The sequence below is a fragment of the Lytechinus variegatus genome, chromosome 5 (genome assembly GCF_018143015.1).
Source record: "Lytechinus variegatus isolate NC3 chromosome 5, Lvar_3.0, whole genome shotgun sequence".
In the NCBI taxonomy this organism is placed as follows: domain Eukaryota; kingdom Metazoa; phylum Echinodermata; class Echinoidea; order Temnopleuroida; family Toxopneustidae; genus Lytechinus; species Lytechinus variegatus.
The window spans coordinates 33,085,154-33,204,788 of record NC_054744.1 but is presented as its reverse complement, the minus strand read 5'-3'; the positions used below and the strand labels follow the sequence as shown (position 1 = coordinate 33,204,788).

Here is a 119,635-nt window from a genome sequence, read left to right as displayed (position 1 = left end):
ATTCTATCAACTTTCTTAATCTTTGATGGATTTTCATCAAACCTTCATTATTTTTTTTTGTATTTTGACAGCCGCTTCTTTTCAAGGCGAGCATTGATCCTTTTAGATTCACTGTTAAATTATTTTATTTTGTTATCATATATATGATTGCAGGGAACAGAAATCGGAGTATAGGGCAGCCATCGGACGCAAGGTAAGATTTATCTTACCCTGATTCTAGTCCAATATGATGAGCTTTTTTTTAGGAGAATAAGTGCGCAGACCATGAAAGAAAACTATGGGCGGAAATCCTATATAAGGGGACAGGGGGACGCGTCCCCCTACCAAAAATAGTAGGGGGACACAATATTAAATGCCCCCGGCTATTTTGGTCTCTTAAATGGAAAGAAATCATTCAAAATCGAAATAAAACATGCATTTTGGACGAAATGATCTACTTTTTAGGTAATCACCTTTTTTTGCCTGTCAAATTTAATTGGGTCGAAATGTTTGGGTAATAATCTTTTTTGGGTCAAATTTTCCATCCCCTGTTCTACCTTTGGGGAGACATTTCCGCCCTTCAAGGAAAAAATAGCTGCCTCATGCAAGCTCCCGCCCCGGCCCCCTCTTGCCCAAGTCTATATCGATCCAAGGCTTCACTAAGTTTCGATCTACATAAGCGGTTTATTCAAACATCTTAAAACCATGCCGTAAAAATAATGAACATAAAATACTCAGAGTGTTGGATCCAACTCTATGGAGTAACTCGAACAGCAGCATGCATCCTCATCAATTCATATAAAGTACCAGTAATATTCTACTCGCAAAAGTTCCCCCCACCCCTTGGGGGGCGGGAGGAACAATTGTTTTATTTTGAAAATTTTAACTTAAAAAGATAAACAAAAGCAACAAAAGTAGAGTGTGGAGCATGCAATTTATTCCCTTGGACCGATGAACAGGCATAGTCCAATAAAGTGAAGTATAAAAACGGTGAAGTACATGTAGGAAAAAAAGGCATAAATATAGAGGACTTTAATTCTGGCGTGATAGTGGTCACCCTGCACTTCATCTTTTAGTTGCATGTAAGTTTTCTTGTCCCTTAAACCTGCCAATTCACAGAAACCTGCCTGTCTTTCATCCCTTATTTGGACTTGACATTTACCAGACTCTTTGACTCTATTTCTGCAGTGATACTTGCCGATCTCCGAACAGCGGAGGAACTGAAACGAGAGAGATAATCATAATCACTGGCGTAAATCCGTGTTGATGGGTGCTGGAGGGATGACTGAAATATATATTTTTTTGCAATCATGTTTTTAGATATGAAAGGAATTGTCATTCATATGTCCACAGTGGCGTACCGTGGGTCACGGCATGGGGGGGGGGTGGCACTAGCAAAATTTTTGAATCACTGAGTGATGAGCGCGCTCAGTTGCCAGTTATACTGACCTAATAGAGACATTTTAAGGACAATGTCATTAAACGGATATGTACTCACTGATCAATAATGCGAGCGCGAAGATCGAGCTGATATTTTTTATATTCACACCTAAAAAAGGGACACTATAATCAAATTTGTGTAATCATGATAGGTACCTGTCTCGCTTAACAATGCGAGCGCGAAGCGCGAGCTGAAGTTTTCTTATATTTTGACCCCAAACAGCGAGATTTTAAGGAATATATTTTAGGTATCCATTAAGAGTATGCATATCTCACCATAGTAATCTAATGCGAGTGCCGAGCGCTTGCTGATTTCATTTGAATTACATCTGAACACAATCATGAAACACTTTTTGTAGTCATTGCAATTATGCCTATCACACGCATTTTACTAATCAAATATTGCGAGCGCGAAGCACGAGCTGAAAATTTAGATAATTCAGACCTGAAGTGGGGCGTTGTAAGGTTTCTCTGTAGGAATTAACTAGGACCATACGTATTTCATAAAATGATGCGAGCGCGAAGCGCGAGCTGAAAATTTTTGATATTCAGATCAGAAGAAGGGACATTTTAAGGACTGATTTTAGGAATTCATGAAGAGCAGACATATCTCACCAATCCACTAATGCGAACGTAATCACGGACAGGAAATATATACGAAGACCTTAACATGGGGCAATCACTTTTTGAGTCATGGAAAAGAAGCATATGTCACTACATAAAACAATGATAACTCAAGTGCTATGAAATATATTTGGTTTATATTGACTTGAAAACGGGATGTCTTAATATAATAATAATAATAATAATAGTGTTATAAACGAATTATATATCTCTTTAAATGTGAGCACCACGAACAATGAAGACATAGGCCCTGGGCAAATTATGTTTCATAAAGTTATGATAAAAATGTTTCTTATGTAATGCAACATAATATAATTATAATGTAATAGTATATAATATTATAATGAAAAATACTTTCTTCTTTCCTATCCTACTTGTTTCTCTTCCTTTCTCCCTCTTTTCTCCTTTTCCTCGTTTTCTTTTTGTCAGCTGATGGGGGGGGGGGGCACGTGCCATCCGTAGTACGCCACGTACTGTATGTCCAAATGGCAAATACCCCTCCAATGTTATCTATTTACCCCATGATGGTTTAATGGTTTTATTAGAGATTACATTCAAAGTTTTTTGAAATTCCATCTTAATCCCTTCCCAAAGACCCCAACATTGATGAATTGGAAGAAACGGGGGTTTCTCTTCAATGTTGTAATAAGGACATACTCGTTTGGAAATGGTGAACTGGCTTTTTATTTGCATTTTATGATTCGATAATATTGTTTTATTTGTTAAGCGGTATTTTAGGAAGAATTGTCACCGATAAAACAATCATCTCTTGTGATTTTTTTTTCATTTCTTTCGTGAAAAGTGTGTGTGGGGGGGGGGGTGTTTGTACAGGCCATCCCCCCTCCTCGAAAGTGGGGGGGATATATCCCCCATCCCCCCGGGATTTACGCCAGTGATCATAATGTGTTTCACATGTTTTCTCATGCTCTTCCTTCAGTCCTTGCTTCCACAGAATCAATGTTTGTTTCTTGATGGTAAATCCAAATATGTTAGTTGATGACATATAAAATCTATTTTAGTAGGAACATTGTCCTTTTATTTGCCATCCTTGGCTATGGGTCGATGGGTCTTTTGATTTTCTTGTATTTGTAATTTCTTGCATCCTTTTGCAAAAATAAAATAGATAAATAAGTAAATGAATAAAAATGAATAAATAAATAGATCCAACTCGATTACCCCTTCCCCATCTGAAAAAAATCTGATAGATCTGTAATTTACTACTAGTACGGCCACACAGAAAGGAACCGGTACTATTTTATAGGTTGATATCTTCATTAGTGAAACAGACCCACATATTCGATTTCACGTACCGATACCGTACGCTATGCTGACGATCATATGATGTGACGTGTTGAAATGGCGTCTGCTGATGAGGTGACACAGAATCAAGGAAAGGAGGAAGAGGAAACAATCTTATACGATCTATTCTTTCCGTATGAATGGTCTCAAGAATCAGAACCATTGGTAAGTGTTCATCAGATGTGTCAAAATAATTTTAGACGCAAAAGTTGGATCTGGGATTCAGTTAACTTAGTTAGGGAGCTCCCGACCGCATAACCCAGGCCAGGGAACTCCCGCCCGCGTAGCGGGCGGGAGCCCAGGATCTTACGTGCAATTTGGCATACTCACCTGACAAGCGTGAAGTATGGTCAAAATAATTGTCCGAATAAATAGTTAAAACAGAAATCAAGCACTTACCACGATTATATGGATGATGGTCTAACGAGTGGCAGTTTTTCTGACATCTGGGCACAGACTGGAACCTCAAAAAACGAAAAGTTCTCTCCTTAGACTTAGTTCTCTCCTACCAGCATAGTCTTGAGGACGCAATGATGATGATTTTTTTTAAATATGTCATATATTTCTTCATCATTGACGTCTTGACACTCTCTCCATAGTGCCTTCAGCGAACGACCAAAACAAAGATGGATTCCCCAAAAAAATCCATCCTTTTAAACTGAATTAAAGAGCAATCATTTAATTTTATTAATTCTTACACCTTCCTACGCCTATAAATGCGTAGGAATGTTTTAAATATTACTATTTAAAAATGTAAAAAAATGAAGATTTCTTACCTAACTGATGCCGCGTAGACCTCTCGTTCCACATGTAAACAACGGAAATACAATAGCGTCGACCCTTGAACCGCTTATGTATGACGTACTTCCGGAAAGCAATGCCGTCTTAACGAACAATTTAGAGATAAAAAATCTTATTTAACAAATATTAAAATTTATTTTGTGATCATAAATAATTTATATATATCGATATGAATTATTTATGATCACAAAATAAATTTTAATATTTGTTAAATAAGATTTATTATCTCTAAATTGTTCGTTAAGACGGCATTGCTTTCCGGAAGTACGTCATACATAAGCGGTTCAAGGGTCGACGCTATTGTATTTCCGTTGTTTACATGTGGAACGAGGGGTCTACGCGGCATCAGTTAGGTAAGAAATCTTCATTTTTTTACATTTTTAAATAGTAATATTTAAAACCTTCCTACGCATTAGGCGTAGGAAGGTGTAAGAATTAATAAAATTAAATGAATGCTCTTTAATTCGGTTTAAAAGGATGGATTTTTGGGGGGAATCCATCTTTGTTTTGGTCGTTCGCTGAAGGCACTATGGAGAGAGTGTCAAGACGTCAATGATGAAGAAATATATGACATATTTAAAAAAAATCATCATCATTGCGTCCTCAAGACTACTACCAGCACTCATTCAATGAACAAGGTTATGAACCTTGTTCACAGTTATATCTCCATGTGGCAAAATAAGGGTGGCAATGTTTGGCTAATTTTTTTCTTTTTGTTTGGGGCAAATGATAGATGTTTTTACACTGACAGTTATTTACACCTATTATTCATACAACTTGGCTCTTATGTAAATTTGATACTTTAAATCATTTTTTTCTTAATTAAAAATAGAGATCAAAAAATGAAAATTTTCTTGCCATATTAATTTCCACCAATAGAGGGTGTACACAGAAATATGCCCAAAATTCAAGTTTTTGAGCACTCTGGTGAATACAAAAATTATTCCCAAGTTACTATTGAAAAATAAATTGCAACTGTACGGAAATTAGTAATTTTGGTCACAAAAGTGATATTTTAATGACATTTTAAAGTGTGTGCTCTGGACAACATTTGCATACCATAGTCCTACCTGTAGATTCCCCACAGGCAGGGTGGTAGCAGTGAACAAGTGTCTACCAGTAGAGGCGAACGGCCAATATGGGAGACTCTCTCCAATAGGGGAGACAATCTCCCACATTGGAGACTTGCTTTGCAAAAGGACAAAAGAAACAACACCAACAAAAGCATGATTTTTTCCACCCAAAATTTTGTCTCACTGAGGTCAGAAGCCCATTTGTTTTGTGTGTGATTGACAACAAAAATCCTTATCAAAACAAAAGTAGACGGTGAATTTTTAAAGTAGACGGTGAAAAGGGGTAATTTTTTATGAGGAATCTGCTTATCACATTTTTATTTGCCGCCAAGGTAATCCTTTTGCAGCAAATGTAAACAAAGGAAATTGGTCTCCCAAACTGGAGACTGTCTCTGAAATTTATTGGATACCCAAATTCTTTACAAAAGTCTCTGATATTGGAGATAATCTCCCACATTGGAGACAGTCTCCCACATTGGAGACAGTCTCCAATATTGGCCGTGCGCCTCTACTGTCTACCCCCGTCTCGATCGGCCATTGTTGTTATGAATTGTTAACAAAATAGCCGATCGAAACGGGGGTAGGAGAGAACTTTTCGTTTTTTGAGGTTCCAGTCTGTACCCAGATGTCAGGAAAACTGCCACTCATTAGACCTTCATCCATACAATCATGGTAAGTGCTTACCCAGGGAACCGCGTAGCGGGCGGGAGCCCAGGACCTTACGTGTTGACCATATACTCACCTGAAAAGCGTGAAGTATGGTCAAAATAATTCTCAGAATAAATAGTTAAAACAGAAATCAAGCACTTACCACGATTATATGGATGAAGGTCTAACGAGTGGCAGTTTCCTGACATCTGGGCACAAACTGGAACCTCAAAAAACCCAAAAATTTCTCTCCTTCTACCCCGTCTCGATCGGCCATTTTTGTTATGAATCGTAGCGGGCGGGAGTTCCCTGGGTTAGGTAAGTGCATAATTTCTCCTTTCACAATTCATTTGGAGAAATATTTAGACCATAAATCACGCTAGTCCCGTGAGTATGGTCAAATAAACGGTAAGCCCCTGGGCTTCCTGGGTTAGGATTCAGTCGGTGTCTGTACACAGTGACTGACATGACAGTGACATGCTCCAAGTAGTGTCACTGCCTGGCATTGGCACTGCACCTAGCCAGGCGGCTTCTTTAGAGTAAAAATCATTTACTAATGTAGGCTTACTCTCAATGAAGCCAGGTCTTCTTTCTCATTGACCCACCCGACGCACGCGTCTGTAACGTTGGCAAAGAACAATAGGAAACAAGATGGCGGCGTAAACATCGGGCAAGTCTCTTCGGCTTTTCACAATATTTTTCTCATTTTTTTATGAATTCTTGTTCAAAAAAATAACAACGAGAGCGTAGAAATGTCGGAATTGAAGTTTCATCTCATAGAAGGAAAGTAGAAATCTCGGGGGTGAAAGTTTCAGGTTTTGGCTTCCGTCGTGTGGGTCAATGAGAAAGAAGACCTGGCTTAATGGAGAGTAAGCCTACGTAAGTAAATGATTTTTACTCTCAAGAAGCCGCCTGGCTATCTGCACCCTCGACTGTCACAGACATGTATAAACTGTAAGCAAAGTTAGACACAGTGACGTGTCACTGAGTCTGAGTAAGGCAAGGTTCGTCATGTTCGTAGGCAGCCGTCGTTGCGCGTTGCCAAAGTTTGCGAAACTGGGGCCAATTGGCATTGGACGAAAGGGTCTAGGCTACTTAGCCTGGAGGCGTCTGGGGAGTAAAAGTCATCTTCTCTACGTAGGCTTACTCCCCACTGACGCCTGGGATCCCAAGCTATATTCACCCACGTATGGGTACAAAACCTGAAACTTTCACCCCCAAGATTTCTACTTTCCCTCTAAAAGATCTAGCCCTAAATGTATATGGGTTCAACTTCATTTCCAACATTTCTGCGATATTGATTTTGTTTTTAAAGAAGAATTCATTAAAAAAACAAGATAAATGTTATGAAAAGTTGGGAAGAGCTTACGGCCGTGTTTACATCGCCATCTTGATTTCTTTGTCTTCCACTTGGCGACAGCACGCAAATTGCGCGATATGCATGCTGTGTCGGAAGACACAGAAGCTATCGCTTGGTTAACAAAAGACTCAATGTATGGCTGAACGTCAACAAAACAGAGTGTCGAGTGAGTGAATGCTAGCCTGTAAAACCTTCATTTTATGAAATTATTGAAATTCAAGCATTATTTCAAATACCCAGAACTTTGTTATTTCTTGACCATTTTCTGTAATGGAGGTATTAAATTAAAGAGCAGATATTGAACTTTTTAAAAATGTGGTTTTCCTTTTGAAACCCAGATACAGCCTGCCAAATGACTTTTTGGTATCCCCTCTTAAAAATTGTTTTTGCTCACTCATGCATGAATGAAAAATAATCTTAGTAATTTCAGATGAATGAGGAGATTCTAAGCTTTAAAATGGTAGGTCATTTGTCTGTTGTATTTGTAATTAAGTTGTTATAAATCATCGATAAATCTCGGTTTCCTTTTTTTGTGGAACGCACAAATTTGAATCTTTAATTTATATTTTTCTTTATTAAAAATAGAGCTTGAAAAATGAAAATTTATTTGCCATATTATTTTCCACCAATAGAGGGCGTACACAAAAATATGCCCAAAATTCAATTTTTTGAGCGCTCTGGTCAATAACAAAAATTATTCTAAGTTACTAATGAAAATCAGATTGCAACTGTTGGAAATTAATAATTTTGGTCACAAAAGTGATATTTTAATGACTTTTTAAAGTGTGTGCTCTATACAGCATTGGCATACCATAGTCCTACCTGTAGATTCCCCACACTCACAGGCAGGATGGTAGCAGTGAACCAGTGCCCAACAGGGCTCATTGGTTTCTGTCTTTATTTCATGAAAATATGAAACTGTACCAAAATAAAGATTATTATTCCGTTTTGGCCTGAAATGCACCAAAACGGGGGAAAATAAACTTGAAAGGGGGAAAATCAGTGGCTTACATCGGCTGTCGCGCAACTTCACTTCTCTGTTTTATCCGAACTTACATGTAATACATAAACATATGGCCATTGGGTCCCCTGTACAGATCGAGCTAGAACTTTGGTCTCTGTATTTGGTGAGTGGAGCCAACGGAGTTTAGCGGAACAACCAATATAACAGAGACCGAAGCTTTCGGTAAAGGAAGCTTATTTGCCCCTCATCATATAGGGTTGTCTCTGGTATGGTGAATTAATATTTTAATGGATGGAATTTGAAAGAACCGTCTTTTGTGTCGGCCATTTATTATGATGCGCCATGTGAAACGCATTTTAAATAGATTTTGAATAAATTACCTGCACACATATTTCCGTTAATTGAAGTTAACAAAATATATGTTTATAGAATGATGTGATATATCATGAAATTGTATACAGATTGATTTAAATGCTAGCTAACAAATTTACTTTTTTATCATACATTTCAGAAATATCCCGCATACAGCGCATCATAAAAGATGGGCGACACGAAAGACGGTCTTTGGAAAGACCCTTTCTTAAGTTTCATGCAATCGGCCCCAGCATGATCAGCGCTGGTCCAACCATACATGTGAATAATTAATTCAATGTTAAAGGCTCAAAGTGGCTAAGTTCGACCTTCTAGCATTATTTCTACTTGAGCTACATGGGCTCGATCAATGAGTTAGATAAAAAAGAGAAATTCTTACTAAAAAGTTAGATTCTTCTTCTGGGGAGTGTTTCATGAAAGGACTTGTCGGACGTTTTATCCAACAAGGCCCATTTTATCGACAGTTACTATAGTACCAGTGCCTCTCAGCCAATCAGAATCAAGGAAAAAAGATGTCAGATCTGACATCTTGTCAGACAAAAATGTTGATGAAACGGTCCCCTGAAGTTTGACTCTGCATTCAATTCAGTAACTTTTGTTAGAACTATAAAGTGACATCGTCAGACTAGAGGTGCTGGTCAGAAAATTGGGATCGTCCCAATTCACAGGGCCGACTGTGACTGTTTTCAAAGAATCCTCCACACAACAAATCTTGGAAAGTTCATTCACCTGTACTGTCAAGCTGCGTGCTGTCATACCATCAAGTGCCGGCTCAATCGAGTGTGCGATGCCTATGCCAGTCAATGTAAACATATTGGTCAGGTTTCATAACAAGATTATTGGAAGATGGCAAGCCGTGAAAAAAAAAGACAAATGGGTTGGGAATTGAGGTCTTTGTCCTGCAGGGGTAAGTGAAATAAAACTTTCCCCATAAACGAGGACAGTCTCAATTTATCAAGACATGATTTGTCTTGGTTTATGAGGATATCCTTGGCCTTGTTTCCTGGAACAATCCCAATAATATTGGCAATAATTGGACCAGCGACTCTAGGCCTATTGATAATATCTAACGTTACATGATCTAGATCTAACTTGCATGCCTGAGGCCCAAAACAGACAAAGCTTAATGTTACCTATGATAGTGGTAGAACATTTTTCTACGATTGATTGCATTGGCTACAATGTACAATCATTCGTGAAGATCAAGTGTAACATTAATTGCTTGTTTTTTTACGGAGCCCTGATTTACATGATAACAATGTCAATGATCTTGATTTAAATAGGAGTCCTAGACTAGACCTACAGATACAAATACAAAAACATTAATTTTGGATTGTCTGAGAATATTGCCTGGGAGTGGGAATGCTCAAGTGCCTATGATGTCATAAATTTAATAATGAAAATCTGAATATAATTCATTATTCTTTGATAGATGTTTCACAAAATATTCACCCATAACTCATAATCATATGATATATCTTGCCTATTTTTGTCTGCTTTTATTAAATCAACTCATTATCATGAACTAGCTGTCAGCGCCAGGGCCTTTCTCATTATTCCTTGACCTACAACGTGGGGTGGGGGTGAATGATGTACGGTATACATGTACAAATATACAATGACACTCGAGGATCTGGCTAAAACTATTCGCATCGAAGGAACATCACAAAGTACTAAAGATAGTTCTATGTGATGTTCCCGAGTGCGAATAGTTTTAGCCTGTTCCAAGAATGGGTCATTTTATTGTCTCACCTGCATAGCAGAGTGAGACTATAGGCGCCGCTTTTCCGACGGCGGCAGCGGCGGCGTCAACATCAAATCTTAACCTGAGGTTAAGTTTTTGAAATGACATCATAACTTAAAAAGTATATGGACCTAGTTCATGAAACTTGGCCATAAGGTCAATCAAGTATTACTGAACATCCTATTAGAGTTTAATGTCACATGACCAAGGTCAAAGGTCATTTAGGGTCAATGAACTTAGACCATGTTGGAGGAATCAACATCAAAATCTTAACCTGAGGTTAAGTTTTTGAAATGTCATCATAACTTAGAAAATATATGGACCTAGTTCATGAAACTTGGACATAAGGTTAATCAAGTATCACTGAACATCCTGCATGAGTTTTATGTCACATGACCAAGGTCAAAGGTCATTTAGGGTCAATGAACTTTGGCCGAATTGGGGGTATCTGCTGAATTCCCATCATAACTTTGAAAGTTTATGGATCTGATTCATGAAACTTGGACATAATAGTAATCAAGCATCACTGAACATTTTGTGCAAGTTTCAGGTCTCATGATTAAGGTCAAAGGTCATTTAGGGTCAATGAACTTTGGCCGAATAGGGGGTATCTGTTGAATTACCATCATAACTTTGAAAGTTTATTGGTCTAGTTCGTTAAACTTGGACATTAGAGTAATCAAGTATCACTGAATATCCTGTGCACATTTCAGGTCACATGACCAAGGTCAAAGGTCAATGAACTTTGGCCGAATTGGGGGTATCTGTTGAATTACCATCATAACTTTGAAAGTTTATGGATCTGATTCATGAAACTTGGACATAAGAGTAATCAAGTATCACTGAACATCTTGTGCGAGTTTCAGGTCACATGATCAAGGTCAAAGGTCATGTAAGGTCAATGAACTTTGGCCATGTTGGGGTTTTTTGTTGAATAACCATCATATCTCTGTAAGTTTATTGGTCTAGTTCATAAAAAGTGGACATAAGAGTAACCATGTAACACTGAACATCTTGTGCGAGTTAGAGTAGTTTTCAAAGTCAGCACTGCTGCTATATTGAACTGCGTGATGCAGGTGAGACGGCCAGAGGCATTCCACTTGTATTTGTTTTATATCCCTTCCACGCATACCATTTTACAGCGAAACAATTTTTAATTAGTCGATATCGAACAATCGTTGAGAAAATAATAAGTCTTGCCATATGGATTGTCTGTTTAGTGAGGCGCACCTGGTTAGTGCAGCTCGCCGAAAGTTTCTCGTGGCATGCAGTGGAGAGTACCGTTTGGCTGAGCAGCGCTCTGCTTGCATCGTGCCGCACAGCTCGCGAATCGCGAGGTGGGGGGTAAAAAAACGTATAGATCACTTTTCCCTAGGGAAAAAATGGACTATGCGTGACGTCAGCAAAGTAAATGAACTATTTCGTGGCAAACGTTTTTCGTAGTGAAACTATTCTTTTTCTCCTTGTGTACACTCTCATTACAACAATCTTAAGTAAGGGATATAATAGTGAATAGCACATAGAACATTTATCAAGAGTAAATCTTGTGTACTGTTTCTCTTTCACAAAGACAAGTGTTATTGCAGAGAAACCCAGGGGCTCTCTCATTGGAAAGGTATCTTCTGCAACCGCAAGTGAGTAACTTTAACAAGTGTAGGATTCTATTTTGAATGTTTCTATTTCCTTGATGTTACCTTTTCTGTGATGTCACCACTTCCTACTCCTTTATTCATCTCATGCTTACATTCTTATCTCATGCTTCACATTGCTTCTACATTAATTGCCATCCTTTCATCTCCTGCTTTGCATTCCTTATACAATACCTTTGCAATGTTCTTTTCTTCATGTTCACTCCATGGTTCAGTTAATTTTCTCTGAATGCTTTGCCTTTACGGGAAGTAAAGATCATTTTTAGAAACTAATTTTATGTTCATTCATTGGAAAATCATTTATATTCATGTACTTCTTTTTGTATACAAATTATCTTCTTTGAAAATTTATTATTTACTATTGCCAATATTTTTTTGTATGAATGGCTTTCACTTTCCTTAATTGTTGCTATGTCAGACATACCTTGACTCAACTTTATATATTTCCTAGCGCATTTTTCTTTTTGACAAATACTAATATTTGTAAATTATTTATATTTTCAATGTATCTTTTCACTTATTATTTTCTTTTCTTTCAGGATCTTTATGGACATTTGTGAGAAGCACAGGAATCCCTCTTGGGTAAGTGCAGCTCAGATTGTTTTCTTGCAGTCTTTGATTTCTAAAGGCCAAGTCCACCCAACAAAAAGTTGAATTACATAATAAAGGAAAATCAGACAAACATAATGCTTAAAATGTCCAAATGTAACATAAACTAAGTAGGTTATGACATTTTTAAGTTGCTTATTTTCACATAACTAGTATGGAAGTGAAAGAACTGATGATGTCATACCCTTACTATTTCTTTTGTGTTAAAAAAAAAGCAATTGTCAGATTTGACAGTAAGGGAGCTTGTCATATAATCACATTAGGCTAAAACTATAAAACTTGCCTCATGTTCGTGGAGGAATAAAATGTTAGTTGCCAAGGAAAATTGTCAAAATATTTCATGTATTGAATAGTGAGTGGATGATGTCACTGGTTCCCTCATTTGCTTACTGAGAAATACTGACCAGGGGACCATTTCATAAAGCTGTTCGTAAGTTAAGAGCGACCTTAAGAATGACTGGTTATCCTTTCTTACGCGCTAATCCATTGCTAATAAGTATACCATTGATCATAAAAAAGGATCACCAGTCGTTCTTAAAGTCACTATTAACTTACAAACAGCTTTATGAAACACCCACCAGGATGTGGATAGCCGATATTTATAAATGTTAAGAAATTACATGAAAATTTGAAATGTCATAACTTTATTATTTCAAACCCGATAGCGATATTTTGATGAAACGTTCACAATTTTGCTTAGAATTTTCTGTAACTGTTCAAATTAACTTTTTTTGTGTGTGTGTTGGGATAAAAAATCTTTATTTCCCTTTTTTTTAGGGCAGAATCATCCCTAATTGTTAATTCAGAAGTTTGGAGGTTTGCTAATATAATATGCATTAATATAAAATTATAGGGGATGATAAAACAAAATATAATAATGGTGAAAGTAGTTTTGTGGTTGCAAGGCACGTTTGGCAACAAGCTGGGGAGGCCTTTGCTCTGCAGTGGGCTGAACATGGCTAATGATGATGATGAATTACCATTTTGTTCAACTTAACAGGTCATCCTCAACATGCTCTTTACCAGCAACTCTTATCAAACTTGTGAACTCTCAGATCAGCTGGCATATAGCTACAGCAAGGTAAGTAGCACATACTTAGCTTACTATCCTCCTGCGCTGTGTGGTGCATTGGGCAGCAAGCTATTACCATCTGGGTCGGTCATTTGCGATCACTTTAACCTCTGACAGATTGGTACTCGGGTTATGGCCTCCAAGTCCTTGAGGAAAGTCCGTTGCCAGGTGTGCTTCGGACCGCCTCTTTTCCTTCTTCCATTTGGTTGCCAAGTCCTTGCTGATTTAGGAGCATACACTGATGACACTTAGAACATGCCCTGCAAATCTAATCCACTCTTCTATATTCTGGCTATTTAGAGGCATGATATCTGTCTGTTCACAGCTTTGTTGGAAAGCATTCAGCGTCTTTTTTCGCATTAATAGCAGATGGCTGTAAACCAGAATAATGCTTTTCAAAACACTATGATGAGCATGATTATCTTTATGTTGCTTTGAATATGCTTGTTATCCCATTTAAAGATCAACAAAGAAGTGTTCATTCATGTTTGGTATTTGACAACGGGGTAAATGAGAGCCAATATGACAATGTATTAGAAGATTTCATAATTGTAAATTAATGTAGGCCTACATATAATCTGCAAGTCATGTCACTTGGCCTATGCAGTGGTTAACATCATATATTGTTGGTATACCAGGCAAGCTTACATAACATGTTAAAAAAGCCAAACAATTATTTGACTACCTGTTTACATATAATTGAAAAACTAAAAAAAGGAAAGGTCATTTGCTAGAAGTTGCACGAGAGCTTATTGTGAAATGGCTATAGTGCTTCCTAATTTGTGATATTCATGAAATGGTTGTTAATGTCTCTTCCTTTTCCTGTATTGTCTTCTAGTGATGGCAACCTTGTGGCAGTTCTGCAGGATACCTGTATCGAAGTCAGATCATCCAGGGATAACTTCCAGTCATGTGTCTGCAAATGCCAAGGTACATAACGGTCTCCTCTTGTTCCTGCTTGAATATTGAAATAATAATAATAATATGTCTTTTTATAAAGCGCAGGTACTATGTGCATATACTCAACTGCCTTTGATACCTGTATCATATTATTACCCTGGCTGTAGCTGAGCCGCCACATTAATAGGCGCTAAAGTGTTCAAGGAATAAATCCTACCGGGTACCCATTCTGAAAGGCTGTTATGATAATAAATATATGCAGAATAGTCTGCATTCCACAAGCTTAAATGATTGATGAAGAATTATTTGCATCTTCTAAGCTTTCATTTGGAAGATCTACAAACTTTTGAAGTTAATTCCATTTGTGTTATATTGTTGCCATCTTTTATTATTGTGCACAATATTTTTGTGTAATTTTAGTGAGCAACAATTTTCCTTATGATTGGTCAAATATGCCAATTCGATTAAATTCCATTCCCTACCAGTTCCTTCAGAGAGAACTTAAAGCTGTAGGTCCCCTGGTTACTAAATAATAATAATCTATGTGTCTGCTTTTATGTAGGTCCCATCATATTTCTTTGACTTGAATTAACTCAACTGATTGTATCATATTGTATACTTCTCAGTTGTTTATAATTTAATAGCTATGCATATTGTTACTGCATTTTTTAAATGTGAATCAAATGTCCATGAGAAATATAAAAATAAATGAAATGAAAATCTGAGCATTTGGGGAAATCAGTTATTAACCATTCCTAAACTTATCCAGTTTGCTGTTTTAAATTAGATACATACATGTAATCTGGCCAGACACTTCAATGCCGGATACAATCTTGAATGACTCATGGTTAAGAGCCCTCAAAGTTTATTTTGAATAGGGTCTTGTAGTCTTGCTCTCTGAAGGCCAAAGTTTTATCCTTAGAGTTTTAATATGTTCTTAATTTTCAGTGATATGATATGCATCTTGCAGCTGCTAAGGTCTTAGAACTGGGCTTGCCTTTAAAGTCATTAAGACATGCAGGGGGGGGGGAACTCTCTAAATGGATCCTATTTCCAAATGCTTCAATTTAAAAGATAAATACCAGTTGTGGTAAAGATCTCAAAATGAGTTCGAACAGAATCCAATGAAATTACCACCAAAGTTTTTGTATGTATAAATAAAATATATGTGCCAAATAGCTCTTGAAGAAAATGTGTAATTGCTGAGAAATGAGCAAAATAAGCCCGGAATTCCATCAAATGTTGGGTATTTTTTGAAGCAATATTAATACATTGTCCCACATATGCTCTTCTGTGTTAGCGATCATCAGAATTATCAATTTTGATTTTACAAAGATAAGTTTACATTAATGTACCAGATCTAGATTTATGATAATATTTCTACAATTAGCCTTGATTTAAAAGACTTTCTCATGAAATAATTCTTTGCTGCAACTACTGTCTTTTACCTTTAAAGATTGATTTATCAATTCAAACGGTTTGATAAAAAAAAACACCCAATACATCTCTCTTTTTCTGCAGGTTTCAAAGTAGTGTAAGTTCTTTTTACATAACATATTACAAGTTCTCAAAATGCATTTTGAAGCAACGATATCAGTTTGGTGATTCTTTATAAAGGAAATATTTTTTTGTTTTTAAATTTCCTACTTTGTTACCAGTTTTGATGAAATTTTCTTATATGCTCCTTAATAATTTTTTTTCTCTCATTAAAGCTGATTTGTGTTCCATATTTTATATTCAGAGTTCATTTTCCTTACCTGTGTTGTGCTTTCTATCATTCTTCTGGTTGCAGTTCCCAAAGACTCTCACCCCCAGTGGAGACAGGTGGCATGGAGTCCAGACTGGTCCTTGGTGGCTTGTTCAGACAGTAGGGGTAACATCAGAGCTTTTGATCTCTTCGGAACACTGCTCTTCACAATAGAACGGGTAAGGGTTTTGCCAAGTTGCCACTGACTTGGCCTACAGTTCACCCAATTTGCATGTACTTTCCATCTAGGGGCCAGTTTCATAAAACTGAATATGATAACAAGTTTGCAAATAATAAAGCTATAATTGCAAATCATTTAACTTGTTATAGAATTCAATTCAATTTCAATATTACTTCATTTAAAATTAAGAACAAGATGAAATATATGATGAAAATTTTGTTCATAAACAATTCACCTTATTAATAGATTGGTTATAGTCCACACCCACTTTTGTCTGCTTTCATTTGAACTCATCCCATATGATCTTATCCTAATTCGTCTACTACCAAATCATAAGTTATTGGTTGTATTGTCATTTAGGCAACTTGTCTAAGTCTGATCTGCATTTTAGGGGGCAAGAATTCCTCTACGAGGGTGCTATGCATCTTTTCATTGTAGCTTTGCTACATTGCCCATTTTGTTTTGCATGATGAAATTATAAATGTGATGATTTGTAATGAAAAGCTGCTTACAGAAATCCTTCATGAAAGACACTGCTATGACTTTTAACAAGGTGCCTTTGCTTATTCACCATTTTGTCCAATTTTCAGGTTTAAGGGGTCCCAACCTTGGTCATAAAATGTTTTGTTTGAAAAGAGAAAAAATAATAAGATAAACAGAATAATGAAAGTTTTAAAGAAATCGGACAAGCAGTAAGAAAGTTATGGCCGCTTTAAAATTGAGATCCCTATGACTGTAGATTTCAAATTGGCAACTGGGTAAGTAAATTATGACAAGGGGTTAGGACAACTTTCCCATAGGCCATGTACTTAATTATCAGGATTTTGTGGTTTTCTCCCAAGTACCGATTCCCCTTGGGCAGTAATCAAAATATAACCCAGGTAGCAATAATATTGGTTTATGTCCTCATGAAAGAAAAGTATAATTTGAAGTAAACATTTTGAAAAAAAAAGAAATTTTAGTCATTTTATGTATTGGAGTATTAAGTGGAAGTGAAGTCCTTGCCTTGCATCACTACATGTATGACATTACAAATGCTGCTAATTTCAAGTCACCATGGGTATAGTGATTGCCAATGTGGAAAGCTTTGAAAAATTCATAACTTTCTTTGACTTTTGTCCGATATTGTTCAAACTGGCACATATCAACTAGTCTGATTTTTCTTTTTCTTCTAAAAACAACTTTTTATTTGATTTAGATTCCCCTTCAAAGCAGGTAGATGTACACTAACTATTGTTATTCTTATGAGTGATCGCATGAGAAAGATTTCTGTTTATTTTCTATAGTCCAAGCCCCAACCGCCTGACAGCCCTGTAGATTTCAGTTGTGCTGTGGCTTCTCTTCAGTTTACAGACTACAAACAGACAGCTCAGTGGTAAGGAGTGCTATTCTGTCCTTCAATTGTAAAATGGTCTATACTCTCTGACCCTTATTCTGAAGTCAGGTTTAACTTAGTCCATGGTCTATCTGGGCTAAAATTATGGAATGCCAAAAATCTAAAAAAGTTTCCTTACATTGTATGTTTCTTGTGTTTACTGTGCTCTGACGTAACTCATGAATGGTGAAGAAAGTGATCTTGATTATTTATCGTTCCAAAACAGTTAAAAAGAGGGATTTGAGAGAAAAATGAGCTGATACATTGAAATTCTACTCTTGTAGATTTTTGCCACTATTGGCACAACTTTAAGTTTAAATCAAACCTGGCTTCAGAATACGGCCCTCTGCCGGTAAGTTTAAATCAAACCCGGCTTCAGAATACGGGCCTCTGTTGGTAAGTTGCAGAGGCTTGAAAAGGGGAATTCACCATTGCAAACTGTTTGAATGAAAGCAGTAAAAACTAAAAAAACAGAGAAAAATATTGGTAAAGGTTGGTGAAAATCTTTTAAAAAAAAGAATAAAAGAGTTATAAATAATTAAAATTTTGATTTTGTGAAGTCACAAACAAGCAGCTCCTCAGTACATGTATGTTGTGTGATATGAATCACCAAAAGTGCCATTTTCTAAGAAATAATTGAAAGTTATTTTATTTGAAGGGGATATATCATAAGACACATCATTTCATATCGCCTTCTGCAAGTAAATTTTTTTATTTTTTTTTCCTTTAGGTCTGCCGAGCTTCTTGTGATCAACTATCATGGTAGCTTAGACTCATATCTAGTGAGGTAAGGAAGACAAAATGTTTAAAGTCCTTCAACCATAGTATTTTTTTTAAGCAAGTGTTTCAGCATATATTGATAAATAATGATTACAAGTTCACAACAATGATCGAAAAACAACACACAAGATTATTTATCAAATTACAAATGTGTCATTAACTTAATAATGCCAATAGATATGAAATAATTTATTTAAACAATCATAAATAATTTGAATGCAGTCGCCAGCTATCGTAAGCAAAAAGCTTGAATGAATAGCAGCCATTATTGAAAAGATATTTAGCCTAAGTCCCCAGGTATCTGCGAGATGGAATGGACAAATTTCACCCCATTTGGGAGTAACAGAGAATTCACAGAATTTTTCATGGAAAAAGCGAATTTTCAGGCCCAAAATTTGAATCCTGAAAATATGGTGGAAACAATGAAAGTCATAGCAAATCTGGACAAACAGAGCCATGTATCAGTTGAAAATCTGCCAATCAAATGATTTTGAAAAATTTTAACAACAGACAATTTTGTAGTTGCTATTGAAACAAGTAATTTCTGATCTGTTATTGATTTTTGTAGTTCATCCGGAGAATACCAATACAACCACACCTTCCAGTTCGGCAGCCATTACCCACAAGGCATCAGCTGCGCTACGTACGATGCCAAGCATTCCTTGCTCTTCATAGGTGGCGCATCCCAGGACGACGCCCCTGACACGCCCACCTCAGCCAGCTCTCTTGGGCTGACTGCATGGAGAGTGCTGTCCATACCTCCTTATTACAAACTAGTGCAGGACTATGACTCAGAATATGGGAAGGTGAGTTGCCATTACTTTTCTAGATTTTTGAATACTATTTAGGAAATATTTTGGAAATTTACTTGCATTGCCAGTCCAGTTACAAATCCAGATCAAGATTAATTTAATAGCATCTTAATATCTTTTGGACTAGCTGTATGCTTAATTGATTTTCCCGACGTATCTTGTTGAGTGGATACCATGCGCGACCCCGAAAACACGTCAAAAGTATGCCTTTTTCAAGATAGGCACGTTACGTACGTAACATAATAAGGGTGTCAAAAACACTATAATAATAATAATAATGATAATAATAACTATAATAATAATAATATTAATTTTGCTAGGAAAGCTACGTGTTTAGGGTCAAATTTGCAAGGGTATAAAAAAAATGTTTTATAAAGGTTGTAATTTTTGCTCCAACAGTCAACACTACGTGTTTATATTGAGATTTGCGCCCTTTGCGCAAGGTGTGGGAGATGGGGCCATACTACACCTAATCATATAAGTAAAGGTATAACCAACGACTGACCTTCATGACCATGGCGACATGGTGACATATCGCTGTACTTGTTAAGGGGTTCAATTTAGGAAATATTTGTTAAGAGTATCTTTTGTTTCCAATACTGGTTAAGGGGTGCATTATTTGTTGATGCTTTTCTATTTTGTTAATACGATACTTTGTATATGTAGTGTTTTTGTATGGATTATTAAGAGCAAATAGATTGAAATTAAATTGAATTTTCAGAATAAGGAAAATACGTGTTTAGGGTGCTTTTGGAGACCCCAGGTCGCGAATGGTATCCACTCGTCAATGGAAGTGCCCCCCCCCGGTTGATTTTCTCATTTGTTACAAAATGACAAGATGTCTGCTGTCTTGTAATAAAAATCTGTCTGTATAACAGTGTAGCGTGCTCATATGGAAGCTTATTTTCAAAGATACCTACATGTATTACAATCAAATGCGTTTTGCTTTCTATTCCGAACTCAGTGTCTTCTTGGATTTCAGACCAAATATTTTATAAATTGTTCAAGAATGACACATTACGTACAACAAAATCTATTGCCTGTCAATTTAATTTGAAGAAGTAAGCTTAATGGGCTATTCCTTTCTTATTTGAGATTGTTCTATTCTAACAACAATAAACCAACATTCAACATTAAAATTTAAGAATCTTATACATGCAGATATTTTTTTATTTTACATACAAACAAAAGAATTTTCCTTGAATGAGACATGATAATTAAATCACTTGACACTGTTGACAAAAAGTAAATTATAATCCTTTTTCCTTTTTTCTGGGATACTCTGTGCTTCTGATTTGATGAAAATGAACTCCATTTAAACTTGTATTCATAATGATGGATATTTCTGTTTCTGTTTGTGGTAACTCCCGTATTCACTCGGCAGGACAGCATTTTCCTGGTAAACGCCAAGCTGGTATACCAATTACCTAGGAAACATTTTACGTCTAGGTTAATCAGTCATAGTGGCTGACGTATTAGACGACATATATCACTCTTGGGCTATTTTATCAAAGTTGAGACAATGGCAGAGTTGGGACTTGAACTCACAACCTTGTGATTATGAGTCCAATGCTCTAACCATTGGAACACACGACCCTTAACCTTAACCACATGACCCTTATTTCAACCGTATAGTATATTGTTTCATATGTAGGTTGGAGCATCCAGAAAGCTGTTTCGTAGAATGACCACAGTTAACAACATCTTCATGAGGTCACAAAAACAGGTAATGAAACTCAAATGAAAAAAAAATGATATGTAGATATGGTAATCTCATTATTAAAATCTATTTTCAGTGAAATATGAGAATGCAAATGTCAAATAAAACATTGGTGTAAAATAGATGCAAAGTTTTGCTGTAATGTTGTAAGTAAACTAAGATTCTTGAATTTTGGAGAAAACCCCAAGGAATATTCCTAGCACCCTATTTAGCACTTCATACATAGGTATTTTGTAAAGAAATTAGTAACATTAGACCAAAATGAAATACATCTGAGGGTGTTCCAGGCTGGTGAATTATCGGATGGTTTGTCCAACTTCACATAGTCTAAACCCATTTCATCTACAACCAGTTCTTCTAATATCCAATTCGTCTCATTCCCACTTGGCCTAATATCCTATTCGTCTCATTCCCACTTGGCCTAATATCCTATTCATCTCATTCCCACTTGGCCTAATATCCTATTCGTCTCATTCCCACTTGGCCTAATATCCTATTCGTCTCATTCCCACTTGGCCTAATATCCTATTCATCTCATTCCCACTTGGCCTAATATCCTATTCGTCTCATTCCCACTTGGCCTAATATCCTATTCGTCTCATTCCCACTTGGCCTAATATCCTATTCGTCTCATTCCCACTTGGCCTAATATCCTATTCGTCTCATTCCCACTTGGCCTAATATCCAATTCGTCTCATTCCCACTTGGCCTAATATCCTATTAGTCTAATGAGCAGTTGGGCTGTAACCATTGATTAAGATTAACATACCATTTATGTTCCCATCTCTCATTAAAGGATGGTATCTACAGGATGTGCCTGTCCCCTAAAGGCAGCTGTCTTGTGACGGCACACCAGTCTGGTCTGTTGTGTCTTTGGGATGTTCCATCTCTCAGAAGAAAGCAAGCTTGGGCTCTTGAAGACCAGGTAGAGAGTATCTCTAAACATATTTTCAACATTAAAGGAGAATGAAACCTTTCAAAAAAGATCAAAAATCAAACAAACGGATCAACAAAAGTTTGAGAAAAATTGGACAAATAATGAGAAAGTTATGAGCATTTGAATATTGCGATCACTATTGCTATAGAGATCCTCAAATTGGCAATGCGACAAAGATGTGTGATGTCACATGTGAACAACTCTCCCAATTATTTTAGCATGTATTTCACTTAAATTGCCTCTTTTATAAAATCTATCAGTAGATCATGTGTTCTTTCTATAGGAGGGCACGTAATACAGATTTTTAAAGAATACATCCTGGATAAAGAGTTTGTATCACCATAAAAAAAGCAAAAGGAGACATTGATTTTTCTCTATTGATTCAAATCAACATTTTTCTGAGGTGGACTTGACCTTTAACTTAATGAACTGGGCCCCATAAAGCATAAAGCTTCGTGATTGATCATCGGCTGATTTCTACGATTAATCTTAAATAATAATCATTGCAATGAATCATAGAAAATGAAAAAATAGAAAATGTTCCTCTAATCAATCATTGAAGGTCAAGTCCACCCCAGAAAAATGTTGATTTGAATATTAAATAGAGAAAAATCAAACCAGCATAACGCTGAAAATTTCATCAAAATCGGATGTAAAATAAGAAAGTTATGACATTTCAAAGTTTCGCTTATTTTTAACAAAATAGTTATATGAATGAGCCAGTTACATCCAAATGAGAGAGTCGATGATGTCACTCACTCACTATTTCTTTTGTTTTTTATTGTTTGAATTATACAATATTTCAATTTTTACGAATTTGACGATTAGGACCTCCTTGCCTGAAGCACAAAATGTTAAAATAATGGAATTCCACGTGTTCAGGGAGGAATGAAACTTCATTTCACATGACAATGACAAGAAAGTAGAAATATTTCATATTTCATATAATAAAATACAAAAGAAATAGTGAGTGAGTGATGTCATCAACTCTCTCATTTGGATGTAACTGGCTCGTACATATAACTATTTTGTTGAAAATAAGCGAAACTTTAAAATGCCATAACTTTCTTATTTTACATCCGATTTTGATGAAATTTTCAGTGTTATGCTTGTTGAATTTTTCTCTTTTTATTCAAATCAAGTTTTTGTTGGGGTGGACTTGTCCTTTAAGCTTTGTTTCTGGGCCCTCTTTATTCTTTATAATTTGAATTCTTGTGTGAGTTATTGTTGATCACTCTTGACATTCCCAAAATTTGAATCATGAAGTACAGTGGAAACCATGAAAATTGATAACAAAGACAAATAATTAATGTAGGTCCCACATAGAGGGGTTCACATGTACTTAATTTATGTGTAATTTATGGCATTGCCCCACTACAAGTTAGTGCTTAGGCTCAAAGTATCAACAAGGGTCTGCACCTGTAGACTACTACGATGATCACTCACAGTTAGTTATGATTCTTCAATTTAATTTTCAGCCTGGTTTTAACGAGACTAATCCTAACATCCTGGTACCAATGAGGAAGAAAGCTAACGATGGTGAGTGACATCTACTTATCATAGTACGAGTTCCCTTCCAAAAGGATCTAAGTCCATCTTATAGCTTTAATAATAAATGCATTTGTCTGTCAGATTTTGTACAACTATTTATGGAAAAATAATATATTATAGCTTTTCTTAAAAAAAGGAGCTAATTTCCATTTTAAGAAACAAGTAATTTGTTCGTCAGATTTTGTATGTTCATCAGTTTAAAGATAATTGCATGTTTGTTATTAAAGAAATTAGGTTAAGCATGTTCCATTCCAAAGGGGCTTATGGGGCATTGCGATTAATTTCATTTCCCAAATCAAGCATATGCCGTGCAATTATTTGCAAATTTGCGATTGATTGCTTTTCTGCACCATAAAAAGAAGTGTAATCTGATTTGCTATAGTTAAAAGTGATCAATCAATTGTGAAATTGCAACAGAATATTTGCGATTGATTGCAAATATTTTCTTGCAGCACCTCCTAAGTCATGTTTTATAATTCAGGGAATATCATTTTTGTTTGCTGAAATTCAGGATTGTAAAGGTCAGATATAGGAGGGTGGTTGATTCTGCCAGAATAATTATTATATTGAAAAGAAGTAAATTCTTTCCTTTCTAAAAATAAATCCACTAGAGAAAGTTGTAGCTGACAGAATACAGGTGAATATTGTTGGGAATGTTATTAAAGAACAACTACTTTATTTTCTAAAGAGACTATTCCCCGATGATATATATATAACATGAATAATATCACAACATTGTATGGATATGATCACTGCTTTGTAGAAATTTGCGAGAAGTGTTTTCCATATCATTTGAAAGTTTGGTTGGAGATACTGAAAGTCATAAATATTTGTGATAATTGATGCTGTTGAATGACAAGTTTCTGTTTGATGAAGATGCAAAAGTGTCTGAACAAAAAAAAGAAAAAAAAAAGATCTCTAATCCTAATGTTTGATATTGTATTTCTTTTATTTTCTATTATTTTCAGGTGCATCATTCTCAAATCTCTTGATTGACATTAATTTCTGGTCTGAAGAGGTGAGGCACAAAAGATTATGCAGTGTTCTTGCAGGGAACTGGGGCCAGGGGAAGGGGGGTGGGGGAATTTTACAAATCAAGTTGAATGATTTTTATTTGAAACATTGAATAATGTTGGGATATGTATTAACATAAAAATAGTGTAAATTGATACTGATATCCTGCATTATATCCTACATGAATCAAGTCCTGATTAGTGATTGGTTCCAATAGCATCATGTGTGCTAATATACCATTTTGCTGCGTGTATGATGTGAATTGAAAACAAAACGCCCATGAAAAAAAATCGCTCTGCTATGACAGCAGTGATGGAAGAGGGCACCTTTCCATGATTGATAACACAGAACATGCAATCTCTTGGACATGCTGTTGCATTAACTTTACTATTATGGTAACTTTGCCATCCAATGGAAACTACAGTACCTTGGTAATGCTAATCAAAATCAAGGATTCCAAAATTACAACCTCAGATGATTAATTTCCAATATAGTTTCTCATAGCATGATATATTTGTATACCACGCTTTACACTGCATTGCATTAATATCCCTGGTGGTCACAAAACTGTTTTTTGTATTTCTGCTTTTTTGTTACCATATTTTGGTAGAGCATGATAAAAACCCCCCACTTCCAAAATTTGATGGGAATCGGTCGATGGGGCCTTTGATATGACCTCATGAATACATAATTTAAGTCAATGTTTTATGAGGTCATATCTTGGAGCCCCAAGGACCAATTCCCACCAAATTTGGGTTGTTGGGGGTTTTCATCATGCCCTACCAAAATATGCTATCAAAAACACTGACAAGCAAAAAGGGAAAATTGATGATGTCACACTTTGTTGCTTTATTATCTTCATGTTCTTAAGCAATATTACAGTTTTATTTCTCTTGATTTCTATTTTCAGGCTATAATCTTGGCCAGATGTTCAGGAGCGGTGGCTGTATGCTCTGTTGCCAATTTGAGTAATCTTCTTGGGACATCATGTGAATGGTTGGCACCTGCCCCAAGGGTGACGCTTGCCTCTGAAAAAGGGTTCATGGCATTAGATGTAAGCAAATACTTGTTTTATTATTTCTTTTTGAGCCTATGGGCCATAGGTCCCTTACATTGTGTGTGACATCTGTGTATGAGGAGAAACCAAAAAAAGTAAAAAAAAAAATTAAAAGCTCCTCCAAACAGACTAATTTCAGCTGTCTAGTAAACCATTCTCTTTGTCCCTAGTGCGAGAGTAGATCAGTTCCTATGAAGAGGCCTAGGAGTCCTACCGATGGTGAGAGAGATGGTGATACCAGTTCCATGATAGAAGGAACCGATGATGAAGAGGATGATGATGACGACGATGATGATGAAGATGCACCACTCCTCACAAAGACTGCCAAGTACATGAAAGAGGTATGGATATGTGTACAGTCTTGATTATGCATTTACACAATGTGTGAGAGATGGATTGAGGAAAGGAGGAAATATGAAAAAAGTATGCTGGAAAGAATAACAAAAGAGAGGGATGCGGGTGGCAGTAGTAAACCTCAATATGCCTTTATACATTTGTGTTAAAATTCAATTTTCACTGATTTTCTGTCTTATTTCCAGAGATGTCAGCTTTTGCCTGATTTCATGCACTGATAATTTCTCATTTCAAGCTTTTTCAAGCTTTATATATATGCAGAATATATATGGTGCTTTGATATGTTTTGAATTCTGTTCGAGGACTTCAGGCCCAGTGATTAAAACTGACAGGCTTTCCTGCATTTCTGTTTTGTAGGTGATGTACTATGTGACGGAGAGTGAAAGATTCCAACCTCCACGGAAAAAACCAAGGTAACCACTTTGAATTTTCTCTCCATCTCAGTTGTTTATACTTGTTCCAAACGAATAATTAGTTTCCTTGAACAATATTCACAAATTTTCAGTATGTCACAGAAATTTTTCAGTGACAAGTTGTATCTGTGGTAATTTACAAGAAGGAGAAGTCCGGTTTACTTTACAAAGGTGGCTCAGTGGCAACAATAACAATCATTCAAACAAGCTTATTCTCATTTTTGACCCTGATTAATTTTCTTAATTACTTTTTACTTAATAGAATAGGTGACAAAGTAGAGCTACTACCCTGTTTGTGTAATAGACAATGGGGCTGCTGCAATCAGTGGCAAATATTAGTACTAATCTGTAATTGATAGATCAATTTGGGGGATGGCAAGTAAAGTTATTCTTTCCTTTGGAGAAGCAATCAAGCTATCAGTTGCAATTGTGAAATTAGAAGCAGCTAATATGATTGACTCTGCGATCTGGGGCCCCGTAACACATAGTTTAGCAATCATCATAGAAGAATATCTTTAGGATTGATTTTACTGTCCATAATGTACAATCGATCAATGAAAATCAAGCGTACAATCAATTTCTAACCTTTGTGTTACTGCACCCAAGTATTGACTTGCAATTGATTACAAGTTTCGTGCAATTCTCCCTCTGCCTTATTGAGATTATGAAATTTGTATTTTTCAGTCTCTTGACTTTTTTTACGATGTCTTTACTACAAATAAACCAAATTAGATTGAATTGAATTGAATTATTGGGTACTGCAAGAAGCCTATTGTTGTTGGTTGCAAATGCCAATCACTAGCTTGTAATTAAAAGATCAATTTGAGTGACATTCAATCAATACATAAACGATTTGAAAGTAATATGATTGCTTTGGTACATAAGTCATATTATAAACTTGCAGTTGAATATCTTAATGAATTAAATGTGTCTTTTCATACCTTAGAGTGACCCATAGAACATACTGCCTCCTGAGTATCCAGAAAACCACACCAGATGAATTGTTCCTCAGAAAGGTAAATTTTGGACCAATATTCTTAATCTCTTTTATAACCAAACCCCAGAATACATGTAGTAATAATTTAGTTTTTAAGGCCATGAATGAATCCTGACGTTAGCACAGTGTTAGTTGTGATCTAATTTATGCCAGGTGAGCATGAAATGATAAAAAAACTAGCTGAAAGCTGAGTTTAATAACATTCACCAGCACCAATAGACATACATGGGCACATGTATTGATTATACATTGATAAACAATTCCATGCTTGTTTTGCTGTTAATTGTTACTCCTTCAATTACTAATTTTGATTAAAAAGAGCAAGGTATTTTTAAAAAGTTTTTTCCAGATTTAAGATCTCAATAAGCTTGTCCGAAAGATAATATTCATTATGTTTTCTTTACATTCAAAACAACGAATATGATAAGGCCTTTGCCCTGTCTCAGCTATTTGGTGTATATTCACACTTCAGTCTAATTTGTCTTACTGTGCAGTTTTAGTTAAAATGTGAGATCTGCAGTTTACCATAGATTTCATTCCATTTGTCTGCTCTAGATCCAAAATGAGGAATATGGTGAGGCATTAGCCCTGTCCCAGCGGTTTGGTCTAGATTCAGACCTAGTCTACCAGACACAGTGGAGGAAAAGCAGAGTTTCACTGGCCTCAATTCAAGACTACCTGGTAAGTTATAATTCTAGGCATTATTGTATGTAGCTGTAATATAGATTTATCCGGAATGAATCTGTGCAATCAATTTTTATGATTGATTGTACACTGTGGTCCATTCAATCAATCATGAAAACTTGCTCTGTAGTCAATTACTGTGCTTTGTGTTGCCAACCCTTGGTATTTTCTTTTCATTAATGTACAAGTTGGTAACAAAAGTGCATGTACATGTAGCAATTTCATATAATATTTGATGCAAGACTAAAAAGCAATGTAGATAAAATGCCTTGCTCTAGACTGTGCTTGAAATTGAACCCTGGTCTTCCATGGTGTAGTCGGGTGCCTCAGATCACTCAGTCACAAATCCCTAGGATTTACCAAAACAAAAAACAAATTTTATTTTGATTATTCTAGAGTAAGATCACCAAACGTTCCTGGGTTCTTCATGAGTGTCTGGATCGCATCCCGGATGACATCGATGCTGCCAGGGAGCTCCTCCTATATGGCCTCAGAGGAACGGACCTTCAAGCCCTCATCGCTATTGGCAACCAGGAAGACAAAGGGAGGTTAGTATGGAAGCATTGTGGTCTGGTGGTTCTGACTCTTGTCTTTGAAACAGAAAGTCATGGGTTTAAACCCCAACCATAACATCAATATCCTTCAATATTGTATCTTGGAATTAGTGTATGATTATCTTGGTATTATATGATTATCTTGGACTCGTTGTATAGTTATCTTGTCTTAAATTTCTGTTTTATTTTCAAAATAAAGAACCCTTTGGAAGGGGGTGGAGATATTTATTCAGTAAGTAATTGATCCATGTATGGGGCAATACTGCTTTTTTGTCTGGCCCACCAGAGGTGAAGGCGAGCTTAGGGGATCCAAATGTTGTCTGTTCGTTCGTTGTCCGTCCGTTACAAACATTATGACACAACTCCGCAAACGTAAGTCACTTTTCAGCCAAACTTGGGAGGTAGATGTACTTAGGGATTCTGTATGTTTTGCTGCAGTTGGAGGTCACATGGTGAGGTCAAAGGTCATTTTCAGGTCAACGTTAAGGTTTATGTGCAAGAATCTCTCATGACACATAACTCGGCAACCATAAGTCACTTTTATACCAAACTTGGGTTGTAGGTATACTTATGACACCTGCATGTTATTGTGTTTGGAGGTCACATGGTAAGATCAAAGATCATTTTGAGGTCAACATTAAAGTTTACGTGCAAGACTCTTATAACAAAATGTTATTCCATCCCAGTTATTTCACAATAATGTTTTGATACAATTCTGTTGCATGCCCTCGCAAATCACGATATTTCTGGTTATTTTCATAAGTGGGCAAGACACAAAATTGCTTATGCCTTGTTTTTATTATGGGAATTACATGGTTTCCATTTCTTGGGCAAATATTTTTGTTTAAAAATAAGGTACATGTAAGATATTGGTAACACTTGGAGGGTTTTGCTGCATTTATAGTACCCCTGTTGGATTCATGCCATCCCTGGTCTCTCTTTGACAACTGTAGGTTCATTTTGTGCTCTGATGATGATATTGAGTTGGAAAGGCCCTTTGATCACTATCGTCATGATGATGATGATGACGAAGATGAAGAAACGGAGGAAGAGCTCTTTGAGAGGAAAAAGAAAGAGAAGAGAGATAAGCTCCTGGCCCAGGTTGATTTTTCAAAGTAAGTGGAAAAAGCCAGCATTAAAACTTTCTATTGTGCTTAAAGGGGCAGTGCAGCCTGATATCAAAATTGATTTGAATAAAAAGAGTAAATCAGTGACAGTTAAGTGACCGTATTGCTTGTTCAGAGCTGCTGTAAATACAGCCATAGGCCAATTTTGTAATGTAAGTGTGGCCACCTTTATGTACGACTTTCCTGATATGACTCATCTCTGTTTCATAGTTCATAAAGAGATTGGACATACTAGTATATTGTTTGTTTTGTGGAATCACCCTGAAGAAGACCATAATACATGTAGCCATTGTAGACCATATGTGTAATTATGTTCATTCAGTCATCACTAGCTGACTCAAACCATGCTCTACCAAAATGTGAGAGCGTCTTTTATGGCCTTTCTCAAAATAGTGAAAAATTTAAAATTTTAAACTTTGTTATGATGCTCATAATTTGGAAGAATTCTTACCACTTTTTTGTTTGATTGTGCTTTTGATTGTTTGGATATGCTTTATTGATGTGCGTTTTATTCATTTGTCTCCACAGTTGCTAAAAGTTTGCAAATATATATATATTTTTTTCTTACTAGGCTGACTCTTGAACAAAGAGAACTGTGTCGCTGCAGAACAAGACTGCTTGGGTACTTGGACAGACTGAAAACTTATGAGGTAAAATAACTTCAAATCCAGATTTTTTCACTAAAATATAGGAGTGTTCACGAATGAATCATAAAAACTAGAGGATTGGTAGAAAGTTCTTCGTAATGTGCTTTCCATGGGAGAGATATTCTTTTTTATGCTTTCTTTTTATTTTAGGCAAAAATAAGACATACAATTAAAAATAACGACAGGAAAGTTGTGACTACTACAAATTCATTTTGAAATGTAACCATTTCAGAATTGAACTTACATATGAAGGGTAATTATATAAAGTACAATCTAGCCACTAAACCTGTTGACTGAGCCCGTATTCATGCAGCTTGGAGTCTATGGAAAACATGATTGTGTTATAGCGAAATCATTCGGTCTCTTTAACAGTTTGAATGAAAAAAATTATTTAGAAATTAGTTGTGCATTTTGAATTCAAGAGCTTATAAACATACTCTTGTTGCTTGAGCATGATGCAAAAGAACGACTTTACCAGATGCATGTATACATTGAAATATTGATTTGATTCTTTAAAGGAGATTCTCGGAGGAGGGGAATCGGCATTGAGAGCGTACAACGAGAAGGACTTTGAGAAATTCAGATCTGAGAACATTGTAGAGGCAGCAGTCAGAATGGCAAGGGTGAGTTTTATTTTGATTACTTTTGACTATGATGAATGGAGTCAGTGAAGAAAATGAGGATTGAATTGATGAATCTCAATAACTTCCCCAAGGCCACACCCCTTTTGAATAATTCATATTGTTTATATTTTGCAGGATTTTGATTGAAAGGCTCTTGAGATCATGTTCACCTACCACGGCAAGGATATCTTACCTCATTGGTTGATGATTCTCAATAACTTCCAGGAGACTGCACCCTCTTTTGAATTATTCATGTTGTTTATATTTTGCAGGATTCTGATTGGAAGGCTCTTGAGATCATGTTCACCTACCACGGCAAGGATATCTTGCCTCATTGGTTGATGATTCTCAATAATTTCCCGGAGACCACGCCCCCTACGGAATACAAGACGCTGCTCCCAGAAGCCAGGTAGATGGATAAACTTGTTCTTTTCATGCCCCCACCCACTGTAGATGTTTTTTTGTCTGTCTGTCTGTCATTGAAGTATCTTGTTTTCATGGTTGAAGAACTGTTTGGGGGATCAACTACAAACTTGGTACAGGATTGTAGTCATGATGTAAAAGGTCACAGGTCACAGAGGTCATTATAAATATACTATACCTTTATAGTATCTCATTCTTACAGTAACTTTTAGGTTTCAACTTCAAACTTATTCATGTGCTTAAATGATTGACAATGATCTATTATTGATCTGTTGTAGACTGAGCCCGCATATATGCGGACTGGAGTCTGGAAAACAATTGTTATAGCAAAAAATTATTCAGTCTCTAACAGCTTAAGATTTTGTCAAAGGTCACATAAGTCATTATTTGATAAATGTTTAGAAGCAAAGTACAATGTATGGAATAGATTCTCGATCCGACAATAGTGGAGGCATGAATTTTGTAGCTGTGCAGTTTAAACTCTGATTCCATGACATATGCTGTGGCAACATATTGCTCCGCTCTAGATTCCAAGCACCAATCAAATGACCAACTACAATCCTGGATGTAACTCTAACCCTAACCAAGAACCGTATTGCAACCCTGACCCTACATCTTTAAGATGAAATAAAGCCTGGAGCTATTGTCGCGGGAGCAAATGTTGCGTCACCTACATGTAAAGCCATCTAGTCTTTTATTAAAATCCATTTTCTAAATGTGTATTTACTTACTACCCATCCAGTTATGAGTCTGAACCAGAGGTCTACTCTTGGGAACAAGACCAACACAGGGACCAGGACTGGTGTGAGGGTCCAGACTGTCAGAGGGTCATCAACCCAACTCAGCTAGACTATGGGGCCTTCCTCTATGAGGATAGTCCAGAACTGATCAAATTCAGGTATAAAGAAAACTTCATGATTCCTTTCATAAATTTGAAAAGTTTTGAGCATGGTGTATTCATGGTATATTCTCTGTTTCAATAACAGTAAGTCCAGCTGAAAAGATTTATTTTCTCTTAGTAATTGGTATTTCTTCCTGGACGAATCAAAACATATATTGGTTTATAGTGTATTCAGTTTTTTTTATTATGACTGTACAATGTAATTTTATACCTTGGACTTTGCTCAAGGAATTATTGTTCCATTTCTAATGACTGATATGAAATGGTGATATAGATCATTATCAAATGATTTGCTGAAATCTTTCAATTGGTCAGTCATGACAGCTTACAGATTTTGATTTGCTGATGTCTGGTATGAAGACTTCTATTGACTGTCATGGTTTTGAGATGAGGATGGTTTATTCATAGAAGGTATTGTCTTCATCATGGCCATTCTGATTGATTATGCGGCGTTTATTTTGATTTTTTTTTAAATTTTAGATGTGAGGCAATGTCCAAGAAGTTGTTGACCGATTGGGTGATTCACAGAGCAATGGTCGTTGAAGATGAATCCAGACAGGTATGGTGAATAAAACAAGTTAACTTGTGGTGGACAAAGAGAGAAGTAAAGAGGGGGAGGGGGGGGAGGAGGAGGGGAGGAGAGGAGGGGGGGGGGATGGAGGAGAGAGGGAAAGGGGGAGTTGGTGATACTCATAGCAATGGTTATTTAACATGCATCTAGACAGGTACGGTGAACAACACAAATTTGCTTTGCGGTGGAAAAAGAGAAGTATTTTTGGGGGAAGGGAGAGGAGAGGGGGGGGGGGGGGGGGAAGAAGGAGAGGGGGGGGGGGAAAAAAAAGAAAGAGAAGGTGCTGATATGCCAGGTATTGGCCAACTTGAAGATGAATCCAAACAGGTATGGTGAATAACACAAGTTTACTTTGGTGAGGAAGGAGAACTTAAAGGAGAATGAAACCATTGGAACAAGATAGCTTGTGTGAAAACAGAAAAATCAAAGAAACAGATCAACAAAAGTTTGAGAAAAATCGGACAAATAATGAGAAAGTTATGAGCATTTGAATATTGCAGTCACTAATGCTATGGAGATAGCAAATTGGTAATGCGACAAAGATGTGTGATGTCACTTGTGAACAACTCTCCCCATTACTTTAGTATATATTTCACTTGAATTGCCTCTTTTATCACATCTATCCACAAATAATGTGTTCTGTTTACATGAGGGCATGTTTTTTAAGAATATTTTTTAAGAATACATCATGGATAAAGAGTTTGTATCATCATAAGAAAAAGCAAAAAGAGACATTTTGAGGGTATTTTATAGTCCACCAAAGGGAAAGTTGTTCATCAGTGACATCACACATCCTTGTCGCATTGCCAAAGTGAGGATCACCATAGCATTAGTGATTGCAATATTCAAATGCTCATAACATTCTCACTATTTGTCCAATTTTTCTCAAATTTTCTTTATTCTTTGATTTTTCTGTTTCTACACAAGCCTATTTGTTCCAAAGGTTTCATTCCCCTTTAAGAAGGGGGAGGGGGTCCTCGCATTAAGCTTGAGGCAGGCAAGGCAATTTTTTTTGTTGAAAATTTCCTTTGAACCACAGTCAGTAATAGAATTTTGATGGTGTCAAAGCAGAATGAAGAGGGCACCCAAGAAAATTGCCTCATTATAGAAGATTGTCGAAACAGATAAGATGCTGGAAAGAAAGGTAAATAGAAATTAACTGATTGGTCAAAAATATTTAGCATATTACACAAATGTAATGTAGATGCAGAAGTAAAAAAAATGGATTAGAGTATACATGTATGTACAATCAAAAGTTCAATCAGTTTTAGGTTTAACCTCTCATGTAAAGTGAATATCTCATCAAGTAATTTGTCATGTGAACTCCTCTTAGGATTTCCTTCTCATGTGAACTCCTCTTAGGATTACCTTCTCATGTGAAATCATCTGTTTATACAAATCTTTATTTTCTTTTGTCATGTTCACTTGTAGGTTGACAATGCTCTATCATTGGTCAGACTTGCCATGGAAAGAAATATACCGGTAAGACTCTTTAAATATTGATTTTTACATCCGTCATTGATGCTAAGAACATAGATATTTATGCTAAAGAAATTGTAAACGCAGCCAAAAACTAAATTTTCTTTATTGAAGCCCTGCATACACAACAATGTGAATTCAATTCCAAATAGTATAGTCATCATTGATAGCAATCTTGTCATCGGTACTGATTTGAAGCCAATTTACTGCAATAGTAGGTTTAAAAAGTTGAAATGGTACAATTTATGTGTAAGCCTGTTTATTTTTTTTTAAAGAAACATTAAATTCAGGAATATTATTTTTTGTGGCAGTTTTTAACAATAATAATTTCTTTTTAAATATTTATTCATAATTTATTCACAGGAATTGGAGAGTCTCCATCATGACCTTTTGACCTTGGAAGTGTTATCTTACGAGTGTCAGACTGACCCAGACTTGACCCTGGCTTCCTTGAAAAAAATGACCAATCATCAGATCATCAAGCTCATGGTATCAAAGGTAATACTACATGTACAGATTAACTAACAGTACAACTGTTGTTATCATGTTTGATAGTTCATAGTTGACATAAAGGTTTATTGTTGATAAATCTAAAATTATCAAAAATCAGTATAATGTTATTTTGTCATGTTGATTTCATTATTATTGTCATTAATACTATTATCATCATTACTTTTAATATTATTTTATTATTACCACAGAATTATTATCAATCATCATCATCATCATTGTTACATTATTATCATCATTTTATAAAAAGTACTAAAAGTGTTTGAATTTTTTGTCTATACCAGTCGCCTTCCGAGACGTATGTGAAGGATGTGAAGCGTTGGGTGATTCCATTTCTGCAGAGGTGTGAAGAAGATTCACCAGGAGCCAGAATATCCCTCACAGAGCAGTTCATGTTATCATTGGCAAAGGTCAGAGAAAGTTTGTTTTTAATAATGTTTAAACTAGCTGGAGACGGGCCTGTATGTTATTGTTATTTCATGCTATCAATTATGATTATGTATATTGTAGGATAGGGGCTCCACGTCCCACTACCAGTACTTGCTATTTCTGTGGAGTCCTTTTACCAATGAAGTTTATATGACAATTTACTCTGTGTCAATGTATTTTAAATTATTTGGTAATAAATTCAGTTCAGTTCAGTTCTGTAAACTGATGATATAGATCCTAATTAAATGATTAGCTGAAATGCATGTATATCACATGATCTTTCCTTTATATACCACACAGGAAATTTTGCTGAATGACTGGTAAAATGGCTAGTTGTATTAACAGGTCATGGCTTTGCCATGGGGATGGGTTATCAAATAACATGGATAATAATACCTGGAGTTGTATAAAGCTTTTTGCCGGAGGATACAAACCACTGCTATTATTACCCCAGGGGGCTGCCTACTGGTATATAATTGCTCAAGCATTCAAGGAATTTACTCCTACCAGGTACCCATTCACCTCCCCTGGGTTGAGTGTAGCACAGCATGGATAAATTTCTTGCTGAAAGAAATCACGCCACGGCTGGGAATCAAACCCACGTCCCTCAGGTTGAAAGATGAGAGTCATAACCACTAGACCACAAAGCCCCTCATCACTATCTGCATCATTATCTTAGAAAACAAATAATACACACCAATACGTTTGAGCATTATAAAAAATAATAAAACAGACTTGTTAGTTTGATGGTAATTAGGGTTAGTACTTCTTGTACTTGTTGAACAAAAAAATTAGTAAATATAAATATACATCTACATACTAGTTGACAGATCTTTGCAATTCCACCCTTCCATTAGGTTTCTTATAAACTGTTTATCCCTTGCCATCTTTCTTCTCATATTGTTATATTATTTGACATTGTAGGAGGATCTATACAAGTGCCAACTCATTTTGGAAAACAGTAAACACACAGTAAGTTTATTTATTTCTTAAATCAATTAGATTCATTTTAGAAAGGGAGGAAGAAAGAAAAAGAGAAAATGGAGGTATTGACATAGGTAGATGATTGATGAAAGATAATGTTAATAATGCTATGTGAAAATGCTATAAAAATTGAAAGAAGCTTGAATTGTGAGATTATTCTTGATATCTATTAAAACTGTCTTTATCAGTCATGTTGCTTGTTTTTGGTAACATTTCTTTCATAGGGATTAGATTCATTCAGTTTCGACTGCCCTAGAGACCATTTAATGAACTGATCCACAACTTTAGATCTATGTATGTGAGAAAGAGGACTGTATTGTAATGAAGTCATAATTATTTTGAATATTTATTTGCTCCTAGTCTCCAGAGCCAATCATAAGAAAGAAGAGTGATCTCTTGTCTTTAGCTCAGCGATGTATCTATGCTTGTGAGAAAGACGACCAGCTGGATGTTGCCAGGAAGATCCTCAAGATTTTACCAAAGCAAAGCTTAGGGTGAGCCAGAAACCATTTCACTGCATGAACTGACATAATTTTTTTTTTTGGGGGGAGGCAAAATTCTCTGAAATTATTATTTTTTTGTGTACAGTTTTATGATGTCTGTCTACTTCTGAATAATTGACTTACCATAATTCAGATGAAAATTCTAGTTATTTAAAAAATAAGACAAGATTCAAATTTTGTTTGAAACTTTTATTTGCCCTTCAATGATTTTTCCTGCACTTTAGCAGTCTCCTGAATGGTAATGTGCAGGGGTAAAAATACCAACCTAGATGTTGTGCATAATGCATAATGAGTGATTTTACAAACTGTCATGACAAAAGTGTTTCAAAGTTACCTAATAACATTTCTAAAATGCACACCTGCGTTTCTTTTCAAATATTGAAATAAATCTGTAATGGTGTGAATTTTTGTATATCATAATATGATTGAATTGAGTGCATAGGGGTGCATTGAGGCTGCGGGGCTAAAGCCAGGGTAATAATATCCAAGTCCTTTGGAAGCGCATAGAGACGTTATTTATAATGTGTTATGCGCTATACAAGAACTGTCTGTTATTATTATTGAGCCCATAGGGACGATTTGGCAGTGATGGGTGCTATGTAGTTGCTTTTTCATTATTATTAGAATCTATAACTTAACTTTGTATAGATAATTTAACTTTAATTTTGTTCTTTTGTAGAGTTGTTGGTGAGGACCTCTCAGCCCTCTACCATGACCTTGAGGAGCTTGAAGGTCATCTACAGGCTGTAGAGATCCTTGCCAGCCATGGGGTTGCCATGACGACTCAAGCTGTTAAAGACACCCAGAGTGATGAAGAAGCTGCCACTAAACTCATGGTTAGACTCGCTAGACAGGCTGCTAGAGGGTGAGTTCTGTTTTTTTCTGATGAGTAACCATATTAACAATGCTTCTCAGTTAATCAAATTTATGTAAAGTTGTCAAACAAAAATGTTGATGAAACTCTTCCTTGATCTTAATCTCAGACAGGGGTTTTGAAGGAAGATACACAAACAAAAATTGTTAAAAGATTGTTTATTACATTCTCTTTATAAAGATGCACATGTTAGTGTAATACATGTATATAAAAATGATGAATAATTGCCTTTCATTAATTCCGAATCGCATGCAGTGTGCAATTAATCATCTCGTTGGTTAAATGCATGGTGGGCAAGTGTTACATCATAGTCATCTGTAAGGTTACTTATTAAACACCATGCACGAATTGTCATTTTGGTATGGATTTAAAGGGGAAGTTCACTGAGATAAGAATTGCTTTTGAAAAAAAGCAGAATAATTAGAGAAAGATTTGATGAAAATCCGTACATGAAATAAACTGTATATTGCTAGCACATGAGAACATAAAAAACCCCACATATCTTAGCTCTGTGGCTTAAAGGTTACTATTATACATGTAGTACCTTTGCCATCCAATTATATCTGTAATGGAATCCTTGATTCTGATTGGCTGCTTAGCATTGTTGCCATGGTAGTTACCATTGGATGGCATAGTTACCATGGTAATAACTTTTATGCAATGGGACCCAGAAGGAAGGTTGTTCTCTTCTCTAATGCATATATGTTGCACATCTGTGAAAAAGAACTTTGTTATTAGCCAAGCTGCTGTGAAATCTTGTACTGATGCACTCTACCCAGGTGAGGTAAATGGGTACCGGCAGGAAGTAATTCCTCAAAAAGCTGAGTGCACCTGAATAGGTAGCCTAGCTTAGCCAGGTAATATTAATAGCAGGGCCCGCTGGGGAACAGTTTTCGGAACTGAAGTGGCTACACTTGGGTAAATATACCGTTATTATTATTATTATTGCTTGTATTTATTGAGAGCACCAATATTGTGATTACAATAAACAATGGTCTTTTCTCCTCTGCAGGAAACCTCCAAAGAAGGAATGGGAATGGAACAAACTTGGAAAGGATATGCAAGAACTGAGACGCATTGTCTACTCGTGTTTGACGTCTACTCAATGTCAAGAGGTATGTGTCTCAAAATGTAGTCTTTAAACTTAAAGGTCTATATAGAATAATAAAAATGTTACAAGATTTACAAATTTTGCTTATTTGCTCATAATCGATATACATATCATGGACAGTATGTAAATGGGTGAAATTAAAGATTTTGTATTTTGTTGCATGTAATATCAAATATTTATATTCTTTCCTTCAATAAAATCAACAAGAAATAAAATGCTCCTGTTACCTACATAATTTGTTTTTTCTCTTGAATTGCTCTCATTTTTGGCTCCATATTATTTTGCAAGCTTCTTAATGAACAATTTTTTGGTAATGTCGACTAATGTCAAATCTAGGTCTTCAGAAATATCCTTTGGATTTCCGTACTGCAAGCATTTAAGTTTATTTCTTCAATCTCGCAAGCTTAACCGTTTTTGGTACAGTGTATGTCTAGTATTGTCAAATCTAGGTCTTCCTTAAGATGCATCCTTTGGATTTTCCGTACTGCAATCCTTTTCATTTGATTTTTTTATATCTAGATCTTCACTGAGAGCCTTCTTGGTTCTGGATCCATCGCCAACATCCGTCTCGCTGGGGAGAAACTGACCAAGACCAGACCGGAGGGTTCTACCCTGGCCAGACCATCGGTCAAGGCATCCTCTCTGATCCCATACGAGAGATCCATAGACCTAGTCCTATCAGCTGCAAGGGAATACTTCAATTCATCAGCCAATCTACTGGATACTACCATGGAACTAGCAAGGTTAGAAAGAGATGATTATTACCAAGTTTACAGAGCTTTTTGAAATTTACTTATTATGTGACGTGCTCCCCAACATCATTGGGCGGACAGAAAGCCAACCCCAGAACATGGTGCATCCGGCAACCAACTTTTTTGAGCAGAAGTTTGAAAACTTGATAATCAATTATATTTTGATGATTTCTGCCAATACTTCATATGCTTCTCTCTATTTTCTGCTTATAATTAGATAACTTGGGCTAAACATTCACGATATACACGTTTAAGTTTTGTATGTATCTTTCTAATATCCAAGCACTGGTCAAGAAAATAAAAGCATTACTAAGAGAACATGCGAGACATCAAAAAATTCCCAACCTTATTTTTTTCAAAAGAAAAAGTAGATGAAACAAGACTCAACAGATTGTACGCTTTTTGTGAGATTTTAATGTTGGGTGAAAGTCAAGTGTAACTCACCCACATTATTGTTCCTATATAATACCAAGAACGCATATTTAGAATTTAATGAAAACTTGAGTTATCATATCCCTAATGTGTGTAATCCTATGCTATTATGTATATACAATCAGTGTTTCCTATATCCTTATTTTGATCTAGGTCTTGTCTTCAGCTGATCACAGACTGTCCTTCAAGGATCCAGGATGAGCTAGACCTGATTACATCACTGGCTCTACTCGATGATTTCTCAACATCCATTCTTCCTCTACAAGGTAAGTTCTGTATTGAAGACCACAAAAAGAAATCTGGGGATGTTTCACAGGAGTTGTCAGCACTGACTGCATTGTCGGCTCTGAAAATTTAAGTAAAAGGCGAGCTGTAGTGGTTCTGATGATACTTGTCTTGTACTGAGAGGGTTGTGTGTTCGAATTTCATTATCGCCCAGTGTTCTTTGGCAAGCCGTTACACAATTTAGGAGGTAATGAGTTATTTTGGAAGAGAACTAATCAAATCTGTATCTATATGCAGTAACATGTTTGAAAATAGCTCTTATTCTAGCCTAACCCTAACCTATTTCTGAAAAGACATCTTGTCAGAGTAATTATCATCACTGTTATCATCATTTTCATCATCATTGTCATCATCGTTATCAACATCATTTTTATCATCATAAACATCATCATCATCACCATTATCATCAGCAACATCATCCTTAATATCCTAAATGGGAAATACTTTTTGTTGAGCATGCAGAAAATTCTTACATTATAAATCAATATTTTCATTCTTTTGTTAAAATATTGTGAAATATGTTTTAAAAATATATTCTGTTTGCTGTTGGGTAAATCTTGTTTTATATCATTTTCTCCTTATTGTCTAGTGAGACTTTGTGAAGACAGACTAGAATTGGTTGAAAAGGTGATAACATCATCAAAATCTTCCTGCACCAATTCAGAAAAGGTAGTTTCTTATAGAAATTCCTCAATCTAATCAGTAGAAACTGAAAAACAATTTGAATACATTAAATAGGAAAGAAAAGTAGTCATTATGTCCAAAATTCCTAGATACCCTACTCTGAAACAATTAAGTGATATTATGTATATGCCATAAATCAGATGAGCGTATAAAGAGTTTAAGATGACATTAATAGTTGCAGAATAGGAGATGTTTTTTATTGAAATGGTGTCATTGCTTCTTACTTAGAGCATAGAGAGCTGGAATATTAACACAAAGTTGTTTGACTGGTTTTACAGAAGTAATTTTCATAGATTTAAGACACAGTCCAACTTGCTTACAGTGGAATATGCTTTGCCAAATGAAAAAAAATGATAGAAAATAATCAATAATCAGATAGATAGGTCTTTTGAATGCCTTTCTCTGAGACATGATTTAAAAATTTGTGACGTCAGCTTCTAGAAGGCTGACTTTACAAGTCCTACAATGTTTCATATTCTTGATTATGATAGTAATTTAAGTAAAAAATGTCAACAATTTCTTATTTTTAAAATCATTCCTTCATTTCAGCTCCTTCGTCTTGCCAAGCTGTTACGTGTATGTGGTGATAATGAGAAGGAGAGGCAAGGGAAAGTCCTGGTTCTTGTTAGCAGGGCAGCTTTACAGGTAAAGGGGTTTTATGCTGTTGTTATGATATTTGTAATCCATCTTTTTCTGACAATTTGTGATTTCATACATGTATGATTTTGGTGTCGTTATTGGTGTGTTATTTTTAGGTTGATGTTGGAGTTGGGATGTTAGATTAGTTGGGTAGGTGTTTTTGTTGGCGTGTTGGGATGATGCTGATGTTGGTGTGGTGTATTGGGTTGGTAATTGTATGGTGCTGGTATTGGATTGATGTTGGTTTGGGTATTGGTGCTGTTGTTGGAGTGTTGCATTGATGTTTGTATGGTGTAAAGGATTGGTAATGGTGTGGTGTTGGTGTTGGTGGTGGCTATAAAGTGTTTTTGGTGGTATGTTGAGTTTATGTTTTGAGTTTTTAGCAGTGAGTTGTTGCTGTTTGGTTAGTGTTGGGTAAGTGCTGGTGTGGGCTTGAGGTTGAGAGTTTGGTGTTGGGATGATGCTGGTGTTGGTATGTTATAATGGTTTGGAAATTATGGTGTGATGTTGGTGTTGGGTTGGTTGGTTCAGGTGTGAGTTTGGACTGGTGTTAGTGTGTTGAATTAATTTTTAGTATGTGGTGTTGCTATTGGTGTTGGTATGTGTATTGGTTAGATGTTTAATAGTTATAGTACTTGTGTGTTGGGTGGATGTTAATGTTCAGTATTAATACCAATAATATACTACTTTTCTATTCTACTTCATACATCAAAGTGACACCTTCATTACTTCATTTTTTCCCATACGTAGGGTAATGACTACAAGACTGCATGGAATGTGAACAAACGTCTTGTATCTGATGGCTATGGTCCTGCATGGGAAGTGTGTAGAGATCTTGCTCTCAAGGATGACTTCAATGACCTTCCAGCCAGGTAAGAACTTGTGTATTACACCAATTGTAAACAGGGTCAATGTACTTTGACTGGGGTTACAGTTCATTAGACAAAGTGAAAAAAATTTTTAAAATGATCTAGCCTCACCAGCCCTTTTAGAACCTGTATTTTCTGTTCTAGTTTGGCCCCCCTTGAAAAAAATTAAACGAAAGAATAATTAATAAATGAAAAAAAAATCCCTGCTCTCTGTTTCCAATTTTTATTATTTTCTATATATTTTTTGCAAAAGTTTAATAAAAAATGGCCAATGGCATGGTAGGAGATTATCCATATCATAAGAAAATACTTGTGGCTGACAGATCCTCAATCTCCATTCTATGTGTATTGTGTGGACATTGCTCTATGATCTGCAAGGAGTCCTGATGCATGCATAAGAAAATTTGATGTAGGAGATAACAATGACTGACCAACTCTAACTTTTTCTTCTGTTACAGCAAACAATTACATGTAATATTTTTTGCTGAAGACCTCTAGGGTAACTAACTTTTCGATATTGAGCATTATTAAGACCAATAAACATTTTTGTATTCTTCCATTCTAGACGTGAGCTACTAGCCTTTGCTTCAGCCTATTGTGATCCAGAAGCTCTGGTTGCTATTCTTGAAGCCAGGAATATCCTCCTTGCTCAGGTAAATTCATTGTCAAGCCCTCTCACATATGCAAAATTTGTGGTGTTTGATTCATACCATTTATACAATTGCTGATGAAAGGGTCAAAATTAGCATAAACATAACATTTTCAGGTTTTGTTTCTCAGATAATCACTTAAGTTCCAGTTATTATTATGATGTGTTTTCGACATACATTGCACATACATGGATCTGAAGCATTAACAGATTTATTGGCACCCTGGTCAGTGGCTTCAATCAGTTATTCCTGCACACAATGTGTGCACATCTACCACTCCCAGGGGTGTATACCAGCCAGTCTGGACAAGCTGCAATGACTTTCACATCCTATAGGGTACCCATTTGGCAATTGGGTGTAGAGTGGCAAAGTGTTGAGTGTGTCAAAGGACGCTAGGCTGTGGTGGGATTCGAACACACTACCCTCTGATTACAAGGCAAGAGTCGGAACCACTACACCATAGCTCCTCCACACTCCACAAACAATGAGCATGTGAACATAAGTATAGTTTGTGATCAAACAGATAATGAAAGCGAATTGTAACATCGCAATTTGTGAGCAAAAATATATCTTCTGAGCAATGACATGTTCATAGGTATCTTATTCAGTTAATTCTTTGTTGCATGTGTTTTTTCCTTTAGATCTTATATAATAAATTGCCAGTGGAAATGGAGGACGGCAAGAAAGGAAAGGATAACGAGGAAGAAGTTGCTATGGAAACACGAGACAACCTAACAGAAGAAACGACAGATATGGAAGATGAAGGGATAGAGGTAGGTCTATTGTGTTGATATGAACAGGATGTTTGACATTTGGTTGTTTTAAAGCTTAAAGGACAAAATATCTTGTCAGTGGACAACCAACTGCTTTCCTTTCATGGACTACCACATTGGTTTCAAAATACTGAATAGCTATGACACTGTAATTCTTCTGTACTTCGGTGATATGTTTGAAGTGCACATATATGATAATGATCATCAACATTATGGACCTTATCATCATGATCATGATAGTTATGATGATGTTGATGATAATACACATCTACATCCACTCATCATTGTCATACATGTACTTCATGCTTTTATGTGAGAAATGTATATCAAAGTGATAATGTAGTAAAACAAAAGTGAAAGTATTCAATATACGATAACAAAGTAAGTTGACAATTTCTTTAATCTTTACAATCTACTTCATGTTTTCATAATCATAATATAACAACATTTTGTTTGAATTCTCTTGAAATGCAGAATGACATAGAGAAAGACACACCATCGACGTCCACCCAAAGCGTGACCAGAAGAACCCGACAGATTCTCGCTTCCACCGGAGCTGCAACCTCTGCGGTACTCGCCACCACAGGAGCCGCCACCTCCGCCGTCCTCGCCACCACCGGTGCCACAACCAAGGCTGTCCTTGCCAGTGTGAGCGATGCCCAGTGGTGGGCGGGGACCATGCAGTTCCTTAGGCCCCTAGGGAGGGGTATGGCAGGGGATAGTCAGGGGGACACAGATCAGGATGACGTGGAGAGGTGTGGCATCGAGAGGAGGGTGTGTCCTGCCTTTTATGAGACCTGCTTCAAAGAGCCGACCATCAGCAAGGTAAGAAAGTTTACTGGCATTTTGATTGAAGTCACTCCAGTTCTTTTTGTAAAATTCATTGGGTGGAGTTCCGATAGCCATGGTCTAGTTTAGCCTGGGTTAACTTAGACCACACTTTTATGGAGTGCCAGTTGTCAACTCATTCACCAATGAGAATGATTCCTACCCTGCTGCAAAAAGTCGTAAAAAGAAAATAGACATGAAATGGGAAGAATAAGAAAATAAATAGATATCATGCATTTTAATGAATTAATTGATGCATTATAACTGCCACAAATATGGAAGAAATATTATGAGGCCCAGCATTCCATAGAATTGTTGTTTAAAATTCAAGTTTATGCTAGAGTTAAACCTTGGTTTAATTATCAGAATACCACACATTATTATAAAGGCAACTTGTCAAAACTCAGGGTCACGTCTTTTAGCAGGAATCCTGGGCCCCGTCTTACAATCAGTTGCAATCTATCAGATCAGTTGCAATTATGGATGGCCAGCAACGTCAACATCTAAAATTCAAATTTGTTCAAAATATTTTCTAGATATGATGTACATTTATACATTTATCATTCTCTTGAACATTCAGTGCGATTCTCTTTGTTAACTAAGGAGATTTAGATAATTTCCTGTGGAAAGAATTATGACATGGAAGGATTGCCTTATAGTTGAGATTGATTAGATCAATCGTAATTCTTTGTAAGACGGCTCTGAGGGTGCTCTGCGTGTTTTCATTGCAGCCGTCCTGCATTGCCCTTTATTTTGTCTTTGATAAAATATGAGTAGTAAAAAGCTGCTTGCAACTTGATTCCTGCAAGAAAGACATAGATCTGACATTTTGAAGAAATCCTCAAAAAATCTTGAGGATAATTTGTCCTCAGTTTTAAAAAGTGACATTGCCAAATAAATCTTTATCTTTTTTACATTTACGCATTGTACTTGAATCTATCTGGTATAATTTCTCAAAGTACATTCATCTCTTCATACCATCCTCTCTCTGCATGCATGAAATTGAAATAAGAAATGTATCATAATTTTGTTTTCATTCTTTTGTCCAGGATGACCCTAACTATGTGAACTACCAATGGACAACAAGTGAAACATCACACCGGTCTCTCAATGAAGCTCTTCTGAGAGCCATGCAGCTAAGGAGTTTGACCAAAGATGACCAGTCAATGTCAGAACATGCTACTCATGGTAGGAATCATTTCTGACCACCAAGCATGAAATCGCCTACCAAAATCATATTTGACCAGTCACCCCAAAACCAATAAAAATTGCCAAAAATGAATTGCGAAATTTTCATTGAGTTTGAAAAAAGCACATCCCAGGATTTTAAAGGATGTATAGGCTAATCAACACAAGCACTTGATTGGATGCAGAAGGAACTAAAACAATGAGGAGAAACACAATTTGAAGTTTAGGGTTCATGTAAGCATGAGATGTGTCCGCATAACCTTGTGTCAAAGAAACTCTTGTATCTTGTTTTCTATTCAGCTTTGATACCTAAAATTCTTAAGGTATGACAAAAAAATAACTTTTTCATATAAGCTCATTTTTCAATTGTTACTTTTTGACAACCAAATTACTATTTCGGCTATTTCAGAGATTCTTACATGGTGGCTCACTGGTAGTTTTGGTGTGGCTTGTGACATATATTTAATTTACTACTCAATTTTAGAATGCCATTCGTAAAGGTTGATGTACATTTTGATTCAGTGAAACCTTTCAATAAGGACCTCCCATGTGAACATAAAGTGTAGCCTTTACAGATGGATGGATGCTAAATTCAAGTTCTAATGATTGTATCTTGGCTTTGGTTGATGTTTATGACTTCATACAGTAATCAATTTTACATTTTTTTAGAGATAGCAATACCTAATGCAACAAATACTGTATTACTGCATATTTTACCATATTTACAAAAAAGGGTAATGCAGAAGACATAAAGGATTAAAAATAAAAGATTTACATTGCTTATAGAAAAACGAAGATGTGGAGAGTGAGAGGAGAGGAAGAGATGAAATGTTGGGTGGGTGAAAAAAAGTAAGAAAATGAGAAAGATGACATGACCGAGTGATTAAACTCTAGTGCCAGCATTAACATTGAGAAGAAGAAGAAGAAAGAAGAACAAGAAGGGAAAAAAAGGGAAAAAACAAGTAGAAAAATTAGAGTAATATCAATTTGAAGAAGAATAATGTCAAATAGAGATTATAAAATTTCATACAATGTACATGTATGTATTTCCTATTCCACAGTGTTACTACAGCTGGCTATGGATGCTTTCAAGTCAGATGTGAATCTAGCGTTGGCTTACCTCCTCGCCCTTCCAAATGTAAGTCTGAATTCTGGCTCATACCCTAGAACCAGTTTGTTTCATTGTGGCCCAGAATTTGAATCAATGTGTCCTTTTGATTCTTCAACAAGATAGAGTGGGGGAAGCTGGGAGGGTATGTGGTAGTAAGAAAACAATGAAAAGATGAATAATTAGTTATGATTTGATGATATAGGGTATTTACATTACACAAATATTGACCATGCTAGGTGGTCAAGGTGCCCCAATATTATGCGGGCTTTTAAGATGGGCTACCTCTAATTGCATGTGACAGGTAGTCATTAGACTATTATTTAACCAGTACTAGACTCACAATTTGCATGTAATAATGATAGAGTCAATTATGATCTTAAATATAATTTTCTGTGTGTGTTACAAATTTGATTTGTCATGAAGGTTTGATTTGATTTGATTTGATTTGCACCCGGTAGGATGCGAAAGATATTGTATGTTTGATTTTGCCAGCGCCATAATGAGGCTGCGATGAATGCAAGGAATGCTCCCCAGGGAGTGGAAATTGTGCACTTTTCGTGCGGGATTGAAATGAATCCAATGACCGGGGTAATAATATGCTGTAACGCGCTTTGGGCCATTCTGGGAAAAGCGCTTTATAAAAATTGGGTATTATTATTATTATTATTTTTGAAAGTAAGTGATTAGATTTTTTGTTTGCATTTTATAGCCTCTTGATGCCGACCAATGCTTTGAGAAGATCCCACACTCAGCCCTCTCCCTTCAACTGGCTGCCTACTACTTTGCCCTCCAAGCCACCACTCGTCTCCAGCCAATCAAACAGGCCAGGAAGAGTCCCCCAATCTATGAGACCATCCCTCCCCAGCTCATTCAGAAGGTCCTCAAGTTGGCCGGTACCAAGAAGGCAGCAGGGTGGGCAGATGACGTCTCTGCGTTGGTGGGAAGGCTCAAGCACTATGATGAGCTCCTTGCCGATCTTCTGCAGGCACAGAGTCTCCAAGCCCTTGGAAGAGGTCAGAGTTCATTCCAAGTTTTATTTTGTTTTCTGCTAATGGCGGCCTGGGGAGGGGGGGGGGGGGGCGGATGGGTCTTTCACAGAGGTTGTCAGCATGAGCAGTGATAATTATTATAGTAGTAGTAATGGTTACAGACCAGTGCATCTTGGCCAATCAAAACCAAGGATTGAACTAACATCATCAGCACTTGCAATTTAGGCAGTTTGGACAACCTTCATGACAAGTTGTCATGTTGTCACTTCCTAGGTTTTGATTTGCTGAGAAGTACAGGTGTCTGACTGTAACAATGGTAATGGTCAGATGATATACCTTATGTATTGATGTCATTTAATCGCTACCTTAGAGGCTGATGTCATTCCTTGCATGCGTTGGTGATCAGCAGCTTGCACAACTCCGGTAACAGATATTCCTATATTCTCAGTGGGAGGGTGCTATGAGAAAACATAACAATGCATACACAGTACTTCTATTGAAGAGTTCTCTTCAACAGTCCCCAGGAAAATCCTGATACTGATATGATAGCCGTGGCAGGAAGTAGGTTGTTGGAGCATTCCTGATACATTTTTTATTCAGATGGTTTTGGATTCTCATCCTTCTCAATTTATAAATTTCTTTCAGTAACAAATTCAAATATTGTTGTGTTAAACCTGTTTGTAGCATGAATTTATGCACCTGGAAACATACTTGTAGAATATGTAACGGCTAGTCTACCAAAACAAAGATAATTATGGGAAAGTCACAAGTTTAACAGGGGTGTGGGAGTTCAGAGTTTTATCTGATTTCAGATTTTGTTTTGTTTTGATTTTCAGCTTAATTTCAGCTTTACTATGACTATCCTCTGTACAAAAAGAATGGGAGCTCGTTCTATTTAAGACTTTTTCACCACTCAGCTTTTTTCAGATCTTTTTATTTGTGACCACTCACACTCCTTGGTTAAACTGTCTAGATAATCATCAATTACTGGAAGTAAAGATCGGAAACACTACAGGAGAAGTCCTTCATTTCCATACCTGATGTGATGTGAAATCATTGTACAGTGCTTCTCAGACTCCTCATCAACGAAATTGTAAGTGCTATGTAGCTAAGTACATTAATATTATTGATACATGTATTTATTAATACATCTCCATTTCTCCTTTACTCTATCTTTCAGGAGTTGATGTTGTTCGGTTTACCAGGGACAATGAGTATAAGCAGGAGACCATCCTTGGCTTAGCAATGTAAGTTCTTGTATCCTTTGTATTCTCGACTCATTCTGTGCCTTTCCAGGGGGCAGCTGTCCTGTAGAGAATCGCCTTATGAATAACATGACATTAAAAAAAATGATATTTTTTAGAGCATGGTTTAAAAATGTCTTCAATAATATTTGGATGAAACTCCCATGGAGTTGGGGATTAGGTCACAATGTAGTTGTATGGATGATATCGCTGAATTATAATACCCAACATGTAGTAATTATCATGTGTACCTGGGTCATTAGAGGTAATGGCTATTCCACATGTTAAGTGCACCATCTCCACTCCTTCTGGAGCTTTCCATCCTGGGGGGGGGGGTCGTTTCATGAAGCTGTTTGTATGTTACGTATGAAATTACACCCAAGTGGTCACCCTGACTTGCAGTTTAATGATATGCATGCACACTACCCCCCAAATGTTTGTTGTTGTTGTTGTTGATCTGGTAAACAAGCAAACTTTAAGTTTGTAAATTAAAAACAACTTTTAGACACACCTACCGGGTGTTGTTAGAAAAGAAAAAAAACATTTGCCAATCTGACACTAGCATCCTGTTGGGTGCCCACTTGATATCTGGGTAGTCCAGATTGAACCTTGGTGTTTGGAAGCTCTCTTTCCCAAAGCTAACAGAGAGAGAGAGTTTCCATACCCCAAGGTCCAATCTGGACCAATACCTGGGTGGAGAGTGACAAATTAGGATTAATGTCTTGCCAAAGGACTTTGCTCCCATCTGGGATCCGAACCACAAACCTTCAGTTAACAGTCAACTCCCTGAACCACTACACCATAACACTACCACATACACTTTACTGATATATTATTATTTCCTGCAGGAGTCTTGAGGATGATGTGTACAACCTGTCTGTATCGCTAGCTCAACGATATCATCTGTCAATGTGGGAAGTTCTTATGGCTCATCTAGAGTTCCTCTTCTCAGAGAGTGGGTGAGTATAATAATGTTTTATTTACCAAGGGTAGCCACTTCAGTTAGAATATTGCCCTACCAGCTGACCCTACATAACATAATATTTTCTTATATACCCTTCTCCAAACTAAATGCTGAGCGCCTAGCAAGAAGGCAGAAGGTCCCATTTTTATAAGTCTCTGGTATGACTCGGCCAGGGAGCTAACCCACGACCTCCCGTTCATGAGGCAGGCACTCTACCTCTGAGCCACCATGCCCGGTAATATAACGTGGTGTTGCAAGAAAATATTTGCAATCAATTGCAAATATTCTGTTGCAGTTGTAAAATTACTACATACAGCGTATAGGGAAATTTCAGCTGTAGCAATTCAGATTTACTTCTTAGTGCAAGGAGCAGATCAGCAATGTTTAACAACTTTACAATATTTTCATTGATTGCAAGACATGTGAATGATTTAGGGACAAAAAAGACTTACAATTGAACGCTAGTTTCTTGGCTTTAATGTGAAAATGTGCCTGTCCACCTTTTTTTTCTCCCTTTTTAACAATCATTCATCCAAGCTATTTCCAAAAAATTAGCCCTGCCCGTATATTGAATTGTGTAATACAGGCAAGACTGCCAGAGGGGTTACAATAAACCCTACTCCTTGTTTTTTCTCATTTAATTCCTTATTTATGTCTTTTTATTGGCATATAATGTGATTTTCACATATGTTATACTTTGTTAATATCTTTTTTATTGAAATTAAATAAACAAAGCCACCAACTCTCAATTTCTTTCCAGTCTCTCGACCACCGCCATTGAGGCTCGAAGCCATCAGCTCGATCTCATCGCCACTCTACTTGAAAGACCGGAGGACTTCTGCGAAAGGATGGAGACGTGCATCTACCCGACCATAGAGGGCTCCGATCATCAGCGTCTCATCTACTACTTCACATTGTTGCAGAAGAGCGGCGCAGAGGTCAAAGGTCTGGTCATAACCCCTGACATGCATGTCAAGCTCCTGAAGAAGATCAAAGCTGCTGCTTCAAGTAAGTTAGGTTTACAATTACTCTGTTTTCAACAAAGGCAACATGCCAAGCTATGTTTGATTCAATAACCTCAGCTAAACAAAAATGTCAGTTGTGCTAACCATCTGAAGATTTTAATAAAATCCAATGAAATGGCCATCTAAGTTTTTGAATGTATAAATTAGATTGAAATGTACCGAAGAATTTGATAGGATCTGTACAGGGATTACCCTGTGTAAAGGGTTAACGGAATTGTAATTTCTTCTTTTTTATGATGCTGTTTAGGTCTTGACTACAGACGTCTAATGGATGGTGTATCTGATCCCATCAATGTCATCTCACCCTCTCTCATCTCATCCAATGTACATGTTCTTGCCAAACTAGCACCAAAAATACCAACAAAGGTAAGTTTTATACTTCTTCTCTATTCTCTGTATGGGGAATCGTCTAGGTTCTCGATGAGGAAATTGCCACCAACAGGGGTGTGAGAGCTAAGCTTTTTTAACAGCCAATTTTGGTTTTAATTTTCAGTTTAATTTCAGCTTATTTTCGCTTTCCTCTGTACAAAAGTATGGAAGCTCGTCCAATTTCTTTTTTTTTTTAAGCTGTTTTTTTTTGTGGCGATCAGTCATAGCCCTGCACAACATTTCGCCCAGTTCTTCATAGAAGTTTTCTATATAATATCTTTTCTTTTGTTTTCATCTAAAATTATCGTTTAAAGACAGTTTGTCTAATTGTTGTCTGTTCCAATTTGTGTGTTTCATAATATATGTGCCACCAGCACATTCCATTCTCATCAGAGGATTGTTGGTCAAGCTCTTTTTCCTTAGACATACAAAATACAATTGGTCACGAGTGAAAATGGTAAAATTAAATTAATTTTTAATTGAATAGTGAATCCCTAGTGCTGGGAAGAATAAGGACTAATCAGTAGAATTATCAGTGGGTACTGTATTAGACATAAATGACAGTTGTGGTAAGGATCTAAAATGAGTTCAAACCGTATCCAATAAAATGACCACCAAAGTCTTTACATGTATGAATGATAATATCTGCCGATTGATTCTTACAAATTTTTCATTGCTTAAAAATTGACAAAACAAGCATGGCATTCAACCCAAAAGACTTTTTCTGCCCCACATGTGCTTATTTGTGTTGGTGATCCCCAGTGTGGTCACTTTTCAGTTTTGTGATTTAACAGAGTTATGAAAGTAAACCAGATCTCAATGTATGATGATGTGATGGTAGTCGGCCTTGATTCTACACTTTCCCAGGAAATAAAGTGTTTGCTGGAACAACATTTCTTTATCTGTAAGGGAAAATGTTACAAGTCATTGCCTCATCATCACATTTCTGATGAACAAGCATACATGTATGCAGATATATATGTACATGTATACTATACACCATACTCAATGTATTTCAATTTGTCAGGATTCTTGTTAAATTCTGATACATTGTAATTAATTTCTTTCTTTGTTTGTTTTTAGAATGGTGGGAGTCTGACTCCATCTCAAGTTTTCCTTGCATTCATCGTGAAAATGTTTTGGGACGGTGATCAGAATCATAAGAAAGCACCAGAAACCACAGTAAGTTTCTACTAAATAATTTTTTCCATTTTGGGTGATGTTTTTTCTTTATAACTATAAAAGAATATACATTTCTTTAATATTTTTTCCATTTTGGGTGAGGTTTTTTTTTTTATAAAAGAATATACATTTCTAAGTAGTATCTGAGTGCCTTGTGTGTCCCTGTTCATGTTTAAATATTGTTTATACAAGGGTTCAAACCCTGGCCTTAAATGTAGGTGCTAATTGTTCAAAATTATTTGAAAATATTTTGAATTACTTAATTTATGCCAATTAATTCAGTCATACAGGTACAATAAGAATTTAGTTGTAATAATCAAATGAAGCTACAAAACTACTATCTTTAGGTCTGGACACTCTTTTAAGTATTTACATGAAATGCACATTAATCTGTTCCATTCTCTCCAGGCTGAGTGGCAGCATCGGTATGAAGCCTGCGGAGAGTTCTTTGGTAGACTCACCATCACAGACTTCCAGGATTTCATCAAAAGAATCGTCTTCACTCAGAAATCATTGGACAAGGTAAATATTTCTCTACCCTAGTTTTCAAGGCAATGCTTTTGAATTAATGTTGAACCAGGTTATTAAAGTGGTTTAGTATTTGAGAAACTGATTTGTGGTAAAAGTGCTGAGTAAAATTACCTACAATAATGCAGAATAATATATCTGGATTTTCATTGATAGCTTTAGAATTTAAAATGGCAGCCCAGCTATATATATATATATATATATATATATATATATATATATATATACATATATATATATATATGTATCTAAATCCTACTTAAGGAGAAGCTTTAGGGTTAATAATCAACGGAAGGGCGAACTCGACCCAAAGGGGAATATTTGGATTCGCCCTTACGTTTTAAAGCTAAAATTCTCAATGACGGGGGTTCAAAACAATGCTTAAAATCTATTCCAGCAGAGGGCAGTATTCCTTTTTACTTCCTACGAACTTTGGGCCAAATCTACGTACCCAGCAGTACTCTGACATTACAATCATGCACAAAACTGTGTGTATATACCGTTTGGAGGAAAACTGGTTGCTAAGGCGAATTGATGTATATGCTGACAATCTTTGTAAAATGGGGTATATATCAACATTATCTGTCAATGAAAATGTAACTCAATCCACCACCTACGTTATCCCAAAACTACACCACAATATATAAACTGTACAAAACATGAATGCTTTTAATCCTAATAGTGCCCCTCCTTTTTCGAAAATCTCTATATATTTTACTTTTATATCTTCTACGAAGATTTCGCTGTTACAATGATAAGCGTTTGCAACGTGAACATGTAGTGTGCACGAGAACAGCGAAAAGCACAAATTACCGAGCGCGCAGGCCTCGGCAGCGCCTAGCACGGCCTAGCATATGGGAGCTGCACTAGGCGGCCGGCCTGGCCCGGCTGCCCCGGCGCAGCGCGGCCGGTGCAGGTGATTAGGTCGAGGAGCTGCGTCGCGCCTAAAACCAGTGCAGCCGACCGAACACGACGCCTTCCGCCAGTGAGTGGAAAGTTTCTTGAAAGTTTCCTGAAACTGTAAATACTACGACAGATGGTGGACTGTACTCACTAAGAAGAAGAACTTTAAGTTTTGGATATATTTCTAGCAACTTAACGCAATAACGGTAAGTCAGTGACCACTGTGCATAGCGGTAGGCCTAGGCTAACACAAAACTATGTTATCAGTCATGATTTCTAATATGAAGGGAGTGTCTAAGTCTGCGCACCTAAAATTTGATCTCGATTTTATTACAAAGTAAAATATTATTTTGAGAGTCATCAATGTCATTCCATTCTCTATATTCTAATGATCAAGGAAACAAAAAAAAATCAAGAAATTATTTACAAGAACAATGTTTTTCTACGATTTTCAGACGGGCTTGTCACTTTGTGTAGCAAAAATGATTGGTGCCCATGTCTGCGCACTAGCTCATTTTGCACGCAAATCAAATGCAGTGAAGTTTCGGACATTTCTTTTTTGACAATTATTGAAATTTTCAGGGTAGCAAATTGAAACTTGCTGATACTCATTTTTAATCAAATATTTTTGTAGTTTTTGGTATCAAAATGGATTGCTGCGGTCAAGATTGAAAATTGGTACTATCAGTTTGATGTTTTGTTCTATGAAAATTGCGCATTTACGTGAGTGCGCAGACATGGGCACTGCACAGACTTGGGCACTCTTACCATACGATTTGTATTTCTGATTTTGTCTGCCTTATTTTTCCTCTTTTCTTTTAAACGTTGAGCACACATTGAAATTTTCTTTGGCTAGCCTAAGCCTTCATTGCCGTGTTGAGTGCATGCTTTTCACAACTCCTCAGTCCTCTTTTCACAACTCCTCTCTCAGTTTTGTATTTGACTTAGTCTTAGATCTAGATCTACATGTTAAACGTACGAATGTCACTGTCTAAACGTAAACCCTGTTCTGTGTACTAGGCCTACCCCCATCTGATCCTGTCATCATGTAGAACAACTCCTCTGCACCATTTGCAGTTCTCCAGACTGGAGGAAACTAACCGAAGAAGAAGAAGAAGCTGCCGAGACTTCTCTTCATTAGATCTAGTCCTAACAGTTAGGACTAACTGTTAGATCTGAAAATGAAATGTAGCTCCGCGGCCGTTATTGGTGCAAAAAATTCCTCCAAGCGGCAGGCCCTCCAAGCTATAAACTAGTTAGTTTTATAATATAGATTCTAAGTCTAAGTTAGATAGGCTAACTATAGGCCTAGGTCTAGACTTTGTCTAGGGGCCTAGACTAGTCCTAGGATGGGGGGTTGGGTGTCCGGACACTTGTCTTAACAAAATTGAAGCCCTGTTTTTTGTCTTTGGATTAAGCCAAAATATATAGATCTAGGCCTACGTTGAATTGTGCTTTTCATCATCAATATTTGATCTCCACAATATTGTTTCCCATTTTGTGCTAAAAAACAACGAAGAATTTGATTGTAAACCTTTTCAAATGGCTGTTAAAATGGAGTGTCCGGACACCCAACCCGTCCGGACACCCAATAACTGGACAAAAAGTTACTAGAGTCTAGATTTACTAGTATTAATCCGAGTGAATTACAATAGACCACACTGATAAACCTAAACTAAATAGTAAATTTTCTAAACAACAATTTTTAGAATAATAGAAGTCTAACGTAATAGGACAAAGAGGAATAAAAGATCTAACCAGTTGTTTATCAGTGTGATCTACTTTTAAACTGTTAGGCCCCTAGATCTAGTCTAGATGTTAGATCTATACCGGTAGTCAAATAACTTAATGTAGATCAATAATCTTAATGCTATTAAGTAATATCAATAGATTTACTTCTCATTTTTGCAGATGAAAAGAAGAAAGCCAGAGGAGGTAGCGAAGCACTACATTAGTTGTGGCCAGGACCCAGACTGGATCCAACAAAAATGGGTGAACAAGGAAAAAGGTTAGATTTTCTTTAGCTCTGTCATCAGCATTTTCCACAATTTGTATGTTCCTTGCAGAGAAAAGTGCAAGAGCAATAATCTTCAGGGGGCTTAAGTTAGGAAATTGTATGCCTTGGGTGCTACGTAACATAGATCTAGTCTAGCTACGGACAGCTCAATGTGTGATGGGGTCACAATAATTTGTGCAGTTTTCACAATTGTGTTTAGAATCTGATGTTTGGAGCAATAAATCTCTTGAAATACACAATTATTTGTTGAATCTATTTATATAAAACAAATAAATAGATTGTTGACTTCAAATCATCGAAAACAGAGCATTGATTTACGAATGGATTGCGGTACAGAGATCGCTATATCAAAATTCGAATGACGAAATGATCGCATCACTCCACAGAGCAAAATTGCAACAATTGTCAACAACGAGGGTCATATATTGTATGGCATAAGAAGATGGATGGTTTTCAATATTCATATTTGTAAATCAATACAACCCTGGAAAAGATTATTAGACAAGTAAGTGTTGAGTTCATTGATAGAACTTTCAGACGATTTCTAATAGCTAACTCATGGTTAGAGGATGACTACTCTAAGGGAACAATTACCGTCTGCATTGCTCAGACAATTACACCAAGGGTAATTACCCCTAGGACAAATATCCCCAGGAACCCCCCCCCCCCCCCGAACGACAATTACACCCCAGAAGATAGATAATTTAGAATAAGTGACAAAACATAAATGTTCTAAAGGGTAATTGACCCAGGGATATTTTCACATTAAATTTGCATAGTTATCCAATTGAAACAAATCAAGTTACTTTTAAGCATAAAAGTAAAACTTTAAAATGCCAAGACCTACGCTTGAGTAGACCTTGGACTTGGTCCTTGCTCATTTCTACAGAGTGAGCCATTCTCAGCCTCAAGCTAAACAATAACTGGAATACTGGAATTGGAAAAAAAGCAGAAGTAAAGTAAAATCAAAACCTTTTTGAATTGTGGTTGTTTATGTAAATTAGATCTAAGTCTATGCAATACACTTGAGGGATTCCAATTTCCAGCAAAAATGTTTTGATAAATTTTCTGGAGCAATCTACATTGAAATTGGAAAAGCAATGAGTGGTAGGTAACTTCATATCTACTCAAGATACATTTGGGTCATTCCATCTGGATTCACCCAATGGGTTTCCTTACCGTCTCAGAATTTGCTCAAATTTGGCATACATAAAATTGACATTTACTTAATCCCAAGAACCCCCCCCCCAAAAAAAATAATGTAAATGGTCCATTGGTTTTTGCACTATGGCCTGCCCTTTTTGTTTTGTTTTGGTAAAAATGGGTGTGACCTTCAACATTCAACGGCACATTGCGCCTGAACCGGTCGACCAATTTTTATGAAACTAGTACCATTCAATAGGAAATTCAAATTTCAAAGAGGAATTAAAAAATGGTATCAAAACTATTATTTGAGTAATTTAACGTGGTATGGCCTGAATCTGTGAAGTTCCTGGTCCTGATCCTCAAGTGGATATTGATGACTAATAAGAACGTTAGCGATCGAGAGAGCTCAATATTTTCAGTACATTTTGGAGTTGAGTTCCACCACTTTACAATTGGCTGGAGGGACTATAGTAATTATTCCTTTCATGACAGTATTCTACAGTTTATTTGGGATACTGTCATGAAAGGAATAATTACTATAGTCCCTCCAGCCAATTGTAAAGTGGTGGGACTCAACTCCAAAATGTAATAAAAATATTGAGCTCTCTCGATCGCTAACGTTCTTATTGGTCATCAATATCCACTTGAGGATCAGGAACTTCACAGATTCAGATTCAGGTCATAGCACTTTAAATTACCCCTTGACCTTTGCTTTGACCTTGATTTTGACCCCCGGCCGAATAATTTTTTAACTTGATTTTTATGTAACTTAATCGTCAATATAATATCAACATAATATGTAAAGATCTAGGATGATATTTTATTTCTTCATCTAAAAAGCTCTTTTAAATTATATTTACAAATATACTGTTGGCCCCACATATTGATATTGGTGTTAATGTGTGTACAAGTCTCCATTATACATGAATACTCCCAAACTAAAATTACATTGAAATCAAATAAAAAAGGGAAACTCAACTTATCAGGTATTACAGGAAACATTAAACAAAATGAATAATATATGTAGACTACATGTATATTTGCTTATGAAAAGAGACATTTGTTTAGCCCTTTTGATTGGGGTGCAATTTGCCTACATACAACTCACAAGAAAGCTGTATTTTTGACGGAAACAACAATGAGTGTGCTTCCTAGTCAGCTCTACTGTCCCATACTAGATATACCCTGCAGATCTTTGAAGTATCAACATGAGATATGTAGTATTTTAATTGATTGTAATGTAACTTTAGTTTGAAAGTATTCATGTATCATTGAGACTTGTACACACATTACCAACACCAATATCAATATGTAGGGCCAACAGTAAATTTGTAAATATCATTTAAAATAAAAATTGGTCAACCGGTTCAGGCGCAATGTGCCGTTGAAAGTTGAAGGTCACTCCCCTTTTTGCCAAAACAAAACAAAAAGGGCGTGCCAGGGCTCAAAAACCGATGGGCCGTTTACACTAATTTTTTTTCGTTTCATGGAAAGCAAATGTTAAATTTTATGTGTGTCGAATTTGAACAAATTCTGAGAGGGTAAGGTCCAAAATGGCACTTTTATTGGATGAATTGGCATGGAATGACCCATTTCAGGAACCTTACCCGCGCCCATCCCCATTATCTTAATGCTTGCCTATAAATCGATCAAAAGGCATCAAACTCTTATTAATAAAGTCATATTTAATCTTTTGGAATTAACATTTCTCATCATCAGGTCGTGGTGTAGTTGCTACAAGGGATATTACAAGAAGTGAATTTATAGCTGAATATGAAGGGCATCTGGTTACAGAAGAACTTGAAAGAAGGGAAGAACAAATGTCTCCAGATGTGAATTCACCTGGAAATTCACCTGTGAACAAGTGTCTTCAGATATGAATTCACCTGGAAAGGAAAGAAACTATGGTAGGTTTCATAGCAGACCCAATCTTACATATCCGGAAGTAATATATTATCCCACATGTTTTGCTCAGTTCTCACTATCACATTGTAGCTCACATGAGTTAAAAGCTTAAGGTACCAAGTATGGTATTAATTGCCAAAATGGAGGGGGTGGAAGCATGGCCCAAAACAATCACTTATGATGTTCAAAACCCTAATAAACCATATATTTGTGGAATGCCGAGTTAATAAGCTATCCAAAAATTTGACGTTTTACAATCTTGGACCTTTTATATGCTAATTAGCTAATTTTTCCCCCAAAATTGTAAAAAATAAGGTTTTCAAAATGTGAATTATAAATTGTAACCTCCTACATCATTTATGCTATGTGAATTTTATCTTTTTTATTGGGTTATGGGCTGTGAAATCTTCGATTTTACGCGGAATTCCAATTTTTTCCCTCAAACACCAATCTACATTTTCCACATTTTTTTTCCTTCCCGGATCGAGATCCGAAAGTCGGAAATGCGCGCTTCAGAAAAGCGGTAAACTTCAGTTCTCAGCTCAGGCATAATTGTCCATAGCTAGAAAAGCATATATACTTCGCACTGAAGTTAGCTAGTATTCTTGCGTCGGAAAAACCACCAAAATTTACCCTTGCAAGCTACACGAAAACAGCGCATTCGTAGGGAAGGCGGAAGGCCATCAATAGTACATGCACGTTGATGTTAGTGCATACACAGCGAAAGACGAAAACAGCGCATTCGCGTATAGGTGGGAGGCCATTCATAGTACACGCATGTTGATGTTAGTGCATACACAGCGCTATGGTGCAGGTGCACTTTTTTTTGTCGCTAGCGAAATATGCAAATATACATTTTTGTTCAATAACGCTTATATATTTTTGTAATACAAGGGGACATCAAAATGAAAAGAAATGTAAACAAAAATAAAACAGCATCTCATCCGAAATCAATATTAGGAATACTTTGAAGGGTTGCTTGTGCTTCCATCTGCACTCCATTTAATTTATATCCTGACTATAATCACATACAGTCACATAAACACCAAGGTATTTTGCTACATATAAAATAGATCTGTATATTGTCTCGCCTGCATAGCAGAGCGAGACTATAGGCGCCGCTTTTCCGACGGCGGCGACGGCGTCAACAATGAAATCTTAACCAAGGTTTAGGTTTTGAAATGTCATTATAACTTAGGAAGTATATGGACCAAGTTCATGAAACTTGGACATAAGGGTAACCAAGTATCACTGATCATCCTGCGTGAGTTTCCAGGTCACGTGATCAAGGTCATAGGTCATTTAGGGTCAACAAACTTAGAATATGCACAAATTTTTTTGAAATTTCATCATAACTTGGAAGTATATGGACCTAGTTCATAAAACTTGGACATAAGGGTAACCAAGTATCACTGATCATGCCAAATTTCGGCGCACTTGCGCGATCAACGATGGACTGAAGTGATTGAAATATCCCAATAGGATTAGGGTTAATATTCTGCCATCCTCATCCTATTACTAGAAAAATGCTAGAAAAATCTGTCTATATGATTGTCATGTCTCATTTGTAGCTCTGTGTTTCTGTATTGGTCATTTCAGCTGGATCATCTGTTGGTGTACCAACCCTTGGACCTCTTTCTCCTCCTAGAGTCCCGCAGAGTCCCACTAAGGAACGCCTTGATCCTCAAAATTCATCATGATGTAATGATGGAGGTACTATATGTTTTTTTTTCACTTCAATTAAACATAATCATCTTAAAATATTCACTTTTTAGAACCTCCTGCACATTCAGTAAATTTCATTTTGGTATGAGAAGTATCAAGGTACTAGCAATTGATATTCTAACATCGTCATCATAATATACCTAAGTTTGTTTTTTACATTTTTTTGGAATAAATATGTTTTTATGATTTATAAGTCTCAGTCAGAATCTGTTATAAATGGCATTAAGTGAATTACCTGCAATGTGAAAATATAACTTTCTGTTTCTGTATTGTTTATTTCAGCTGGATCATCTGGTGGTGTATCAGCCCCTGGACCTCTTTGTCCTCCTAGGAAAAATCCTACCCTGGTACCCCTCAATCGTCAGGAAGATTCATCAAGAGGTACTGCATATTAAAACAATCCCTGTATATCAATAGTGTAACTAATTGTTTACTAGTTTATTCCTCCTTGTGCTAAAGAAAAAATATGTTTTAGAGACATTGATCTTTAATACAGTTTAATTTGCAATGAATAAACATGGATGTATGAATTTCTGTATGTCTTGTTTATTACAGGTCTCCCTGCAGTGTCCAGTCTTAATCAGGATTCTCTCTGTCCTTTTATGAAATTGTTGATTATATATTTATTTGGTACAACTTGCTGTAACAGTTTTCTTTGTCCCTGCTAGACTGACATCAAAGAAATGTCAGGGAAATTTATAATTGGCCCAAAATATCAAAAATATCAAAATAACATTTATAGGATAAAATGCTATGACCCTTTGATAGTGTAATCTCTTTGACTGCAGTACAAGTCTTTTGTACTGCAAATAGTTAACTTCAACATATAGAAAACATTTATAGCTGGAAATGAGGTTGAAATAACTATTATTGAATTTTTAAGACTTCATCACAGATCGTCTTTTTGAAATGCTGGGAGCCCTAACTGGCAATTATTCACATGCAGATTTTATTTCTTGTCATTGAATTGATGTAATGGGAATTAACTTACCAGGAATGTAGCACCTTAAACACACCAATTCTTGAGGTAATCGAGCCTCTGATTGTGTGAAAGACCATTAATAATTCCCCATTCGCCAAAATAGAGTTCGTGATACACATTCTCCTGAAACATGACTTCTAATCCCATGCTTTCTATTTTGAAGTTATCTTGATATTCCAAAAAACAATAGTCTATGAATATTCTTCATTGTCTATAATTATTCTCTCAACATTTTAGAACGGAGGTACACGAGATGGGAGTCTGGGGAAACGGCTCAACTAAAAGAGTTCTTCAAAGAATACTTCACATCAACTCAAACAAAACTTCCATGTAAGTTTGACTATCTGCTATATTTTAAATATGTGACCCTGCATCTCAAAACAACCATCATACCCCTCAAAATAATGAAAAGAAAGTACCCATTCTAAAAAAATATTTACTTAGAAAAGGGGCTTTGAAGTTTGGGGTCTATTCAAATGCAGAATCTCAACCAGGGGCGCTCCGTGCGGTGCATGGGACAAAAAGCAGAATACAAATCTCCACAGCAATCACTGTGAAGGTATTATTAAATTAAGCTGAAATTTGACACACTCATTACAAACAGTCTAGTTATGCTTATTCTCAACTTTCGATGCAATAGCATCATCCTTTTAAAAGTTATCTAGAGTTTGAAAGTGAAGAGGGTATAAAAGAATTTCAAGAATGAAAAGGGAACTCTACCCCCTAAAGACAAAGTGTGCTAGAAAAACTGCAGTAAAGACATATTTCCTGTTTGTTTTATGATCCAAGAAGAATTGCTCTTTCAGAAAATATGTAGAAAAATAAATTGACACATTTTGGTCCTATATTTTTGGTCCTTGTGTAAAATCGGTTTGTGCAACTTTTTGTTGGTTTTGAGATACGCGGTCACATATGATCTACACAAACATTGACAAACTACTAGGTGTTTGAAAACACTGATCATGTAATTTTCAGGTTTGAAATATAATTACTAGACAAATGCAGTTTGAATGTGACCCTTGTCTTTTTTTTTGCCTCTGCCACACTGTTATGTTTTTGGGCCATCTGTCATACTGACCATTCAGGATAATAATACATTAAAAATATTGAGTTTCCCCTGACCTTGTCTGTTTTGGCTTTTTTTTCTGTAAATATTCTCATTACAACTTATAGGTCATTTTGTAGTCTGAAGCGGTATTTGTTTTTTCACCGAGTACTCCGGTATTTCAAAAGGGGAATACCAGATACATAAGACTGGTTAAGGATAAATGAGACTGAATTATGAATGCCTCATAGAGTACAGATGCTTCCTTTTGTTATGTGACTTTTTACACATAGAAAGGATCAGCAAAAGTGGAAAAGCGGAAAAAGGGGCAAAAAGTATTCCCTGAGGATTTGTCATACTGCTAGTAGTCTATTTTGCTAAGTCGTATGCATCATTCAGAGAAGAGGTTTCCACGGGTGTTCGTATCATTCTTTTTCTCATGTAAATACCATGCATACTTTTATAACGTGTTGGTGCATCTAACAACTTGAGAGAATCGAGTTAGACCTCACTGAATCTCCCTGATATCGGGGAGTTTTTTAGATCAGGTGCTTCTCACCTGTTAACTTATTTTAAATTTATGGCAATCTGTGCTATATCTATCTTTATTGATAGTAATTGCAATAACTTCAATGTCACTTTGATTTCAACAGCAAGAGCAGAAATTAGAAAATTCAAAATGAGATTTCCAGCCTTCAGACATGATGTAAGGACCATAGCAACCAAGGTCATGAACGAGGTGCGGAAGACCGAACGACTGACAGAGGAAAGAGTCAAACGAATTGGGATAAGATAATGAGGTGATGGGCTAACAGGTTAATCGGGACATTTATGGTAACAGTAACACGCATCTTTTAGGATAGATTCCGGATTGTGCTTAGAATAAAATAAACTTACAGTCTTCATAAATCCCTTTTGAGTGTTTTCAACAATCCAATTAGTGAAGTCTTTCTATATGAGCTCACCTGAGCCGAAGGCTTATAACTGCACAGATGCTCGTCCCTGCAAAAACTGTCGCCTCATGGGCAACAGAGCATGCGGATAGTGATTAATCACCTAAATATTAGCTGTGGGGTCATGCTTGTTATCAATTATTTTATGGTACTTTGATGAATTGTGTTAGGGTCCCTTACAATCAAGTGGGTGGAGCATTGGAGGAGTACCCTCTCATGATCGAGGATTTTAAATAAAATAATGCATGCAAACATATTTTTAAAATGTGATTCAGGCAATTGCAGGGGCAGAGGTAGTTGATGTCAGATTTGCTGGCAGGATTAAGAGTACATAGGGCCCACAGGGCAACAGTTTGTTCAGGGGTGACCATTTGGTAGGCAAGTCAGAGGATCTCTCAATCAAATTTATTGATAAAATACTACTAGAGGCATAGGATTGAAAGTTGCTCAATTGAAGCATGTGGTAATTACTAATTTGCAATTACATATGACAATTGCATGACATCAGGTGAGCACCAGGCCCCCTGGGGCTCTTATCATTTATCCCTAACTGCCCTCCTCCATAGTTTTGGCGATTGCATCGCGACCGCTACCAATTTCAGATTCTCGCTTTATGACTTTTTCCCTTGCAGTCTTGTCTTGCACACATTTTGCAGGGACTGATTTTTAAAATTTACAGGGGAGCTATAAATAGCTCTCCTAGAGGCTCTCAAGGAGAATTTTTAGGGGAGCTAAATTTGTTCTTCACGTAGAAAGATTGGGGTTAAAAGGGCTCTGTAAATCACTCCCCAAAAAGCATTTAAGGGGAGCTTGGGAGAGCAATCGCTCTCACTCCCCTTAAATCTTACTCCCTGATTTTGATACCACATTTGTCCTTATCAGACCTACCTAAGGGGTATTATGGGCCAATTAGCAGACATGCCAACAAAAAAACGTATTCCGTACTTTTCTATCCTCTTTCGCTTCTTTAGGGGGTACTAAGATCTATAGATGTCTATGAATGCATAGCACCATCATGCCATACTGCATTGCACCTGTCTTCATAGAAAACATTTAATTGTCCAATGAATTGTCTATGTCCCTCATTTACCAGAACGAATGCTTTTGGTGCAGGAATGAAACACTTGTGAAAATGTATGTATGTTTTCTATTGAAAATAATTGAATAATAAAAGGTTTCAGGTCGACAGGTGGAATGAGATTGATATTTTTATGATCTGAATAATTATTGACATCTAATGAGTTTGGGACCCTTTATCCAAATGTAAAAGACAAGAATGCGCTTTTAGGTTGGCAGTACTGAATTGGTATGCGCATGTCATTAAAAAGGCTATAGCTGCATATATTTGTGTACATTTACATACATTAATACTTTATGCAAATCTGCTGTACTCATAAAAATAGATAAGAATTGATTTATTTCACATTTGGGAAACATTAATCTTCATTATTACACAGTTTTCATGTAATTTTGTACTTGTTTAGGCTGAAGTTATGAAAATATCCCCCAAATGCATAAAATACGCATTATGAATAATTCATTTCCTAATTATGCACAAAAAAAATGCACAATTGATTGTAAAAAATTACACCACCAGATTCAGCATCCAGCATTCAGATAAAATTTAGCTTCTCAGCCTCACTCTAACTAGAGCATTTTACCCACTGTACAATATATAAATACAAATATATGTTGTGCTAGTAATGTCATGCCTAGCTGATTCTAGTTCAAACTCGGAGATGTAATCATTAGTCTAGTAAGATAGATGATTTTTTGTTTGTGAAGGCAGCTTTAATTGCAAATAATTGGAATTAAGTATTTCATTGTTGATTCACCTAACTCTCAGCAGCCTTATTAAAAAGGCTGTATAAAATTAAATCTGACTTATTGCCTACCTGAGCAAATGCCTTCTAAAGCCTCCCCTAATGTTTTGGGGGTTTACTTCTTTTTTTAATGATGTTGGTGCTGGGGACAAAGCAGGTATACTTGGCAGACAATCAGTGTATATATGCATAAAAATATACATGATAGCACAGGTACGTCATTTTTGTAAGTGTAAGCATGGCTGGAGTATGTTTTTTTTTTATTCAATTCAGTTGACTTCTGCTCAGGAGATCAAGTGTAATGTGAAATGTACTGGAATGGATATCATTTATTTGATAAGTGCTTGTCTTATGTTTCACTTGCTCTAGATGTGTAACAGCTACATTGTAGTTCATGTATTTGTGGAATTGGACACGAGAAGAAGAAATTCATGGCATATCCTTCCCTTGTCAGCACCACCCCCTTCTCTTTCGCCGTACTAGTTTATCGAAAAATTCACCTAAAAAACTGAGAAACAAATTTTACCTGCATAATATCGATTGCTGTGTTTATTTTTTATACAAAACAGGACAAATATCAAAATTCATGACGAACGTTGAAGAATTTTGCTGGATGTTATTACATGCATTGCTCCTTTTCATAGTATTGTATACCCATTGCATAATATACGTTTGTGTGTTTATTGTTCAAGTATGAAGTAGGAAACTTATTAACAATTCATAAAAAAGGTTCAACAAGTTTTTCCATTGCCATAATATGCAGTGTGTTACATAAATTAACCATTTGTCTTGGTTTAAGATATACATTTGGTATAAATATAACAATTATTAATTAATTATTAATTTTTATTTTATTATTAATTATTAATACAAAAAAAATTGCTCATAATTATAGATAAATGAAGCGCTCCTTGTCGTTCATAGCATCAATACAATGCTTCCCCTTATGTCACATATGGCACTGCATGTCTAGAAATTATGAGAAATTGAAAGGAAATTTTTCAAGAACTGAGATTTGTAGTATCTGTAGTAATCTGTATGTATTTAGTACTGTGAGTTGGACATGTACAAGAGGTCGTAGTTCATGAAATGTGACATTTCAATTGTTCCTTTGCATGTTTGGTGTTTATAAGTACTTTGTGGATAACCCAGGTTTGGAGCAGTTCATGCTTCAACTTCATTGTGAATTGTCTTTTTACATTGTGTATGAATGGATGTTTTCACATTGTGATAGATTACTTGTTTCATTAAAATTCACTTAATCAGATGCACTTCTGTCCTCGTATGACATTTGTTGGTGTAAGTTTTTGTCTTTAATCTTGGACGCAGTCTTTTTCTTCATTTGTCTGCAGGGGGGGGGGTAATAATCATGCAGACTTCTCAATAACACTGCCTGCAGTTACTGTAAGAGAGTAAGACTTAGAGTGTTTTAGAAACGCACGACATTGTGTTTCAGGGTGAAATGATTCTTCCATATGAAGACAAAGTTACTCTTCCAGGTATCCCCCCTCTTGGTGGCACAATAAACGTGGCTGCCGTGCGTACACCTTTATTATTTTTTTATTTCATTTTCAGGCGGGGACAGGGGAGGGGGCTCTCACCACAAATTTTGTAAGCTTCAAGCTTATTATCTAAATCCCACTGTCAAAACAGACTTTACTATTATTCATGTACAGGTATTGGTGTATGTTTGTTTTTAATATGTGTGTGTGTGTGGCGTGTGGGGATACATATATTAGTCTGTAAATATATTGAAAAAGTGTTTGTGTATGTATGTTATACGTGTTTATGTAAGTGTTCTTTTTGTTTGGGGTGTTTATACATGCGTATAGGGGTGTGCGAGGTGGTTGGCCTATTGCTTGGTTTGGTGTAACTATGGGCATGCGTTTGAGGGAATGAGGGAAATGAGATGAATTGAATTTTTATTTATCAAACGCCTAGTGGGCAATGACCACAATCTCATATTGTGTTTATTTGAGTGTGTGTTGGGGGGGGGGGGTGCACAACAACAACGTGAAATGAGCGGAGAAGAGTGTGGGTGGATTAGTTTATATGCCTATAAATGTGTTATGCCTTAAATTGGTATACCTACTTCAAGAATGTAGGCGCATAATGAGTTTGTAATCAACATCCCATTGCCGTAATTAGTCTTAAAATGAATGGGCATCCACTACCTTATTGATTGTAAATTAAAAAACAAAAAAAACTTAAATATAGCCCCAAAACTTCAATTTTTTAAAATAATCATGATCCTTTTAATATGCAATAAGTCGTGAAGACTTTTTTGTCGGGGGCGGTCTTTAACCCTTTTCAGAACTTAAACTCACTTTCCCCTGACTGAACACCATCCCAAACTGGGGGGGGGGGGGCGGGGGTACGCCCATGCCACCCCATGATCATCCCCCAGCTTGCGCTGTAGGCTACATTACGTTGCTCAGTATTTAAACTCCTTACCGCCATGCTATGAATCACGGTAATCCACTGCCCAAACCATCTATGAAAAATAATACATGCAGGTTAGAATCTTGCATTCTCACTGGTCACCCCTCCCCCCCCCCAAATCATGATCACTCATTGGCACCGTTTTTAGCAACACATATTTTAAAAAGAAGAGTCTACCCAAAAATATTTTTTCAACAGGATCAGAAATATTAGAAGATCAGAACAAAAAAAAAGTTGAGAAAAATCGGACAACTAATAAGAAATTTATGAGTGTTTAAATCATGGAGCTAAAGCTCCATGATGATAGATAGGTAGATCCCCTATATGCATGTTTACATCAATACAAACTTTGTAGCTTACGTACTGTAGAAATGATGCATTTTGCACTATAAATATAAACAAAATTATGGTAATTAGTGCACCCACGACGTCATCAAATTGGCAACATGTCTAAAAGTTTTCACTGATTTGCCCATTTTTTTCAAATCATTTAAAAGTCATAACTTTTTTTTATTACCTGTCCGATTTTCCCCAAACTTTTTTTTTCTGTATCTCTCACTTTAAGGGCTATTTTTTCTATTGCCAAAATAAACAAAGGTGCCGGTAATGGATATCCTTGTCTAACGAGTAACGCCTCTTGATGGGAATATATCGTCGGCGGAGGACCAGAAGGGCGCTATTGCAGATCAAAGATGTTCCGTTGGAAACCAGAAGGGCGCTATTGCTATTGACTTTGTACAGCAATAGCGCCCTTCTGGCTCCGAACGAAACACCTTTAAAATATAATAACGCCCGTATGGCTCTCAACAGACGATAATATGTTAGCCATCCATTCAAAATGACGTTGTTGAATATATATAATATAGCTATCGATTTCCTAAATCCAGTTTTAAAACCATAAGCTCTTAAACAATTTAAAATAAAATTCCACTCTAGCGTGTCAAACGCTTTGTGAAAATCAACAAAAATAGACACCTTTCGGCAGGTTGCGTATAACACGACTAAATATATTTCCGAAAAATTTGTTCAGCTTTTGAAATCGGGACCGGCTTGCGATTGTGATGTCCACACAGTTCAATACATGACGTACGTATCTATTGTCCCATGACACACGGCTTAATTCTACGAAAGTAGCTTTAATTATGTTGTATTTGAAAATATCAATTACATCCTGAATGAGCCTTGCTACATCAAAACCACGTCTAATATCCCTCCTGATCTTCGTCAATCAATTTATGCAGGACTTTCTGTAATCCATTAGCGAGTACTGTTGTAATCAACTTATAATCGATATTGAGCAACGTTATTGACCGCAAATTTTGTAGGTTTTCTCTTTCACCATTTTTGAATATGGGAGAAATAATCCCTTTCCTCTGTGAATATCACAGTATTCCTTTCGGAAAGCTCTTATTAATACTCTTAAAAATAATCCCCTATATAGTGGTGTTATGTTTGACAAAAACGGGTATTGCGTGTACTTCCAAAGGGGAATATAGTGGTGCTACATGTGACAAAAAGAGGTATTGCATGTACACAAAGGGGAATATATATATAGTGGTGATGTATATGACGAAAAAGGGGAATTGCATATATACAAAGGGGAATATAGTGCTGCTATATGTGACGAAAAGGGGAATTGCATGTACTTACTAAGGGAAATATAGTGCTGCTATATGTGACAAAAAGGGGAATTGCATGAACTTACAAAGGGAATATACAGTGCGTATCAAAAAAAAGGTAATCCAAATTTAGAGAGTTGATATTCAAAGCTTACTTAATTTGATAATTTTAATTTACATGAACCTGAAAGAGGAACTTCTCAGCTTTTGATTGATACCTTACTTTCACCACTGATGCCACGAATGACCAAATAAATTGATCTGAAAGACAACAGGTACATATTCCATTTTTTGCAAGTTTTGGTAAAATGGGTGACATAAATAACTGATGGTTTGCAGACTCAAGTTCATAAGAGTGATTTTTTTTTACAATGACAAATCAAGTCATTTGTTGAAATGATGATTAGAAGGTTAAATTCTCACTCTTACCTATCATGCACCCACACCTTCAACATGTCCTCCTCCCCTTTGCACACAAAGCCTGCAGCGACGGACCATGTCCTGGAAAGCTCGTCTCACCATAGCCGGGTCATTTCGCAAAGCATCCACTTCATGTCGAATTCGGCCCTGCAAATCCTCAAGATCTTGGGGAGGAGTTGCAAACACCTTGCTTTTTTAAATGTCCCCAAAGGAAATAATCACAGGGCCTGAGATCGGGCGATCTTGGAGGCCATTCTACCTCATGGTTTAGGGCAACGACTCGATCTCCAAAGAGTTCTCTGAGTCGATCTCGGACAGCGATGAGACGATGTGCAGGGGCACCGTCTTGGATCCACCAGAGCTGTCTGAAAACTCCTCGAGCTTGTCTCTCAAAATGTTCCTCTAACCGTGGCACGACGTCCTCATTGATCATTTGCAAGTACATATGACCAGTAACATTTCTTTGAAAGAAAAAAGGTCCAATCACTTGCCCACTGCCACACAGTCCAACCCAGACTGTCCATTTTTGACGATTCATGTTAACCTCATAATTGATTTCTGGAGGATGTCGTGCCAGTGCATATTCCAAAACATTGTGTGTATTGACCTTGCCATCCATGGAAAACGCAGCTTCGTCACCTACAATGATATTCCGAATAAAATTGACATCTCTCTCATGGTGGCCTATTAACCATCTGGCAAATGCCAGCCTCCTGGGAAGATCACCCTGCAAAAGCTGATGGCGCATGTGTATCCGATATGGATGCATGTGAAGGTCCAGTCTTGTTATTCTGTTAAATGTTGCCGAAGGCAATCCAATTCCATTTCGTCTTGCGCTAGTGTCCCTGGGATGTTCCAAAAGCTGTTGCCTTACTGCTTCAATGTTCTCCTGTGACCGCCCTGTACGCCTCCTTCCAGAATTGCCCTTATTGCGATTGAGGCTGGTCCCGTGCTCCTGGTATTTCCTAACGTTCGCCCAGATTGTTTTGTTTGCTGGAGGCACTCTTTCTGGGAAACGTTCCCTGAAAGCTTCTCGAGTCCTCTGCAAACTATGTGTTTGGTGAAATGTGGTCACCAGGAAGATTCGCTCTTCAACTGTAAGTTGAACCATTTTTCCAAGGATAGTTGTGTAGTACAAGACCAGAAGTAACCCACATAAGCTACTACAGACTATCAGTCTCAAACATGAGGAAAGCAACCCTTTCATTTGTGTGTTCATTACAATCAACATGATCAAATCCTACAAAATGCTATTCAGAGTAGCCATGTTCAAAGACAAAGAATTCAGCCAGCCCAGGCCTCCGTAAAAGTATTTAACTCAGCCCTTGCCCTTTCATCTAGCTTACAAAAACTTGCAAAAAGTGGAATTTGTACCTGTTGTCTTCAGCATTGATTCATTCGGTCAAGCATAATAGCAGTGGTACAAATAGGGTATCAATGAAAAGCTGGGAAGTCCCTCTTTCATATTTAGGTGAATTAAAATAGTGAAATTACATAAGCTTTGAATTTAAACCCTCTAAAGTTGGATTACCTTTTTTTTGATACGCACTGTAGTGCTGCTATATGTGACGAAAAGGGGAATTGCATGAACTTACAAAGGGAATATAGTGCTGCTATATGTGACGTAAAGGGGAATTGCATGTACTTACAAAGGGAATATAGTGCTGCTATATGTGACGAAAAGGGGAATTGCATGTACTTACTAAGGGAAATATAGTGCTGCTATATGTGACGAAAAGGGGAATTGCATGTACTTACAAAGGGAATATAGTGCTGCTATATGTGACGAAAAGGGGAATTGCATGAACTTACAAAGGGAATATAGTGCTGCTGTATGTGACGAAAAGGGGAATTGCATGAACTTACAAAGGGAATATAGTGCTGCTATATGTGACGAAAAGGGGAATTGCATGAACTTACAATGGGGAATATAGTGCTGCTATATGTGACGAAAAGGGGAATTGCATGATCTTACAAAGGGGAATATAGTGCTGCTATATGTGACGAAAAGGGGAATTGCATGCATTTACAAATTTATATTTATTATTAATATCATGTGGTGCAATATATTTTCTAGAAAAACATTAATTTTTGTTTTGTCTGATCGTAAAATAAACAAATTTATTTTATTTTCTCATTTTTAAAAAAATAAATACTGCCCAGTTAATAAGGCGAAGGAGCCGACTTTACAAATACTGAAAGGAGAAGGCCCCTTTCGTTCATTGTGGGGTAAAAATACCTTAGGGAGAATTTTTGGGAGAACCAAAAATTGTATATTCCAAATTAAACGCAGGGACACAGGGAAAAGGTCCTCACTTTTTTAGATTACCTCCCGTTATTTACAAATATTTATCAAAATCAAAATTTAATCACGCATAGCCTCATTAACGTGATATAGGTTGAATTCCCCTTTGCGTACAATTTTCGAGCATTCGCCCTTTGGTTGAATCTAGGTATATATATATATATATATATATATATATATATAGCCAGGGTATTAAAGCACAGCAGAGTATATATATCCTACATTGTCATATAGATACCCTGTTATATATTTCAACAAATATTATTAGTATCGTTATTATTTATTTAGTTTGGCAATCAAGAAATATAAGTTAAATATGATATAGCACAATGCAATAATATAAAAAATAGAATATAGAATGTGCTACCACTGAACAGGGTTAGAGCAAAGATTACTGAATGATTGTAGTTTGACTGTTTGACCCTAATACAGTCGTTATTATTACTATTATTATCATTCATGAAATTGAATCTTTGTATTTGGCAGCTCTCGCTGGAGTGCAGGCAGAACCTGGTGAGCCGTGCCATTAAGTTTGCCAAACAGCAAGGATCAGGCAAACAGAAGTTTGCTGGGGAGACCAGTGAAAACATTGTGGAATCTACCATCCAAACATTACAGCTGTACCAAAAGCATCTACAGACTCTCAACACAGAAGGCATGTTTCAAATCAGGCAGTTTGATCAGGTATACTGGATGATACACGTTTCTGGTTTTTCTCCAAGTGATTTATCAAGAAGCAAAGTTTTTATTTCCTGTGGACGTTTTCCATGATACTCAACAAAAATGAAGAATTTAATTTCATCTCAGATTTCTAGTTTGATATGCCCAGATAATGAAGGACATTCTTCCTATTTCAATGCTTTCTCAATTGAATGTACCCACTTGATTTTTAATAGGATTATGATTTTTCCTAGTTATACAATAATTCCCTTTATGAAGACATTTAAAAATTACATTTCAAACAAACAAAACAAAATATTATTTGTTTCATCCAAAGTCTGTGAAACACTCTACAAAATGCAGTATGATTACATTGGCTTGTATACTGTATATTGAAAATTGTAAGTGATATTCGATGCACAATCTGTAACCAATGTAGTGAAGTGTTCTATACCAAACATAGAATGTAAGTGCTAATTTTAGTCAAGCTTAAATCTTTGTGAAACACCCTCTTTATTTTTATTAAATGCTTGTTTTATTTTTCCTCTATTTTGTTGGAATGGACCTGTCTATATAGAATGAGGAGAGCCATTTGAAGGCAAGACCTTTGTTATGTAAAAATATGAATAAATTTAATCTAAGAATGAATCCACCAACCAAAAACTTTATAATTTCTTTAAATAGGACAACTCAACAAAGTTTTATGAGAAGTATGACATGTCAAGAGGTCAAACAGAGGTCATGAAGACGGTCTTCGCATCCCTGATCTGTGTCGGAGCACCAGTCTCGCTGCTAGACCAGGCCTTGACTGGGTCTACGATTACAAGGTGGAATATGCTTTCAGTTATCAGAGATGCTATAAGGAGGATATTAACAGCTATCAAGTGAGTTTTTGTTCAATTGATTATAATAATGATAATAATCTGCTTTTGCAGAGTGCTTGATACATCTGAACAACATTTCCAAGCGTTGTACAGTGTAATATAATGATTAGCAATGTTGTGGGGCTGAATTCTCTGACTGATTGCACTGATTATAGGGTATGATCAATTGTAAAATCAGCTTCATGGTCACTCACTAAGATTTATGGTACGAGACCGAGGTATATATTTTTTCCTTCACACATGCCTAAAAGTATAGACTGTGATAAAGGATAGGAGTATAACAGTTCACGGTTTTGAAATGAGGGTGGCTAACCAAATAACAAGGATCCACATTGTTTTTTTATATGATTGTCTATATGTATATCCTAATCAGCATAGATCTCTCTATGCCATTCTTAATGGTGTTTTTATTGTTGATACATTTATCAAACTATCTAGCAGTCAATGATTTATTATATGCCACAGGCTGAGAATTTACATACGTGTATTTGGTGTATCATCCTGGCTATTTCATCAATGAGAGTCATACATTTATAGGAGTGGAGAGGATTTTTATGTGGATAAGAATATTTTTATTATTTTGTTTATAACCCTTACTATTTCATGAATTATCATCATACTTTTTCAGGATTGGTGAAAGTTTAGAAGATATCTATGCACATGATAATAAACATATTTGGTTTATAACCTTGACTGTTTCATGGATTTATGATTTCAGGAGTGGAGATGGTTTAGAAGATATTGATGTGGATGGGAGACCCATTGATTTCTTGAAGAAAGTCACCCAAGAAGTCCAGAAACACACGCAAGGAGGGTGAGTTTTCATTTTGTATTTCACTTTTTTCTCTGCCGTAATACCAAATGTGACCTGTCACCACAAAACCAACAATAAGTCATCGGGGAAACTACAAATCAATGTTTTTGGAGGAGTTACATCCATTCTGCATAAACATGACTCTCATATCATTTGTATTTGTTTGTATTTCAGAGGTACATTAGTGACTGCAAATCATGTCTTAGATGAGTTACGACCTTTTTGCAGTGACATGTCAGTAGCAGTAGAGCCTAGAGTTGAAATACTCCAGCTGCTGGAAGAGGTATGCAATATGATAAGCCGTAAGCCATAAGACAATTGTAATGCATACATTTGATTCCTTGATTTCATTTCATAAAAGTATATAATTGATTTATCTATACATAGTTGAGATATTGATAAATAATATACAACATTAGCAATAATTTTGAAACATTTTATAATTATAACTTTAAACAGTTTGCTCATAAACATGTATATGATATCTGAATTATTTTTATATTATCAATGAGAAGATATAAAACTTTGATAAAAAAAATGCTGGTCCCCCCCAAAAAAAAGATAAGAGCTTGCCTTGTAATTGAAGTTGTTGAGAGGGGGAAAACACAAAGTAGTGCACAGGAGAGATATTTTTCTTTGAAAGAAATTAATAAAGAAACTTGAAGAGGGGGATTAAATAATGAAGTAGTGAAAAGCAGGATAGAAACTGAGGTTGGGTTCATTTTTTTGTTTTTACTTGTGTTTTACTTTCTTCAGACATTCCCATTGAGTGCAGAAGACTCTCAGCTTCTCTTGTTCTACAGAACACAAGCTATCGTCAGTGGTGCCTGGATAGATGTACAGGTAATTTTATGACCAATACCTAAAACCTTGTAGTGTAATATTAAAACAATGAGACCCGTTTGACTTTAATCCTCCCCTCGCTGACAGATCTCCGCTGCTGATCGTAATTAAAAAATTGTATAGTCATTTGTTACAAAGTTATTAGAATTATTTCGTCATTGAGTAATTATACTAAATCATGGATAAAATTATAATTTAGTTGGGAATTCCATACAATATGTATGTCCGACCCCCTATACATGGGACCTTTATGATATTTTCTGTCTTTAATTTCTTATTCTTTTGACAGTCTGTAATGTTCTCAAAGGAAAATGGCTTGGTCAGGTTATGAAATGAAGTAAGACTGGAGAAAAAATGGGGGTTGGCCTTACAAAATGGTTGATCATTTTATGGAATTGGCCAGTTGTAAATCTATATTGAAGCTAAACAGTCTCTCCAGGATTAATATTTTATGTACAATAGATTTTATAAACGTGTTTGTGTTTTTATTTATTTTTTGTAACACCTTGTAGATCCAGACATTCAAATTGCAGATTTGGTCTTAAAATTACACAAGACCTTAAAGAAACTTGGCATGAGCTATACACGTTATGGATATGCTAAAGAAGCCACCCCCCCCCCCCCCCCCCCCGGATTATAAGCTACATTGAGCTATATCTAATAAGCTGAACTGGCTTTTGTCATAACTTAATTTAAGATTTGTGTGTTCCTATTTACCATCATCAGGTAACTGAAGAGGATGTAGTCTCTGAATCCAGTCGTCTTGAAGTATTCAAGGCTCTCCTCTCATGTAGTGCTTCTATTGACCAGCTGGTGGCCCTCACTAGTCTTCTTCAACAATGGCCTGTATTGGAGACTAACTTTAGGTGAGTCCTCTCCTTTGGGGTACTTGGCCCCATTGCAAAGAAGTTACCATAATGGTAACACTTCTGTTTTGTGCTAGTGGAAATTTTCAAGGAATCCTTGATTTTAATTGAATGTTGAGCATTGTTACCATGGCAACCAAGATAATAACTTTTTAATCAGCATGGCCCAGATATTTTCATGACTTGCCTTTTTTTGTTTTTAAATGTATACACCTGTACACTTAGGTACCTATCTGTTGTAGTATGTAATTAGGTATATTCATGTTTTATATACTAGGTGTATTGCATTACCTATTTTTTATTCATATATTTGTCATTTGCTTTAATCACTGTACTTTAGATGCTAACAGTTTGTATGTTGTCATTGTCAAATTTGAAGTTTATTTTGTGCTGTATGCACTTGCTAAAAACTGAATGTCGCTGATAACACTTTGATTTTGCCCAGAATTTTGTTTTGCTAAAGTTAAATGTTTCATATGATGTATGAATTAGACCAACAGAGAAGAAATGAAAGGTCACATGAGTTCAGTGACTTCTGTGTTAACCCCCTTATGAAATATACTGTGGATGACAGGATGCAATTTACAAGAGTTAATTACAGGACATACCAAGGATGAAATCTACAAAATTAAGTCACCACCTGTCAATTATAGTAAATTACACTTTGAAATCTGCAAGGTTGTTTTTAAAATGCCAGAATGAAATCAACAAGAAAATTGATCACTGTCAGACATTCTAAGTTGTTTTTAAAATGCCATAATGAAATAAACAAGAAAACCATCAGCTTTAAATCTTTAGGTAGAAGTTGCATTCAAGAAGTGGGAATGATTTGAAATAGGGTCTAGATTTGAACTTACATTGAAGTAGTGAACCAGTGTAAAAAAAAATAAAAATATGAAATCAGTGATGTTTTGTAATCAGTAATTGATGGATGAAATTATTTTATTATTAAAATGCAGTGAAGAAAAATTATGTTCTTGTGTGCAGTAGACCATACATGTTATGAAAAGACAATATGGCCTGCTCTTGGCCTTCAGGATACCCCCCCTCCACGAAGAAGAAGAAAAAAAAAACAAACACCCAGTGTGTTTTTTACAGTCAGATGTCCATTTCTTATATCAAAGGTGGTCCTTTACTTGTTGAAGTTATATGTGTATGTCTTTATTTATTTCATACTTCAGAGGACACATAAATGGTAATTCCATATAGGAGTATGTACATTCAACCCCCTAATATGCCACCTTCCTGAAATGATTTGTCTCATTCTAGTTCACATGAAACATTATTGACAATCATGTCGGACATCATTTGACATTACACTCGTAACCTCTTAAATTTTCAGAAAAATGAAATAAATTTTACATATCGAAGACAGTCTGCGCAGTGTTCAAAGTTATTCAGGGACATTCTAGCATAGAATGTACAAAAGGAAAGCACACATGAACATTTACAACATTACTGTACTTGTAGGAAATCTCAACGGTTCTTCACATGAGTGGTTTGTGAGAAACCTACATGTTTCATGCAAGAATCAATGTTTTTATTTTTACATTTTGGCCACTTCAGAACCAACTTGTTCAAATACCTGTGTTTGTCATTTACAATCTAACATCAAGTTAGGCCCTACTCATCATTTTCTTTCTCGCTGACAGCCTGACAAAGTAGTTAAAAACAAACTGTTGTACTGGTAACAACGGTAGTTACTGCAAAAGACAGTAGTTGCAGCAAACAATAATTATTTCATGAGAAAGTCTTTTATCAAGGTTAATTGTAAAAATATTATCATACATCTTGATCTGGTACATTAATGTAACATAATCTTTGTAAATTCATGAAATCTTAGTTCAAAATCGATAAGTCTGATGATCACTATTCACGGAAAAGCATATGGAATTCCGTGCTTATTTTGTTTATTTCTCAGCGATTATGCATTTTCTTCCAGAGCTATTTGGCACATATTTATTTATTTATGCATACAAACACTTTGGTGGTTTTGAGATGGTTACCAAAACTGGTATTTATCCTTCAATGTTCACAGAATTGAACAAAACATATGCATAATTATAAAAAGACCATAAATAAATGATGTCTGCCAAATGATTTTTCAGGAAAATGTATAATTACTGGTAATTATCAACAATTGAAGATAAGTAAAATTACTGAAAAAGACCCATTCATTTATAGTGTGGTCCCACATGTTGTTTCCTGTGTTAGCTACACTAGGAAAAGCATGTGGTTATAAAAGGAATATAATTTCAAGCAAGCCTGAATTATTCTATTCAAAATTTGTTGTTTTTAATATCAAAGCATTCTGGCATATGATGAACACTTCAGCATTGTATCCGATCATTTCCTATAGAAATTAGATTTCTATACCAGAACTCAAACTTTGATTTGGCGTAATTTCCTGCAGCAAGAAATTTATCCACATTGTGCTGCACTCAACCCAGGTGAGGTAAATAGGTACCCGGTAGGAAGAATTTCCTCAAATGCTTGAGCGCCTAGGCAGCCCAGCTAAAGCCGGGGTAATAATAATAGCGGGGCCTGCTGAGAGAACAGTTTTCAGAACTGAAGTGGCTTCCCTGGGTAAATATACCTATATTGTTATTAATATTATTATTTAATATCCAAAGCACCACTTCAATGACTACTAAACAACATTTGTAAATCTATTTCATTTTTAGCTCACCATCCGAGGAACCTTGGGTGCAAGCTATTTCTAAGATGACGAGCTATTCAGAGTTCAAAGGTCAACTGGTCGTTGACCTCATGAGAGAACAACAAAGGATGAATCCACTTTCATCTCAGGTCAGTAAATAAATTTAATGGAATTATCTGCATACTTCACTGTGATATCTTACATTTACAAGTTATTTGAAAATCTTTTTTTGTCTTTTGATATTTTATAGATTTTCAGAGATTTTGTAATGTACAAGAACAAAATAAAGTAGGAAAACTCCCTGATTTATATGAGGAACCCTAATGTTGATAATGATGATAATCATCATCATTATAATGATAATAATGATGATAATAATGATAATAATAATAAAGTTATTGATAAGCATAATGATAACAACATTGATAATGATGCTTAATACTAATAATGACGAGAGTTATAATGAGAAAGATGATGGTGACGATGATGATATTGAAAGTAATACTATTGAAAATGGCAGTGACAAATAATCCTAGCATTAATCATGATAATGATTTACTACACACTTGTAAACTATTATATGTTTCTAAGCACTGCATTTTATTTCCATGGCTGTAGAACGATAAATGATCTAATGCTCACTCCTGTTTCCCTGGTTAATATGTTTTATACAGGCTAAACACCCTATATCATTCAGTCCCATGGTAAATTTGAAAACCAGTATGAAATTATAATTCCAATGGTTTAAATCTTAATCAATAATTTTCTATACATAGACCTCCATGTACTTGTCTATCGAACAAAATCCGATTGTGTTTATCATTGCAATTAAAAGGGGATTTCCATTTTCAGAAACATTATGTCATTTGTTTGTCACTGTTGAATATGGAGTTCTTGAATTATTAAACTTCCACTACGCTTGAAGTGTTACGCCATCAGAAAATTGAATTAAAATGTTGAGTCAATGAAAGTAGGTCTAAGCGACTCCAAACCTTGTTTGCACGGTCACCATATAGAGTCAGCGATGCTTGTCCATAGACGTATTTGCTTTGCCACCAGACCATTCATTCGTATTTTCTAAAAATACGGATATTTCTTGGAGATGACATTCTCTAGCATAAAGCGATATTTTGTATTTTCCCTTTTCCTGATTAATATTTGATCACAGAATTTTGAACCCCACACTTTCCGCTCACTGTAAGCTTTCTTAGTTTTTTATGTCTTATATGAGTTATATTTGTATTTAGAGTTAAAGGAAGACATGATAAAGCCTTTTCCTGATCTACCTCATCTTTTTAATCCTATATATTTTCAATTCTTTACAGGGCGAGTCCACTCCAAGAAAGTTGATTTGAATAAAAATAGAAAAGTGAAAGAAGTATATTACTAAAACTTTAATTGAAATTGGATGTGAAATAAAAAAGTTATCACATTTTCAATTTTGCTTATATTCACAAAAACAGTTACAGGGATGTAGAAATGTAAGTCAGTGGTGTCACGAACTTAATATTTTTTTTAATCTTATTTTTTTTAATCCTACAATATTTCTTTTTTTTCAGATTTAACATAAGGAGGCTCTTTATCCAATCACGATTTTTCAGGGAGAAACCAAACGTTTTTGGCATTATAGTGAGGAGGAAAAGCTTAATATTTCAGATTTTTTGTAATAAATACAAAAGAAATAGTGAGTGGGTGATGTCAACAGTTTCTCATTTTCATACCGACTGGGAAGTGCATATAACTGTTTTGTGAAATAAAGCGGAAATTTAAAATGCCATTGCTCCCCTATTTTACATCTGATTTTGATGAAATTTTCAGTGTTATGCTTGTTGGATGTTTCTCTTTATTCAAATCAACTTCTTGTTGGGGTGGACTTGCTCTTTGAATTAATTCCACTTTATAATGCTTGCACGATTCCTCTTCTTTTTTTTTCATAATTTTGCTTTATATCAATGAATATTTAGGCATTACATTTCTTCCTGCCTTTTCCACTCTTTTTACCCCTATCTGTGATTCCTACCCATTTCACTTTCTGTCTTTCCTCTCTTCATTCCCTTGAATCAGCCTCTTTCTGTTATTCTCCTCCCCCTTCTCTCCCCTCATTCAGCGAATCAAATTCAAAATAATGCTCCTAACATATAAGATACATGACATGGCTCCCACCTATCTCAGTGAACTCCTTAAATTAAAATCACCCACTCAGTCTTACAGGCTTCATAGTTCCCATGACACAATGCTCCTCAGTCTCCCACCATGTAAAACAAAGATTACACTAGGTGACCATGCCTTTATCAGTGCTGCACCCAAACTCTGGAATAGTCTCCTTCCTATTTATAACTAAACTGAAATCCCACCTCTTTCAAGAGATTTTTAAACAATTAAACAAATAAGTCACTTTTTTGTTATGTATTTTGTAAAAATAATTAATCTTTACTTTTTTTCTTCAATTAATTTTAATAGCGAACTAAAATTTACTTCTAAAATTTTTGCTTATCCTGTTAATAATTGTTTTTCTGCTTATCTGTTATGTATTGTAATGCTCAGTTGAGTATATCCAAATAAAAATTGTGCAATATAAATTCACAATTATTGTTATTCCCTTCACCACTCTCAAATTTCTTTCATTCACCTCCATGTATGTTTGTCTCCTGTCATCAGCTATGTAACAAAATATCCATACATTTCCAATTGGTTTTCTTGCTTTTTCACTCCCAGTGTATCAGTGCAATCTACAGTAACCTAGTGGAGACAGGACACCATCTAGCCTCTATCAAAATAGTACTCATCACCCAACAAAGTGATCTTTACAAACGTATCCTTGACTACATGAAAGTACCTGAGCAAGTAAGTATAGTTATATCTATAAATGTGCATTATTTCTTGATGGACAATGCCTGCTTAGCTTAGCAAATGGGAGGCTGCATGTCAAACATTCGTACATGTACCGTTGCACGTGTACCATCCAATATGGTCTGTTGCATGGTCATAGTGCAATTCAATTGAATAAACAGGCTCCACAGTATTTAGGTAACTGCTTGAATCTTTATAAACCAACTAGAGCTCTTAGATCGGCCAGTGATCACCTTCGCCTCACATATTCATTAACTCGTACATTAGCTGGTGACAGAACTTTTACGGTGTCGGCTTCAAAATCCTGGAATGACCTGCCACTAATAATTAGACAGTCTCCATCATTAGTAATCTTCAAAAAGTCATTAAAAACTCATCTCTTTCATACTTTGTAATTTTTTTATATATTACATCTTATCAATTCATTGTAAGCGCTTTGGGCCTAATGGGAAAGGCGCAGTACAAATAATAAGTAATAATAATAATAATAATAATTCATTCAGATCAGTAAATGCAGGTCCAATACGTGAAGGGATTGGCCAAATGCACTGTACTGCTGCAGATCAGGGCCCATCTTACAAAGAGTTAGGATTGATCCAATTAATTGTAACTCTATGGAAATCCACCAGTGTCATAATTTTTTCTACAGGAAATTTGCACAATGTCCGTTGTAAACAAAGAGAAGCACACTGAACTTTCAAGATAACGATGAATATACATCATAGCTAGAAAATATTTTGATCAAACATGCATAATAGATGTTGACATTGCTGGCCGTCCATAGTTTCCATTCGTGCAATGGCAGGACCTTTCACATTGATTTGCGAAATCTTGTACCATCACACTCATGCCCATTTGCTATTTGTTTTTTGCTTTTTATTAGAAATACATAATATACATTGTAGAGTGTGATTATTATTTTTTTTTTCTTTTGTTAAAATTCAGTTTTCAGAGGATTCCTTTGACGAAGAGCTCCTCCAACTCTTCATTACCCGGTCCTTCGCTCGCCAAGTCGTCGAAACGCCTTACTATCCGCCATTAGCTGACTTCCTTCTCAGTTCCTGTGAGAGGTCAGAGGTCACAGAGATTGCCAGGCAACTGAAAGATGCAGGCCGGGAGCCGGAGGCAGCATCACTGTTGCTCCGGCAACGCACAACCCATCCAATGTTAGGGACATTGGATACTGCCCTGGCAGCCGTGAGGTATTGGTTTAAAAAATAAAATTGAATATTTATTTCCCCATGAAAGGTATAAGCATGATAATGAATGAATAAGACAATCATATCTGTCATATACATGTATTATATAAGTATATCTTCTTGAACTATAATTTATAGTCACAGAATTAATAGCAAAGATTGTTGAATTTGAATTAATAGCAAAGATTGAGTGCTGAAATCCCATTTCGCATAGACTTGTTGTGATCACAATCACACCATTTCTATGACAAGTTCACTATCGGCCAATCAAATCATTTCAGTAGCTTAAAACTGTTATTGCATATTTGCTATTGCTGAGGTTTTAACGTAATCAGGCCCTGAATGGCTGGAAAATTTTCACAACACAATCATGAAGTATTAAAGGTACATATGTAACTCACAGTTGAATCTGCCCAAGTCAATTCTTTTGGACCACGGAAATATGTTTAACTTTGCTGTTTTTAAGTTAAGAGTGACTTGTGAACAGCTTGTGAACATTTCTTACACGGTAAGTAATCACCAATGAACATATTATTTAATTAAAGGGTCACCAGTCGTTCTTAAAGTTGCTCATAACTTACGAACAGCTTTATGACACAGCCCCCAGTTGTCTCGGCCTGTAAATTGGCTAGTATGTTCGGCCATCACAGCAGTCAAACTCGTTTACCTTTATTTCAAGATTGGGTTAAGAAAAATAGCTCTTGAGATCGAGTGCTATCATGGAAAGAGTACAAGGTCTAATCCAAAAGTCATTTGATATAGCACCTTTCTTTTTGGTGCACACACACTACAAGAATCTTTTAATTTCTGTTTAAATGCAGTCTTTGTAGATTTATGCTGGAATTAATTTATTGTGGAATAAGAATTATGTAAATGGATAATGAATTTAAGTGCTTGATTTATTCATCTCTTGCTTTCTTTCATGTAGAAGCAGTTTTGTTTGTCATGTATTTAAGTGACAGTACCATTACTTGTTAATTATCTTTAGGGCAATGACTTAAAATAGTGAATCTTTTTGTACATCTGACCCCCCCCCTTTGTTCTTCTTACTTTATGAACTTTTCATATGAACTAGAAAACAGAGACGAATATTTTCAAGAAATTCCTGCCTATCGTTGATCAGACATGAATAATTTATGGAATTGCCCTTTAATTTGATTGTAAAGTCAGTTCAAGTGTAAAATCAGTAGGCCGTTTTTTCTTTTCTTTATGCATTCCTGTATTGAGATCTTGCCAAATAAAACTTTAAATGATAACTATCAATGCATAATATTGTTTTCACTATTTTTTGTTATCTATCATTATTGACACTGTTGATATTTAATATCAGTAAGCTTGTATTGAGCTGTTTTGAGATGAAGGGATCCATGATTTTTTTTTTTTTTTTTGGGGGGGTCTTTTATACAATTATATTCATTTACTTAATTGATGGGATATGAGGTAAAAGTTGAAATGCAGCTGACAATTTGGAAAATTTAAAAGGGGTGCCAGTATATTCCAGTGGCAATGAAGAGGGTCATGGTGACCAGTCAACATGGAATATACGCCCACTTATCTTACGGATGTTAAAGAAGGACCAATCAAGTTCAATAAAAAAAAACACAAAAACATTTAAAAAATAAAGTAAAATAACATCTTTTAAAGTATGCTTACCACTACAATAAAAAGAAATTAAAAATAAAGTAAATAACATCTTCAAATTATGCTTACCACTACAATAAAAAATAGAAAAATAAAGTGAAACAAACTTTAAAACAGAATGTAATTTTTAGGCATTTGTGTGCTTGAGAAGATGAATGAGTACTTTCTACCCCACATCACAATGACATCCTTCATTTCACCAATTTAAATTAAATCTATTACAATATTTAACACACTTTCAGAACTTCATGAATTTCTTATTTTTATTTGTTTCTGTTCAAAATTTTCCCTTTTCTTTCAAAACAACTTAAATCCATGCTGATGGATTTCTATCTAAGGATAATGCCCCGAAGGAAATTCTCAGTTGATTGCCTGGATAATTGATATTCATGAATTTCTGAGTAATTATAATGAGATTATTTTAAGGAAATTGGTTCAGCTTAGCAGATAGATGGATTTTGGATTTGTTTTGGATTATGTGTTTTTTCTCAATTCTCTATCATTTTAATAAGTATTCATGCATATTTCATGGACTGGAAGTGCAATGATCGTGAGAACAACCTACTTTATAGAAATGATGAAGATTATATCTAACCATGTGTTTCAATATCGCATGCAGTCTAATATTTATCCCAGGATAAAATTGCATGTGATTATAAATTCAAGAGAAAATCCTTGTTCATGCCAATTCCATTTTACCCATTGTATTCAGGTTAAGAAGTGTGGAGTATTATAAACAAGAAGTATACTGTAAGCCTTTTAATGCCATTAAATATATATATGTACATCAATTGAATTGCCTTTGGCTGCACCTGTACTGTACTATGAATAAAAATGGGGAGAGGTTTGCCAGGGAGCTGTAATGGTATCTTCTGGGAGCGAGAAGAGTGCTAGCTTGTTGCATTTTTTATTACTCTTTTTTTTTCTTTCTGGTTCATTTATTTCTAGGTCCTCCTTTGGGCCTTTTAAAAGGGAGCTGTAATGGTGTCTTCTGGGAGTAAGAGGAGTGCTAGCATTGTTTTATTACTTTTTTGTTAAATTTGTTTCTGGTTCATTCATTTCTGGGTCCTCCCTTGGGCCTTTTAAAAACTATAATGCTGTGAAGAAAACTAATCCAATATTTGACTGGAAATAAAAAAGTTAACAATAATTTTGCCATCCAATGGGAACTACTTTAGTTACAAGGTTCAGCAGCCAGTCAAAATCTTACCACTTAAGGGCAAAATCAGCTACTAGTATATAGTATTATTTTTTGCTTTAAGATCAAGACACATGTCCAGTATTGATTTTAAAGATAATCACTATTTTGTTTCTGTATCACATTTGAGGAGTGTATTGTTTTATAGAAATACTGAAGCTCCAAATTCTGTAAATTGGATTATATATCGTGAAAAAAATTGGCAATATTTAAAACGTTGAACAGCATTCTGGGTCGTTTTTTATTTCATCAATTGAATACAATTTCAGGATCAAAGTTTGTAATTTTATCTGAAAAATAAACATATTACAAAAGATTAAGATGGTGTAGCATAGTGTAAATACTGTGATGAAGATGGTGTGGTATAGTGTGAATACTGTAATGAAGAAAGATGAAAATGGCGTGGTATAGTGTGAATACTGTGACAAAGAGAGATGAAGATGGTGTGGTATAGTGTGAATACTGTGATGAAGAGAGATGAAGATGGTGGGGTATAGTGTGAATACTGTGACAAAGAGAGATGAAGATGGTGTGGTATAGTGTGAATACTGTGATGAAGATAGATGAAGATGGTGTGGTTAAGTGTGAATACTGTGACAAAGAGAGATGAAGATGGTGGGGTATAGTGTGAATACTGTGACAAAGAGAGATGAAGATGGTGGGTATAGTGTGAATACTGTAATGAAGAAAGATGAAGATGGTGGGGTATAGTGTGAATACTGTGACGAAGAGAGATGAAGATGGTGGGGTATAGTGTGAATACTGTGACAAAGAGAGATGAAGATGGTGTGGTATAGTGTGAATACTGTGACGAAGAGAGATGAAGATGGTGGGGTATAGTGTGAATACTGTGACAAAGAGAGATGAAGATGGTGTGGTATAGTGTGAATACTGTGACGAAGAGAGATGAAGATGGTGGGGTATAGTGTGAATACTGTGACAAAGAGAGATGAAGATGGTATGGTATAGTGTGAATACTGTGACGAAGAGAGATGAAGATGGTGTGGTATAGTGTGAATACTGTGACAAAGAGAGATGAAGATGGTGGGGTATAGTGTGAATACTGTAATGAAGAAAGATGAAGATGGTGTGGTTAAGTGTGAATACTGTGACAAAGAGAGATGAAGATGGTGGGGTATAGTGTGAATACTGTAATGAAGAAAGATGAAAATGGCGTGGTATAGTGTGAATACTGTGACGAAGAGAGATGAAGATGGTGTGGTATAGTGTGAATACTGTGATGAAGATAGATGAATATGGCGTGGTATAGTGTGAATACTGTGACGAAGAGAGATGAAGATGGTGTGGTTAAGTGTGAATACTGTGACAAAGAGAGATGAAGATGGTGGGGTATAGTGTGAATACTGTGATGAAGATGGTGTGGTATAGTGTGAATACTGTGATGAAGAAAGATGAAGATGGCGTGGTATAGTGTGAATACTGTGACGAAGAGAGATGAAGATGGTGGGGTATAGTGAAATACTGTGATGAAGATGGTATGGTATAGTGTGAATACTGTGACGAAGAGAGATGAAGATGGTGTGGTATAGTGTGAATACTGTAATGAAGAAAGATGAAAATGGCGTGGTATAGTGTGAATACTGTGACGAAGAGAGATGAAGATGGTGTGGTATAGTGTGAATACTGTGACGAAGAGAGATGAAGATGGTGGGGTATAGTGTGACAAAGAGAGATGAAGATGGTGTGGTATACAGGGGCAGATATAGCTTTTGCTCCAAGGAGGGGGTTTGACCGAGAAATTTGTTAAGCAAAAAAAGGCTTTACTACAAAATGAATGTCATTTTAGTACCGAGATATTTCACGAGCAAAAAAAAGGGGGGAAAGCGAAGTTTTCATTACCAAATGAAGGTCATTTTGATACCGAAATTTTCTTTTAAACAAGCCTGGCAAAGATAAGGGTTCATTTTAAAAAGAAGGCAATTTGGGGTTGGCTCCGAAATGTAAGTTATTACTCTTTTTTACTTGACAGCCCAATGGGGGTGGGGATTAACTCCCCTAAATCCCTATAGATCTGCTACAGGTATAATGTTGATACTCCTGACTAAAAATCAATTACTGAGTTTGGTCCTGATTAGGGTACTTTTCAACACGTTTTTATTAAGATTCGGATAAGAGCCTATATAATTTTAAAATCAAAGTGGGATTAACCTCTATGGCTTTCACAAATTAAATTTGATGTATGACATAATGTTATCAATCATTATTTTTTTAGATGTAATATGCAAAAATTAGAAAGGTTGCGGCAGGCTTAATGGCAATTAACGTTTACCTTTCCAAATTGGAATCGCCGCGACAACACGGCCATTTTCTGCCGTGCTAATAAATCTGTTTTATGCATTCGCACGTTAGTCGTATGGGAATAATTGACGTTTTAAATCCTTTATCGCCTGCAAAGTGGTGGCTAAGTGGCCTTAAAATTGGCAAATAAAAGAGGAAGCTCTTGTCGGGTAACACTGATGCGGCCAGACGCTTGGTCATGCTGTGAGATGGAGAGATTGGGAATCGTACGACTCATTCTGATTATCGAGTAATTATTTAATGTTCCCCGGCACAGCACAGTTAGTGATTCGAGGTCAAGCTTTTATGTTGTAATCAATTTAGATGAATTATTTGTTGAACTATCGTGTCAAGGTTGTAACAAGAATACCAGGATGATAATTCTGTGGCGGCGGCGCACGAAGAAGGATGGTGAATATGGGAGATAGAAAACGTAGGCCTACCGGTGTATTGCGCGCGGAAAAGGTTAAACCTAATAGAAAAATCGCGAAGTATAGTAGGCTGGTAGGGTATTTTATGAAGTTATTTCTTTTCCGAATGGCTGGTTGCTACTCATTTATTTTCTTCAGCCTTGCCTATATGCATGTAGGGCCTATACCCATTTTGCAGACAGCAACATTTTGCACGCAATCAAATGGGGATCTTGGCCAAATTTAACTATGCCGTTGCTAGGGGCGGGTCAGGGGGCAACGGACAGAAATCTTGTTAACTATCACTATGCCCGTTGCCCTTGGTAACCACCTTAGGTTATTTTGCGGGCATGGTCAAATACATCACCCCACTTTTGACCAATCAGAGGAATGGATTATTCGGCATTCTTAAAGAGAGGTTTATGACTGATTATATTGCGATTCTTTGATAACATAATTGATGGGGTTTTGTTTAACCAGCATTTAATCCATTATGGTATGGTGGAATAGCATATTCATCAAAATCTAGCGAAAATGAAAACTGTGGTTGCGGCATCAAATAAAAAAAGGAGAGTAATAGAGAGTGAGTATGTGACACCATCGGCTCCCTGAGTGCGTACTATGTGTACAGATGTTTGATGAAAATAACAGAATATTTAACCCCAAAACGTTTGTACGCTCATCACGATCTGGTTCTCTTTTAATTCTAAAAGCTTTACCTTTCTGCGGGGGAGGGGGGGGGGAGTGCCTAGACATGCCCTATTTTGTTGAATAATCTTCATGAACGGATGATCGAGACTGAAAAATTGTGTTGACGATATGACAAAAAGAGACAAAGAGATGAGTCTTTCAAAAATCTTCTCAACCCTTCATGTAGTTCTTGATTTAACACTGAGCAGAGTGGATTTGGTGTCTTCGGCTTTATATCATTTATCATCATTTTCATTAATTAGTGTAATGGATGGAACAACTAGGTCGTCGTCATGGATGGTCGGCATATGGAATTAAATCAATGATACGTTAAAATGTTAAAAACTAATTTCTTAGATCAGCCTGAATTCACGATCATCATCATTTTCATTGATTAGTGTAATGGATGGTACAACTAGGTCGTCGTCATGGATGGTCGGCATATGGAATGAAATCAATGATACGTTAAAATGTTAAAAACTGATTTCTTAGATCAGCCTGAATTCACGATCATTTTATGAACATGATAAAGCCCCCAAACAGTGCACAAATGCGCAGCCCATAGCACCATTGAAAGCCATGCATACATCCTTGCAACAGCAAAGTTAATTTTAATAAACAGTGCGTCCCATTTTGCATTCTTTGTGTAGAATTTCTCACTGATCCCTGGAAATAGGGTGGACTGAGATTGACACGTGAGTTTCTGCACAAATCGCTTCTGATATGTCTCAATATTAATTGTTCTTTATTTACCATGCGTGAACGATTTACTAGGCTGTTGGTTTCAAATTAGAGATGAGACTCCAATCTTACCATGAGTATCAAATTTATAGTAAAAACATTTTTAATGATTATGAAATCTATTTCTAAACGGGTTTCTCTTTTTGGGGACGCACTGTATAGAGGAAATAAAACAAGCATAACGCTGAAAATTTCAATCAAATAGGATGTAGAATAAAAAGTATAAGACCATTTCGCATATTTCACAAAACGGTTATATGCTCATCCCGGACCCGTTTCATGAAAGAGTAACAGGTAACTTTATCTCTTTGGCAATACCGTGGTAATAAGGTTCAGCATCCAATCGCAATCGTTGTTTCCCTGGTATTCCATGGCTATTTTCTTTTTTTTTTAGTTGTAAGGCTTTATGAAAAAGATAGTTTTACAAATGTGACAATTGATGGCATCATTAACTTTTGATTTTTTTGTATTCCATTAGGCCTATGAAATATTACGGAAAAAAGTTCCCTTAATTATGTTAAAAGTAATGTAAGAAAAGATATGATTCCTCTCTATGTTTCAATTGTAACATATTGTGCCTCATACCAATGAGAATGTTCCTAATTATCAATTCTCACATTGAACAATCCTTAATAAAACGATTTTCAACTCAATTATTAGCATATCATGTTGGGAAAAAGAAGAGAAAATTTCATGCATATTCGTATTTATTTCCGATTTTTATTACGAATTTCTTTGGAATGAATCTTGAATTTGTTTTCTGTTTATTCAAATCGGCATGTTGCAGCAGCGGACTTTAACTTTCAATTTGCAATTAGTGTTATCAATTTTCTATAAGTTTAATGCTGAATCGACCTAATCGGAGTTAGTGGTTAGAATACGAAGCGAAATGAATTATACAGTATAATCTCCAAAGGCAAACACTTAGATTAGAATCTGTGGTTATTTTAAAAAGCAGTGTGTTCATGAGGCAATGCATCGTCTGTGCCAATGCCTAGGTATTATGTTCTCTCGACTGATTGCGAAATAATCCTTCATGTAAGTGTTGTGAATTAATAATTAGATGTTAGGAAACGGAATGATGTTGAAATTAATGATGATGTACTCATCATCAGCATCATCATCATCATCCTCACCATCACAACCACAACCACACTACCATCATCATCACCGTCACGTCACCACTCGACCCTACAAAATCTTGCGTGGTTCGTATGATGTTCTTACGACGTTCGTATCGCCGTATTTCGAAGAGGGGGTTTCGTTCGACGTGAACAATTTCTTTGACAAAACCATCGACCAAGCTGCGAATTAACGAATAGTCTGCGAACACTGGTTTTGTACTGCATTCTTGAAAAGGTCTTACGAATTTACGCGTAACCTTTTTCCTGATTTTTTGTGGTTATGAGATAGTTGGTGTTTCAACATAAATTAGTGAGGATGAATTTCGCAACACCGCCCAAAAATCAAATTTTGACAATATATTTGATTTGACTTAATTTATTAATTTCCTCGTTCCCATAACAAAAGAATATACAAGTGTAATAACATTTTCTCAGCATAACATAACAATAATTATATGACATAACTAATAACTTATGTATGCATATACCTGATAAATTTCCTTTTTTTTATTATTAAAACATATCGCAGAAAAAAATATATAGGTATATCGACAAAATACATTTTGAAATGTGGGAGACCTTTATCTTAAGATTAGAGCTTGAAAATCAAGGAAAGTGGAAAGAAAACCAGACAAACAGTGCAATAAAAGAGACTTATCTTTTATTGCACAAAATCGCAGGAATATTACAAAAACAAGTAGATAGGAAAAGAAAAATTCAAATGAGAAAGTTATAATCATAATGTTGATAAAAGTGCAAGAGTGCCAGAGTGCAGGTGAGGCGGGGGGGGGGGGGGTCTTATCGGTTGGTACAAAACCAATATATAAGTCAAGTGAACGTGTTATAAGTCAAGAGAATGAGTTATAAGTCAATGGAACGAGTCATAAGTCGATGGAATAAGAGAATTGCACTTCTCTACAGAACAGCTTTGATTGAATAACCTAAGGTGATGAATTATTCCATAAATCTGCACCGTAATGTCTATAATTGATTTGTGTGCTATAAATGAAATTTTGCAGAGTTTCGTGTGGGATAGGAGTGGATGGTGTGTTTGAGTGTGAACATAGTTTTGAAGGGAATGGAAATTACCCCCTTTTTCTATTTGAATATGAAGTTTGCAGCTTGAAATGTCTTTATATCTGAAATCGTTATTGTTCTTAATCTAGAAAAATAAAGGACTGCATCTAGCAGTTATACAAGTGCGTGCTAACATCAGGAGAGCTTTATGAAATAATTTGGCGGACTTTTCATCCGACAAGTCCTGTGTTATCCGACAGTTTCCATAGCGACCGGTGATGAATCCAGGTCGAGCACAATGGGATGTGAAGACTGTTTTGTATTGGGGAGGGGGCGCTCGTTAATTTAAAGATGTACAACCTCCCCCCCCTATATATGGAAAGTTTTGGATCCGCCCCTGATATAGCAACAACTGCTTCTATATAAGTAATCAAATTCGAGGGGGGGGGGGTGAATACGAAAAATGTCAACTTGATGAAATCTCCCGATCGAGGAATAAACATGGAGAAAGATCGGATTTCAACGTTAGCTGATAACAGCGGCGTAATATGCCAACAATTCATAGGGGGCAGACATGGCGTGGGTGAAATTCCTTTTAAAAAAGCTGCGAGCAAGCAGAGCAATTGAGCTTTAAAAATTGTCCTTTTTAATACGGAAATTTTAGTAGTGATTGTGATGTGACGTATAATGGTACAATCACACATTTCTTTCCTTTGCTCCTTTTTTTTCTTGATCATTAAACCTGTTGGCAATCCATGGCCCCAACCTTCATATGTACACCAGTATCTGATAGGGATCAAAACGGATGAGAATCCGATAAAGCACATAACAACAAGTCATGCTTAAAGTTGTTTGTATTTTTCGGATAACTCCCTGAACAGATATACGGAAAAAGGGGAATTCCATTGCAGTAACTTCCTGAGTAACTTACTGCATTTCATTAATTCAATGCAGACATAATTTACAGTTTTTCATGAATAAATTCATTAACTGAAAGGGAATTGATAGAGATATCACCTCTGTGAATTTAGCAGATGAAAAGCAATCCCATACAGTATTTATGCCCAGTATTCAATTCATAAATTGTACGTAGTCAGTTACTTCCAAGTGATATTCTACGATAGTATTTCGATATAGCATGTTTAAAAATGAATTATGTATGGAGAGTGTGTTGATTGCTTTATCAAATATTCCTAAACTGTTTACCGTGCATTTTTAAGCTCATCATCCGAAGGGTTTATTTTTTAATATTAGAATTTAATATATTTTTTTCATTAATTCGTTGATTGAATTTATGAATACCATTTTCTTTGGGATAAAGATTCTAGATTTAACGATAATCGAATGTCTCTGATAAATCATTGAACGAAATAGTATACAATTGATGGAGTGATGGAGTATAATCTTATTGCTAATTACTGGGCTACTCCCCAGGGAGTGGATATTGTGCATGATATGGCTGGTAAAACAGACTCCAATGACCTCTGACGTATTATGGAAATTATTTGATCTTATGTGTCAAAGCAATCAGTTAGGAGCCATTTCAGGTGACATAATTTTTTGGCTAACTCGTTCCATCGACTTAAGAGTCAAGTCCACCCCAGAAAATATGTTGATTTGAATAAATAAAGAAACATCAAACTAGCATAACACTGAAAATGCATTGAAATCGGATGTAAAATAAGAAATTTATAACATTTTAAAGTTTCGCTTATTTTTCACAAAACAGTGATATGCACAACTCAGTGACATGCAAATGAGACAGTCGATGATGTCCCTCACTCACTATTCCTTTTGTTTTTATTGTTTGAATTATACAATATTTCATTTATTTTACAGATTTAACAATAACGGCCAACTTGGCTGAACCGTAAAGTAATAAACATTTCTAATTCCACATACAAGGTATTCAGGAAGAAATCAATCGCTGTGTCACTTGACAATGAGGAGGAAAATAAAATATTTCATAGTATGAAATACAAAAGAAATAGTGAGTGAGTGATGTCATCTATTCCTTCATTTGCATACCGACCGGGATGTGTGTATAACTGTTTTGTGAAATTAAGCGAAACTTTAACATGTCATTACTTTCTTACTTAACATCCGATTTTGATGAAGCTTTCAGTGTTGTACTTGTTGGATTATTCTCTTTTTATTCAAATCAACTTTTTGTTGCAGTGGACTTGTCCTTTAATAAGACAGTCCCTCGACTTTTACATAGGTCCTGGGAATGATTTGTTATTCGAGGGAATTAGTTATAAGTCATGGGAACGGGTTATGAGTCGAGGGAACGAGCTTTAAGTGGAGGGAGCGAGATATAATCCAGGGAACGAGATATAAGTCAAGTGAACGTGTTATAAGTCAAGGAAATGAGTTATAAGTCAATGGAACGAGTTTTAAGTCGAGGGAACGAGTCATAAGTCGATGGAATAAGTTAGTAACTCCTATATAACGAGTAAGGGGGGAAAACGTGGCATGTCACATTAGCACTCTACCAAATATTGGGTGAAATGCTCCATGAGGGTAATTATATATCCAACCAACATTTGGGCATTTCATTTGGACATTTTTATTTATCCAGTGTGATTAAAGTTTTGCCCATATGCGAATTTCGAAACCAAACGTCTGTGCCCGAAACTAGTTCACGGGGCGAAATTGCGCATTATAGGCCTATGTCAATCGCAAGATCTTTTTCGAAATTGGGTAAAGAATGAAAATAATATCTTTAAGTCAAAATATAGGCACTGGATAACTGATATGTAAACCGATTTCAGAGTCGCATGCAATGTCTAAATATCGTAATAAGCGCTGTATAAAATACCCTAATTATTATTATTAATTTTTAATCAAAGTGCATTCGCTCTATACTCATATCTCTTGTTTCCAATAACGGTTGATTTTCTTTGCAGACAGACCAATTATTTGCTATCTTTGCTGGATGCAGCGTAAATAAGTATTAATAACTACCCCAACAGGTTACCTATATCTCTTGATAATATGGCTTGACAGTGATTCCCCACTGAGCAATTAATAGGCAAGTGACTATTAATGACACTTTGCACGTATTATGAGAACATAACCTCGTAATAATTATCAAGAGGTTTTTTTTTTACACAAAGTCATGATATCATAATTTCGTATGATCAAAATATATGATGCGATTTACTTGGTCTTTCCAATGTCTCTTTTTACCCATTAATATTTAAGTAGAATGGGTAAGAATAGCTGCGCTGTGTCTCGAATGATCGATTTTTTTGCATTTTATGTGGGATAATGTCTGAGATGAAGGCAAGAGGGAGAAAGAGAGAGAGGGGGGGGAGGGTAGGTAATAGAAAGAGAGGATGAGTGAGAGATAGAGGGGGGGGGAATGAAAAGGAGGGAGGGGCGACCTTGAGAGATGGTGGGTGGGGACACTTGAGAGCCAGAGCTGGGAGAATCATGATTAGAACTGCATGGTTTTGTCAATTTTTCCAGATTGATTTGTCAGACAAATTACTATACAAGTCAATAACAAATGCATTATTGACGACCTGTTTTTATACCGATAATGTCGCAGCAACGCATAATGTCGCAGATTGTAACATTATGCCAAGAGCGTTCAACTCATAATGTCACAGTCAACGCATAATGTCGTAGTTTTTCTACGAAACGCATAACGTCGTAGTATAACGTCGTAGAGATGGTTTGCACTTTTTCCCGGGGGGGGGGGGGTGATTTATTCTGCCCCATTCCGCTACGTACCACCATGTTACCATTATATGCTCCCCTCTCCCCCAGGGTAAATCGGTATAGGACCTATCGCTTTTTAAAATTATTATTCGTACGGTACATTCCGAGTTACAATACGAAATATAATTCCTTTCTTAAAATGTCATAAACAACGATAAAATATTACATTTTTAAAAAGTGACCAATCTTCATCATAATGAATTCAATACTAACCCCCCCCCCCCTGCATTTGCGCCTGTCCCTTCAAACACACTTTCAAAAACGTTCAGATGACAGAGCTTGAACAAATTACTGAGAACAAAAAATCTTATATCAATATCTGCAACTCTATTCCTGAATAAGATACCGATGCGACATTTTGCGTTAAGATTTGCGACGTTATGCGTTAGTAATTTGAACTACGACATTATGAGTTGACAGTGAGATTATGCCAAATCATCCAACTCATAATGTCGCAATTGCGCCATTATCGGTTGTAACACGGCCTTCACATGAAATAGGATCGCATCCCCACTTTCACTTATAAATCACTAGATTAAAAAACTAAACTAGATGATTGCTTGTCACGTGCCGATTTTTTTTTCGGGATGATACAATTAGGGCTTCAGATATCCATGTTTGTCAAACGAAGCAAACGCTCAAAGGAGAGAACAATCGCACATTCAGCCCACACAATCCTGATATATTGAAGGTGGGGTAAGATGAAACATCCGTACATTGACTGATCCAGCTTCTGGAGTTTCTTTCCCGCGCTTTTGACGCCTGCAGCGCTATTGAAAAGAAGGAGATTTGAAGTCAGCTAGCTGCAATTAACCTTAGAGCTTCGGTGATATTCTATGCGCCGACGTGAGTAGTACTACAGTAATTGCTGTCACATCCCGTTCAGAGTTCGCCAAGCGTGAGTGGATAACATTTTTCGTCTACTTTAGATGTGAAACTACTTTATGATGTTACTCCTGACAAGTGAGAAGAAAGTAATGGATATGAAACCATTGAGATTCTCTGTTAATTGGTAAGTAGAGATAAATCGTAAAACCGTATTTTATTCTGATAATTTATTCTTAATCATTTATTTTGGGAAATAATTTACTTTAAAGGCATGTTCACTCATTTTCCATTCACCTCGCATGCGTGCAGCAAAAGTTGGAACTATTTCTTGCGGAGGGGTTTTTACGCTGTGGCTGGATTCGAACCCTTGACCCACTGTTTCAAAGATGACAGTCAGAAGCAGGCAGCTCACAACGCTCCAGCACGATAAACGATAATAGCAGAAATATACTTTAAGTCCATGGCAGAGACGAATGCAAGATTTTGCTCAAGGGGGATATTTTTGTACAGGAAAAATTTGACAAGCAAAGAAAAAAAAGGGTCCTCACTTCGTATGCATTAGATATTCCCCTAAAACATATTTTGTGCCTCTCAAATGGGAGGGGGGACGCATGTGCCCATACCAGGATTCGCCACTAGTCCACGGACGCCCCCTTGTAAAGGAAGACACTTTGATGCACCAGAATACTTTTTTCGAGGTGGGTTAGGTGGGAAAGACGACCAAAAGTGGTGTCATAACTTTCTCGATGGAATTGTATGCAAGGTTCGGATATTTTAATCATCATGTAGAGTTACTTTGCCTAAACCTGTCGTTTTAATACACTTTTTCCCTTCTCTTCACCTTTCTCCCTATTTTCTCATTTTTTGCTTCCTTTTTTCTCCCCCCTTTTTTGTGTGTGGGGTCAAAACTTGAAAAATTATAGGGTTGTATTCGCCCTCTGGGCTGCCACCCCGAAGAAAACGAACACCTCGCTCGTATCACCGGGCGTTTTATATGTGAGGCCTATGATTATAAAGACTGTTCTTTTGTAATTTTGTGAAATTAGATTTGGGGAGGTTTCGATTTTTAAACGTTACACTTCTCTTTCTCTGACCTTTCTTTTTCTCACTTATTACAAAGATTCTGTAGTAGCCACTAAATACTGAAAAAAAATTGAACCACTGTCTTACAGATTTTCCCCTCCATTTCATTAAAGACGTAGTCCGTCGGGAGGGGTGGTGAAGGAGTTCAGAAAATTGAAGTCATCCAATAATGCATCAATACGGGAGGATTCAAACCCTATGGAGAAGTGAAGATGGAGTGTTACACGATTATACTGTTACGTAATATCCAAAGAGAATGAAACAACCAGCAATCAAATCACTATAAGCATTACAATTGCTGTTAATGAAGGCATGCATGCGTGTTTGTTTAGTTACGTTTTTTGATATGTGGAAAACAGGGCGGGGAAAACCACGGAATTAAAGATTTCAGAATTCGCTGATATTCAGAGAAAACGCATTTGTTATTTTAGATACAAAAAAAATCCAGTGAAAATCATGAAAGTAAATGCAACACCGTGTATAAATGATGTGATGAATATGATGATGAATATGATGATGATGATGATAAACGACAAAAATCTGTGTATTATTCAGATGCAGGGGTTTAGCCTTTCCCGAGCTTTATCTGTATTGAAACTTTATACGTTTTCTATATTATTATACATTTTATTGAATTCGGATTATGATTTGAGATCACCGAAGAAAATGGAATAGGTATTTCAAAAAGCATAAGCGAAAATCCCAGGGGAGACATGGGACACGTCCCCCACCCCCAACAAGGTAGGGGACACAATATCAAATGTCCCCCTACTATTTTTGACCTTTTATGATAGAAAGAAATATCATTCAAAATCTAAATAAAACGTATATTGGACAAGATGAACTTTCAATTTTGGTGAAAACCCTTTTTTTGCTTGTCAAATTTTTCAGACCTTGGTCACCATACTTTATGGGAGAGATTTCCGCCAGTGTCAGAAAGCAAAAAAAAAAAAAAAAAAACAAAAAAAATGGTGGGAGAGACGTTTGCGTGAATATTCCGAAACACTTCATTTAATTATGACACATTATATTGCTGTGTTTTCTGTAGAGCGTTTACCGACTTACTGAATGAGCAAGCCTTACGTGCAATATGAACACGAATGATTGTCAGATGTGTTATAATTGAAGAGGGATTCGATTTCCATTTTGGTAAACAGATATTTATATTTCCTATTATTGAAAGAAAAAGAAAATCATTAAAAAGAAAAAAATAGATTATGGCCATCCGTAAGATTACATTTGAAGAAAAAACAAAACATTTATGAGACAACAGGCATGCATCAGAGTAAAACGATTCAGCTTTACTGGCCTTTGCATTTTCGCAATTTGTCGAAATATTTTTAACTTAACAATTTTTTAAAAGATTAGATATTGACGTTTTTTATGATAATGTCAAATACCCCTTCAGTATTCATCATTAAATGTAGGGACTTCTAATGTTTGATAATCCATTAGCTTGTAACTGTTGCCATTTTATAGCTTGCCAGTCTCTCTCTCTCTCTCTCTCTCTCTGACTTTAAGGTTACTTCTCAACAAGCGGCGTAATGAGACAAAAATAAACAAATAAACAAAAATAGATAAATCCCCAAAATGGAGGGGCACAACAACTTTTTAAAATGAAAATTAATTCTGATTTTTTGAAAGAGTATTAAGAAAAAACATAACACCTTACTCTTTTTCTTTTCTCTTTCCCTTTTTTTTCTTTGGCATATCGATTTCATAGTCTCTCATCCACCTTGAATTCATTCTTCTCCTCCTTCCTTCCGTGTTACCTTCTATATTTAATATCACTGTGGATTTTATACCAGAAACACTTGATCCTGTATTCAATATGTCCAAAAACAGGTGTGTATTTCTTGGTCGATGTTATATGTCTTTGACTGGAATACTTCATGTGTCAAAAAACACCTGCCGTTTCCGCGGTATTATACAAAAAAAAATTCTGAAGGCCTGGTCCCACTGGCCGACGGACACAAAACTTACTCATAACGGATACAGCGGACATGCAAAATTTCGGGATGGCTCTATCCGTTCTCATCCGTTCCAGACAATGGACAAAATGGATGAACAATGAAATAACAGTGGACGGATGCTCGATGGATAAGCTGTAGAGCGTAAAGAGTACGTATGCAAAGAGTACACGGATACATAACGTTTTCATACGGATTGCAAGATTACATTATTTTATACAACGCTCCATACGTTGTGTTTCCAAAAACGCTTTACATTGTACTTATCATTACCCCGGTTGCAGAATTCACAACTGTATTTCCACATATAAAATGCAACATCTCCACTCCCTGGGGAGTATCCTGGCCAAGCAACCGCTTATTTATCGGTGCACACATGCCAATCTAAATATACTGACGTCCACATCCTACCAGGTACCCATTTAACACCGGGGTGGAGAGAGGTAAACGTGGATAAGTGCCCTGCCAAATGAAATTAATTAGCGCAGGGTGGGAATTGAACTCTAGAACATTGGTTTGAAAGTCACGTGACTGAACCACTACACCATGACACCTCTTATAATATTTATAAGTCACAATTTATGAGCCACCTTTTAAAGCTTCGATTATGACGCTATTGTTAAAACTGCTGCTTTGTCAGTAATGTAGAAATTCAGCATGAAATAATACATAAATTATGATGATAGTAAAAAAATAATGTAATAACAATGATAGCCATAATGTAAATAATGACGGTGATGGTGAATTTGTGATAATAATGATATTGCTGCCGTCTACTACTGCAGATGATGCTACTTCTGCTACTACGACTGCTGCTACTTGTACTTCTACTACTACTCCTACTACTACTGCTACTACTACTACTATACTACTACTATTATTACTACTACTACTACAACTACTGCAGATGATGCTACTGCTGCTGCTGCTACCACTACTACTAATACTACTATTACTACTACTACTACTACTACTATACACTCAGAAATAAAGGTTCAAAATTGAACCCCGAAAGGTTGATGCAAAATCAGCACCATATATGGGTTCAAAAATTGAACCCCTGATTTGGGGTTCAAAAATTGAACCCTGCGGTTGGGTTTATTTTTTGCACCCTGCGGGTTCAAAACTGCATCCCTAGGGGTTCAATTTAAAATCTGTGGGTGCAGTTTTGAACCCGCAGGGTACAAAAATGAACCCCAACCGCAGGGTTCAATTTTTGAACCCATAGGGTGCTGATTTTGCATCAACCTTCCGGGGTTCAATTTTGAACCTTTGTTTCTGAGTGACTACTACTACTACTACTACTACTACTACTACTACTACTACTACTACTACTACTACTACTACTACTTCTACTATTACTATACTGCTCATTGTAAGGAAAGCAGTATTAATTAGTTGGGTATATTCTATTGGTGATTTCTATTTTAAGGGCCTTTTATATCCCACACCAGACTTTCGTTATGACCCCGCGGTGAAACCAGGGCGTGCGCTTAACTGAACTCCTGTTTTTTTTAATGCCTGCTTTTAATGAGTAAGTAATAAAACAACATTAGTATATGCTATACAGGTTATTAACACCCAATTGGGGGTGAAAATTGTGAAACTCGTTATTCTGCCGATGCTATTATCTTTTAAAATAAGTAATAAAAGCTGCAATAAAAGACTATACAGTGTTAATATATACCTCTTACGATTAAATTTTGATTAACCTTTCAAATCGGTCATTTCTCATCCTGGTTCAGTTCAATATCTTGCTTTTACGTAATTGATTGAAAAACGAAGTAACAACCCCGGGGGTGAATCCAGGATTTTCCAAGGGCGAGGGAGCATTTTTGTACAGAAAAAAGGTCTTTACTCCCACGCAATGGTGATTTATGTCAGGAAACAATTGACAAGCAGAAAAAAGGTTCTCCCCTGCATGCGTATGCAAGACATATTCCCTAATTCCCCCAGCATATATTTTGTTATGGCTCTCAAAAGGGGGGGGGGAGGAGGCACAGGTCAGATGTGCCCCTACCTATAGATCTAACACTGAGCATACCAGCAAAGAAAGTGCTTGTCAAATCTGCAATTCCATATCTAGCCTGAGGATATATTATCTCATTAGTTTCGTAAACTCTATCTATGTTCGCCATCATGAGCTCGTTATTTTGATAGTGTGTTTGATATTGAATAAAACTTGTATCCCACTAAAAACCCCTAGCTCTATGGGCTCCCACAGATGTTTTAAAAACTACGGGTTCCAAATAAGGGTGAAAGAAAGGTTCTAATAAGGAAGGACCTTTTTTTCTAAGAGTAAATAGGCCTATATAGTCATGGTGTACCCATGTGACTAAAACGATGGTAATCATAGTTAAAAATAGTTTCAATACTTTCCGAAATTGGGCCTCATAATCATTATAATATGATACTGACATTGATACATTTTAAATAAAATCTACATAGATTTAACGATGAACCTTTTCAAAATGAATACATTTCTTTTCAAAATGACAAGAGTCATTTCTGACCAAGATATTGTTATAGGTGACCAGTCACCCCGAAAACTATCTTGAAATAGCAAAAATAGTAATATTGTCTCTAAACTGCCCCCGCCCCCCCCAACGGAAATATATATATATATATATATATATCTGAATGAGTATTTGGCTAACGACATGGGTGCGTTTCAGTGGAACCCATAGCTAATAACTGTCGAGCTATTATCGTCATTATCATCATTTGGACCATGACTTTGCACTCTTCTTCAAGAACTCTTCCACTTCAGAGACAACGACCTGCACTTCCGTGCAGAGGGACTTGTTCCAGAGAGTATTAGCGCTATTACAAAAGAGGACCGTGCTTTTTACAAGGTCCTGTGACGCAGGCATATACATGTAGACTTAAATACTAAGTTCTATAATCGGCCTTTAGATTAAAACAGATACCATGCAGCCTGTACCTATAAGATATTCTAGAGGTGAAGAGATCATGACTTATGGTCTTGGTCTTCGTTCAGACCAGTTCCAAGAAGTTTGAAGTGCTTCTGGGGTGACATACATGTATCTTTTTGTGTTGTTGTTGCTTCGGCTTTCAAATCCACCTCAGTGAAAGGAACTCTTCCACTTCAGAGACAACGACCTACAAGTTCCGTGCCGGTGTGCCAGACACCCGGGGGGGGGGGGGGCACTTCCATTCACTAGTGGATACCATGCGCGACCATAGGGTCTCGAAAAGTACCCTAAACACGTAATTTCCATATTCAGAAAATGCACCCCTTAACAAGTATTGGCGTGTGAAACCCTACCCTTAACAAGTATTGGAAACAAAACGATACTCTTAGCAAATATTCCCTGAAATGAACTCCTAAACAAGTACAGGAATATTTTATTGTTACGGGTCCTTCGGTCGTCGGCTTACCTTATTTGGTTTAATACGACCCCACTTTCTACACCTCACGCAAATCGAACTCTAAACACGAAGTGTTTGGGCAAAAAGGACATCCTTTATAAAACATTTTAATTTTGTTTTATCATCCCCGCAAATTCGACCCTAAACACGTAATTTTCCTAGTGAAATAGATACCCTTTTTTCGTTATTTTTGTGTTTTTGACACCCTTATCACGTTACGTACGTAACGTGCCCTAACGTGTTTTTTTGGTCGCGCATGGTATCCACTCGTCAAAGTAAGTGCCCCCCCCCCCCCCGGGGCCAGACAACAGTGGAGTATTAGCGCTATTACAAAGAGAGGACATCTTGCTTTTACAAGGTCCTGTGACGCAGGCATATACATGTAGACTCAAATACTAAGTTCTATAATCGGCCTTTAGATTAAAACAGATACCATGCAGCCTGTACCTATAAGATATTCTAGAGGTGAAGAGATCATGACTTATGGTCTTGGTCTTCGTTCAGACCAGTTCCAAGAAGTTTGAAGTGCTTCTGGGGTGACATACATGTATCTTTTTGTGTTGTTGTTGCTTCGGCTTTCAAATCCACCTCAGTGAAATACTGTTTTGAATCAATGAAGAAAAATCCACAATCATAATCATACCTTTTTAAATTTTATCACAATCGGATATAAGATATAAAGAGAGATTTTATTTATCACCACTTAGTTTGACTTTTTGTTTTTCATTGTTTAAATTATACAATATTTCAATTTTTGCAGAATCGGCAATAAGAAACCCGCTCTTGATTGAACCATGAAATATGAAAACAATGGTAATTCCACATGTTCAGGAGGTGAAATTCTATGTTTCACATGACAATGGGGAGAAAATGTAATATTTCATATAATAAATTACAAAATATCGAAATAGTGAGTACATGATGTCATCAGTCCCCCTATTTGCATACCGATTAGGATGTGCATATAAAAGTTTTGTTATATTAAGCGAATCTACAGAATGTCGACCTTTCAAATTTTACATCAGATTTTGATGAAATTTTCAATGTTATGCTTGGTATTTTTGTTCTTTTTATTCAAATCGTCTTTTTGATGGGTGAACTTACCCTTTAAGAATGTGAAATGAATATACTTGAGCCTTTGCGTGTGAATACTCCTTCGTGATATACCTAAGAATATAATTCTACTTATATACGTAGATCTGCATGCGCCCTTCTTATGATAATAACTTGAACCACTCCTTGTTTAAGTCGCCGTTAAGCAAATTATCTACATAATCTTTTTCTCGACACAAATTATCTACATAATCTTTTTCTCGACACAAATTATCTACATAATCTTTTTCTCGACACAAATTATCTACATAATCTTTTTCTCGACACAAATTATCTACATAATCTTTTTCTCGACACAAATTATCTACATAATCTTTTTCTCTACACATTATCAGTCTATGAAAGTACACTCTAAAAAATGAAGTGCTAATTCAGCTCTTAAAGAGCGTGTATAGTGACTGCACTTCGGAGTGCTGATTTGTCTAGTTCAAATTTGAACGAGAAAAATCAGCACTCCGAAGTGCAGTCACTATACACGCTCTTTAAGAGCTGAATTAGCACTTCATTTTTCAGAGTGTAGGAAACTCCACTTGGGGTGCACACACACCCTCACACACATCCCCCCACACACACAGTAAAAAAAAATCATACAACGCTGTTTACTATATGAACCTTACAGTAACTGTTTAAACAGTTTAAACAAGTGTTTGAATCTTAAGGAACAAAGTTTAATTTCCAATATCTAATTTTCAATTAATTAAACATGATTGTAAAACGGTTAAACAAATACTGTAAGGATCATATACTAAACAGCGTTGTATAAAATTTTAAACAGCGTTTTTACTGTGCACGTCACCTAACATGTTCTTTACCACTTGCATGTCAGGAGCGAGGTCAAAACGTGTTGATTACACAATAGAAAGTACATCAGTGAGCATCAATTTATTTAATTATTCGGACTGGCAGTGTTTCGAATAATACTTGATAATACGTAATTATTGTCCTCGTCACACTCATTATACGCATGTTTTGATTTTATTGATTGACGCAACTAATTCTGTCTCGGAACGGAGCTGAGAAAAGTATAATTTTACTTTGAAGAAGTATAAATGAAAAATGTGAGTAAAGACGGATAGGAGGAAGCAGAATATGGCAGCCAGTTTTACTTTTTTAGCCTATTTTACCAATTCCAATGCTTGTTGTCACACTTTCTCACACAGTGATATCACAAATTCGAATTAGTCATGTAACAGTGATAATATCACTGTTACATGACTAATTTGAATCAGATTAAAGAGTTGCGTTAGCGATTTAAGAACGAGAACAGAAATCAAACAAAGTGGCCATCCAAGTGTCTGTAGGGCCTATGTATGAATTAAATCATGTGCAACTAAGGATTCGGCAGGAATTGTGTATTGATGAGAAATAAACAAAATGTAAACTAAGCATGACATTCGAGCAATTTATCTTTTTCCCACTTACTGATAATACGCTGTCCCACATGTGCCTTCAATCTGTGTTGATGATCATATTTCGGCTTAGACTTCACAAAGGTGTACACTTTCTAAATATTGAAATCAGTGTTAACTGCAACTACTTTCATTTATCTTTATAGGTGAAATGGCTTGCCAATTGAGCTTGTTGGAACTGTTCCGAGGATACACCGCATGGCCCGTATTCTGAAGTCAGGTTTAACTTAGACCATGGTCTAACTCTGTGATAATAAATAAAAGATTATTTTTATATCGTATATTTCTTATGTTTATTAATTTGTTTCCTTTTGCTTTCATAATGAAGAAAATACTTCAGTTATCATTTCCCGACAATTATGAACAATTTGGGTGTCATATGAGTTAATAAAATTGAGTGTGTACTGTTAGGGATTTTTACCCCAAGTGGCTTTCCATAGTTAAACCACAACTTCAAATTAAAACATGAGTTCAGAATACGGGTATAAAGTTAGTCCACCGCGCTATTCACAAACGGTGGACTAATCAACGGACTAACTTTATCACCCGGGGTTAAATTTAACCCACGGCTGAGTTATACCCCGGTGCTAACTTTAGTCCATGGATTAAAATGACGTCAAATGACGCATTTAATACCCCGGGTAAGTCGACCTTTGTGTGAAGGGCCCGCTGGTAGAGCAGTTTCTTAATTAAAGTCAGCCAGGAATATTTTGTTGATTCCACTATTAACGTTCAATCCTGATAATTCATTTTTCCATTTTCTCACACAATTATTTTTTCAACTCCATTTGCCTGATTCTGGCCATGTAGACTGTTCAATGAATGAGATAATTTTACATTCAGTTTTTCTTTGGACCCGGACTTTGGACTAAAAGTTTGGCGCTCGAATTCAGGATTAAAAAAAACAAAGTAGAGTACATTCTAACAGTAATGGTGCCACTGATTTTCGACCTCAATTCATCCACTGTAATCTAAGCAGGGGACAATGGGAGGGATGGGTTGCTAGCGGCGACAGATCGCATTTTTCGTTTGTCTGAAAAGATAGCAATATACAATATGTAGTGAATTCTGATTAATACCTTCTAACTCATATATATATATATATATATACATATATATATACATATATATATATACACACACACACATATATATATTGTATAAGGAATAGTCACCCGAAACATTGATAACCATCTGAGAACGTCTGACTGAAAATTGAATAAAAAAAGAAGAAGATTTAAAAGAAGAATTAAATTTTATGGTTTGGTTTATGCGTTGCATGATCAAATGACAATATCTAGGTATGATGATGAATGTAATACAAACTATAGAGATCATAATTATGTCGTATAGGGATAACCCGTTTCAGACTGACTATGGATAGTCTGTTCTTCCCCGACGTCCCTGAAATTAAATGAATGTAATAAATATTACGATTTCTATGACTATCATATATAATTCAATATGAAACAATATAAAATGTACAAGTATTTTGATGGTCATACTTGGGAAATTGGCTGCGGCTTGCATATATAGTTACGCCCTTCATTCTGATATATTCTCTTTATATTTCTCTTCCACTTGCCACAAAATGATCGTCTAACAACGAAGTCATCTGTCTTAATTTTAATCTTACACCCATGAATGAGCATATAATCAATATTGTTTCTGTTGTCATTCCTTTAGTCATTCCTTTAGATTTTTTTTTAAGATAACTCTTCAAGCGAACACCTATTGTGACATTTAGACTGAATCTGAAATTCTTTTAATGGTATAAGGTATACCTCAAGGAACTGTCTTAGGCCCATTATTATTAAGTAGTGGGCTATGCGGTTATGCCACATCGCATCCTTCAGGCGTGTATGATATACTTCCGGAATTGGTTAGGTCTCTAAAATCCCGGGATAATCATTTAAGTACAAACTAAAAATTATTGTGCTGTACGGGAATTGAAAGGATATTTTTTTCAACTAAACTCAAACTTCTATTCCTTTAACAGTAACAATAAAAAGACCGATATACTTAAAATTTATATATAAATGACAGCCCTTGAATCTTTTTCTAAATTTTCACATCAGAAGGAATGGCTCTCTCTCTCTTCTTCTTCTTGTTCCATTTCTCATTCTACAAACGATCTCATTCATGTAAAACTTGATCGATATGTTTTGTTTGCAGTGGAAAATCTGTCAAATTTCATCTTCTGAAAACGAACTCTGTTTGCATGAGACGCATCCAATAATTACCCATCAGAGCAAAATGAACTTCTTTGCAATCAACTCTATCGACATCGGATACACTTTAGACAAAAGCATCAGCTCAGTTTCCAATTTATGAGTGGTACTGTTGATTCCAGCAATGTAATTATTTCTGCAGACACTCATTTCGTGTCCATTGAATGGCATAATGCAGGAAATTTTCATAAATTTGTGCACATTTTTATCTTATAATAACTCTCTCTTTCTCCCCCTTTTCTCAGCCTCATCATCGACCATCAACATGTTTGACATCCATTCTCCTCTTCTTAATGTCACAGGTCGCAGAAACCTGCGGAACAGGAAGATTTGACATTTGTTGAGCAGAAAATGTGAAAAAATGAAATTATTTGTTGAATACACAACCAGTCACAATTCTTTGACTACCTGTTTCAACCAGAGAACAACAGATTCGGTCTACCGAATCTATTGTTATCTGGTTGAAACAGCTAGGTAGTCAAAGAATTATGACTGGTATTGTATTATGTCAGAATCTATCTCATGGTTAAACTTTCGTTTTCAAAACATTAACATTTTCGATGGCTCACCTTGCTAGCTCGCGACTTTTTGAGAGATTTTCCCACATAATATATACCATGTATACGTTGTGCCCCGACTGCGTATTCCACTGCCTCGAGTAGTGCAACATTGAAATGCAGTGACCATGGTGACGCATTGTGATTATTCATTGCAAAATCAGTGATAACTGATGGGACTAAATGTCAAGGATTAGTCATGAAAAGCATGCCAAAAGATCACTTTATCATGTCAACTTCTACAGAGTGGGTAAAAAAAACTTGACACCTCACAAATCCCCTGTTTGAGGAAAAGTATGTCATAATGCATAGCCATTATATATGTTTGGAAAGAGTGTCTTTAATTCTCCCATATAATACCACATATAATTATGTTGTAAGTCTTCACACCTGGATAATCGATAGATATTTATTGCAGTGATGTAAATTCAGACTTGCGCCAAAGTAAGGCAAGAACTGCAATGAATGAATCCAGATGCCAATGAGTTCAAAATTCTACACGAGTTGCAAGCATATTTGCTATTCCATTTTCGATGAAATTAACTTCAGAATTGATATTAAAATGTGTTTATTAAACGATTGAAATGTCAATTGCTAAAAAGGTGTGTTGAAATGGATTTTAATGCAACACTTGTAGGATTATAACATCATTCAGGGGCGTCGATCCATTTTTCAGAGGGGGGGGGGGCAAAATCTTGAGGCAAGTTCAAAAGGCGCTCGATCACACAAAACAAACTCACCCCCACACATAGGGCTATATGTATATACACCCACACGCACACACATACACACACACACACACACACACACACACACACATATATATATATATATATATATATATATACCTGTTTAAATGACTCATGTGAGATAAATATCTCACTAACAAAATAATGCGAGAGCGAAAAGCGAGCTGAATATTTTTAGTATATTGACCTAAAAAAAGGGGAAAAAGGTACCTGTTTAGGACTTTTTAATTGCAGTCTCTCATGAGGAAGATACATATCTCACTACACAGATAATGCGAGTGCCGAGAGCGAGCTGAAATTTCTTTATATTCTGACCTGAAAGCTTGATATCTAAGCATTTTCGGTACTAATGATTAAAATGGGTATCTTAAAGCACAACTTTTGATATTTCGATCTGAAAAATGGCAGTTTAATGGACATTTGTAATAAAGAACAAGAAATATATTCAACAAAAGATTATTGCAAAGCGAAGCGGGGGTTCTTTTGAGGTTTAGATCTGAAAACGGGACATTCTATTCACCTATTTTAATCATGAAAAGTATGGGATTTTGCTACAAAATTGATGCGAGCGTGAAGCGCGAGCTGAAATTTTTCTATTCCAATCTGGAAAGCGGACATTTTGAGCACGATTTTAAATAAAGGACGAGTTCTGTATCTCGATCTTGCTTGCTGATTTATACAATCTTATTTCATTTGTGCACATGCAGAATAATTGGGGGCAAAATGACATTCCCCCTCCCCCAATATTTTGATTGGTGGATCGATCGCCCCCCCCTGCCCCCCATGATCGACGCCTCTGACATCATTGACATCTGGGTTCATTCATTGAAGTCATGCCATAATTTGGCGCTAATCAAAATTTACATCGCTGCAACGTGTGCAAAGAATACCTCTTGGTCATCCAAGCATAACACGTACCACATAAATATGGTATCAAATTATTTGGGAGAAGATATTCCTTCGGACCATATATAATAATTTTGTGTTCATGGCATATTTTTTCCCTCAAATTAGTGATTCGTGAGGTGTCAAGTTTTTTTTATCACACGGCATAAATGAGGCATTTACTTGAATCAAAACATAAGAAAAACTGACATTTAAGAATTTATATTTGAAAATATTGATTATAAAATGTTTAACATTTATTGCAAAAGATCGTTTATATATATATATATCAACATGAAGATTGACGGTCCTATGTTTATAGAGATTATTTATTCATTACACTGCAAAAACTCCGGTGTTGATATCTATCTATATATTTCCACACCAGAGAAATGTTAAACAACACCGTTTTGGTATTGGTCTAACACCAGATAGGTGTTTATACAACACCAATTAGTTTTAAAACAGCATCGGTTTGATTCTAAACTGGTGTTGTTTCAATACTTCTCTGATGTGGACATAAAGATTCCGGACTGTTGGTAAATCAACACCGGAGTTTTTGCAGTGTACGTGCCTGTCTTATCAACTTTTCCTGAGACTTGACTTTCATTTTGACCTCAGCCAACTGATGTTTCTTTTCTGCCATCTTGTTTATTAGCGGAACGGATTCAAATTTTATTTGCCACAGTAGTAAGTGTGATTGATTCAGAGGTTAAGTGACCTGTCTTGAGGAGATATCACCATGTATAATCAATCCGATCCAATCTACCGCCGAGTAAAAGGAGATTTAGTCACTGATGAAATGCCCAATTAGAATGAGTAACCTGAATTAAATGGAATGAAAAATACATATGTGTATATACAGGTCCATACATCCATATTTTCTACAAGTTGGACGTTCTACTGATTCTACATGCCTACCCACCCACCTGTCGACATGCAAACATCACATGTGGGAGCATTTCATGAAACTGATAGTGGCTGTCACTGACAACTGCTCAAATCTGCTAGGATTCTTGCATCCGATTGGCTCATAAAAAAGTCGTAAAAAATAATATTTGCTTCTTGAAATAGTCCCACAATGTCTGTGCAACCACGACGAATGCCACGCGAGGTATGAGAGGGAATATTTGGAATAAAGCACCTGAAAAGAAACCAGAACATTTGTGATGATGTACGAACACGACTGCCTCGTCCACTGTCCACCAGCTTGGAAACTTAAGATTTGACAAATATTTTCTTTCTTCATAGCTTACCTCTAAGGCTCTATATTCTCTTTGCGATTTTTAGAGACTTAAATTGCAAAGACGTCGCCAAAATAAAATTTTCTTCGGTGTATTCAAGAAGACGTCTCTACGACTTAGAGACGTCCCCCGACAAGGTGATAAGCACTTTGTCGAAGAGTCGAGGGGATGTTGCTGCAAACGTCTCCTAAAATCGCAGCGACGTCTCAAAGAGTTTTCTTAGATGCAGCGACTTCTTAGATACTTTCTAGCAACAACTCCGCGACTGTCGGGCAAAGTGCTTGTCACCTGGTCTACTTAGAGACGTCGCAAAGGCGTTTTCTTGGCAAGATCGAAGAAATTTTAATCTTGGAGACGTCTCCAAATCTGTAGTCTCTGCTTGTTTGCAAAGACCTCTCCTTTGGTGAGATAGGGCTTTTAAGTAGGTCTCAACCGTCTCTCTGTTCTCCCGCCTGTCTCTGTGACGTCACTATAAGAGGTTTATATTTCGCAGAGACTGCAACTGATGGAGATGTCTCGGAGACGACGCAGATAGATCGCGGGAGACTGGAAACGGTCTCCCAAAAGTCTTTTGAATAATCGAAAATGTTCGATTTTTGATTGCGAGTTACTCCTCTGAGATTTTAAATTTTTTGATGTCTCAGAGACGTCACGGACTAGCTGCAGGCCTATTGGGATACCACCTTCAGAATCCGGATCATTATTGGAGGGAATATAGTACTTGACGTTCAGTTTGCGTACATTATATTTGGCGATGATGTATGGGAGAATGAGTCTTAACAGAAATATAACTTGTGTTCGAACTCGAAATCTAGAGGAGGATATTTTTATAATCTCTTTATTATTACCATTCACCTAGAGTTGACAGAGTTGACATATCCCATGTAAATAGATTCTATGTTCATTTACAAGATGTTCATAATTTTAAATATATATATTATTTGTACTTGATTTCAGAATGATTGGTGCCTGCATCCACCATGGCTACCACTGATCTCGTAACCTGGTTCCCCACGGTAAACTCGACAGAACCATCATCAGTAACAGAGCCTGTCATCATACACAAAGCTCAGAGGACCTTCGTTGCTTGCCTCTTCTGCCTTATCGGCGGCGTCGGGTTAACCGGAAATAGCCTCGTTTTCATCGCCGTCGCCATGTCTCGACGGCTTCAGACTCCGACCAACGTTTTTGTCGTCAGCCTTAGCTTATCCGATTTCCTCACGTGCCTCGGGTTGCCTTTCCAAGCTGTTGCGATTCTCAGCGAGCGTGGATGGCCATTGGCGGGTGGACTTTGCGCAATGGTCGGTGGATCAGCCATGATGTCCTTGACATGTGGAGTCGTCACGCTTGCTCTCATTGCTACAAACCGTTTCACTCTCATCACCCGCTCAAAGAGAACGTACACCACGTTATTCTCCAAAAAGCGGAACTTGATCTACGTAATGATATCCTGGCTGTACCCTTTCCTTGCATTCGTTGTTCCTCAGCTGGTGGGGTTTGGGAGGCTCGGATACGATTCTTACTTCAAATTGTGCGTATGGGACACATCGGACGCGCATGCGCACATCTACGAAATCCTGGCTGCCATCACAATTTTCATCGCTACCACAATCATAACCACGTCTTACGTCACAATATACATTTTCATTCGGCTGCACGTATCTGTCATGAAAAACCATGTCGATGCCAACCGAGGCGGTCAGTCAGTGAAGATCAACCAAGTCACAGTGGCAGCCAATAGCTTAAACAATACCAACAACAATGACGCGTCCGCTATGGAAACAGGAACCCGTGGGGATCGGCCAAGGATCAAAGTTACCAAAAGAGAAATTGATATCACCAAGAATCTCTTCTACATAGTGTGCTTCTTCTTTTTCTGTATCATACCCTATGGATTCGTGCTGGCGCTTACTAACCTTGGCGTATTCACTTGGTACGCAGGTGTCATGTTCGTGGCGAACAGTGCTGTCAACCCCTTCATATACGCAAGTAAGCATCCAGTGTTTAAGGAGGTGTTCATGTGTATGCTGACATTCAGGCTTTCCGCTATCCCAGAACCGTTGCCATGGGTACAGTCACTATTTCGCGCTGTTCCCGAACATTAATGACTCGTAGCATCAATCAGCAAGGTGAAAGCCTTGGCAAGGGCACTTCCAATGAGTAGTGGACACCATGCGTGACCAAAAAAAAGAAGACGTGAAATGGATCTCCTTTTCTTTTCAAGATAGGGCACGTTACGTACGTAACGTATTAAGGGTGACAAAAACACTAAGATAATGAAAAAAGTGTAATATATTTCGCTATGAAAACTGCGTATTAACGGCCCAATTTGCGAGGGAATAAAAAGACGAAAATACTTAATAAAGGGTGTACTTTTGCCCCAACACTACGTATTTAGGGTCCGATTTAAGCGTGGGGTCGTACCAAACCCAATGAAAGTAAAGGTAAACTTGAAGACGACGTCCGTGACATAACAAAATATCGTTGTACTTGATTAGTACGGGAGGAGGGGGGGGGGGGGGTTCACACGCCAATACTTAATGAGGGGTGCATTTTCAGAGCATCGAAAATGCTTATTTAGGGTACTTTTCGAAACCCGATGTTCATGTATGGTATCCACTCGTAAATGGTAGTCCCCCCCCGGGGGGGGGGGGGGATAAAAGCAGCATTAAATCAGGACACTACATGTGTTTCTACGAAAAAAAAAAAATAAAGGACTACAAAACCAGGAAGAGTTGCATCCAATGGCAATGTCATTAATTTGCGAGGTTTTCGAAGATTAATGACTTGTGTTCAGCTCATTATATCATAACACCACATGCGTCCATATACGAAAATACAACAGAAATATGAATAAAGGAACAAAAAATGATGACCAGCAAACATCCAATGATATGGTCACTGTTTGGCGATGTTCCCGAACATTAATGACTTCTAGCATGCAATGAAAAAAAATCATCATTAAATCAGAACACCTCATGTGACCCTACAAAACTAAAAATATAAGAAAGGAGACAGAACATTTTACCTGTAAGTCTTTAGTGAGAAATGTGTGTCGTTTGGTCATGCATATCTTAGGTGCTCTCTATAGTTAAAAAAGTTATTTTTTAAATCGTTTTTTACCCTTTGGCAGTGACATCAAAGGTCACTTAATTTGTATTGGATTTGGAGTGAAAATACGAATGTTTTACCATTATGAAGGATTTAGGAGGAAAGGACAGGGTTTTACACACATAAAAAATAAATTTCACTTTTAAAAGATTGAAATTTACTCACCAACAAGTTAAAGGAATCATCATAATTATAGTGAAATTTTATTTGTTTTTGTTCACAATCTCTACGGAGTGAATTATTTACTCGATATTTCAAAGAGAGTTCATTGGTGATGGACGATTTAAAAAAAATCCAAACACCGATGCTTATTCTGAACTCGGAATTGATTCAAACTCTATAGTATTAGATGAAATAGATAGCCAAAAGTGACTGTATAGTGGTTTATTACGTCAGTACATTTGGTGCTCGATTAATTCATAAATGTCTGGGAATAATTACTGCAATATTGTTGACTGTATCGGCTTCCCATATCATTTTGAGCACTGAGTTAAATCATAGTCTGAGTCAAACTGGACTTCAGACTATACCGGGACAGTGGCGTTAATCGTTATTTAATTGTATTCATTGTGATGGTGATAGGGCTATATATACACCCTCGCTTACTTTAAGATTAATGATCACTGTTTTCCTTGTTATTTGCAATCACCCCACCTCCACGAAAAGGAGAAGTAATTTTATTTGTTTACTACTCTTCTTGCACAGTGATAAAGTTGTAAAAAAATGTATTCAACAAAAGATAATTGAAAATTTTGGAAACTGGACGCGATTCTTCGTGAATGTGTGTTTCCTGCGTGGGTATACGTAGGAAGTGGGATGGGTTATATAATGAAATGTCATTTCGACGTTAATGTATAATGTTTTGATGCATTGTAACGTTGAAATGACGTGTAATTAATATCATTGTGATCACTGTTTTAAGTCTAATGCGTCTCCATGAAAATGCGCCTAGATACCTAAGTAAGTTGGGCTTGTACCAACTGGGCTCCGTAACACAAAGATTAGCGATCAATCGCTAAATGAACTGACCAATCAAGATCAAGTTTACACGCAAATTTGGGGCAAAATACTGACCAGGAACCAATGAGAATTGTTCTTTCATATTTGCAATTCATCGCAAACCTTTGTGTTACGGAGCCCACATCGGGTTATCGCGTATTAACCGACCATTTAGGTCAGGTGCAATAACCCGATGTTTATTTTTATTTTTTTATAAGGTCGGGTAAACTGGTCCCGATGTCTCGGGAATCAATTTAAGGAACCCTTTTCTCGAATGGTCTGGTTACGCGATTGTTCGATGTGAGGGCACAATTCAGCTATACCTGTACATGGAAACGCAAACATGAATTTATTTTGTAATTATATATATATATATACATGTACAACAGCTTTGGCAACTCTTGTATATTATGTTGTGGAATAAATAAATCAAGAGAACAATATTTATACACACAAATATTATATACGTATATGCTATATGATTATTTCAAAATTCAAGATTTTGAATATATGAGTTAGTAGCATTTCCATTTATTTGAAGCAGGATAAAAGAGCATCGTATACATTAAATGCCTTGCATAGGTGCCGCGGCCTGGATCGAACCCAGGACTTTTTTATGTATATAGCCAGGCGCCTTCGACTACTCGGCCACGGCACCTCCACAAATACATTGCTAAATACAATCGATTCAAATCAATGAATTTTCTGTAGAAGTTTCTTCTTGATGCATATAATTATCATCAATGTTATTTATAATTATGTATTGGAAGATGTCTGACATTGTGTTTTATTGTAACATTCATGAACAAATTATGTTAACTTTATGAGTTGTCTAGATATCTGTAAAGACATCAAAGTTCTATTTGTTATATATATTTTATTTTGTATATGAATTGAAGTTGTCAATAAAAACTACTCAATAAAAAAAAGAATATTAGTGGAGGTGCCGTGGCCGAGTGGTCTAAGGCGCCTGGCTATACATAGAAAATCCTTGGTTCGATCCCCGGCCGCGGCACCTATGCCCGTGAGCAAAGTATTTAATGTACAATGCTCTTTTATCCTGCCTTCAAATAAATGGAAATGCTATATGCATTATTGGTAACTTGGTGTGCACTTGTTAAAAAAGAAGAAAAAAAAAGAAAAGAATATTGAGTCACCTAACATTTTATTTCATTACTTTTGATACTCTGCTCCAACCTCTTACGGCCATTGGTGATAATCCGATGGACCGGAAGGGGTGGGTGGCTCCATGTCTCCCTTCGAATTTATATGTGTATATATATATTTCTTAAATTTATATATAACTTTTTTACCGAAGCCTATGAGAAGGGCCAATAAGAAATCATCGCGCGTTATACTCGTGCCTATATATAGGCCTATACACTCTAAATTACAGGGATTTAAAATAAGTCCACAGTTAGGGACCAATCGAGTTCGGATCAGTTTGAATCCTTAAGATTCATTTTTATAAATCTCGAAAGATTTAAATTTAAATCATTTGAGATTTAAATTGAAGTCTTTAGGATTAAAATTAAATCCAGGAATCGATTGGTCCCTAGGTAGGCCTACAGTCCATCTGGACTTATTTTAAATCCCTGTAATTTAGAGTGTACAGTATACGCTTGTTCAAGAACGGCTACACCTCAATCTATCGGAAAAAATTCTAACCTATAATTTATAAAAATATGCTTCGAGAGCGAAAGCAGACCTTTCTTGTTTAGATAGTAATAAACATAATAAATGTCTTAATTATCATAGTTCATATAGCTCCCTTTTTCGAGATACAAAGCGCTTTGAAAAACCACCCCTGGCAAGGAAATAATACATTAACAAATTTCAAATCTGTGACAGTTTTGTTCTATATTAATCCAGTCACATGATCGGAATATTAAAAAAGGTCTTCAAGTTTTGTTTGAATTGATCCAATGTTGGTGACGACGAAATTGAAAGGAATGTAAAGATGCAGGAATTATTGATTCCTCCCAATCAAATAAATCACTCTTATGTACATGCGTGACATATGTGATTATGTTTGATTTATGACTGAATTTTGTACAATAATTGAATTTGTTGTATACACGACTGAGGCTTATTGATTTAATTCATTTTGAGTTCCTGGCTAGGTTATTTGACCCAGTGAAGTACACGGATGAAGAAGGATGAAGAGACAAAGAGACAATAAATCAGTATAATACATCCGTGAATGAAGTTACCAACATTACCTTCTTTGTCTATTAGCGACCAATTCATATACAGTTTGTGTTCATCTCATGAAAAGACTGATTAAGATTATTAATAAGCAAGATAAGGAGAATAGCTCGGGAACTTTTTTTCCATCGGGACTTTTTGTCCCAATGCATTAAAAAAAATTCTAAAGAAGAAAGTAACAGAAACAGCGCCATTTTTGTTCGTAGATTGACGTAAGGGAGAGACCCAGGAGGCTTTTAGCATAAGTTGCTAGGAAACTTCACCTTCCTTTGAAATCACATCCCCCTCGAGGTCTCTCATCTTATGAGGTTGTTACACCCGAACATAATTATCAACCAGCCTTTATGAAACTGATATACTGTTAGTTTTAAGATCAGGGGTCCGTTGCAGAAAGAGTTGCGTTTGAACGCAGGTCACAAAATCAATCGCAAGTCCCAAATGCACGCTGTTGAAAATCAAGTTGCGCATGATTTTTAGAGTTGTGATTGATTGGAACTCTTTCTGCAACGGGCCCCAGTTGTCTATGCCAACGAACGTAGGCCATATGGCAAGCCGTTTTCTTCTTAAATAAACAAACAAAATGCACACCAAGCTACCAATAATGCGTAAAGCATTTCTATTTAATTGAAAGGCAGGATAAAAGACCATATAGGTGCCGTACGTGGCCGGGATCGAACCCTAGACTTTCTATGTATATAGCCAGACGCATTAGACCGATCGGCCACGGCACCTCCAATCAATCAATTTGTGTGTATTAATGATCAGTCCCCTCCATATCCAACCTGTTATACAATCTGCGCATTATGAAGTCATTGGTTAAACTTTTTTTATGTACATTATTTACAATGCATAATGTCACTTGAATTTGTTTGATGGATGTGGAAATAAAATAAAATGAAAAAAAACATATGTATTTTGCTTTGTATGTATTTGAACTGTATCTAATATTAATCCAATTGATTTGGGCAACTTTTTTATGTTCATTAATTTCGGGCACTTTTCGCATAAATTTAAGAATATAAGTTTCACACAAGATAAGTATAAGCAACATTTTCCCATTTTAACTCAATATAGAAATGTACTCTGTGAGGTGTTACCCCTATTAAAATGGCCGTGTACCGCCCCTGATCACGCTTGGTGGAAATATCATTTCACATTGTCATTGATAAAAATCAATGCAAACATCCTCGGATGTCACAGCATTATGAGCTTACACAGATGTGACGGATTAATGATCTTATTTTACTTGTTGTGCAAGCTGATGATGGGAAGTGGTCAGACTGTATATATGATCTATTATTCAACTTACTCTGTTTGCATTGAGAATAGAAAGAAGTCTCACACCCCTATTAAAATGCCCATGCTCCGCCCCTGATCACGCTTCGTGGAAAAATCAGTTCACATTCTCATAATTTGATAAAAATCAATGCAAACATCCTCGGATGTCACAGCATTATGAGCTAACATAGATGTGACGGATTAATGATCTTGTCTTACTTGTTGCGCAAGCTGATGATGGGAAGTGGTCAGACTGTATATATAA

The 119,635-nt window shown here is 36.3% G+C and overlaps 2 protein-coding genes and 1 long non-coding RNA gene across 3 annotated transcripts; all 3 read left to right on the top strand.

Annotated features, from left to right (window-relative positions):
* Window positions 1-3,394: 3,394 nt before the first annotated feature.
* On the top strand, window positions 3,395-84,680 carry LOC121415410 (neuroblastoma-amplified sequence-like). Its single transcript, XM_041608610.1, has 58 exons — window positions 3,395-3,507; window positions 11,875-11,938; window positions 12,493-12,535; window positions 13,563-13,643; window positions 14,473-14,564; window positions 16,327-16,460; window positions 17,749-17,837; window positions 18,568-18,624; window positions 19,186-19,423; window positions 21,084-21,155; window positions 21,946-22,074; window positions 23,565-23,625; window positions 24,606-24,655; window positions 25,562-25,705; window positions 25,879-26,049; window positions 26,420-26,475; window positions 27,422-27,491; window positions 28,028-28,153; window positions 28,553-28,704; window positions 29,664-29,825; window positions 30,409-30,487; window positions 31,003-31,107; window positions 31,380-31,516; window positions 32,273-32,428; window positions 32,912-32,990; window positions 34,434-34,484; window positions 34,845-34,979; window positions 35,276-35,401; window positions 36,345-36,392; window positions 36,765-36,898; window positions 37,587-37,772; window positions 38,794-38,896; window positions 39,412-39,635; window positions 40,230-40,342; window positions 40,951-41,030; window positions 41,595-41,690; window positions 42,435-42,556; window positions 43,119-43,206; window positions 43,845-43,976; window positions 44,451-44,801; window positions 45,854-45,992; window positions 47,054-47,130; window positions 47,813-48,116; window positions 49,273-49,339; window positions 50,185-50,295; window positions 51,061-51,308; window positions 51,573-51,691; window positions 52,778-52,876; window positions 53,285-53,398; window positions 73,176-73,373; window positions 74,034-74,233; window positions 74,952-75,047; window positions 75,222-75,330; window positions 75,804-75,890; window positions 76,617-76,756; window positions 79,441-79,564; window positions 82,131-82,259; window positions 83,211-84,680. The coding sequence occupies exons 1-58, from the start codon at window positions 3,400-3,402 to the stop codon at window positions 83,484-83,486; spliced, it is 7,281 nt and encodes a 2,426-aa protein (XP_041464544.1). The 5' UTR covers window positions 3,395-3,399; the 3' UTR covers window positions 83,487-84,680.
* On the top strand, window positions 60,979-64,846 carry LOC121415958. The gene is made up of 4 exons (XR_005970076.1): window positions 60,979-61,088; window positions 61,383-61,481; window positions 62,320-62,412; window positions 63,781-64,846. It is a non-coding gene; the product is annotated as an uncharacterized LOC121415958 (long non-coding RNA).
* Window positions 84,681-97,112: 12,432 nt separating the features above from the next.
* LOC121414901 (melanopsin-A-like) lies at window positions 97,113-114,184 on the top strand. Its single transcript, XM_041607948.1, has 2 exons — window positions 97,113-97,324; window positions 112,732-114,184. Exon 2 carries the CDS (start codon window positions 112,755-112,757, stop codon window positions 113,877-113,879), a length of 1,125 nt encoding a protein of 374 aa, XP_041463882.1. The 5' UTR covers window positions 97,113-97,324; window positions 112,732-112,754; the 3' UTR covers window positions 113,880-114,184.
* Window positions 114,185-119,635: the final 5,451 nt, after the last annotated feature.

Bases quoted from the DNA above. Each gene is read 5' to 3' on its own strand.
- LOC121415410 (XM_041608610.1), top strand. From the start codon at position 3,400: ATGGCGTCTGCTGATGAGGTGACACAGAATCAAGGAAAGGAGGAAGAG. The intron at 53,399-73,175 runs GTAAATATTTCT...TGTATTTGGCAG, and splicing joins CTCAGAAATCATTGGACAAG to CTCTCGCTGGAGTGCAGGCA. The intron at 75,331-75,803 runs GTATGCAATATG...TACTTTCTTCAG, and splicing joins TACTCCAGCTGCTGGAAGAG to ACATTCCCATTGAGTGCAGA.
- LOC121414901 (XM_041607948.1), top strand. From the start codon at position 112,755: ATGGCTACCACTGATCTCGTAACCTGGTTCCCCACGGTAAACTCGACA.